The sequence below is a fragment of the Populus alba genome, chromosome 2 (genome assembly GCF_005239225.2).
Source record: "Populus alba chromosome 2, ASM523922v2, whole genome shotgun sequence".
NCBI classification, from domain to species: Eukaryota; Viridiplantae; Streptophyta; class Magnoliopsida; order Malpighiales; family Salicaceae; genus Populus; species Populus alba.
The window spans coordinates 11,178,248-11,320,994 of NC_133285.1; the positions used below are offsets into that span (position 1 = coordinate 11,178,248).

At 32.2% G+C, this 142,747-nt stretch overlaps 14 protein-coding genes, 2 non-coding genes and 1 pseudogene across 25 annotated transcripts; 7 read left to right on the forward strand and 10 right to left on the reverse strand.

Moving 5' to 3' along the window:
* Positions 1–1,639: 1,639 nt before the first annotated feature.
* LOC118044504 (pleiotropic drug resistance protein 3-like) lies at positions 1,640–8,706 on the reverse strand. The gene is given in 24 exon segments (XM_073407557.1): positions 1,640–1,963; positions 2,286–2,540; positions 2,650–2,821; positions 2,914–3,141; positions 3,291–3,324; positions 3,327–3,423; positions 3,698–3,785; positions 4,066–4,352; positions 4,652–4,984; positions 5,068–5,138; positions 5,272–5,397; positions 5,474–5,627; positions 5,709–5,812; positions 5,888–6,048; positions 6,130–6,443; positions 6,534–6,815; positions 6,906–7,207; positions 7,413–7,503; positions 7,592–7,645; positions 7,755–7,831; positions 7,910–8,069; positions 8,239–8,323; positions 8,457–8,561; positions 8,684–8,706. Coding segments are annotated over 24 exon segments (3,870 nt in total). The 3' UTR covers positions 1,640–1,696.
* Positions 8,707–8,793: 87 nt separating this feature from the next.
* On the reverse strand, positions 8,794–10,564 carry LOC140955295 (pleiotropic drug resistance protein 3-like). The gene is made up of 2 exons (XM_073407558.1): positions 10,161–10,564; positions 8,794–8,953 (listed from the first exon to the last, which is right to left on the reverse strand). Exons 1-2 carry the CDS (start codon positions 10,562–10,564, stop codon positions 8,794–8,796), a joined length of 564 nt encoding a protein of 187 aa, XP_073263659.1.
* A 6,928-nt stretch (positions 10,565–17,492) lies between these two features.
* Positions 17,493–20,409, reverse strand: LOC118044505 (S-adenosylmethionine synthase 1). The gene is made up of 2 exons (XM_035052826.2): positions 20,259–20,409; positions 17,493–19,146 (listed from the first exon to the last, which is right to left on the reverse strand). Exon 2 carries the CDS (start codon positions 19,135–19,137, stop codon positions 17,959–17,961), a length of 1,179 nt encoding a protein of 392 aa, XP_034908717.1. The 5' UTR covers positions 19,138–19,146; positions 20,259–20,409; the 3' UTR covers positions 17,493–17,958.
* Positions 20,410–36,260: 15,851 nt separating this feature from the next.
* Positions 36,261–37,170, forward strand: LOC118044507 (chlorophyll a-b binding protein, chloroplastic-like). The gene is given in 2 exon segments (XM_073407573.1): positions 36,261–36,793; positions 36,795–37,170. Coding segments are annotated over 2 exon segments (822 nt in total). The 5' UTR covers positions 36,261–36,310; the 3' UTR covers positions 37,134–37,170.
* Positions 37,171–37,255: 85 nt separating this feature from the next.
* On the reverse strand, positions 37,256–48,242 carry LOC118044506 (uncharacterized). Of its 3 annotated transcripts, XM_035052828.2 has the most exons (20): positions 48,106–48,242; positions 47,693–47,982; positions 47,470–47,590; positions 47,301–47,383; positions 46,920–47,152; positions 46,715–46,835; positions 45,830–45,912; positions 45,365–45,571; positions 43,556–43,915; positions 42,902–43,073; positions 42,362–42,553; positions 41,806–42,015; positions 41,631–41,723; positions 40,521–40,735; positions 39,694–40,263; positions 39,519–39,599; positions 39,324–39,409; positions 38,427–39,173; positions 37,863–38,016; positions 37,256–37,753 (listed from the first exon to the last, which is right to left on the reverse strand). In XM_035052828.2, the coding sequence occupies exons 1-20, from the start codon at positions 48,230–48,232 to the stop codon at positions 37,690–37,692; spliced, it is 4,209 nt and encodes a 1,402-aa protein (XP_034908719.2). In that variant the 5' UTR covers positions 48,233–48,242; the 3' UTR covers positions 37,256–37,689. The 3 variants fall into 3 exon arrangements, with proteins under 3 accessions (XP_034908719.2, XP_034908720.1, XP_034908721.1); XM_035052829.2 differs by lacking the exon at positions 48,106–48,242 and having other exon boundaries at positions 47,470–47,580; positions 47,693–47,832; XM_035052830.2 differs by lacking the exons at positions 47,693–47,982; positions 48,106–48,242 and having other exon boundaries at positions 46,920–47,003; positions 47,470–47,526.
* Positions 48,243–48,387: 145 nt separating this feature from the next.
* On the reverse strand, positions 48,388–48,460 carry TRNAF-GAA (transfer RNA phenylalanine (anticodon GAA)). The gene has a single exon. It is a non-coding gene; the product is annotated as a tRNA-Phe (tRNA).
* An 82-nt stretch (positions 48,461–48,542) lies between these two features.
* Positions 48,543–50,786, forward strand: LOC118044508 (autophagy-related protein 8i-like; annotated as a pseudogene).
* Positions 50,787–51,456: 670 nt separating this feature from the next.
* Positions 51,457–56,236, forward strand: LOC118044510 (uncharacterized). The gene is made up of 7 exons (XM_035052831.2): positions 51,457–51,860; positions 52,812–53,108; positions 53,419–53,627; positions 53,718–53,766; positions 53,887–53,976; positions 54,160–54,222; positions 54,381–56,236. Exons 1-7 carry the CDS (start codon positions 51,693–51,695, stop codon positions 55,962–55,964), a joined length of 2,460 nt encoding a protein of 819 aa, XP_034908722.1. The 5' UTR covers positions 51,457–51,692; the 3' UTR covers positions 55,965–56,236.
* Positions 56,237–59,841: 3,605 nt separating this feature from the next.
* TRNAA-UGC (transfer RNA alanine (anticodon UGC)) lies at positions 59,842–59,914 on the forward strand. Its single transcript has one exon. It is a non-coding gene; the product is annotated as a tRNA-Ala (tRNA).
* Positions 59,915–60,252: 338 nt separating this feature from the next.
* On the reverse strand, positions 60,253–63,672 carry LOC118044511 (uncharacterized). Of its 2 annotated transcripts, none has more exons than XM_073407402.1 (9): positions 63,525–63,672; positions 63,367–63,432; positions 62,983–63,282; positions 62,645–62,897; positions 62,432–62,489; positions 61,531–61,617; positions 61,243–61,377; positions 61,008–61,146; positions 60,253–60,877 (listed from the first exon to the last, which is right to left on the reverse strand). In XM_073407402.1, exons 1-9 carry the CDS (start codon positions 63,599–63,601, stop codon positions 60,640–60,642), a joined length of 1,353 nt encoding a protein of 450 aa, XP_073263503.1. In that variant the 5' UTR covers positions 63,602–63,672; the 3' UTR covers positions 60,253–60,639. The 2 variants fall into 2 exon arrangements, with proteins under 2 accessions (XP_073263503.1, XP_073263504.1); XM_073407403.1 differs by having other exon boundaries at positions 60,253–60,868; positions 63,525–63,671.
* Positions 63,673–69,894: 6,222 nt separating this feature from the next.
* LOC118044512 (aldehyde dehydrogenase family 2 member B7, mitochondrial) lies at positions 69,895–74,444 on the reverse strand. Its single transcript, XM_035052834.2, has 11 exons — positions 74,170–74,444; positions 73,870–74,010; positions 73,245–73,387; positions 72,977–73,130; positions 72,594–72,823; positions 72,263–72,352; positions 71,372–71,545; positions 71,076–71,213; positions 70,637–70,774; positions 70,496–70,557; positions 69,895–70,417 (listed from the first exon to the last, which is right to left on the reverse strand). The coding sequence occupies exons 1-11, from the start codon at positions 74,246–74,248 to the stop codon at positions 70,144–70,146; spliced, it is 1,623 nt and encodes a 540-aa protein (XP_034908725.1). The 5' UTR covers positions 74,249–74,444; the 3' UTR covers positions 69,895–70,143.
* Positions 74,445–82,067: 7,623 nt separating this feature from the next.
* Positions 82,068–82,826, reverse strand: LOC118044514 (ubiquitin-ribosomal protein eS31 fusion protein). Its single transcript, XM_035052835.2, has one exon. The coding sequence runs from the start codon at positions 82,712–82,714 to the stop codon at positions 82,244–82,246; it is 471 nt and encodes a 156-aa protein (XP_034908726.1). The 5' UTR covers positions 82,715–82,826; the 3' UTR covers positions 82,068–82,243.
* A 2,869-nt stretch (positions 82,827–85,695) lies between these two features.
* Positions 85,696–90,195, reverse strand: LOC118044515 (uncharacterized). 2 transcript variants are annotated; one of them, XM_035052836.2, is made up of 8 exons: positions 89,753–90,195; positions 88,544–88,577; positions 88,205–88,444; positions 87,773–87,862; positions 87,499–87,564; positions 86,241–86,332; positions 86,076–86,123; positions 85,696–85,972 (listed from the first exon to the last, which is right to left on the reverse strand). In XM_035052836.2, the coding sequence occupies exons 1-8, from the start codon at positions 90,094–90,096 to the stop codon at positions 85,855–85,857; spliced, it is 1,032 nt and encodes a 343-aa protein (XP_034908727.1). In that variant the 5' UTR covers positions 90,097–90,195; the 3' UTR covers positions 85,696–85,854. The 2 variants fall into 2 exon arrangements, with proteins under 2 accessions (XP_034908727.1, XP_034908728.1); XM_035052837.2 differs by lacking the exon at positions 89,753–90,195 and adding an exon at positions 88,711–89,145.
* Positions 90,196–99,995: 9,800 nt separating this feature from the next.
* LOC118044517 (uncharacterized) lies at positions 99,996–103,078 on the forward strand. 2 transcript variants are annotated; one of them, XM_035052838.2, is made up of 7 exons: positions 99,996–100,344; positions 100,510–100,609; positions 100,766–100,861; positions 101,004–101,056; positions 101,999–102,047; positions 102,465–102,512; positions 102,764–103,078. In XM_035052838.2, the coding sequence occupies exons 1-7, from the start codon at positions 100,091–100,093 to the stop codon at positions 102,845–102,847; spliced, it is 684 nt and encodes a 227-aa protein (XP_034908729.1). In that variant the 5' UTR covers positions 99,996–100,090; the 3' UTR covers positions 102,848–103,078. The 2 variants fall into 2 exon arrangements, with proteins under 2 accessions (XP_034908729.1, XP_034908730.1); XM_035052839.2 differs by having other exon boundaries at positions 101,999–102,100; positions 102,764–102,855.
* A 2,171-nt stretch (positions 103,079–105,249) lies between these two features.
* Positions 105,250–107,919, reverse strand: LOC118044518 (probable protein phosphatase 2C 49). Of its 2 annotated transcripts, XM_073407277.1 has the most exons (5): positions 107,732–107,919; positions 107,605–107,641; positions 106,904–107,104; positions 106,576–106,811; positions 105,250–106,080 (listed from the first exon to the last, which is right to left on the reverse strand). In XM_073407277.1, the coding sequence occupies exons 1-5, from the start codon at positions 107,761–107,763 to the stop codon at positions 105,528–105,530; spliced, it is 1,059 nt and encodes a 352-aa protein (XP_073263378.1). In that variant the 5' UTR covers positions 107,764–107,919; the 3' UTR covers positions 105,250–105,527. The 2 variants fall into 2 exon arrangements, with proteins under 2 accessions (XP_073263378.1, XP_034908731.1); XM_035052840.2 differs by having other exon boundaries at positions 107,605–107,919.
* A 15,483-nt stretch (positions 107,920–123,402) lies between these two features.
* LOC118044519 (shaggy-related protein kinase alpha) lies at positions 123,403–128,151 on the forward strand. Of its 3 annotated transcripts, none has more exons than XM_035052843.2 (14): positions 123,403–123,570; positions 124,784–124,975; positions 125,120–125,212; positions 125,302–125,361; positions 125,478–125,750; positions 125,894–125,968; positions 126,159–126,215; positions 126,308–126,448; positions 126,540–126,590; positions 126,799–126,894; positions 126,988–127,071; positions 127,546–127,648; positions 127,737–127,836; positions 128,001–128,151. In XM_035052843.2, the coding sequence occupies exons 2-13, from the start codon at positions 124,862–124,864 to the stop codon at positions 127,817–127,819; spliced, it is 1,230 nt and encodes a 409-aa protein (XP_034908734.1). In that variant the 5' UTR covers positions 123,403–123,570; positions 124,784–124,861; the 3' UTR covers positions 127,820–127,836; positions 128,001–128,151. The 3 variants fall into 3 exon arrangements, 2 of the variants coding, with proteins under 2 accessions (XP_034908734.1, XP_034908733.1); XR_004686800.2 differs by having other exon boundaries at positions 123,405–123,570; positions 127,737–127,885; XM_035052842.2 differs by having other exon boundaries at positions 123,406–123,570; positions 127,737–128,151.
* Positions 128,152–131,215: 3,064 nt separating this feature from the next.
* Positions 131,216–133,817, forward strand: LOC118044520 (polygalacturonase At1g48100). Of its 2 annotated transcripts, XM_035052845.2 has the most exons (7): positions 131,216–131,861; positions 131,974–132,141; positions 132,358–132,402; positions 132,493–132,700; positions 132,795–132,876; positions 132,992–133,201; positions 133,304–133,817. In XM_035052845.2, exons 1-7 carry the CDS (start codon positions 131,472–131,474, stop codon positions 133,491–133,493), a joined length of 1,293 nt encoding a protein of 430 aa, XP_034908736.1. In that variant the 5' UTR covers positions 131,216–131,471; the 3' UTR covers positions 133,494–133,817. The 2 variants fall into 2 exon arrangements, with proteins under 2 accessions (XP_034908736.1, XP_034908735.1); XM_035052844.2 differs by having other exon boundaries at positions 132,992–133,816.
* The last annotated feature ends 8,930 nt before the right edge of the window (positions 133,818–142,747 follow it).

Consider the following 142,747-nt stretch of genomic DNA (forward strand, 5'->3'; position numbering starts at 1 on the left):
ACTAGCCTTCACTGAAACCCCACTTGGTTATCTTTTCATTTATCATTCTTCGATCAATTTTAGTCAACCAAGCATAATTTTATTTTTGGCCCATGAAAGCACACCAGGTTTGATTTTAGATAGTCTAAGAGAGAATCATATTCTTCAAGGGTGGGAGTTATGTTTACAGTGTTAAAGGTGAAATACCTATATTTCGGTATCCAAAACCCTATCAAAACTTGGAAACACGAGTGTTACACTTAAATCTTAAACAATTGAGCAATGTCTCTATATTGTTTTTAGAATTCAATATGATCTTGTGAGGAAAACAACTCTGAACAATACAGCAACCAGATGACATTAGGCATTCTTTCTTCAAGCTTCATATGGTATGGTAGCTTGGACTCAAATCCTATTGGCAATCAATTATTAGTGAGGTAACTTAACCTTTTAACCTTATACAATTTGAGTATGAGAATAATTCCACAATACCCCACTTATAGGGTGAGTCCCAAGCTAAGAAAAATTCCAAGTGAGCATCATTAGACATAAATTACACTCGCCATGTGAAACTCCTTTTCTAATTCTAAATGGGACGAGTTTGGATTTATAGTTTTTTTTTTATTGGTTTTCACTGAAGTGTGTGAAGAATTTAGATAAATAGCACACACACCCACCACCCACCACACACCACACATATACAATTCATCAAGTGAAAATAAATACGACAATTTAATAACCTAAACATAAATAAATAATATGAATAACTATTTCCAAAAAATAATTAGGAGTAAAAAAGAAATAATTACAAGGAAAACTACATAGATAAAAAATAGCAACAATAAATAAATAAATAAATTATAACAAAATAAATACAAACAATTAGGCTCAACCCTAAGGTTCTTAGTTGATTTGCTATGCTGTCACATAATAATAATGGTGGGACTCTTCAAAATTAAATGGAATATATTTAAGAAATGAAGTCGTCACATGGTAAATAAAAATCACTAGAAATCCTAAAAATTAGCATTGAATTTAGAGTTTTGAATAAGAGATTAGTTATATCCAAGAGAAGATTGATATTACCCTTGCTACTTTTTTTCCAATGAAAAATCACCTTTACCATGTATTTCTCTCTTAAATCTATCATTTTTAATTGTCATGAGTTATTTCTATTGTTTTTTAGTTTATCTTTATAATTTTTTTTATTCAAACCCCTAAAAATAAATAGGAGACTTGTCTATCTATCTTTTAGAAAAACAAGTCTTAGCCAAAACATTGTTAATTTAGCCAAATCACGACGAAAAACTAGTTAACATAATTTTGAATTATTAAGCTTACTTTAGTCCATAAATTAAGAGACACATAAAATAAACTTAAATTTAAATTTAACAATGTCTTGTTATTAAAATTATTTTAAAAGCGCATCGAGTCTACATCGATTTCTACAATTAGAAAATGTTTAAAACTAATTGTTTCTAAAATAAGTGTTGAATTTAGATTAACATATTATTAAATTTTGTCCCATTTATCATGGTTAGTTTCAAAATGAATCTAAAAGACATCACTCTTACTCAATGAACCTTAGTATACTCAACCCAAATTATTGTATCTCATCCGAAGAATACACGAGGAATAAGTTCATGTACAATTATAGGAGAGCCTGAGGTCTTAAAATTCAAAATCGAAGTTGAATATTAGTGGCTGGCAACCATCTTTACCTTTTTTGGAAGTTCAGTTTTGCTATGGTAATTGCGAAAGCAAGTGCAAAGAAAACTGGAAAAGCAAGAAGAACAATGGCCACAACACCTAAATCATCATGTTTATACCCAAAATAACTTCGTAAGAAGGAACTGATTGATTTTCGCTCTCCATAAGCTGTGATTTCCTCTTCTATATCACCGTACTGTGAAGTAAGAAGGCCTTTCAAGGACCATGCAGTTGGACAAATCCAATAGCCCCAAGCCCACCATCTAGGCATTATCTGCAAGATACATGTATTTGGGTGAGAAATATTGAACATTACTTTCAGGATAAAAAAAAAAGAAACATCTGCTGCAACAAATACAAATTCATAGTTACCAATAGTGTTGTGAAGGCCAAAAAAAAAAAAAAAAAACAGAAGGCTGGGGAGTTCTTGGTTTACACATTAAGACAACAACTGTCTTGACAAAGAAAGTGAAGCCTTAGAATTAGTGTATATACTCAGAATGGTTATTGTGCAGCTTGAAGATGGTGCTAGTTGAACTTATCCAAGACGCTACACTAGTTAATGCCGGTCATGAGCAACTATGTAGCTGGCTTACCGGTTCCGGTACAAGGAAGCCTGAGAACAAATTCGTCGTGGTATAGACGAAACTAGCCCATATTGAAGCCATTTGGACATTTGGGGTCAATGAGACAAGCAGCAATCCCAGGTAATTGAAATAGAGCAATGAGCAGAACATTGAGTAGAAGTACCAAAATACTTTGTAAGCTGACCAGTAGAAATTTATTGCTGGATATGTAATTATCAGAAACAGCAAAGCTTGGAGCAATATATATGGAATTTCTACAACCACCTGCACTTTCGTAACAACAAGTTTATGTTAGAGTTTGCAAGTTCTAAAATCTTATATTGACTGATTTCAGGGACGTTAATGCTAAATCTTTCTGGTACTATCTTCGGACCTGTGCAGATGAGTACGCCCACGAAGAGTACATTCCAGCAAACCTTTCCCGGTATACAATGGTGCGTTCAGTGGCTACAAATGGCATAACAGACGAGCAGTTGGCTATTCCGGCGAACTGAATAAAGATGAAAATAGATCCCAGTATGTTGAAGAAGTCCTGTTCATCATTTCTTCGGAACAAGGAGCGTAATCACTAGTTAGCATTTTCTATGGGATATTCAAGCATTAACATTGCTGATAAATTCGACTGTAGAGAGCTTACATTTTCTGTCCTTTTTGCCAAAGAAGTGCTCCGAATATCAAAGAAGACACGATGATAAATATCAACCGAACCAAGTTATATTTTGGACTTCTCCAGTAGGACATTTCTTGTTTCCAAAGACACGCCTTAAATTGTTTCCATGCATTTTGTGGAAATCGGGTGGAGAAATGCAATTCCTTCGAACCCTGTTCTGGAAGGCCCAGTCTAGCAACTAGCTCTTCATTTTTCCTACATCAAGCAAAAACATATGACTTGCCCGATACTTCTTTTGTTTCTGTTTCAAATGACAACGAAACTTTTGTCAAACATGCAACACTTGCAATCTACATAGTGCTCCACCCGTTCATATATATATATATATATATAGTTAAGCTTACTGGAAGAGATGGGAGTCTCTGTAGAGATTTGCAAATCTAAACCAAGTCGAGCTTCCATGGAAGAACCGGTAACCTCTAACATCCATGTTGCAGGGTTGTAATTTTCTTTGATTTTGGGAACTCCAGGAATGCCCTGCATGCAAATATGTACGCAAAGGAGTAAATAAATAAACGAATAAGATAGGCAAAGTAGGTTGGTCTCCAAAATTCTTTGACAGATATTGCTCATACATAGAAAACATATTTACCTACAGAACTACACTTATATAGACATGAATATCAGTTCTTCAACTCTATTTCTGTTAATTTGTTCTTTAACGAAGAATTGAAAGAACTAGAATGCCAGGGAAAACACATAACAGACAATGAACCTGGAAGTCAATCATTGCATGTGCATGGATGCTTACCTCAAAATACTCAATAAGCTTACTTGAATTCTGACCCAGCTCTCCAGAATATATTATTTGTCCTCCTCGTTTCATCAAAATGAGCTGCAAGAATTATTATTTTTGATAAATTAAAGGACCATAAGTAATATCAAGAAATTTAATTAGTCTTGCACTGACAGTTCCTAATTAACCACTTAGAGTGCAAATAAATTTTACTTCTGATTGATCACACATTTTATGCTTAATCGTTTGCATGTGACCCATAATCAATGGCTTTTCTCACCCTGCAAGAAATCAGGCAGCTCACTGAAGTTTTCAGATTGCTAAGATTCGTTTTTGATATTGCTTACTGCATATTTTCATGTGTACATGTTCAATTACCTCATTCAAATGCCTCAAAAACATCAATACTTGGCTGGTGAATTGTGCACACAACTGTCCTGTTTGTATTAACAATGTTCTTTGCAACTCGCATGACGATTGCAGCTGCTCTGGCATCCAGACCAGAGGTGGGCTCATCCATGAATATTACAGATGGATTAGAAACAAGTTCTACGGCAATAGTTAGCCGTTTTCGCTGCTCGGTCGATATACCACTAACACCAGGGATGCCAACTAATTCATCTCTGATTTCACCAAGCTCAATCATCTCAATAACTTCTGCTACAAATTCCTGCAGAAAGAAATGATGATAATGCGTATTTATGTGTGTATGCTACTACCAAATGCTAATGTGAGAAGAACCCCTGAACACGCACTAGAGATGGTCTCACAACAAAACACTTCATATCTAAAGATCAATTATTTTCTGTTAATGAGAACACTGATCTTGTCGCTGTTTATTCTATATATTTTTCAATTTGAGCTTAAGACTTCAACTGGTTTTCTCAGGCTGGAATCTTGTGTTCAGCTACAGAAAATGTCATTAATTAACAATCGAACAACACTAGTAGTTCAAATTAGGCATCTTACAGATCTTGTCCTTTTGTCAATCTGAGCTGGCAACCGCAACCAAGCTGAGTACATTACTGACTCTTCTACTGTAATCTGTGGAGAATGAATATCTGTTTGTTCACAATAACCAGATATTCTAGCATACGTCTTTTGGGCTTTAGGGTACCCTCCAATTCTTATCTCGCCTTCAATAATGCCACCAGTTTTTCTTCCAGAAAGAACATCCATTAGTGTTGTTTTCCCAGCTCCACTAACACCCATCAATGCCGTAAGAATCCCAGGTCTGAAGGCACCAGTGATATCATGAAGAAGCTGCAGCCTTTTTTGTGGAAGACCTTGCTTTCTTAATATCTGAGTGACACATGCATGGAAACCAATAAGCATCAACTACAACTACCAGCCAAGGAAGTCCAGTGTTGATGAGTTGTACTTACCTTAGGAGTGTCGACAAAATATTGCACATTCTGAAAGGATATTGTTATGGGCTCGCAAGGCAAAATCATCTCTGCAAAACAGATGAAATCACTATGGATATAGCAGTAAAATAGAAAAAAGAGAGTTCATCTGTTTTGTTTGTTGATTAATATCCATCATTTTCAAGGAATATCAAATAAATGGCAACAGCAAATAATTATTACTGATTTTCTCCATTTCTGCGGCAGGTTTTGGTGTTTCAGCGCGAGGAAAGTCGATCAAATCTTGTTTTCTCTTTAGAATATTGGAGAGCCTTTCTTGAGAAATTATGGTCCGAGATCTCCGAGGGGCTGCAAATTTCAAGTTTATATAGATGAGCATGAGGAATCAATTTGTTATCCATCCGCATGATAATATGAAACTTACCTTTTGAATAACTGAGAGCGCAGGTGAATCCAATGTTGAAAATTATCCAGAATCCAATTAATGCTCCTAAAGGTATCCAATAGAAGTATTCATTGAAGTACAGTCCCCGGCTTTCGAGAATTTGCTGACCTAATGTAATATTGGAAGATGAAACCTGCAAGAGACAATTAGCAGTGAACAACCACCGCAACAAGTATTTATCGAGAATTTAACCAAAGTAGAAGTCGGGTTTCACCTTTTGCCACCTCGGAGCAAGGAATTCGTTTAAAGATACACCGATTTCCGCATATGCCAGAGGAGAGAGCCAAAAGCCCCACCTCAACCAAGAAGGTAAAGAAGCTGCAGCAAAGAAAGCGTTTGATTTAAACGGCTAATTTATGCAAACCTTGTGCTAAAAGTCACCAAAGGGCTTACGTTGTCGAATTACAAATCCACCAAATAGAAATGTGATTAATATAATGAAAAGAGCGAATGTTGATGCAATCGATGGATTCCGAACTATGGAAGCAATCAGACGGAACATTGATACAGACGCTTGATGAACAAGGAACAGAAGAAAGAAGTGGTAGAAAAACCTGAGAGTCATTGAAAACAACTAGAGTTAGAAAAGAATATAGTTTTCATAATAGAAATGACATTTGTCTGCAACAAAACACCTTTCTGGTTCAGGACTGAAACCAATAACGTAATAGGTAAGAGCTGTCCAAAGAAATGCATCTAGCAATGAAGACGGAATCTTTAAAATGGCAGCTGGAACAGAATAAGCCCACGCAGGATAAAAGTAGAAATCCCTTTGCTTGTAGAAAACTTCTATTCTTTGTATAGTCAATGACAATTCCGTAATCCCATTGCACATTAATCTAATTAGAGCATAAAACAAGGAACCCATGTATAGGTCGCCGTCAACCATGTCAATATTCATTCGACTACGTATGAACACTGTCATTGTAATTAATGCAGTGACCACGAGCTGCATGAAGAAAACCCAATAACAACCTGCTGATTAGTTAAGAGTGTCAGGTAAAAATATGTTGATGATCCAGTCACAATTAGTCTTTACCTGTACTGATTTGAATACATGAAGAGACAAGTTTCGCTTCATAAGCAGCCATTCTCTATCCATACAAGCTTTGAATAGTTCCCATTTTCTCAAGGAGTAGATGCTGAATGACAGAGCATTTTTATGACTTTCAGATTTCTGTAAAGGCCTGGAGAGCTCCCCTTCTAGCTTCTGTCCCACATGAAATTCATGGAAATTCTTTACAAGCATATCGATAGAAACATAACTATGAGGTTGCTGTTTATGATACCAGTACTGTCCTTGATCCCTTTCAGAAACTACCTGCGGATAAGTCAAAAAAATGTCCCGCTGGAAAAGCATTTTGGGGCAAATGTTCTTGTAATGTGAAATGAGTTAAGCAAGGTTACATACTTCTTGGAGGAAGTCAGCAATGCCCTTACGTGGTGGGCACCTAAAACCACAATGTTCAAAGAACTCCAGAACGTTGTCTCGAGGCCCATGGTATACTATCTCTCCCTCTGCCATCAAAATAATGTCGTCGAAGAGATCATAGGTCTCGGGAGCTGGCTGAAGAAGTGAAACCAACATGGTTGATTTTGTTATGTGTGCCAATTGTTGCATGCACCTAACAATCTGGAAGGTGGTTGAGCTGTCTAAGCCATTGGATATTTCGTCCATAAAGAGAGCTTTTGTTGGACCAATTATCATTTCCCCTGGCAGAAGAGAGTAACAGAGATTTTAATATCCGAAGAAATGGATTTCCTGTAACACCTAGCTCTAGTGCTCTACAAATCTCCAGCAGAGGCTTTTTTCTTTTTATTATTTCTATAAATAGAGGATCGTCAATGTTCTTAAACACAATTAGCAGCAAGGTTCCTCAACAAGTATTAATTATTTAAACTTTGCAATTCACACAACCTGTTGTTAGCCTTTTCTTTTGACCACCTGAAATTCCTCTCCTCATTGCATCTCCCACCATTGTATCAGCACATATGTCCAGTCCAAGGATCTGTAATGCCACAAAGAATAGAATCCGTAGTCAATCGAGAGGATAGGAGCTTTCGCCTTGAAACTTCCTTTGTTGTATAGAGAATCACCTTCAAGATATAGTCCGTCTGGAGAGTCCTTTTCAATCCTTCAACTGAAGTTGCCTGTTCGAAGAGATTGTCAGCTGAGATTGCTACCAGAAAGCAGGAACCAAGCTTCCTCAAATATGAGATCATGATAAAGAGTTAGTTTGTTTCTTAAGTTAGCTTTTACCTTCATGTAGGTATCTATATCCGGTTCTGGGACAATACCAGCTTCCTTCTCCCTTCTACTGATTTCTTTCATGATATCTTCAGCAGTAAACAGCTGCAGTATCAGTTTAAGTCTCTAAGATATGTTTTCCATTACAAGATGTGGAGCAAACCTACCTGCTCTGCCCCCAATGCCTTGACAACGAGCAGAAAAGTCGAGGGTTTCCCTCACAGTCATTTCAGAAATGTGCTGGTCATATTGGCTTATGTAAACTGATGTCTTCTGAGGAACAAACTCATTGAGTTTGTAACCATTATATGAAATTTCCCCCTCGACCTAAACATGGAAATCAGTTATTGTTTATATCATATGTTTAAACAATTTGTGATTTCATCATTATTTTCTCTCATAATTTCCCAGTTCATTCTCATAGTAGGTGACAGTTTTACAGAGATGGTTCATATTGTTGTTTTATGGCATGGATTTTTATGCACAAGTAAGAGACCTTCAAGGACTGGTCAAGCTTCGCTGTAAGTGCCTGTAATAAAGTGGTCTTCCCACAACCTGGAGGACCAAGCAAGAGAGTCATCCTGCACGGAAAGTGAGTTCATGTATGAACTCCCATAAATATTAATCATAAGATAGCTGCTCCTCGTTGCAGAAATTAGTACTGATCAAAACCGTTGGAAAACGTCATGAACAGATGCATTATTATGTGTGCACCTTGAGGGCTTGATGATGCCGTTGACATTTTTGAGAATTTTAATCTTGTTTCGTACCGACTTGCATCCCGTAATATTTGCAATACCCTGTCGATAGAAATTATTTCTTTCATTATCAGAACCAGAACATGCAAGCGAGAGGAAAAAAAACAAAAACCAAGTCAAACCCAATAAATTAATGTATAGTGCATGGTGGACTCGAAGTTTCAATTTTTATTTTTCATCCACTGCACTCTTGCCGCTCCTGTCATCTTATGGCAAACTCAGTCAAGTTATATTTCTCCTTAAAAACGAAGTGTTTGAGCAGTGACTCTCTAATGCTGAAAGATTAGCTGATGCTAAACGGAGAAGAAGAAGGAATTAAAGATACTTGCCCCAAATGCAGTTTTGAGGGTGTTCCAAAGAGAAGGAAGGGGCTTTCCATGAACAACTTCATACTCCACCTCCACAGACAAATTCCGATATCTCACTTCCACAGTTGGCAATTCCAGACCCACCCTGAAGAGTAAACACCGATCAGTACTGACAAAGATACATGCACAGAAACATCCATGGATGTATCGTTTCCATTTTCCAAATAAATAATCAGTAGCTTTCTCGAGCTTTAAGGTTGTAAATCTTGTAAGAAGCACTGCAGTGCTATTCAGTGAATGCTATCACTTATGTTTCCGCCTCCTGCGCGCAGGAACAGTAAATAGTAAATTCCTATTTTTCCCTTGAACATATTTATTAACTATTTTTAAATTTTATTTTCTCAATATAGCTCCTTTCTTTCATGTCGTCTGTGAAAGAGGAACTTTATATAAAGATATGGGGCTATAGAAGATAGATCGATGGTAAGTTTCTGCTATCAGAAACTAATTGCTGGGTGTCTTACTGAGGTTAAAGAGTGGATGGTGGGAATTCATAGGTTGGATTAAGAAATCTTGAGAGATGTATGAAACCTGCAGGGTGATAGAAAAGAATCCTTATGTTGTCTTCGGTGATCTGTGGAGAGTTTATGAGCTTACAACGTCAGGTGTGACGAGCTCACCTCTTATATAATATATAAGACACATGGCCTCATGGTTTTGTCCCACGGAAAAGACACTTGACGAGTTTAAGGCTTTTTAACCAATCATGTAACTCCAAGACACCTCCACAGTGACATGTAACACATCAGTGCAAGCAATTTGTGGAAGCTCAAAATAATTTTATTTAGCCTTATGCTGGAACTAAGGGACACTGCAAGTGACAATCAGAATACGCCATCACAGCAGAAGCATAGTACTGCGCCCTCTCATTTTGTTCTTAAGAAATCTCCCTGAAAAACTTACGTTATGGATTGATTTTATTTTTACTATTGTAGATATGAGAGATATCATCAATATTGCCCTTTCAGGACCCTACTTTCAGCTTCGTTCAGCAGCAGACTAACAAATTAGCTCATTATCCAGCTTACATGCTTCAGGGAACCAAGAGATTGTCATTTCTAGACCCTATTTAATGCTTAATATATTCTTTCATGAAATCCGATTTATACCTCGAAAAGGAAACATAAGAAAAAAAAACAGATGGTTCATCGCGAGTTGCATGTAAAGATAAAAAGAAAAGGAGAAGGAAAATGATTCCGATTCTTTGTTTCATACCCTAATTAATGCACATAATCGATGTTCATACGTATAAGAAATCAAGAATAGAATAGAAGGGCAGGCAAGGTTCTTACTTCTCTATTCTTTCTTTGAACTTGCTTAACAGCCTGCAATTATCTTCCTCGATCTTCTTTATAAGTTTGTCGACGAAAACATGGCGTTCAAGAGCTTCAAGCTTGGTAACATCAACCACCCTCCTGCCTTCCTCTCCTTCGCCATCTTCCTTTCTGTCAAACAATGAAAGCCGAAGCCGTCTAAAAGTGGGAAGTCTTTCAATGGCTGCCCACTGTAGCTCCATTTCATCTTCGTTTTCTTCCAAGCTGGATAAGGATGTTGCATCACAATTAGCTGTAGCTCCACTAACGAAGCTTGGTGCATGGTTATGAAATGATGTCATGATGCTTTTCTCTGTCGACTCTTCCAACTCCATCCTCACGGAATCTGTTTTATGATCGTTACGTGTGACGGGAGCTGCCATTTGTACGTTAAGTGTGCTCAGAACCTGAGGAGCAAGCGTTCACGTGTAGATCAAATATATATGTAGATCAAATATATATTTTAGCATAAAAAATACTTTAAAAAATAACTGTTTTTTGCTTAAATGATAACTAATATCTTTGGCTTACGTATGATGGTAATTAGCTCTTAATTAAAAGAAAAGTCCTATTTATTATCAAGGGAAAAAAATTAAAGAATAAAGTCACTAATTTGTATTGGCCGACTTAATTTCAACATCGTGTGATTGGCCGCTGGCTAATTCATTTTAAAATTAGGGCTCAGTTGAGTTGCGTTCTTTTTTTATTCAAGCCCCATCAGATTCCCTCCCTACTGCTTTTCTGGTTATGGGAAGATGCTCTTTGGATGGCTTCATTTATTAACTTTAAATCTAAAATCTTAATCTTACGATTTTGTTTAACTAGAATTTAAATTTTATTTTTAATTTGATTAACCTGAAATCTTAATTTAATGAATCACTTTAATTAAAACTTTCTAAAAATACATTCATTAAATTCAAAATATTTTAATTACAAAATTGATGTTTAATACTTTCCCATCATGAAATTTGAATATTTTAATATTGTTCAATGGCAAATACATGATTGAATTGAAGGTGGGTGGCCTATCATTGGCTCATGTGTGATGATATATTCTTGGGAGAGATTATCTATTACTTTTATGATTGAGTTATTATTAATCTAATATTTCAAAAGATAAATATATCAATTTTTTTTTATCAAAAACATTTTAATTATAGGATTGATATATATCTAATATTTCCCAATATTTTAATATTTTTGGATGGCAAATATTATCTTTTTAACAGCATTAAAGGCTTAATGGAACTTCCATATCATTCAAAATGGAAGTTTAATATCTTTTGTATGATCAGTTCTATATATTATTATTTTTTCAAAATAATTATTGCAAAATAACTGATATAATAAATATCTTATTGAACTTTCTCTAGATCTCTCTCGGTTTCTTGGCACATAATATGAAGTTTTATGGCCAATTTTAAATTTACTTGGACTTGCACGAATTTAATTTGGTTTCTAGTACTTTAATTATATATAGTAACTTGGATCTTATTAATTCATTCGACTTTAATTGCAAATTTATATGCTTAGCAGGGCTGTACGTCACAATATTATTATAATTTAATTGCATTTGACTTTAGATCTTTTAAAATGATTCGATAAAGAAATACGTAGATTAATTAACATAGAGTAATATACAAGAATTTTGCCTCCTCCATAGACCAGAGAGTAACTCTTTTTTAATATAATAGAAAATATATAGAACAAGAACAAGAAAACATATTGGCTACGCCACAAGTCAAATTTTTTAATATAACAGTAAAATTTTCTACTTGCAACCATAATTCAACGGTGTGTATTTAAAAAAAAAAAAAAAACCCTTAATTTTGCTTAACTATTAACTTTGGCTTACGTATGATGAGGTAATTGGCTAATTTGAAATTCTAATTTGATGATTATTTTTTATCAAAATTAAAATATTTTCCTTCTAGAAGAATTGTATTCTTACAGCTATTTTCTTGGGCAACTTTTTTCTAGTAGCAGCGTCCTATTTTTTTTTTTTTTTTATAATTCATATTTTTAATTTAGTTAATCTAAAATTTCAAATTGTTCAAAGATATCTTGATTGAATCCAAAATACTTTGATTGCAGGATTGATATCTAATACTTTTTGATCACGTGGTTTGAACACATTTTGATATTCTTCAATACCGCATACAAGATTGTATTGAAGGTGGGTGGCCTATCATTGGGCTCATGTGTGATGATATATATTAAAACTATCATGATTAAGTTATTAATCCAATATTTGAAAAGATAAATATATCACTATCTTCGTACCAAAAACTAAAACAAGAATTATAGCTTATTGTTACATGAAAAAAGTTTGACTGAAAACTTTATAATAAATATGAATAACGATATTTTAGATAGCAAATATTATTTTTTTTACAGTTTTAAAGCTTAATGGAACTTCCATATCATTCAAATGGGAGTTTAATATCTTTTGTGTGATCAGTTCTATTATTATTTTTCAAAATAATTGTTGCAAAATAACTGAGACAATAAGTTTCTTTCTTTTGTGTGAACAATTCTATTATTATTTACCTTTCCAACTCTGTATATAAATCCATGTCTTAGACCTGTTTGTTTTTTAGTTTCAAAAACGTTTTTGAAAAAAATTGAAAATTTTTTATTTTTTTATTAACTTCAAATTAATATATTTTTAGTGTTTTCAAATCATTTTGATGTGCTGATATCAAAAATAATTTTTAAAAAATAAAAAAAAATCATTAACATGTATTTTAGCACAAAAAACTATTTAAAAAATAATCACAACTGCACTCCCGAACAAACTTTTAGTCATTGGAATGCCTTGTATTGGGTTGGGCCTTCTTGTTGTTACCTCCTCATCTTGTTGCAAACCAGAACGAAGGAGCTGCAATTGCCACCATTTGATTCCACTTTTGGTTTTAGGTCCGTCGTGGGAATCTCCATATGGTCCCACCCCACTACCTTAGATAAAATATAACTATCTTAGGCCTTGTTTGTTTCCTGGAAAGTAGTTTCCGGGAAACCATTTTCCAAACTTTCCTGTGTTTGTTTGTCATTAGGAAAGTTGGTCAACGGAAAACAATTTCCGGTCAGCGGAAAACACTTTCTAGTCAACGGAAAATATTTTCCGGTCAACCGAAAACACTTTCCAGTCAATTTTAGTAAAAAAAAAATTTGACTTGGTTTTCAGGAAAGTGTTTTTCTTTTAGCTGTGTTTGTTTTCCGGAAAGTGATTTCCGGGAAAGCACTTTCCAAACTTTCTTGTGTTTGTTTGCCAGTAGGAAAGTTGATCAATGGAAAACACTTTCCAGTAAAAGAAAAATTTGGCTTGGTTTTCAGGAAAGTGTTTTCCTGAAAAATTTGAGGGGAAAACACTTTCCGGAAGTTGTGAAAAATTTAGAAATGTCATTATTTGCTGATTATATCAAATTTGATCCTCAAACTTTTGATTGCTATATATATTTTGTTTTGAATATTTATTTTTCAATTTCATCTCTTAAAATTTTATTTTTATATTAACTTTGGTCCTTATTTTTATAATTGTTATTTGTTTTTTTCTTATCATTTTTTTATTGAAATTTTTTATTTATCAAATTTGATCCTCATTCTTTTGATTGTTACTTATTTTATTTGAAATAATTTATGAAATGTTGATTATTATTATTTTAATTTCTTCATTTTTTATTTTTCTTTAATTTTTTTAGATTTGATCCCTATTATTTTGATTATTATTTGTTTTATTTGAGATAATTTATGAAATTATATATTTTTTTTCAATTTCATTCTCATTCAACTTTTTAATTTGTAAGATTTGTTCCTCATTATTTTAATAAACTTAAGAAAAATAAAATATTAATAAGTTATTTTCCAGTTCATTTTCCATGACATACCAAACACTGGAAAGTGTTTTCCAGTTCATTTTTCATAACACTACCAAACATCGGAAAATACTTTTCCGGAATTCACTTTCCAGGAATTCACTTTCCTGCAAACAAACGGAGCCTTAATATCTCAAAAATACAAAGACAAACACACAGAAGCACTCCTCCCTGTTTCTTTTTTCTAAACACTCCTAGGTGTTTGATGTAATTTTAAAATGTATCATCGTCCGTAACGATTTTAAATAAACTTATGTTATTTTAAAGTACAAGTACATGATATATCATGTCGTCTGCATTTTAATTATATCTTCTTGACCATAACCAAACCTCACCACCACCGTAATAATAACAACAAAAATAATACAACTCTAATTTAAATATGCTTTGCAAAACAAGATTTGTTGATTAATTAATACTTTAAAGAGTTATAAATGTTAAATAATATTTATGTTATCTTATTTATTAAGGTAGAATAGTACTTTCAGTATAACCTATATATACTTTATTTTTATTTAGGTTAAGATTATGCATTCATAATAAACAGATTATTCAGAATTCTAGCCTCCGTTTTGTGTTTGATCTCAATTAATTTAACAATAAAATATTTAGGCTTAATATAACATAGCTTTGTTCATTATAAATTTAAAACGTAGATAAAAAAAAATAATTAAGAGCTTTAAAGAGAGATTCTTTACTTGAAAAACTTGTCTTGAAAAAAAAATTATATCTCCAAAAATTTCTCTCTTTTTTTTTTTTTTAGATTGAGGTTCTCAATTTATGGAATTTATAAGGCCTCTCAAGTCATTTTTCTTTGCCACTTGACATTATTTTATTTATTAATTTTTATTTATAGAATGTTGTAATATAAAAAGACATTTTAAATATCTCCTTTCATGTGTTAACTTTTTATTGGTAAAATAATATTTATATGAAAACTTGTTTATTTTTCATGTTATTTATTTTAATTTTACTTTATTTTTTATGTAAAAATGACATATAATGGAATTTGATTGATAGAAAATCTTCTGTTTTTACAAATATCATATCAAAACAAGTTGATTTATATTTAAAAATAAATAGATATATCTTGAAAATATGGTTAAAATAATTTTATAATTTGAATTTTTTTTTACTACGAAAGATATTGCAATTTCGTAGCAACTTGATTAGTTTAGAAACTGGAGGGAGATGAGATTGGATAGTACTCATCTTCTACTTTATTCACAAATCGTGGCATTATCTTCAACTTGATATTCACCTGTAGAAAGGGGCCGGCTGCCCAATTTGCCCATTTATGTTCGTCCACGTCTTTAACAATTTGTTTACAGGAGCTCCCACTCAAGGTTTGCCTGTAAGTATTTCATAATTACTATTATTAGTTTATACATAATTCGGTTATGTACTATTTATAATTCAACCTGAATTAACACCAAATTTGTTATCATATAATTTTGTTAATTTATAATCGACAATAAAAAAATTAAATATTTAATAAAATAATTAAATTATTAACTTAAAATATATATAATTAACCTAATTAATAATTTATCCTAAATCAACACTAAACTATTTAACAATTTGTTTACAGGAGCTCCCACTCAAGGTTTGTCTGTAAGCATTTCATAATTACTATTATTAGTTTATATATAATTGAGTTATGTATTATTTATAATTCAACCTGAATCAACACTAAATTTTTTATCATATAATTTTGTTAATTTATAATCGACAACAACAAAAAAAATATTGAATATTTAATAAAATAATTAAATTATTAACTTAAAATATATATAATTAACCTAATCAATAATTTAACCTAAATCAACACTAAATTATTTAACAATTTGTTTACAAGAGCTCCCACTCAAGGTTTGTTTGTAAGCATTTCATAATTACTATTATTAGTTTATATATAATTTGGTTATGTATTATTCATAATTCAACCTGAATTAACACTAAATTTTTTATCATATAATTTTGTTAATTTATAATTGACAACAACAACAAAAAATATTGAATATTTAATAAAATAATTAAATTATCAACTTAAAATATATATAATTAACCTAATCCATAATTTAACCTAAATCAACACTAAACTATTTAAACTCATAATTTTGTTAATTCACTATCAACAACAACCTAAAACAATTGATTATTTAAGAAAATAACATAATTATATCAAATTAACAACTTAAATTACATCTAATTAACATAATTTTTAATTCAAAATCCTAACATTCATTAGAATCAAATTAACACTAATTAAACATAAATTAAATCAAATTAATTGAGAAAACATTCACCTCTAAATGTGTAATGTAAATAATGAGGATGACCAATGATAACTGTTTTGGCCAAAAAAATGAGAAGTTGTCACGGGCATAGAGAGAGAGAGATGACCACCGCCAACAGAGCTTGAGAGAGAAATGGGTGATGTTGTGCTATGGTGGGTCGGGGGGTTCTAGGGTTAAAATTTGAATAAAATTATAAATATCATCTAAATGTAAATAATGTGTTCGGTCTTTAATTATTTTTTGAACCGTGTTATTTTACAAATTTTTTTTTAAAAAAATGAGCAACTCCTGTGATGTTGTTTGCAACCTTTGGAACCAGTATATATCCCAGGAGTTTTTTTTATGATCATAGAGCTCGAGACAAGAAGGTTTTTTTTTATATTTATTAGTAGTTGAATAATTATGATTGGATATAAAAAGCTAATGGATATAAAAAGAAACCTAAAACCAAACTTCACAATCCCTGGTGACTTAGCCGCCCCCCTCTCTCCCAAATGTCTTTCAAACTAACCGTCTCTCACCACTCTCCTCTAATTCTCTCTATCAAAACTTTCTGATAAGCCTTAACAAAATTATCACCAAAACTTTCAACACTTACATCACCATTTGACCCCAAATTTTCAATCTTTCCCTCGTTCATGCTCTAGTTGTTTATTATTATTATTAAACAATAAATGAAATGATAAAAAAACTGTTTTGATATTCACTTCTTCTATCTATCTCAGTTTCTTAGATTTTTCAGGACTGATATGGCTTTTCTAAGTTGTTGAAAATCCTGTTAATTCTCTCATCTTTTTTTTTTTTAATTCGTTATTTTGCACACCTATACATGGCTGAAATTCTTACCATTTAGACCAATTCTTGCCATTCAGTTCATCGTCCATCTACCCTTAACATGAAACACAACTGCATTATGTAGGTTTTCTAGTTTTTTTCCCTCAATTAACAAAACTGAAAGTGGTTAGTTTGAATCATTTTGATTCATTTTAGGTTTTAAGTTAAAAATAAAAAATAAAAAATAAAAATTTAGCTTGGTTTAGTTGGTTTTTTGAAGTGAAAACCGAGCTCAACCGAAAATACTCAACCCCTGCTTGAAACTGAAAGGAAAGCCATGGCAATCAAATTACAACGCAGTCTTAACTGAATGCAGAGAGAGAACACATTGCAATAATTTGTTTCGTCCAAAGAACACATTGCTACATTTTGCTGCTGTTCTACAGCTACATCATGCAAACTTAACAGGCATTTTGTTACTTCCAGTGCCTTCAATTCAAACAAAAATTTCACGCATTTTCACACCAACACTGGGAACAAAATGAGAAGGATAAGAAAAAGGAAAAAAAAAAAAAGGAAAAAAAAGAAAAGAAAATGAATAGGGTATCTTAATGTAAGAGATTAGACCATTGAGGACAGCTAACGATTATAGACCAGCAGCAAGACAAACCGAATTATTCATAAGTACCAATAAAATAAGCATTGCGCAATAGGGATAGGATAAATCACTCTTAAGCTTGAGGCTTCTCCCATTTGAGGGGCTTGACAACTTCCCAGGTGAAGTCTGGGTCATCCCTTCCAAAATGTCAGGGATAGGATAAATCACTCTTAAGCTTGAGGCTTCTCCCATTTGAGGGGCTTGACAACTTCCCAGGTGAAGTCTGGGTCATCCCTTCCAAAATGTCCGTATGCAGCTGTCTTCAAGAACCTATTACCCCCCCTCTTGAGATCCAGGTTGATGGTCATCATTCCAGGCCTAAAGTCAAAGTTCTCCTTCACAATCTTAAGGATCTCCTTGTCAGGAATTTTTCCAGTGCCATAGGTGTCCACAAAGACTGACAAAGGCTCAGGTACACCAATAGCATAGGAAACTTGCACAATGCACCTACGAGCAAGACCATTTGCTACGATGCTCTTGGCAGCTTGCCTAACAATGTAAGCACCACTCCTATCCACCTTAGTTGGGTCCTTCCCTGAGAAAGCACCACCACCATGGGCTCCCCAGCCACCATAGGTGTCAATAATGATCTTGCGTCCAGTGAGACCTGCATCGCCATGAGGACCACCAATAACAAAACGGCCGGATGGGTTGAGGTGAAAGATAGTTTTCTCATCAAGGTACTTCTCCGGGATAACAGGCTTGATGACATGCTCCTTTAGATCAGCAGCAATTTCATCATTTGTGACAGTCTCATCATGCTGAGTAGAGATGAGAACAGTGTGGACACGAACAGGGACCATTGCACCATTGTCATTGAAGTACTCAACAGTAACTTGAGTCTTGCCGTCAGGTCTTAGCCAAGGGCAGGTTCCATTCTTCCTAACCTCGGTGAGGCGAGCACCAAGCTTGGTGGCAAGAACATGGCTCAAAGGCATATACTCGGGGGTCTCATCAGTGGCATAACCAAACATATGGCCCTGGTCACCAGCACCAATCTCCTCTGGGCGCTTGGTAAAGTGACCGTGGACACCCTGGGCAATATCCGGGCTCTGTTGCTCAATGTTAACCAATACTTTGCACTTGTCAGCATCAAGACCAACATCATCAGAAACAAATCCAATGTTGCGGCATGTGTCACGAACAATCTTTTCATAGTCTATCTTTCCCTTGGTGGTGATCTCTCCAAAGACCATGACCATGTTTGTCTTTGTACATGTCTCGCAAGCAACCTTGCTGTCTGGGTCCTGCTCAAGGCAGGCATCGAGCACTGCATCAGAGATCTGGTCACATAGTTTGTCAGGGTGGCCCTCATTCACTGACTCAGAGGTGAATAGAAAGGTTTCCATTTTCTTGAGCTGCATGTCACAAAATTCACAACAAAGACCTCTTAATATGGTGACATGTGGCAACTGTGTGCAAACCAAGCTTGCTTAATTAGTGTGGCAAGCAAAATTCCATCAACATGTGAGAATATGGAAAAAAGAATAGCGCCGAAAATATCATCATTACTGATTTAGATTCTTCAAACTTCTCTAAAACAAGTTATGGACGGGCAGAATCAAAGTACAGGAAATGATAAGAATCTCAAAAGTTTATGCTCCTGAATGAGAGCAATTAAAAAAGAACAAAGAACAATTAGATTCCTTTAACACTGGAAGAGATAAACTTCTATAGAATCACTTGTCAAAAAATAAAGTTGGGAAAAGAATCAAATACGCAATAAAACAACTCCCAATAGTGAAAATTCAGGTATTAACATGCTATGCTATGGTTAAAGTACCAAACAGCAAACAAAAATATTAGCTTATCATACAGAGTGAGCTCCCAGAGTATCGCAAGCCCCATTATGAATTGAAGATGTTTTGCACAGTTTAGAACAGTTTTTTTTTCTACCATTGATTATATTAAAAGTAGAGACACCAAACGTGCCTCAGTTACTTGCAAAAGCGCAAAGTTACATTTTTCTTGGTATAATTTATTAGTAATTGCACGATAGAAATGAATAAACACTAGATCTAAGCAAGAGGCACTCTGATACGATTATGATCGCAACCCTACATGGTCCTTTCAAGGAATACAAAACATTCTTGGAATCTGTCGATATATTTTCAGAGAGTTTATCGCTAAAAAACCATCAAATTGATAAAAATAATCAGATCTGATGTATTTTAATGAAAATGTAAGCGAGACACATGCCTTTCAGGCATGATGTTCTGCACACACTAACAGTCAAAACGAAATCTTCAACGTCACACCCGACACAGACCAGACTCCAGCGTAAACGCAATAAATACCCAGATCTGCAACTGTTTGAACCATGCTTACTAAAAAACTTAAGACCAAAGAAACTAAAAGACCACTCTTTAAACATTCATTTTTCTAGAGTCTACAAAGAAAACCCATGAAAAGAACATGCAATATGATATAGAGTAAACAGTACTATAAAGTGGAGAAGGGCAGGAGATACCTTGGACAGGAGTCACCTGTACAGATCTAAAGGAAAGCTTAAGAGTTTGTCGGCCTGTGTGAGAGTTTCTAATCAGACCCCAAAGAATCACGAAATAAAACTGCTTTGGTTACTTGGTATTTATAGACCTACCTACTGGTAACCGGATGGGGTGGTTTGGATTCTCTTAAATCTACGGTGGATTCTGTCAATTGCTTGAGGGACAAAACATGGCCGTTGGATGTCAGAGTTTGGATTGGTTGGGGTTGGTGGGAGATGTATAAAAATGAGAGAATAATTTTCATTTTTCAAGGTGTTGAATAGTTTCTTGGAAGTAATTTTTCTTTTACTCTCGGAAAACTATATAGAAGTAGTGCTCTTTTTATTCTATTACATTTTTCTTTTCGAATTTAATATGGTCTTGGAGGGTTGATATTAACTTTCTAGCTTATGGGTTACTTTCGATAATATTAATATAATGTTTGGATTTAAATTTATATTGTATAATTTAAAAATATTTTAAGAATCCACCTAAATAATTTTATAATAACTTTAAAGTGAAGTGTAATTATAGATCCAGTTAATTTAATATTCATGTATTTTTATTATTTTTTAATGAAAAATTTACAAAAGCTTTTCTTTAGTCTGATTTAAATTTTATTTTTTTCTACATACTTTTATAAATTATATCTTTTATTATATAGTTTATATGTTTAATAACAGTTTACATCTTTAATAATGTATTTATTTGAATTTTTTTTTTAATTCAGGATATAAAGTGTAATTTATAAAAATTTAGTGGGGAAATTTTGTAATTATTTCTTTTAAATTTAACTTTAAAACAATAATGACTTGAAAAGAAAAGCACGAAAAAACAAAGCAGTTACCATTACTAATAATAATTTGGTCGATTGAAATAACCGGCATGGCTGGTTACTCACCAACCTCAATCGGTAGCCGGCTCAGTGGCTTGAGTCATTGGCTTGGGTCTCTTTCTGCGGCTTTGGAAAAAGTTTTTGGCTCTTCCGATTTAGGTAATTGACAATGATGTGAATGGTTTCTTCCTGGCGTTGGTACCGCAATTTTCAAACTCAAATATCCATTTGAATTGACTTTAATCAATTTATTTGAGTTTTTTTTTCAGTCATGTTATTCAATGGACAATATATAAACTATAAATATTATCAAATTTAATCTAACTTTTTATTTTATATATAATATTTATATTTGAGAAAATTGTTAAAAAGCTCATGTTCTTTTAATACATGAATATTTTACATACCAATGTTATATATATATATATATATCACCCTTAGATCCGTGGTTTTAAAATTAATTTCACATTATATATTACAACTCAATCAAGAAAAAATATAAAATATTATATGCTTGATATAAAGATTTTTTTTAATATAGAAAGTATCTTTAGAAAAATTCTTCACAAAGCTACAACTATTTTCTTTATTTTTAATGTTGTGGTTGCTTTTCAAAGTGTTTTTTATATCGAAATACATCAAAATAATATTTTTTTAAAAATATATATATATTTTTGAGATCAAAGCATAAAAACGATCCAAAACATTAAAAAAATTAATTTTTAATAAAAAAAGTATATTTTTAAAAAATACTACAACTATGTATCTGAACGCTCACTTATTCTCTCTTTTTCTCTTAAACACAATTAATAGCCCCTCGCTTTATAAAGCCTAGTTACTACCACTATCATTAGTTATGTCCTTTGTTAAAATGGACAAGGAAATATATAGCTCTCCATGAAAAACAGTGACTATCACCATAACTTGTTACTTTTTTCTTTGTAAAAATGAACAAGGAAATACATAATTCTCCATGAGCTTTAACCTTGAAGTAATCAGCAACATCAGATCAAACATATATATTACTTGACACCCTTCCTAAGTCTTGCTTTAACAAAATTAGATTATTCAATATCTATGAATTTTTTAAATCAAATAAAGCATGTATAATAAATTAGAGCATTTGTCAAACCCCTATGTTCCCTTTCCTAAATTTATAATAACAGCTTCACATAATTCTCTTTCTCAGGTTTCACGGTACTCAAGATGCTTTATCTAAGTTAGCGTTGACATATATATATACAATCTTTAGAAAGACAGTTGATACAGACTAAGTAAGGTTGGAATTTGGTTTTAAAATGCTTATTGATTAATTTTGCGAGATTGAACATATCTTTCAAACTGTATATCAAAATGAGCTAAAATTTTACAAGAAGCTACTAGATACATGGAAATATATTTTAGTAAAATTTTCAGATCAAATGGAGTTTGGGAACATATTATTTTAGATGGTTAGACAAATCTTGTCAAATCTGTTAGATTAGATATTTGTGTACTATTTGAGATATATTTAGAGCTATAGGTGGGATTGTGCTACGACTAAAGTTGGGTTGGAATAAACTTGAGGTCATTTGGAGTTTATTTGCTATAGAAACTAAATTCAGGATTAAAACTTATCGTAATGGGTCTAATTCACATCAGTAATTCAAACTTGTTTGATTGTTGTTATTTTTTAATTATGACAGTATAATAACATCATAATTTATATATTTAGGTTTCATTCAAATTTTTTATATAACCTTTGCATCTTTTGCTTTTGCGTCTTAAAAAACATCTATTTTTCATACAAATTTGCTTGTTACTTGCAAAATTATAATCGTAGTTTTGTTTTTACTTGTCTTCATATTTTTTTTTTTGCTTCTTGAGTAATATACACATATTTGGATACACTATTAAGGTTGTTATATCTGGTGTTAATTTTAGTTCCGCAAGAGTCAAAGAAAGGTGAGACAAAAGGAAAAAGGCGTAACGAGCATATTTAAGTGAAAAACCTATATTTGAGTGAAACACGAGGAGAGTGTAAACATGTAAGAGGGTGGATGAGAAATATATATTTCTTATCAACTAACCAATTTTCATATTCAAAGGTGTCGAGGGCAAGCAATAACATGGCACCATAGAGAGTAGACAATGAAATTATAATTCAGTTATGTGTTATGAATCAGTGAATGGATCAAATAGCCAATGAATTTGGAGATAGGTTAGAGAGGCTATGTGTCCATGACCATGATAGGGTCAAATTAGGCCTAAGCAAAGAGAATCTAATGTTAGAATGATTGTTAGGCTAGTTACCACTAATATGGATGAGTTTGTGGCTAATAATGTGGACATAAGTGATATTGATTTTAAAGATGTGTTTGTGGGACATAGGAAACATTTTGGATAACAACAAAATTGTTAGTTTATAGGGGAAAGATATGATAATAATTTTGGTCAGAAGGGTAATTATAGGTGTCAGGACCATAATGTTGAGTTAGGTGGAGATTTTGGTACAATTAAGCTGAAAATACCAGCTTTTTCAAGGAAGAATGATCCTTAAGTTTATTTAGAATGGGAAAAGAAGGTGTAGTAGTAGATTTTTTAGTGTCACAATTATCTAGAACTCAAGAAACTCAAGCTTGTTGTGATTGTTTTTACTAACTATGCCATTGTGTGGTAAGATCAATTAGTGACAAACCACAAGAGGAATTATGAGAGGCAAATTGATACTTGGAATGAGATAAAATCCTTTATGATGAGGATATTTGTGTCTAGCCACTATTATAGAGAATTGTATCAAAGTTTGAGTCAAGGTACAAAAAATATTAATGAGTAATTTAAGAAGATATAACTTGTTATAATTTGAGCTAATGTTAAGGAGGATAGGGAGACTACTATAGCTAGATTCATGAATGGCATTAATCATGATATAGCTCATATTGTGGAGTTGCATCATTATTTAGAGTTAGAGGATATGGTGTAATATAGTCGTGAAGGTGGAGAAACAACCTAAACAGAAGGGTACCATTCGACAAAGTCAACCATTAGGCCTTTCAAAACCTTAGAAACCCAATTTAAAGGCTAACATTGAGGGTAATCCATCATAACAGAATGAAGAGGGCAAGGATAAATACCTTAAAGAGAAGAAAAACACCTTGGTCGTTGTTAAAGGTAATAATATTACTCCCACTTCTTGTAATCATGACTTTAAATGCTTTTTTTATCTGGGTTTTGGTCATGTTGCTTCATAGTGTCCAAACAAAAGAATCATGTTTATGAAAGCTAATAATAAGGTTGAGACTAATGGGAAGGATAAAAAGGAGAAGATGTCACCATTGAAGGATGCTGATGGTGTTTGTGTTAAGTATCTGGTTGAGGGAGAGGAACTTGTGGTAAAGAGAGAACTAAATATGCATGTTAATATGGATGATTCAGAAGGTTAGATCAAGAATATATTCCATAAAAGATGTCATGTTCATAATAAGGTATGTAGCTTAATTATAGATGGTGGTAGTTGCACTAATATAACTAGTACTGAATTGGTGAAAAAGTTAAACTTGCACACTACCAAACATCTCTTACCATATAAATTATAGTGGTATAATGATGATGGTGAAATGAAAGTGAATAAGCAGGTTTTTGGTTGTTTTTGTATTGGAAAATATTGTGATGGCGTGTTATATAATGTTGTGTCAATGCAAGCTAGTCACTTGTTGCTTGGTAGACCATGACAGTATGATATGCGAGTTATGTATGATGGATTGACTAATAGGCATTCCTTTGAGATAAATGGAAGACCTATAAGTCTTGTATCATTGACACCTAAGCAAATATATGAGGAGCAATTGAAATTGAAAAAAGAGAAGATGGTTGAAAAAGAGAGCATGTATATCAGGGGATCTTTTTTGCTAACAAGATTTTTCTTGGTTTTGATGATGATGTTATTCTTTAGGTTGGTACTGGTTTGTTAACCTTATAATATGTTTTTTTCATGATACAGATTCGAGGTCAAATCGTTTTAAAAAAAGGAAGGATGATACGAACCAAGCGAGGTCTAAATTTGTCCTTAAAATGTCTACTGACTGATTTTACGAGATTTGACATCTATCTCAAACTGTACATTACAATGAGCTAACATTTTACAGAAAGATAGTAGACATATGGAAATATATTTTGGAAAATTTTCAGGTCCAATGGAATTCGAAAACATATTATTTCAAAGGGTTGAAGTTATTAGATAAATCTTGTTAAATATGTCAAATTAGACCTTTATAAACTATTTAGGACATATCTAAAGTTATATCTGGAGTTTTTCTGCGATTCAAGTTGGACTAGAAACTAGACATCCCAAGTTTTCCAACTATATATAGTAGACCTGGTAATTTATCTAGATGAGAGATAATGATATGTTTGAAGTCAAGAGTAAAAATCTATCAAAAATATACAAAAATTAGATATTTAGGCTACATGGAGGAATTATAGCATTAAAAATTTGTTTTTATTATATTATCTTATTTATTTATTTTATTTTGAATAATTATTTTTAATTTGAGTTTGTTCTGCCTCATTAGACATTGTTCAGGGGTTTATTTCATTATTGAACTTATGTTAGTTGATTACTAGTTTAGGCTCATTAGCTTGCAACCCAAAAAGGATCCATTAGGGTTGGTTAGAGGAGACTAAATTATTATTTTTAGTTGCAAATTTCAGCAACAAGTTAGAGAATAAATGTGAGTTTTATTTGTGTTTGTTTATGGTAAAACAACATTTCTTTGTAGGAACAGATCATACATTGACTTATTAAAGATTAACAGGTTTTGTGGTGAAATTCACATACTTTGGGTTCTTAGATATAGGGTTATTTTTGGGTTAAAGTTTTTTTCTAATATCTTTGGTTCTTAAGTATAGGGTTTACCTCTAGGTTAAGGTTCTATCAAACTTGGTTTTCAGCTTTCTGGGATATTATCTACTTCATTGGAGGTTGCTTGACCACGTGATCAAGAAGTTCTTTTCACAAGTATTTAACACTTGATGATAAAGTTTATATTCTCCATTTGGTGGGGGCGAATGTAGCCACTCTTATGGCTAGAACTTGTTGACACTCTAGTTTTTTTCCATTGAAGTTCATGTTTGAAGTGTCTAGTTTAGGAATGCACTTCATAAAGAGATAAACTCATTTATAGAGTTGGAGGATGAGTGATATTGTATGTACTTGCTTGCATGTCATTCTACCTTGTTCTTTTAAGGAACTAGAGTTACCTATGTGCATTAGCTCATTAAGAGAATGGAAGAGTGGAAAGCTGTTTTTGCAAATAACATTATTTAACACTTTCATATTTGTTGGAGATTTGGAGGAGATGATATTCCTATGGTGAAGAGATCAATTTATCTCTTGTGTCCTAGATCTTTTTATATCTTCAGCCAAGTAAAGAACTTCTAAGTGATGTATAAAATGAAAATGAACTAGCTTTTGTTCAATTTTACACAAATGGTGTCATTGATGAATTCGTAAAATCTTCATGTTTATTTAGACCTTCTCATAGTTGCCTTAGGCTAAAGTGTCTAAGCTTGAATGTGAGCTTTATCTTTAGACTTAGTACTCCCTACCAAACAAGTCCTTTATTAGAACACTTTATTTTTCAATGCTTAAGTTAGTAAACCATACGAGGAAAATAATTTACAAGAATGAATAGAGTAAGGAATGCATATGCGATTGTTGTTTTCTTGGTAACTAGAGGTATTTAAATGCCCCGTTCACATGAGATTATCTCATGGAGAATGGAGTAATGATGAAGAATGATTATTTTTTCTTGTAGGTAACCAAAAAAAAATTGTTTGTTTTTATGCTTTGTTGTGCCATTTGTGAAACATTGGCACCCGTAAGTGATTTCTCATAAAGGTTGGTGCCTTATAAGGAGATAGATTACCTGGAGATAACCACTAGCAAGAGAGGTAGGCAGGGATACAGATTGGGGGAGATAGTCATTAACAAGAAAAATAGTATTGCATTGATAAGTTGTATGTAAGTATAAGAGAGTGTAGCATTGTATTCATTTTCTTAGAGATAGTAATTACACCTTGTGGTTTATGTTAATCATTGGAATTCTTAAGAATTCACGTGAGATTGGATTTGGTTTTAGGGTGGTTAATATAAGATCAAGCTTATTATTAAGTGATCTAAAAGACAAACATCCTTATGATTTAGACCTGACCTAAACAACAAGTCATTCCTTGCCATTTGGGCATGTCTAAGCAACAAAAATGTCATTCTTTACTATTTGGGCATGGACCAAAAAAATGCAAGTTGTCTTCTTATTTTTTTTTTTTTTCCATTACCATGCAAGAAGTGTCACCTTGCTAGCTAGATAAAGTAATAAACCATAGAGAAAAAAAAATAAAGTATATGGAGTTGAACTTATAATGACAAGAAAAGATAAAATGGGGAGTTAAAATAATAAATTGATAAATCTAAATGAATGATATTTCACTAGATACATAATTAAGATTCAATTCATTTTAAATCTAAAGTAGTTAGTCTTAATGATTAGTAGTGTATATTTCTGACTTGGCCACCATTTTTCAATATATTATGAGAAGAAAATTATCATGAATTCATAAGTTCTAACATGGATAACTTGAATTAAATTAGGTCAAAAAGAGAATTTTATTATACAAAAACTGAAAAAAAAAACCCCAAGCCATGAAAAAAATAGGCAAACAAAATTATTTAACTTGAATAAACATCAAGTGACTATTACAAGACAAAATAACTAATTAACATTTAGAAATCGTTTTGGAGTGCCACCTTGGTAATTATCATTTAAATCTTACTTAACCCCCTAAATTTCTCTCCTTCCCTGAATATGTATCACAGAAGATTGAAGATTAAAACCCTTAATCTTCAACCCCTTTAACCTAAAACCTAACACATCCTTACACTTCACGAGGCCATGTTCAAGATTGAAGAAGAAGCCTTTCAAAATAAATTAAAGGTTATCTAAACCAAGAGACTGAATTGGCAGGGGTTGGTAAGCGTCGACAACTTCAATCTCTGGAGGTCGAAATCAGAAACATGAGTTCCTTCTTCAAGTTTGATTGGATGTCAAGGAGTTTGGTCACCCACCAAACAGCTTTCCAATGGCGTTTCTAAGCCGAAAAGAAGAAGAGAGGATGAGCTTAAGCCAGTCGGAATTAAGCCGCCGAATGGGATTTGAGCCTGTGAAACAAGGTGGCCCCCACAAGGCCAAGTGGTGAGTAGAGGAAGTGGGGCAGTTGGGATTTGACAGGAGCTAGGCTAGGTGCGGTTCCCACCCAGACAAGGCTGCACATGGAATTCCCAAAAGGTTGGGCTTACCGGCACGTGCCTCTCTTATAAGTTGGTGGGCTGACTTGTCAGGTGACACAGACCCTTGAATTTAAAAGACATGTAAAACGCGGTTAGGATTCATGGAGGTTGGTGGAAGGGGAAAAGAATAATAATAATAATAAAAAAAAGAGCATTAGAAGAGACTAATTACTCAAAGAGTGGAGGAAAAAATATATAATAAAAGAAGATTTTATGACAATGCTGTGGCATTGATTAGTTGTGATGTGTACATGAATTTATTAGTCGCTCCATAAATGTCATTAAGGATGATAATTTAATATGGATATGGTAAGTTTAGTATTAATATTATTGAATTTCATCTTTTATATATATAATATATATATGATGTGTACATTATTATTTTATATTTTATAATAAATAGTTGAAAAAAACAAAAAAAAACATGTAAAAAAAAAGGGAACAAAAGCGAGAAAAAAAAACATGTGAGGAAATCTACAGTGTTTTTAAAGAAAAAACTAAATTCTCAATCAGCTCAATAGTAAACAAATAAAATCAATAAAAATAATTCTGAAAATATATAATATATATATATATTATATATATATATATATATAATATATATATAAAGACAATTTTGGAACAAAATTTAAAAAAAAATGAAAAAAAAACATGTAGGGAAAGCTAAAGCTAGATTCTCAGCCAGCTCAATATTGAAAAAATAAATTCAATAAAGATAATTTTTTAAAAAAATTTGTGGGGAAACACTGTAGTAAACACAAAAATCATGTAGAGGAAACAATGTAGTAATCCATAGTGTTTTTTTTTTTTTTTTTTAATACAAAGCTAAATTCTCAACCAACTTAATATAAAAAAAATAGACTATTTTGAAAAAAAAAAAAGAAAAAAAATCATAAAAAAAATAATGTATAGAAATATTGTAGCAATCCACAATGTTTTGAAGAAAAAAAACTACATAGTTAAATTTTCAACCAGTTCAATATTTAAAAAAATTGACTAAGATAATTAAAAAAAAAATTAGAAAAGAAAAAAAAGAACAAGAAGAAGAAGTCAATAAAAAAAAAAACATGTAAAAAAAGGAAACATGTGAGGAAAGCACCACTATAATGCTTTCCCGTGCACATTAGAGTATTGATTTATATATATATATATATATATATATATATATATATATATATATATATGATGTGCACATTATTATTTTATATTTAATAATAAATAGTTGAAATTTATAAATACTTAAAATTAGATAAATATAAATATCAACATTTAATTTATTTAATTTTATCTAAGGTATAGTAAAAAATTTATCTTATATAATTTAAATTTTTAATCGTGAAGTGACACAATAGAATTGACTTAAAAGTGAATGAGAGCATTGAACAAAATTCTAAATGAAATCTTTTAAAAATAATTTAAAAAATATATAATTTTTAGTTTCCTTATAGGGAAAGAAGAGAGAAAATTCCTTTTTTTTTGTTTGTTTATAATCCTAATTTCCAATGTAATTTCATGTAAAGAATTCCATCTAACTATAAGAAATGACTATCCATTTTTTAAAATAATTATTTATTTATTCACTTTACTTATTTATCTTTCATTTTTAGTTCCTTCATTAATATATTTCATATTTAGACTTTATTTCCTACATTAAAGATCCTTACCACTTTATGTAGTGAATAATCATTTTGATTCCTTCAAATAATTATCATTTCCTATTTATTTATTCAAAGTTTCCATAAAAATTACTTTTAAAAAAAATATTATGGGTCTATAAAAAACTATGATAATAACTACTTTTATCCTTACATTGACCTATCTCAACCCGAGTTGACCCTCCTGACCTGTGACTTGGGCCTTACCCCTGGTTGACCTCGATTCAAGTTTTTAAAACTATGATAATAACTAATTTTATTCTTATATTGATTCGGGTCAATGGTCAATCTGGCTCATGACTCAAACCTTGCCTTAAGTTAACCCTCGAATCAAGTTTTAAAACTATAATAATAACCCCGCTTATTTTAATATTGACTCGAGTCAATGGTCAACCAAACTTATGACCTGGGCCTTGCCCTAGGTTAACCTCAAGTAGAATTTTAAAACTATGATAACAATCATTTTTATTAATAGATTAACTCGGGTCAATAATCAACCTGATATGTGACATGACCCATACCTTGAGTCAACCCCAAGTTAACTTCATAGTCGAGCTTTAAAACTATGATAATAATAAATTCTATCCTTATATTGACTTGGATTAACCATTATACAGAGAATTGGACAAGTTTATCTTATCCCCTTTAGTAGGACAAGAATTTCTCCATTAGAATAGTAGTGGAAATGGAAAAAAATGATTTTTATACTGTTCAAAGATGTACCAAACAACTTCATAAAAAACATTGTCATGTCCAATCCATCTTTATTCTAACTGTCATAACCCAATTTTAGGTTTCCCTTAAAATTATCCTTTTCTTTTTAAAATAATAAAAACAAAAAGCAACAAAAATATTTAAAAAAATGAAAGTAAAAAAAAAAAAATAGCAACTTGGAAAGAGTGGGCTAGAAAGGGCTTCAAATGCATGAAGAAATAAAGATGAAATTTTGGACAAAATTAGAAGCCCAAATGTACCCCTATTGTATCTAAGATTGAAAGACAATACATATTCAATGTGAAATTAAAATGATTATCAGATGAATTTGTATACAAATTAAGTCCGAGAACTTAATTGGACTTTTAATAAGCCAATTTGATTTAATCATAAGCCTAATTAAAGGTTTAGTTAAGTTTAAGAATTAATTTGGATCAGATTAAAAGAATTAATTAAGTGCAAGGACTTAATTCAACTTTTAATGGGTCAAATTAATTTTATTAGGGACTTAATTGGTAAAAAATAAAGTTTGTACATCTCATTTGAGCTTAATTGAGAAGGTTGAGATTTTAGAAAACCAGATTTCATTTTTTTCAATCTCAATTGGATGAGATCAGAGATATAACTGCAAGAAATTAGAAGTTTGAAGGTCAATTGAGAGTCAAATTAAAAAATTTCAAAATCAATAATCACTTTGTAAAAAGCACATAAATTTAAGGGTTCAATTGAAGAAGTTCAAAGGTAAAATTGCAAAGAATCCAAAAAATTAGGGCTAATTAGGGGTTCCATTACAAAGTTCCAAAGGTTTAGGAACCAAATTAAAAAATACTATAATTTCACTATTCATTTTCTTCCTCCCATTAAAACAAGAGAGAAAGATGACTAAATGCCCACCTTCAACCCTAAGATTTTTGTCACCCCTTCACCATACCACACAAAACTTATGCCAACTTATACCCTGATATTTTTACTTCACTCTAAGCCAAAGTTCCACATCTAAAAGTACTAAAAATACCTACAGATTCTCTCTAAAAAATAGGCCTAGCATTGTCCTAACTGCAAAGACAATCTTAGTCCCCCATTTGTTAGTTGCAGAGTGGACAAGCTTTTGTTCTTAGCTTCAATGAATGGCTACGATATATCCTTCAACATCAAGGGTCGAGATCCTATTAATCCATAAGCCCTAAAGCCCCCCCATTTGTTAGTTGCAGAGTAGGACAAGCTTTTGTTCTTAGCTTCAATGAATGGCTGCGGTCTATTCTCCAACATCAAGGGTCAAGATCCTATTAATCCATAAGCTTTAGAGCCCCCCCCCTTAACTCCTCATTAGCAAAACCAGCTTCGAAAATAGTTGTTCTTCAATCACGCCATCAACAATGTGAGCAACAGCAGCGGGTAGTAGCTTCAGCTCCAGCAGTAGTCCAGTTCCAGCAAACACATCAACAACACTGCAGGATTTCCCCAGCAGCTTCTGCCTCTGCACCATGACCAATAGTAGCAGCACCACAAGCTTCTTCCAATAGCATTGTCTCCTCCTTCCAGTAGCAACACTCCCCTTTACACTATATAACTTTCTTATATTCTTTCTTATTGTTCATTTTATGGAGGACATAAATTAATTCAAATCTTGTAGCTAATGACTTTTGCCTGTAGATGCCAAAGGGGGTTAGACCCCCAGCTCATCTTCATATATATATATATAAAAAAAGAAAATTATTGGATTTTAGTCAGCCCAACCCATTTGAATAAACTTGGGCCTCGAGCCCAACCAACCTAGCCCCTAGGCTTGTGCCTTGAGCTCAACCCATTTTATGTGTTTACCAAACACAACTTATTGCCTTTCCTTTAGCTTTTAATTTGTCTTTGTTTTAATGTTTAGCCAAACAAACCTAATAAAAGAACAAAGAATTCTAAAAAACAAATTGCAAGGATCATTTTTGAAATTATTTGTGAGTTCCTTGCATGTTTTTCAAATAGTTTCTTAATATTGGTCCGTAAACTTATACTATAAGATACGTACTAGATATTAAAAATACATTATTTTTCTCAATGATTTTGAAACAATTTAAAACAAAATCCAAAAACAATTCCTATTATTTTAGAAAATACAAATTATGTATTTTCTTAAGAATTTCATTTAATGTTGGATTATAGACATACACTGTAAAATACAGACCTAGTTTTAAAATACTTGATTTCTCTTTGAAATTTCAAAAAATACAAAAAAATAATAATCAAGAATTCCCTTATTTCAAATAACACACAAAAAAAAATATTTTATTTTTGTGCATATGGCCAAATCCTAAAGATTTTTCATGCATATTTTCTAAAAAAGACAATAGTATTTTTATTATATTTTAAATGGATATCGTAATAAATTTATTATCCATTAGGGTTTGTTCAAAATATCAAAAATCCCACAACAATTAATTTATTATTCAGTGTTAGGATTTAGTTGTAAACTTTGATATTTGGGGGTATAAAATTACATTGTAAAGTATACCCTCATGTATCAAATATACAAAAGCAAGAAATAAATGTGATGCTAATATTTTGACCTTAGAATGGTTAGGATTTAACCTAATAAGATAGATATTTCCTCACGAAAAGAGATCTATCTTGAATCTTTGATGAGCCCAACAAATATAAATATATCTTAAATTAACAATCAATCAATAATACAGATTCTCGTAGACCATTAGGTTTTCTGGTGACCATAATACTAAGTGGTGATTCTTGAACCATATAATCATAATTTTATAATTAAACCTAAAACCCCTTTCAATTCTAAGAGGTAGCTCCGTCATTTGATGTCGTGCACGTCACGGCAGGATGACCACTCCACTAAGGACTTATCAGGTCGAACCGAGCTTTGTTTGTTTGAATGTTTGTTATCCTATTTTATTTATTTTTTTGTATGTGTAATTTAATTTTAGCATGCATTTTTTTTTATTGTTCATGCATTTTTTTTAATACTTCTCATGCATAAGTACATTGGGTATGGATTAATGCCTCTATACATTTTAATTTTAGAATAAACCAATTCTAAGTTAGGTAGGGAGTAACAGTTTACTTCATGACTTTCAGTTAGGGTTCAGATTCGTGAAATATTTAACTATGAGTTGAGCTTCAACTAGGTAATAGCAGTCACACCATGCCCCAACCATTCCTTGTAAACCCTCATATTACCTTTATAAAAGGTAGTCATTAGGCAGATCATAAACCATTTTTAAACCAGGTAGTAAGCTTTCCCTTCATGTAATGGCTTAGAATCTGTCTTTAGGATATGTACTCCCTAATAATTCATTTTTGTATCAAGCCAAACTTGATCAATAATCATGAACTCTGTAGGATTTTCTGAGCTAAAACTATGACTTTTTATGAATACGGTAAAGAATCTGAAATGATATATAACTAGCTGGGGGGAGTCGCCCAAAGATCAAAATTGAGAAATTACCACACAAAAATCATTTTGTCTTTTTTAAATGAAAGGGACTTAGACCCACCTTTTTGTTTTGTACTCTCTAATGTGTATGGGATTTAACCAAGATGAGAACTTGGGAAAGATCTTTTTAGATTAATTAGACTATGAATTTTTACATGTATTCAATAAAGAAGTCATGGATTAGCCCTTTAACACATGTTAATCTATATTTGTTGTACATGTACATATACTTGTATTCATAAGCATACATGCATTCATGTTTAAATGTCATGCAAACATATGCAAGTTGAAATATAGGTCCCGAGAAAGCTTCAATGCACAAAGTTTACAACACCTAATTGCGAGAAAAAAAAATATAAAGGATGAAGAATGTGCTTTTCATGATGCTCACTTTCAAGAATAGTTAGATTCTCTAAAGGCTAACATGGCTCGCATCAGAAGCTTGCTTGAACAGACACTCAGACACCTCTCTGGTGAAGGCTTATCTAATCAGCCCATTGCTTTTACAACAATGCATCCTTAAGAAAGGATGGGTGGACAAAGTCAAAAACCCCAGTGTAATACAACATTTATGCAACCAGCAATACATGCATCGACCCAAGTAGTTGTGGATGTATTCGCCAATAAACTCCACCAAGTAAAATCCTCCAAGGACATTGATAATGATAAAATAACAATGTTAGAAGCCAGGGTAAAGGCTATTGAATGAGTGGAATTGTATGATCATGTTTAAGCCATTGAGATGTGTCTAGTCCTGAATATGATTGTATTAAAGAAGTTCTATGTACCTGAGTTCATTAAGTACACTAAAACTTGGTGTCTTGTCTCTTACCTCAAGTCTTATTGCAACAAGATAGCAGAAGTAGTGTACGATGAAAAATTAATGATGTGTTTCTTTCAAAACAGTTTTAGTGGGGCAACATTAGGTTGACACACAGACAACATGAAAATCTAGAAGTGGAAAGATCTCGTAAATGCTTTCATCAAGCAATATAAGTACTACATGGACATTGTTCTAGACAAATCTAGCCTACAAGATATGGAAATGGGTGCTAGGAAATTTATCCGAAAATACACCCATAAATGCCCCTGTGGTAAGAATAATGAAGAAAGAACCTCGCATCATAAACATTATTCTTGCTCCATCCCTAAAAGAGAGGTGACCCTGTGGTAAGATCTTTTGCACAAAAAGATAGTGAAAAAAACTCAATAAAAGTGTTATTGGTTTTACAAAACTGGGAAACAAAAACTAGGTTTTGTTTCATGAATATAACATAAAGGACATTAGTTAAAGAGAAGTCGTGAGATGAGGAAGAAAGTGTAGAATTATCAATATGTGTAATATTCATACATGTATCGTCACCAATAACAATGTCATGTGGTCCTTCATAAGGTTGCTTAGGAGTTAGGTTATGGAGATTGGCTGTTACATGATGAGAGGCTCTGGAGTTCAGAATCCATGAGGAGTTGTTGAAAGCAATGGTGGGATTGGCATTTATTGTTGTTGAGGAATAAAATAGCCTTCTAGTAGTATAGAAATCACGGGCAGTGTGGCCCTTTATGTCACAAAATTGACAAATAACAATGAATTGTGGTAGCCAAAAATAAAGAAATGCTGGCTTTGATTGCCTTTATGTTGAAAATGCTTTTTATTTGATAGATTTTCAATTTTTTGGGCGAGGAAAAACTAGCAGCATTAATTGACGGTAATGATGCCGAGACTTCCATTGGCTCGAGTTCTTCTCGTTTGAGAAATGTCTCTCAATTATCTGAGCTTGCAGCAAGGACCACATGAATAAATTTAGATCAGGCTGTGGATATCTCTCAATTATTTGAGCAAAATCCATCCCAGCCCTCATCGACTGGCTAGGAGAGTGTATAAGATTTTTGCATACCTACAATAAACTCATCAACCAATGAGGAGAAAGAGGAAGATCCACACGGATAGGATTGTGGACCTCACCGGACCCTATAAAAGAGTGACTCTCGTATCCCCTATTCACCAATCAACTCACCAGGAACAGCAGCAGGCACTCCACCCTCTGCTTAAAACATAAAACATGGCAACCATGACACTTTCATCTACTTTCACAAGCAAATCTGTTCCTTTAAATGGAATCACTGAGTTTTCATCAGCTACCTGCGGTGGCAATGGCAGAGTCTCAATGAGGAAGACAGCAGGAAAGGTAGCTGCTTCTGGGAGCCCTTGGTACGGTCCTGACCGTGTCAAGTACCTTGGACCATTCTCTGGCGAGCCTCCATCTTACTTGACTGGTGAATTCCCTGGTGACTACGGTTGGGACACCGCAGGCCTATCTGCAGATCCTGAAACGTTTGCCAAAAACCGGGAGCTTGAGGTTATTCATTCTAGGTGGGCAATGCTTGGAGCTTTGGGATGTGTCTTCCCTGAGCTTCTTGCCAGGAATGGAGTCAAGTTCGGCGAGGCAGTGTGGTTCAAAGCTGGTGCTCAAATCTTCAGCGAGGGTGGTCTTGACTATTTGGGAAACCCCAGCCTAATCCATGCTCAAAGCATTTTAGCCATATGGGCAACACAGGTAGTCCTCATGGGCAACACAGGTAGTCCTCATGGGCGCTGTTGAGGGTTACCGCATTGCAGGAGGCCCCCTCGGCGAGGTCACTGACCCCTTGTACCCGGGTGGCAGCTTTGATCCCTTGGGGCTTGCTGACGATCCAGAGGCATTTGCAGAGCTTAAAGTTAAGGAAATCAAGAATGGAAGACTTGCCATGTTCTCCATGTTTGGGTTCTTTGTGCAGGCCATTGTGACTGGGAAGGGACCTCTAGAGAACCTGGCCGACCATCTTGCTGACCCTGTGAACAACAATGCTTGGGCTTATGCCACCAACTTTGTACCTGGGAAGTGAACTTAACCGAGATGCATTGGACATTTCAATCAGGCAACTGATACTTGTCGTTTCTAACATAAGCTTTTAAGTATAATTTATGCCAAGAATTCACTGAATTCAATGATTCAAAACCCACATACAATGAAATTTCAAACTTATAAAATGAAACCAAAATCTTAAATAACAAACTGGTTTGATTTACATGTAAACCCCAGATAGATCCCCGGTCCTCTTGCAGGTCAATGGGATCTTGTCGCTTATTTGTCGGAAATTTGCCTGCCCTTCTCTTAATGGAGGTGAAAAGCAAATTGGAAATATGAGAAAGAATGGAAATCAGGCTACAGACCTCGTTTTGCCAGGAACCATTTTCTCAAAAATTGATTCCCCAACTTGTGCTTTTGGGTGTTGAAGAGCCAGCTGGCATGGTCAGCACGTCGCTATGTCAACATTGAGTGTTAACATAGGAGACTTTAAGGTGTACATGGTCATACCAAGACAATTAGCACCATTGTCAAAAGTTTTAACGTGGGAGAACCCAATTGTCAAAACCACCTGCATCTCTCCCATCCACAGCCTAAGAGGCGGAGAACTCAACCATTTGCATTCCTCTCCCAGCCACTGCAATTTCGTAGTGGTTCCTGAATTAAGACAAAAAAGATACAAAGAACAGTCATATCATAAAATCAGAACCATAACTCTAACATGCTTATGCTGGCAGCTGTGATGCACATAACTGGCTATGCTCACCTGCCACAGGCTCTAGCATGCAGTGCTTCTGGCTCTGGAACACTAATGATCAAATAAGCTTGTTCAGTTAATTTACAGTTATCCTGAAGAAGCCAGCATCTGATGCGCTGATCAAGACCAGTAGAAAACACCCACATGCCATCTGTCCAAACACCTTCATGAAACAAAACCAATTTCAATCAGTCAATGGCCACAACGAATGCGTCCAATACATCAAATCTAGAGAAGACCTTGCTTAAAATTTCCATATGGTTCACATTTGTCCTGCAAATGCCAGAAAAAGACTACCAAAATATATAAAATCAACATTACAAAGAACGTGATTGAAAAGATGCACCATATATGGAGGGTTATAGAAAGCAAAAACAAACTGTGAAGCCTTCTATATCCATGTAAACACAGACTTATCAGCCATGGTTTCCAATAAATAACCGGCAACTACAGAGGGGATGAGTACTTGGAAAATCTATAGTAACAACATTTAGACAGCCGTTAACATGAGACCAAAGACATTAATGAAACAACAACACAAACTTCCCTCATTTGGAGTAATTTCTATTTTACCTTTTATGGCAGAGCTATGAGCTGAGATGATTCGGTCATGATATAAAAATCTGATCCTGTACTTGTTTGTCTGGCTTTGTCTACAACAATTATTCTTCATGCTTTCAGAACTAGTGAATAAATTGATGAGATTTGATGTCACGACATCAGAATCCTTCCCTGTTGATAATGGTGACAAATCAAATTTAAGACAGTGGAGTGCTTGATCATCGCCTCCACTTATTACACTGAATGCAAAACCATTTTCAGAACTTTGAATATCCTGTATGTCTGAAATATGAAGAGAGTTGACCCCTGATTGGTGAACATTATTGAAGACATGGAAAGGCCTTATTTCACATATTCCTGGCAAGGAATTGACACTATTCACTTCTGGTTCATGATGTGTGTTGTCTACAGCTTGAGAACAAACTATTGTGCAGTTTTCCGCGTCACTTACTGCTGTTGATGCTTCATTCATAGGATGATTTGCCAAATTGCAGTTCGTCCTCTCTCCAGCTTTTATTGCAACCAAACCATCACCTGGTCTATTTTTAGGCACACCACTGCTTAATGTTCTCCACCATCGTCCACCCTGACTTCCTCTTCCAGTGCGTGGCCGTGTTTGACAATTTATGGACTTCTCTATGTTCAGTGTAGATAACTGCTGAACAAAAGCCTCAACATTGTCAGTTAGATCCCAAAAGGCAATACTTCCATCTGTAGCTCCACTGATCACAATATACACATTTCCAATTCGAATGTTCTCTGTGAATCATGAGAAATTAATAACTCCAGGTAAGAATTTGGCATTAAAATACCACAAAATACCAAAACATAATTAATTGATGGACAGGGAGTTTAATAGCACTTTTTATGCCATGTTCTAACAGTAATCAGCAAGTCATATAATTAAACCTTCAAAAGGCAAACAGCTAGGAATGATGACATGCTGCAATGTTAAAACTGGTGATGATAGAGGAACCAACAAAGCCACATCGAACCTGCAAGGAAGTAAGAATAAAAAGTGATTTCCCCTAGGGACAAGAAAAAACTAAATTAAAAACAATTTAGGAGCACCAATTAATGGTTTACAGTTGTCGTCATGAATACCATAACCGATGTGGTAAAACAAGAGCTCGCAGTGCAAGTGTTGCATCTGAGCAAGCAACAACAACAAAACAGACAGTCAACCTGAAGGAAATAGATGGAGGTATTATTTCATTGTATTTGGATAAGTCAGTGCCAGGATAAAACCATCACAAAAGTTAAAGCTGTCCCATCTCACCTGGAACCAGCACACTTCACCAGAAAAGCAGTGACAGCCAGATATCTCCAGTCATCCTCATACTTATCATCATAAGAAATTTTTGAATATCCCTCCCCCTTTTCCAGTAAAAGTGGTCCTGATGTTACATCAATATTCATATTAAGTTCTTTGGTTATTCCTTGTATCTTCTCAGCTACTTTTGTTTTTCCACGAGAACTGGAATTTCTGGGAGGCATGTCAGTTGACAGCCATTTGAAAGACATCAATGAGGATACTTCTGACGAAGGCTTATAGCCATTTCCGTTTTCCAGTTTTTCTTGTTCAATAAATACATTTTCCTTGTCTAGATTCCTATCTCTCAATAGCCAAGAAGTTAGCACCCGCTTTGCCCCAACCGAGATCAACAAGAAAGGATTATCCATGTCCCCGGCACAAGTGTTTTGTCTCTTTGTCCAATCTGACAAGTTGGTCAAGTCAGAAGCAATTATGTGCATCTTTGATACTGAGCATATTGATCTCACAGCAGATCCACCAACATGTTCCCCAAGCAATTTTGATGTAAGCCAACCCTCAACTCCAGGAATATACCTACAACAATCACAAAATTAGCTGCCCGTGTTTGGTTCCAAGAAATGACAAATCATTTGGACAAAAAAATGAATAAAAATGTGGGGTTGAGGTAGGGGAAGAAATGAAGTACTGTGAGAAATAGTGGAGGCCAACACTCTAAATATGCATAAGAGGAGAGACATGTGAGTGTTCTTGGGACCCACCAACAACAATGGCATTAAAAACTCACTTGATTTCAATTAAAGGGGCAACTAATTACTTGCATACATACTTACCAAGTCAACCTCACAGTTCCATCCTCACACCCAGTAGCAATCCAACTAGATCTATCAAACTGAAAATTCTTCCCATTTGCCTCAACAAGTGTATTTTTAGAAACAAAGCATAAGGAGTGCATCTCTCTCCCATGAAACTGGATGTGCAAATTCTGGGGAAATATCTTCCTCTCCTTTTCTGGTACCCATTTTCGATGAATATAGATTATCTCATCCTGAGAGGGAAAATGAGATGAATATACGAGACCAGGAAACAATAAGCATAAGGAAATGTTTGAGGACTACAATGACACTCAGTAGATTCCAAAATTAAGCCCTCGACATTAGGGAACTCTAGGATAAGGAAACACTAGAGTACTACAACATCATTCAGCAGTCATTCCACAGCTTGTATCAGGTTTACAACATTAGGAGACTCTAGGATTTTGGAAGAGACTGAAATGCATAGTTGATGAAAAGTGTATTGTGGTCAATGAAAAACAATGGAAAACAGAATGTCAGAAGAAAGATATCAAGAAAACAAGCAAAAACATGAGATGGTAACCATTGTTGATATAGCATAATAGCATTTTGTAGCAGACTGCAACAAAGGTTTTATAACTCACAAAGGTGAATGAAAAATCTAATTACTAAAGTTGTTTATCAATGTTTAAGATATATTTACCTTCTCTAGCAAAATGAGGAAGTAGGGTTCTGTTCAATCTCATTTAAGTGGTACATCAATATATGGTTTTGGATAGTGGCTTACTGAGGCGAAGAATCATATTCAGAGTCCTAATTCTTAAACCTTCACTGTCATAGAAAATCTGGTTAACTATGCTAGCACCTATGCAACCTCAATGGTGATCTAAGTACACAACCTCATTGGTGATCTAAGTCCTAATTCTATAATGGCTTGCAGCATATTTACTGATGATCAAAAAGAGTTAACTGTCGCAAAAACCAGTTCTTATGGTAACTACTTGCATAATTACCCAACCACATAGCAGTCCCAATCTCATCACATACAAGTCCAAAATATAGCAGTACCACTTGTTGATGAGACCAGGAGCTTGTTCCCTAAATTTTTGCTTGGAATGTATTGTTAAACTAGTAGAAACCAAAAGGTACCTTGACATATGCAAAACAGCTCATCGCTTCTGGTACATCACCAAGATAATAAGAATGAGGACGTCGCCATCCACCACATGGAATTTGCACAACCTGCTCCAAGCATCAGTAGAAATAAAACAAATGTTTGGTCATGAACACAGGATGAGATGAATACTTGAGAGAGAGAAACTACCTTTGCCTCACTTATTAAGTTCCAGATTATAAAATCTGTTGATGCAAAACCAATAGCATATCCACAATTAGCCAAATCATCGAGGCAGTTGTTTTCGGCAGAAACAGATTGAACTAAACTCAATTCTTTTACTTGTTTCATCCCAACAAATTCCAAACCACCCTGGTCTGGGTCATATTCTAAATAGCATATGCAGCCATCACCTCCCGTCTGAAATGAATTGTAATGACAAAAATTTAATACATGAAAGTCCTTGCATACAAACTTGCACACTAGGAAACAGAAAACATGCAAGCAAAATTCTCCCTCCATCACTAGAGAACCATAGCCATGCTTAAGAAAAATTGGATGTTTCATGCCATGAAATGCTATTTTTGTTGCAATGTAAACAGGTGGGTATTATGAACTATTCCTCCAATTTGATTATGCACATACTTGTTTCCTAAAGGATTCAACTTTTTTCTTTCTTCCACACTGAACGCTAGAGAAGTCTGTATAATGCATCATAGCAATCCATCATTACCAGCAAATACTCAAAAAGTGATTCGTATCATACCGAGCGTATTTCAATCGTGTCAGAGCTCAATTTAGCAACAGAAATGTTGGATACAGTTGATATTCCATGAGATCCTTTAAAATAACACAATGGTGAAATTTTTATTTCTGGTAGAGTAGGTTTTTCCAGCAGCAAGCCCTTTGACAAAGGGAAAAGAACCAGATTTCCACGCAAATCCCCACATACCAGCACCTACATTCAACCATAATGAACAAAGCAGCATATGAATGTTTAATAGTCACTGCAAGCTCACAAAGCAAATGAAGTTACATATTGGTTTCAAGCAATAAAGATTCCAGATTTGTAATACCTTTTACTCTCATATTTAATAAACCACAAATCCCCTCAAGTATAAAATTAGAAGGGCAAAAAAGGCTTTACTTTATCTCTTTGTAAGAAGGAAATAGTTATCTCTTATTTTCTCATGCTCCAAAAGAATTGTGGTTATTTCACAAACATTTGAGAATAAAAGTATATACAGCAACATGCATGTACTCATGAGTGAAAACACGAGAGTGAGAGAGAGAGAAGAGCAGATACCTCATCCTCAAATGATGCATCTAGACACATAATCCGAATTCCAAAACATGATGTGAATTCTGCTATAAGGGATGCATCAAAAGTTCTTCCACAAGTGAGAGAACCAGATGGTAACGGATCGCTTAACCTCCATAGCTTTAAAATTCCTCTAGGATCAGCAGTAAAAATGAACCTGCATAGCAGAGATTGGTGATGGTTTGATCTGAATAATAAAGAACGATGAAACCACAACAAAAGTAGCAAGGCAAGAACGATGCAACCACAACAAAAGTAGCAAGGCAAGATGAGTGATCTCCAGATGATAATGCAGAGGCATTCTGGCAACCATTTCAGAATTGCATGGCACAAAGCATAATTTAATATGATTTGAGGCATGGTATAATTTAAGAATCACCTGTTTTTTTTTTTTTTTTCTAAAAATATGACCTATATATTTGTGGCAGACAAATCAATCAAAAAATAATACTATGTAATAACAAAGCTTTTGAACCATTAGAAAAAAGATAAAAACAAATGTCTGGTTGATGTTTTAGTGATAGTAACATAGAAATAATTCATGTCCCTCTTGCATGTTATCCATGTACTGCTCAGGGAAAGGATACAAAAAATACAAATGAGACATTTTTAGCACAATAGCACTAGTGGCATCATTACCTACATCCCAATGCCTTGCACCAATAGGTTCCTAAGAGTTGTCTCTCTTTCCCGGCTGACCAGGTGAAGGTGAAACCCACTTCGGGAGTGAAAACATCACCCATAATTCTCACAATTGTCATGTTTCCTTTACCATCTCCTAAAGCAACCCAGTCATCAACTCCATTGGAATGTTTGGGGAGTTTTTTGGACAGCAAATCCATACAAACAATCGGCACCTCTTCACTGAGCTGAGCAAGCTTTGTCCATTTTACATCCACAGTTCCATGTAATCTAGCATGGTACAGATAACCATTGTTTGTCGCAACATAAAGAGTATCTTCGCATGTGAAATGTAAGCAACGTACATATTCACTTTTGCTGCAATAAAAAAAGCCAACATTTTGAGCACATATGAACATTATACAGGATGAAAAGAATAACAAATAATGAAGACACCAGTAGACAATGATGAAGTCTATTGCACAAAGGAGTATGAAGGTATGTGAGCCAACATTTGATGGGTTTGACATTGGAGATGTCCCAGCAACACCCCAAATGCATTTCCATCACTATCTACCTATTCCAATGCAATTCAATCAATTTTTTTAGGCCTAAAAGAACATCAAAATGGGATGGAAGGTCTCATGTCAGAATACCAATGCGTAAAAACCGTTCCCCGCCTCTCAACTCAAGAGGAAAACCTGCATGTAAAAATATTGTGCAGGAAAAGCCTCGTTACCATCATTAGGTTGTAAATTACAGGTAATTAGTACTCCTGCCCACAAGATGCTGCAGGTGTATATTGTGATTTAACTGTAAATATAATTGGTGATACTTATCTATATGGATTTATTGTAATTAAGTTAAATTTAAATGATTATAATTAAAAAATCTGAGTCAGATTTAAACAGATAAATTTAAATGTTATCTTTATAGTTAATATTAGATGACTTCAAGAACATGCTTAAAAAAATCCTAAGAGAAAAGTGAAACAAAGGTCAAGGATCAATTAAAATTAAAATTTTAGAAGAATACCATAAGTAATAACATTTTTACTCAATGAACAGCCATAGTAGTGAGACAAAATGAATTATAGCAAAATACTTGTAATATTGAAAGGCCCTTTATTAATGTATCTGCTATTCGCTGAATCTCGATCTCATATCAACAGATTCTGAAAGAGCTAACTGAAAAGGAGGAATCCCAATATTGAGTAGGAGCTGGAGTTTTAAAGCATAAAGCCATAAAGAGTTTTTTTACAAGAGAGCAAGTACCTTAATAAAAAATTAAAAACACAAATTAATTAGGTAAATTAATGAATATGGAAAGTTTATGAAGATGTTGGAAGTTTTGTTCCAAATGCGAAAACAGAGAAATTGGAGCCAAGAACCAGCACCAAAACCAAAATATCATAGCCAGCTATATCACTCTTGGTTTGTATACAAAAGTAGAGGACATTAAGAATTTTTCTCCCTAAACATGTAATGAATAAGAAAAAACAAGGGGAAAACTGGTAAAAAGAACCAAAGCACTCATTGGCAATTTTCGAACCAACAGCAGCTCAGGCCAGCTAATGACAAATAAATCTCAAATCAGCCCCACAACTGATTAACAAAGAGCCATAATAAGCAAAACAGATGGAGACAACACAGTCTTAATACTGTGCCAAAACCACCTTAGCTAAGCTACAATGATCTATGGTGAACAGGCTCCTCCAGTTCTAATATTGTTATTGTATTATATATATATATATATATATATATATATATATATATATATATATAATATTAATGAGTTGAAGAAGTTCTGATATTAAAGATAAATTACCTGTCCATGAGACCAATATATTCAGATGAATTTGGGATGCGACAGGTAAATATCTCCATTCTGTCAATGAAAGGTTTTGATTCAATTTGTCCTTCCAAGCTCTGGGAAATAGAAGCCACTTGATGCACTTTGATTGAAGAGTCAAATCCAGCAGTAATGAGGAGTGAAGAGGTTGGATCATACAAACAACGCCATATGCCTCTTCCTCTGTATATATAAAAATAAATAAATAAAAAACCAAGAATTCACCAATTAGGCAGTGAACTTCTACAAGGCCAGTAAAAAACCTGTTCTTTGAGAGGTTAAGAATGAAAATTGTTTTTTTGTTATGGAATTATGACCATGGTGGCTCCTACTTCACAATTCTGTGGAAGTAGGGCCCCCATATAATCGCTTACAATTTTGAACTTCAAATCCATGCAACAAATAGGCTCCAATCTGAATTAAAAATAAAACGCAACTTACATGTGTTCCTTAATCATCTTGAGCTGTTTGCCATCCAATCTCCATACACGACATGTACAATCTTCACCAGCAGTGACAATTACCTAAGAGAATAAATGGAAGAAAGGGTCAGCATGTTCCAGGCAAGAAGAAAAGAAAACAAAGACATTAAATTGATTTACATGATCAGTAAACAAAGGATGTGGTAGGATGTGGTAGACTAGTATCAGTCCTTTATGCAATTCCATTCGATGCAGATTGACACAAATGAAAGACGCATTATAATTAATTGGAAATGAATCAGCCAAAAAAGAAACATTTATCTAAATCTACTTGTAGGATTCTGCTTTCTGAAAATTGAAGGGCTGCATTTCTAACTAGGATTGAATTTCAAAACAACGATAGATGATGCTACTGATACATTCACTAATGCATATGAACGAAGATGGAAGAATTTATCAACCGGAAATTAATGAAGGATGCATTAAAAATACTTGTTTCCCCTGACATTCATGCTTAATTGCTCTAATCATGAGCTTGACCACTGAAGGAAATTAATTATTGATTGCAGCAATAATAGTTTATCAACTTCATTCATTCAAAGTCACCCTTTGGGCATGGCATACAACTCTATGCACAAGCTAACTGACAGCATCCTTTTAACTGATGGATACACTGGAAAAGTAGAGCAAGATGGATTCAAGAAAATAAATACTAAAAATGCAGCGCACATGAATTGCTTTCTGACAGAAATAATGGGACGAGAATCAGCAATCTACTTATAATGAAATTCTTAAGAATTTTGAATTGAAGTCAGAATATGCATTCCTTTCATTTAAATATTCTTTTAACCAGAAACGTTATTGTATAAGAAAAATAGGTAAACCAGGATCTTATAGGACTTACAGAATCACAGATACAGCAGTCCCAAACTCTAGCATTATGACCAAACAGAACAGGGCCTGCAACCTCCTCCTCTCTGTTATCTGAATCTTTCAGCTCATCCCTAACAGCCCAGATACGAGCACTGTAACAATAAGGAAAATGCATTATTGAAACCACTTCATAGAATAGAAACAAGGAGTGTAAGAATTTAAAAAAAATTCTTCACCTGCGATCATCAGAGACGGAAACCAGTTTGGATCCATCTGAGGACCATGCTATGCGAAAAATTGAGCCTTCATGTCCAATAAGTCTGCACATATGAGCAGATTTATGCTGCTGAAAACGAAGCTGGAAAGAGTCGGATAATGAACAGCTCAAATATATATCATCTTCCAAGAGACTTGTTGAAGGCAGCCCATCAAGATGAGGTTCTACAGGAACAACTTTCCAAACGATGATCTACCCTAACCCAATCAAAGAAAAATTATAGTTCTATGAATGAAGTAGAAGGAACCATATCAATTTCAACTATCGATAACCAGTGTCATTACAGTAAAAAAAAAAAATCAAGTAAAGATGAAAGCAGACATAAGGAAACGTTAGGCACCTCATTGAATATGGTACCGGAAGCAATTCTTAAAGTTTCCAAACTGTCACCCCATAACCGCATGGAATACAAAAGGCATCTCTCTACAAGTCCACAAGATATCGAAATACATAAGGGCAAGTGAAATAAGAAGGGCAACCACACAGGCATAAATTTTGGTAAAACTAACCTGGAGATTGAACTTGAAGAACTACACTGGACACCGACATATCCCAGAGATGGACAGAGTTATCACTACATCCAATTGCAAGACATTGTCTCTCTTCCTGACTTGAAGAGACTGCAGAGTTCTATCGCCAATTCAAGAGAAAAAAATAGTCAAGGAACAACACTATTTTAAGATAAAAGTAATGAATTGAACGCTAAAACAGAAGAAAAGAGAAGCGAGTTACCTTGAAGAAGGAAACATCCAAGACCCAATGAGTGAACTTGGGCAAGCAATGAATCAAAGCTAAATCTGCACTCACTTGCGAAGGAGTTTGAATGTGTAAGTTGAAAAGTTTGAGTCTTTTTTCACCGAAGACAGCAATTTTGAAAGAAACAGTTAAAGAAGGAAAGTTCGATGACTCTTCTGCACTGGAGCTGCAAGTAATCCCATGGACACGAATTCCATCAAAAACTTCAAAGGATTTTATTATTTTTCCAGACTCTAAATTATATAGCAGCAGTTGCGATCCTGTGCCTGTTTTAAATTCAAAGAAAAACAATGCTAAGAGCACAGAAAATATAAACTGAATTGAAAATGTAAGTAATGAGAGGAGACCACGAGAGTTAATGACGAGGAAAAAAGAAGAAAAAAAAGTACCAGCGAGCAGGAAAGGGAGAGAAGAGCGGTTAGAAGGAGGGTGGAGAAAACAGAGAGCTGATATTTCTCCTAGGTATTGCCCTCTCTCTAGTTTCCACTTGCTCTGTTTCTGCTGCTGCTCTTCCATGGCTGCTGCCTGCATAGTGTTTGCTGAAGAGGTGTAAAATCGTAAACAAGACTTGTTTTAAAGAGAGAGACAGGGGGAGACTATTGTGGGCCGGGCTTAAACTTTAACTAGCGCATAAAATTATGTCCAAAATAAATTAAAAAATAAAAGCAAAATGCGGTGAGCGTGGATCGAACACGCGACCTTCAGATCTTCAGTCTGACGCTCTCCCAACTGAGCTATCCCCGCCGATTGGCGATGTCTATCATATTATATTATAAATATATAATACGTTTCTTGGTCAATAGATTGGCGTTGACTGGTTCTTTCTGGGGCTTCTCTTGGACCATATAATAGTTATCATCCCGGCTGCTTTATGCTCATCATCTTTATTTTTATTTTTTTTTATCATCTCTGTGTGATCGAGTGAGAAACGAGACAACAACAATGGGAAAGTCTTTCAAGGATGAGTTCACTTTCGGTTCGTTTGTTTCTATATTGCTATTCCATCTTTTCAATAATGTTGTTTTCTATTTCTAGCTAATATCTATAATCTTAATCATTTACAGAGCAAAGGCTGGAAGAATCACAAGATATTATTGCCAAGTACCCCCTTCGAGTTCCCGTGAGTTCCTACAATCTTCTGTGGAGTCTTTGATCTTTTTCTTCTTTTTCTGCGCAGTTATGATTAATTTTTTCATACCATATCTAAACGTTTTGAGTTTTAAGTAATTTTTAATCGTTCTGCAGGTTGTCGTTGAAAGATACTGCAAAACTGACCTTCCTGAGATGGAAAAGAAGAAGTAAGTCTTAATTTCGTTTTCAGCTTTGGCTAATCTTTATTATATGTATGTTTCTTACTGTTTGATGATTCAAACTATTTTATTATTATTATTATTATTATTATTATTATTTTGCGGGTCAGTGTCCAAGCTTAAATCCGTGTGTTATTGACCAGACCTGGTTGAGATGATATGCTCTTTTTCTTTTCTCGATTATTGAATTGATAGCATGGATTCTCGTCTTCATCAGCGGTTTTTTGAGTTAAATTATTGTTAATAACCTACCGGCGTGATTGGGATTGATGGACAAAATGGGGGAATAGATCTGCGCCTGTCAGCGGAGGGTTCCATCTCTTGATTTTGAGGCTCGACCACAGGTTTTGTCTCGGTCGTAAATACCGACACAGTTGGTAGAGCGTGTAAATACCACACATTAGATAGCTCAGTTGGGAGAGCGTCAGACTGAAGATCTGAAGGTGTAAAAGGAAGGAAAGGCAGAAGAAAACCTCTCTTTCTTAGGCTTCCACACATTAGAAACCCTAGCTTAAATACCATTGGCCAACTATTAGAGGTGCTATTTAGAGTTGCTTTCAGAATCAGTGGGACAAAGTTAGATGGCAAGAGCCTCCCCTGTGCACACCACATGTGAGACTTGGGTGTATGACATTAATTAGTCTTCTGATTGAGGAGAAAAAGGATGATTAGATGGGCTGGTAGCTTTACAAGGGGATTGCTGCATTTAAAATGAGTATGGAATTGATGGATACTACGAATATCTAGAGTTTAAACACTGTTAGAAGTAACAAGCTCAATCATACTAAAACTAGGTGACATGTTTCTGTTATATTTTCGTCCTCTGGTCTCTCCAATATTAGTATGAAATGCTATCTTTTGGCATCCATGGGAAGCAATGATCGCTTGCTGAGTTAGGTTTTCAGTTTGTGCGTGTTTTCTCGTCGGATGGGGAAATGGGTTTTTGGAAGAGGCAGGGGGGGATGGATAAATCAGAGGATATCCCTCCTAATTGTAACAGGCTTTGGGCAGATTGCAGCGTTTCTAGGGAGAAATCCAATTTGAAAGAATCTGCTACGACTGATTATTGCATCTTTATAGAGGAGCAATCCTCCTATATGAAATCAACTCGGAGTCAATCCTATACAGGAAACTGTAGCTTTGCAGCATCTCATTGAATCTAAGCTTTCCATGTTATCACGGGGATGGAGGTGTTGTGAATGCTGATAAATGTTGCATGAACATAGTACTTTCTCACCCATAAGTAGTAAATGAACAACTTTTTTATACATCTCAATATCTCATTTATTTCTTTCTTTCTTTCGTATAGATATCTGGTTCCTCGAGATATGTCTGTTGGGCAATTCATTCACATTTTAAGCAGCAGGCTTCGTTTGACACCTGGGAAAGCCCTCTTTGTGTTTGTCAAGGATACCTTACCTCAAACAGGTCAACTCACAATTTGCTACCATTCATCTTCTTTAAAATTCTGTTGCGTGATGTTTTCTCCATGATAAATAGCTAATATCTGGTACCCATCACTTCTTCCTGCAGCTGCTTTAATGGACTCCGTTTATGAATCCCTGAAGACGAAGATGGATTTCTATACATGTGTTATAGCAGTGAAAAAACCTTTGGTCATACTGTTCTGATTAGTTAACAATTGAATGTCACTGTCTCCATTGTGGATCAGTGTTTGAAGTCCCCCTTACTGCTACATGAACTTGTTCCTCTGATATCTGTAAATCCTATAAAAAAAAAACCATCAATGTTATCTGTTGTGTTTTCTGGCAAAAGAAAAAAAAACTGCATTCATGCGAACCTGGAAACTGTTCTATTTCTTCATCCTCGTTCATGGAAATGTTAATGAGCCAAGTGTAGTAGATTGGCCTTCATGAGCATTTTAACCATGTCCAAATTGATCATGATCATCAAAAATATTTTAATTGCTGTGAAACAATTCAAAAATGGTAGGGACTGTCGGCTGCTGTGTGGAAGAGATCGGTGGTTAGGTCTTGGTGATTTATGACTGGGTTTGGGAGTCAATTAATTATGATTTAAATCCAATTAATTTAGATTTAAAGTTAGAATTTACAAATTAGGGATGAGAGTTTATGGGTAAGTTGTGTTGTGTCGATGTAAATTATAATTTATGGACTGTTTTAAAAAATTATGTTGATCTAAATTATAATTTTTAAAAGAATATTTAAAAAAAAAGAAAAGGAAAGGAAAGCAAAAAGAAAAACCGGTCCACCGCGTGCCGAACAAGAACTAAAGGTGGCTAACGGGCCCATACTTGGAGACCCAGTCCAATTCAAATACTTGGGAAATAAATTTTGCCCTTCCACCATCTTTTTAGCAATCCATATTTTAAAAACAAAAATCCATTTACAAAATTACCCTTATTAAATCAGAAGGACTCGTGCGGTGCCCTGAATTTCACAAGATTCTAAAAAAATCCGAATTCTTTCCCAGCATCAAATATCAAATATCAAACCGCTTCATCTTCTAAACAGGAATAAAAAAAGCCAATTATACACACACATATATACGGACGTAAATACACAAAAAGGCTGGTGCCTAATTCCTAACGATCCTCTGTTAATTTTGATTCTAAATCCCTAGATCTATCGTCGCCAATCGACCTCCAATTTCTCAGTCTCCGATCAATTGTTTGAAAGAGAGAGATGGACGATAGCTGTGCGGTGTGTGCGGAGGCTCTAGAATGGGTTGCATACGGCGCTTGTGGTCATCGTGACGTTTGCTCCACGTGCGTGTCTCGGCTCCGTTTCATATGCGACGATCGCCGCTGCTGTATCTGCAAGACCGAGTCATCTGTCGTTTTTGTCACCAAGGTTAGGCCTGCCTTTTTCATATTTTAACTCTCTTTTTTGGATTTGATTGTTAATGCTTTTTAGTTATGATGATGGATGCGCTTGATTGTTTATCGATAAATCAAATTTGTAGTTAGGTAATGCAATTTTTCTGCTTTTCAATAACCAAGTACGAAATCTTCTAAGGGCAAATTTTCATCTTTTGGCAAAAATAGAGGTCTGGCTGATTGCTGGTTTTGAGTATTTACCAAGCCATGTGAAGCTTCTTTGTTTTTAATAGACCCTCGTAGGACGTGGTAATAGTGAAGCAGCTAATTTTTGAACATACAAGAGTCTTTTCCTTTACCAAAGAAGAATTTATAACCAAATCGACTTGTTTAAGGACTGTTGGAAGCATTTTTGCTATGTGGTAGCGAATGCTATATGTAAAGAATAACGATGAAAGAAAATGCAAATCGGTATGTTGATGCCAGAACATATAATCACCTCGAAAGGTAAAGTGTAATTGCTGGGAAACTGGACCTTGATGGTAGTTTTCCATGGATATTTTGCAGAAAACAAGCATTTTGCAGATACTGCATTTAATGTTTTTTGAAAAAGAGTTCATCACTGTAGGAATGTAGAGTCAATGGAATCAAAATCTAATACAATCAAGACAAAGGGCTCATCACTCAGGATTTTTTGGGCAGAGTTTCTTAGAGACTATAGTAAATGGTTAAGATAGCCCTTATTGTATTTTACGCTTAATATGAATGAAATTTGGTTTTTAGTTTCCTTTTGAAGTTATTTTTTTATTGTAGTTGTAAATCTAATACATTTAAGGTGTATTCATGGGAAGTAAGTAATGTATACATGTAGTTGTATGCTTAGTTTTTCAATTTCCTTCACTGCTTTTGTTCATATTTGTGATTTCTACTGTTTGTCACATGGATTTAATGACACAAAAAGCTTTATATTTTGCTGTTCTTGCAGGCTTTAGGGGATTATACAAGGATGATTAATGACTTTTTGCTCTTGCCATCTGAACCAAAGGAGGGTCGAATGGGATCTTACTGGTACCATGAGGACACACAAGCATTTTTTGACGATGTTGACCATTATAAAATGATAAAGGCCATGTGCAGATTGTCATGTAGTGTATGTGACAAGGAGGAATCAAATGATGGATCCAAGCGTCGGGGGAAGTTTAGAAATATTAATCAGCTGAAGGGTCATTTATTTCATCAACATAAATTGCATATGTGTAGCCTGTGCTTAGAAGGACGAAAGGTAAGATCCTCATGCATATGATCATGTACGACATATGTTTTCTTGTTTGAAATGATTGGATATTAAAAGTCATTTTTAGGTATAATCAAGTTGAGATTATTTAGAATTTGTGCACACATCTCTCTTTTTGTAACTTTTATTTTATTTTTCAGGCATCTTATTTAAGGCAACTGTCAAAGTGATTTACATGATTTACATAGATTACTAATGTTATCTTTAAGAAATCTATCCTTCTGTTTTTTTTTTTTTTTTTTTTTTTTTTTTGTGTGGGGGTTTTGTAACAACTTTTGGATTCTTTTGAATTTGACAGGTTTTTATTTGTGAGCAAAAGCTATACAGTAGAGCACAATTGAATCAGCATATCAGCACGGGTGATTCTGAGGTTGACGGAAGTGAAAGTGAAAGAGGTGGCTTCATGGGACATCCCATGTGTGAATTCTGTAAAAAACCGTTCTATGGAGATAATGAGCTGTATACACATATGTCAACCGAACACTACACCTGTCATCTATGCCAGAGGTTTTACATACTATAGTTTGTACACATGATACCATAAGTTAAGTACATTTTTAGATAATCTAAAATAACTTTCTGCTATGTACAATGCAGGCAGCATCCAGGACAATATGAATATTACAAGAATTATGATGACCTAGAGGTGAGACTGCTCATCTGCATTTCTTTCTTTCTGTTAATGAGGTTATGGGGCTGGCACTTCTTTATGAGTGTTCTTTAACTAAGAATATTTTTCTAAACAAGTGAAAGTTGTCTGTCACAGATTCACTTCCGTCGAGACCATTTTCTATGTGATGATGAGGGCTGTCTTGCCAAGAAGTTTATTGTCTTTCAAACTGAAGCAGAGTTGAAGGTGATTGAGAAAGCTTCGTTGACTTTCCTTCTTTATGAATACTGTTCAAGCTCCAGTTTCTTTGTGTGCGCCCACAAACTGCACAGGGGGGCAGAATTGGGGTTGGGGATCTCTGTTGGTTTAGTTTTCTTTCTTATTGCTTGTTGGCCAGTTCAACTCATTTAATTTCGCTTTTAATTTCAGAGACATAATACAATTGAACATGCTGGTCATATGTCTCGTTCTCAGCGAAATGCTGCTCTCCAGGTACATATTATTTTCTACTTGCAGAAGTGCTCCTTAATGGATTTGGTTTTTTCTTGATGATATCTGATCACCTTATTACTTCTTTTTTAGTTCTCTCATTTATGTACACCTTTTGTGGCTTTTTTTGTCTTATTCATTTGCTGATTTCCATGAATCAGATACCAACTAGCTTTCGATATCGTCAAAGTAATGAACAAGGTAATCGTCATGGAAGGGGACGAACATTCCGTCTTGATCAAGCAGATAACCAACTCTCCATAGCCATTCAATCTAGCCTGGAGACAGCACATTCAGAAAGCACATCTCGTGATCGATCATCCAGTGCACAAGCGATATCTGATCATGTAGATTTAAGTGATATTGACCCAATAGTTCAGCCATTTGAATCATTAACTGCTACTGATCCTGAAACAACATTGAGATATCTTCAAGCCTTGGGGCCTTCTTCTTGGAATGCACCTTTGCAAGAATCTTCCTTTCCTCCGCTCTTTACAACTGCAAGCAGTGGTCAACAAAAGGCCAAAGATGAATCAGAAAGTTTGCCTAATAATACAATGGCGACGCATCTTCGGCGCCAGAACAACAGAAATGCAACAGTAATCAACTCACCCCAGCAGTGGCCGGCAGCAAGACGTGGGCATGTATCAAGTAGTCCAGCACTATATAAACCTACATTAGATACATCACCTTTGAGCTCAAGGAGTTCTGCTAGTGGACCTGGTCTCTCTAATTATGCAAGTTCTATTCAGTCCCATGCTCAGACTCGACCTGCAGCAGTCCGTGGGCATCCCTCAGCTAGTTCGGTGGGGAGCTCAGGCACTACAAGTAGGATAAGCAGCACTGCATCAGCCTCAAATGTTGCTGACTCTGGATCATTGAAGCCCTCTATTTCAGATTTTCCTCCAGTTTCTGCAGTGCCAATGCACAAGATGCCTACTAGCAGCCAGGTTGTGCTGAATGTGGAAGAATTTCAAACTGCAAACAAGTCATTGGTGGAAAAGATACGTGCTGCTCTTGAAAATGATGAAGATAGATATACTCTTTTTAAAGACATATCTGGACAGTATCGTCAGGGTTCAATTGACACAGGAGAGTACCTGGACTATGTCCAGCAATTTGGCTTATCACGGCTCATTCCTGAGCTGGCTAGACTTTGTCCTGATGCTCAGAAACAGAAAGAGCTTGTTGAAACCTACAATGCTAGTTTGAGAAGCAGTGGGAAGAAAGAGAATGGCTGGGGCCGTGGTAGTGCCCAGTTAAAAGGCACTAATGGATCCAAGGAAGGCAAGGGAATAGCTGAAAACGATAGCAGTTCAAAGGATAGATTGACAGATAGCTTTATTAATACTGTTCGAGCGCTGCAGTCAAATTACAAGCCTGTGGAAGATGAGGCGCAGCTGCTGTCAAAGGATGGGTATCGGGCTGCCAAAGGCAAGTCGAGTGTCATGCTTGATGAGCGGGAAATGGAACCAAGAATCCAAAATGGCTCTTTATCTGCAGGCGATGGATCTAGTAAAAACCTAAAAGACGGGGGTAGGGAGAAGCAACGGAAGAAAACCTCCAAGTTTCAGAGAGCAAGGCTTGGTGATGGCTCAATGGCGGCCCTGTTGGATCTCCAAAACTCGGAACCTGATCCTCGCGAAACAGTGGAGAACAGGATAGACGATAGCAGTAACTCAGTAGGAGGGTTACCTGTGCGTGGAGTCTGGAGAAAAGGCGGGGGGCAGAAACTCTTTCCATGAACAGTATTTCATCATAGTAAAGAAGTGGGCCAATAATTGAACAATAGAGATGGAATAGATTCCAGCAAATCGAATTGCTGCGGTTTTGCAACTTGATACCCCTTTTGAGCATAGTTCACCATTTAGGTGAAGGATGCTATTCGATGTCGGTTTTTGTACTGTTAAAATGTAGTTGAGGTGATGGGGTTGTTCATCATCGCATGGCTATCTTTTTTTATATAAGAAAGTGTTCATAGACATCACGAATGAAGAAAGCAGATATGATTAATAGATGCTGTGTGATCTGTCTCTTACAGGTGAAATGGCTACGAGGAATTGTGTGTCCTTGTATTTTTCTCTATTTTAACAAAGTGTCTTTGATTGACAAGCAGAAGGAATCATAGTGAAATATCATGAATTAATTGGAGGACACGTATAAACTTCCTGATGCCGTGATCGTTTAACGTTTGGACCATTAAATTAAATTTAAAAAAAAAATCTGAAAAGGTGGTAATTTCATTGTACATCATTCATAAATCAGCAAGTACTGTTTTACTTTTTTCTGTTATTTTTCTTCTCTTGTTATTGAAAAAAATAATAATTTCATTCTTTTATATTAATTAAAAATTAAGTTTAATACTTTGATTTTGATTTATTTTCTATGAAATTTTTATGGTGTCAAAAAAGATTATAATATAAGATTAATGCTTGATTTTGCAAAAAAAAATAAAATTATATTCTATTGTTTGTGAAAAATAAAAAAAATAAGGATACCAAAATTGTCAATGAGACGAAAACAAAGGGTTCTCTTACACTATTCATTCAACTCCTTTAACAAAATTGACTTCGGTTTTTTTTAATTTTTTTTTTGTTCTTTTTAATTTAACAATTATATATTTTGATATAAAATTTTATTTTATTTACATTTTAATCCTATGAGTACGAGAGCTGAAAGAGAGAGTATTAGAAAAAGACATGACATTTAAATTACTATTTAATTTTGTCATTGCTAAATTATATTATAGATTTTTATGTGAATGTTAATAATTTTTTTTCAATTATTATGTACCTAAAATGCAAATATAAAAAAATAAAAAATTGCTCATGAACATTTAATAAAAATAAAATCTGTGTTCTTTAATTTTTTTTATAGATTTTTACATGATTTTATCACTTTTATTAATTTTCTTTTTTCAATTACATACAAAATATTGAGATATTATTTTAATATATTTTTTAAAACTTTCATTGAGATCATTATAGGTTTTTATTTAAAAATAATGTTTACATTTGAAATCAAGATGCATTAACAAGGAAATAGAGTTTAGATTGAAAAAAATACATCTCTCCTTAATAATTTTATTTGTTATCCTTTATATAAATATCTCTTTCTATTATCATTTAATTAAATAAATAATAAGTTTTAAAAAGCAAGGTTATTAAACCTGTTAAGGGTCATGATCTATATCATAAGCTGAGCAGCTTAATCTAGTTTGGCTTGAGTCTATTCAAAACATTAGCATCTCAATACCTATTTTTATAAGAAAAACATTAAACTAACATAGTTATTTTATTTTTTAAAAAGAGCAAATTAGGTTTTTGTTGAGTTAACTTAGTCGCGATTGCACTCATCTAGTCAAATTGGTCACACTAGGTCAATTCCCTATATGATTTACTTTAAAACCAACCAAGTTTAAAGACCAAGTCAATGGGTTACCATATTGATTTGGTGGGAGTATTTGAGTTTAATAACATTATAAAACAAAAAATCTTGTATGACAACTCAATTGACTGATTCTTCTTTATACTAAAACAACGAGGTGTAATGCACTTCTTTGCATAGTTTTGAAACTTGGCTCGGTTCAGTGGGTTGACTCGGGACCCGACTGATCCAGGGCTGAAACTAAGTCGAGTTGAAGAAAAAACAGGGGAAGAAAAAACCCGATATGACTCGGTGGCCCGATTAACCTAGTAAGACCTGATCAAAAACCTGGTGGCAACCCGTTGACTTTTGTTTTTTTTTTATTAAAACGGCATCGTTTTGATTTTAAAAAAAAATGACCCAGACAAACTGGTAACCTGGTCAAAACCTAATGACCTAAGTCTTGGACCGGGCCAAGTCTAAAAACTATACTTCTTTATATTCTTCATATAAATAGTCAAGCATATGCCCCACTTTTTTTTTCTACTTTTCATTCCTTTTTTATTTCTCAATTTCACCCTTATATCTTTGTAACGATCATCTAGGTTGCTTTTAAACCGACTAGGTTGATTGGGTCATATCGAGCCAACTCTCACATTGTTTAATTTAAACTCGAGCTGAGCAAAGAATCGGGTCAGGAGGTTTTTTATTCAGTCAATTTCATTTTTTATTTCTCATTTTTGTCCTTAAGATTTCTTGATCGATCGACTGAGTTCCTTAATGATTGGCCAAGTCGACTAGATCAAGTTGAAAAAACTTCTACACAACTTAATTTTAAACATGAGCAAGGCAAAGAGTTGGGTAAAAAGGTTTTTTTTTGTCAATTTTTTTTCCTCTCAATATCATCCTTAGTTTTTTTTTTTTTCCTAGTTGGCTGGGTTGCCTTTGAAATGATCAAGTCGATTGGGTCACTAGTTTCTTTTTTTCATGGTTGGCTGGGTTGCCTTTGGAATGACCAAATCGATCGAGTCACTTTTTGGCAACTCCCACGCAATTTAATTTTAAATCTAGGTTAAGCAACAAGTCTAGTCATGACATTTCAAGATTGATCCATGAAGCCAAGTTTAATAATAATGTCAAATAGTTTTCTACAACCTAAATATTTTTTGTTATGTTAAAAAAAAAAATTAATACCAACCCGCGCAAAAACTAGTTAACAAAAAACTAAAAGAGATGGTTCTTTCATTGTGCACGACCTCGCAATACATTGTTCATTGAAATAATATATTGTTTTTCCTTTGGTTTTTTTTAGTTTTTTTATCTATGCTTATTTGTTTAATTTCATCCTTCAACATTTGGTTTATTAGATATTAGGCTTAATGATTTGTTGTGGTTTTCTTTCTATATGGTTATCCCGGTTTCATAACTTATCTTGTGGGTTTAACGGTTTAACCTGGTTAACTCAAGTTTTTTTTAATTGGTAGTTTTTTCGATTGTATGCTTCAACATTGGGTTGATTGTGAATTAGGCTTCATGATTTATTTCAATTTGTTTTATATAAGGTTATCTTGGTTTCATGACTTAGGTTATAGGTTTTATAGGTTAACTAAAGTAGACTCACATCGTTTTATTGTGTCTTGTTTTTATATTGATTTTTTTTTTCAGTTTCCTCCTTTAAGAAAATATTTATTGAGAATTAAGGTTTATAATTTATTTTGATTTGTTTTTTTATGAGGTTATCTCAGTCTCATGACTCGAGTTGTAGGTTTAGCAATTTTTTTGGTATACTCTATATAAGTTTACTCTAGTCTCATGATTAACATCATAGGTTTGACGGGTTAATCTGAGTTTTCTCATATTATTTTTTTAAAAAAATTTAATTAATTTTTTTTTCAATTTTATTTTGGGTTGATGGGTTGATTAGAAGTTAGACTTTGCAATTGGTTTTGACTTACATATATAAATTTAAAATTCTAGATTTTAATTTAAAAAATTCATCTCATAATAATTTTAATTAAATATATATTTTTTTAAAACCATAAATAAAAATATATTTTTTTAAACTTAACCATAAAAATTATTATAATATAAAAAATATACATATTCGGATTAACAAAAACATCAATATGATCCGAGAAGAAAGCGAGGAATCGATTCCTCTTCAAAAAGCGTGTTCACGGAACTCGGTAGGGTACTTGTAACCTGCATTAGATGTTTATATTATTTATTAATTTATAAGTGGATTCAATCTCAAATGGGGATGTAGCTCAAATGGTAGAGCGCTCGCTTTGCATGCGAGAGGCACGGGGTTCGATCCCCCGCATCTCCACTTTTGCATGCTTACGAGTAGATAAGTTATTTATTTAGAAAATAGATCAACACGCTTCTTCCGCCATAGATACATAGATCAGCACGGGCAATTCTCTCGACCCCTCCTTTTTATTATTTTCTGATGCTGCGAATTCGATGCTTGCCTCTCCTTTTTCTAAGTAGTTTTCTTTTCTCGGAATTCCCATGCAACAATGATGGTTTCGAAAGATATTCTAAACGATAGGGTGTGTTTTTCACTCTTCATAGTGCCAATCCTCTCTGGACTTGGTACTGGTCAAGCAAGCAAATGACGTGGAGCCTCGAAGGGTCATAATGTTTAACGGCTCAAAAACAGTGTAATATGGAACAGCAATCACAGTGCATCCAATCAAATAAGGAGCATACGAAACTAAAGCATCAGACAAGAAAAATGGAAGAACAAGAGAAGGAGATGATGGAAGAGAAGAAAAGAGATCCCCCTCATTTACGATCTGCAAATCATGTGCGTGAAGATTTCCAATCCCCGGCCAATTATGGATTCAGTCTGGAGATAACATGGGCACATGCTATCTGCCCCTTTGAACCACGGATGCCAATAAAAGCCAAGTAAACTTCTAGTCGCACCAGTTAAAAATTTGTGTAACATTCCTTTGCACACGTCCATCTAGATGCAAATAGTGATGCATATAATGACCAAGAAATTTTAATGGTTACAACCTAAATCTGAAGTAAATAATGTGAGTCTTACAAGCACTTGGCATGTCTGGCAAGCAATAAATGGTTTTCTGGAGAGATGCCTGAAGGGACATACTTCACAAGCTGTGTGTCTAAGCCATGTTCTTTTGCCCACATCATCCTTCCTACGTCGATGATCTGCTTACACTTGAAACCCAACACAGCCCTTTCAACTGGTTTTATATTCCTCACAACATCTTCAACCCCATGTATGTCCCCAAAGCATTGTTTCTCCTCACTGTAATAACTGAGAAAAATTAAGATCCAAAATACTAAAATATGTGAACAGAAGAGAGGAATGAAAAAACCATCTCTGTGAACAGAAGATGGGAAAAATAAGGATATATATAACATAAACAAAAAGTTCAAATGATTACATGGATTGTAACTGCAAGCTGCAGTCAGTAATATCAGGAAGATCTGAACCATGGTCAGCATCTACTGCCCAGGAGGTAAACCATGTCATTGCATGAAATTGTCCCTTGGTGATCCCCAAATCGGACATGAACTTCCTGTCTGCAAGGAAGTAAAAGTTACATTGAAAACTCGTAAATAGAAGAGCATACATGTTCTTGTACTTCAAGAATATGCAGGGTAAGATGTGTTGATTACTTGTGTAATGTTTCCACTGACAAAGATGATGGCAGCATGTTGCTATAGCAAGGCCTTTAAGGTTAGCATTGCTCCTGCAATCTTGCACACTGCCTTGATTACATTGCTCAGACAAGCAACATCTCAGTGTCAAATCTGCGGCGCAAGTATTAAAACAAAACAGTGGAGGAAAATATTCAATGGAACAATCTGCCAGAACTGAGAAATAATGATATAAAATGCAAAAAAAATTACTTCTGAGTTCTATCTAATGTTCAGGAAAAAGTTATTTTAAAACATATTGCTCACCAGTTGCTGGCCCACAGAGATGTTTACCAATAGCCAAATAAGGGATTCCCCTTAAAGACTCAACAGCATTCAAGTTTAAGTCCTCAACTGAAAAGGTGGAATTTGGTAATGTCAGAACTCAAAAGTTTGCAGAGCTTTTTTCTAGCAGAGAGATCAGATGGAAGGTAGTGTTAATACCAATTTTTCACTTATACCTTACAGGGGGCAAGCATGCCAACAAAAAATAAAAGGCAAACAAGAACAGACATCATGTATGAATATAAATATTCTGTTGTTACTACTTGAGACTGCTGTTGATATCACCCAAAATTAAGAGGAAATAAATGGTAAAATTTATTAAGTTGACCCCTGTATAGGAAGTTGGGACAAACCTGTTTATTCACTTAGTTGAGAGAAATAAGCTTACTATAAAGTTGTAGAAAATTAATGCTGTGGCATGAAATGTTAGAAGTTATGACTTCATATAATATGCACAATAAAATAATGCCGAAAACTGCAAGACCTTGTTTAACTGCAACTTCGAAGAGTACAGAAACAGGGCAATAAAAGGCAACAATAATTTGTTAGGTTATGCCCCTTAAAATCACCACTCATAAGCACACTATGAAGGCAAAGTCAAGGAAAAACAATGCACTCAAGAGAGCTCCAAAATTGAGCCACCTGCCAGCATCTAATCTTAACTTTGGAGGACTGAGGGAGGAAAAAAAGGCATGAAAACTATGCCAAGTCCTTTTTAAGAGGTTAACTGAATGCTCCAGCAAGAGAGAGTATTTGAAGTTATGTTTAGCACCAGCTCCAGACTTACGTTAGAGAAAGAGAGAGAGACATAGAACTAAAGATATAAATATGGAAATGCAAATGCAAATGCCATTCCAAAGAACAGGATTCTGAAAAACCTTACTATCAATCCTCAAACGCTCTAATATCAAGCTCTCCTTCTGTCGCAAAGATCGATCAGCCTAGAAGTAGCCACAACATATAAACACAAACAAAACATAAATCACAGATCAATTAAGGTGGAAAGAGTACATAACATCTCCAACTTGAGTTTCATTCTATTGCAGTAGATATTCCTTCTCATAAACAATGCAATGCAGAATTCAACACAACTAACCTTAAGTTTGTACGACTTGCGCTCAACCAGAAAGACTCTGTCAAATCCATAACAGTCTGCCAGCATCTGTGTCAAGTACCCTCTCCCTGCTCCAAATTCAACGACTGCGTGAACAAAATTGCTATCATCACTACAAAACCCCTGACTATCAGCCTCTTTACTTCCTACTGAACTCTTTATCACCCCAAAGTCCTCCAAATTCCCAAGAATTGACGCTTGTTGTGCTACATGTTTCTCTTGAAATGGTAATTTCCTGCTCAACAAGAAACTCATTTTACAAAACCAACCGATTATCATCAAATTAAACAACAATCTTCATCTTAACATCACATATTTACCTGTCTACTTCTCTTTTAATCCACTTATTACAAGCTTCTGGAACTTTATATGATTCCCAGATATCCTTACATGTAGAAGCATGAACAGATTCAATCTTGTTAATAAGTTTGCAAAATTGAGTCACAGTCATGCTATAAACAGCACTCCTCTTCATCTCAGAGCTAACATTATCTTCTTCTTCTTCTTCTTTGCCAGCATTGATGCCCTTTTGATAAAATGGTTGAAGAGACAAGGATTGAGCTTGTTTCAATAAAGGGCATCTCTTGACATGGCTTTCAAGATTTTCTTTTAGAACAGAACTATCAAAAACAAGAAAAGCCATAAAAAATCTAATCCCAAGATTAAAAAAAAATGATAGTGCAAAGATCAAAGATGGGAATTACTGAGAAGGGTCGATGGGGCATGGAATCCACTGTTCAATGGACCTCGGTTTGTGGTTGCCACAGAACCTTACGAACAGTTCAATAGATAGAACGCATTAAAACATTAGACATAGGACGGGAAAAAAACAGAAGAGAGAGGAGGATGAGAGTGAGCTTACTGGGAATCGTTTAGAGGGGAGTTGGCACAAAATCGGTTCTTTTTGGGAAGCCAGAACTTGCAGCGGTTCTCCTCCATTGTTGCTGCTGCCGCGCCTCTGAGTTCAGACTTCGCTTTTCAGAGAATTAATCTCCCAAGTCTTATATACTAAAGTAGTTGTTTGACCCTCTCCACTGCGGATCATAAAATTAGTTTTTCAAAAACAATATCGGAAATGTAGACTATTATTTAAGTTTGATTATATAAAAATATTAAAGTATAAATTTAAAATTATATCTAAACAACTAATTAAATAAATTAATAAATATTTATATAAATAAATAAATCATTAGTAATAACTAAAACAAATTTAAAAAAAATAAGAGATAAAAGTAAATCAAAATATTTAATTTCGTAAAATAAAACATTTATCTTTTGTGTTTATTAAATTTATTTGTTTAAATCAATAATAAAAAAAAACAGAAATAGAAACATTAATGAAAATAATTGAACAAAAAAATATTACGCTAGATCGAACACATTAAAAATAATATTTAAAAATAAATGTTTTTTATTTTGAAAAATATATTTCATCTATATAAAAAATAAATATAGATGAATCTGAATAATATCTCCAAAAATTAAACACAAAGAAGACAATTTAAAAAAAAAAAAAAACTATATTAAAAAAAAGCCTATTAATAAAAACCATTGACCTAAGTTATGAGACCAAGATAAACTTATAGAAAAGAAATTGAAGATAATCACAAAATCAATTTTTAAAAAAAATTAATGCAAAACAATAAGATTGTAAAAGAAAATAAATAAATAAATAAAGGATGTTGAACTATATTAACTTTTTAAATTCATGACCCGAGTTATTATAAGGAAAGCACTATAAATAAATAAATAAAACATGAAGTTCAATATCCAACAAATCAAATATCAAAGGTTGAATCATGAAAAAAATTAATTACATAAAAGGATCTAAAATAATTTAATTAAAAGAATGAGGGTGAAAATCAAAATAAAAAATAAATTAGAGGGCAACTAAAATTTTTCAAATGGAGGGTTAAATTGAAATGAAAAATAACTTTAACAAAAGGGAAAAATATAAAAAATAAGGATCAAATTGAAAAAAAATAAAACAACATGAACTTTGATTGAAGGATAAAGTTGAAAATAATAAAACTTTAACAAAAGGATCTAGAAAAAAAAAATAAAAATCAAAAGAATAAAGACTAAAATAAAACAAAATAACTTATGACAAGTTGTAATTAAAGGACAAAATTGAAAACAAATAAAACTTTTATAAAATGAATAAGGATGAAAATAAAAAATCAAAAGAATAAGGACTGAAATTGAAATTAAAATTAAAAAAAAAAAAAACAATCATGCACTTTTTCAGGTATGAGAGAAAAGAAGAAAAAAAGAAACAATCACCAATAAAAAATCATCCATCATCTTCCATCACACACCACACCAGGAGAAAATAAATATAGTGGTGCTTTTAACAACATGGTGAAAAGGCACGATAAGCCATCGGGTAGCATCATACATGCCAATTAAATAGCAGGGACACCACCTTCTCATTAGCATGTAATGAGCACGCTCCACCAACTTTTAAAAATAAAAAATGAATAATGCAATGTAAAAATACCAAAATGTTTGTTGTAAATCATAAAATAAAAAACTTGTGTGAAAGAACAAAAATTCCCTTAGATGTACACCCTCTTTTTTTTCTTTTTAAGGGTAAAAATGCATTTTTACTATATTTTAAGAAGCGAAAAAACTAGAAAAACCCTTGTCAATAACTCATTTTTTATATATATACCCTAAGGTAAATAAGCAATTCAACTGTTTTGAAGTTTTCGAAAACACAAAAAACATGTGGTCAACAATTTAAAATTTTGTGGATGTTGGTGTAAATATATCATTTTACTATATAATGTTTTTGGAAAAGACTAGCATACCCCCAACAATATTTTAATCATCAATGTATTAATTAAAAAGACCAAAATTACCCTCACAAGTAAGGCTCACATTTTTTCCACTCAAGGATAGAAAAGATAATTTTATTGTAGCAATCTATAATATATTGTATCTAGTGTTACGGTGAAACACTTACGCTTTATATATTTTGTTCAATTAAATAATTATTTTAGTTTAAAAAATTAATTAATTTTCTTGATTAGTATTGACTATGCTCAATTTATTATTTTTTTATTTTATAAAATATCTTTTTTTATCAATATTTTCATATTATTTTTTAAAATAAAAATAAATTAAATGAAAGAATAAAATAAAATGGAATAAACAAAAAGAATCAAGTTACAAACAATTGTAATAATATAGAGATTAATTCATTATTTTTAAAATTAGAGAAATTATTTAATTTATTTTGTAAAACTATAATTACTAATTCATAGCTTACTCTTTTTTAAAAAAAATCTTTTGTTTGTTAAAAACTTCTTTCCCTTATTTCTTTTATTTTTCCTTTTATTTTTTCAGGTTCAATAAATATTTTATCGTATCAATCAAATATTTATCTCTCTAACTACTAACTACAAGATTCACTTCTTTCGCTTATTTCTTTTCTTTTTCCTCTTTATTTTCCTTTTTTTCCCCTGTTCATACTAGCTTTTCAGGTGGTATTTACTATTTAGAAATTATTTGATATTATAATAACTTCTGTTTTTTATCTAATCATATAAAAAAATCATTTAATTAGTTAAATAATTCTTGTTTTTTATACCTGACCTCACACATAATTATGTCTCCAATCTTGATTTATAAAATCTAAATTAATATGTTTTTTATTTTTAGCTGTGACAACCTAGCCAATCATGTAGAAAAATCTCATGCCTAGTTTACAAAGAACACCAAATTTTAGAGAATTTTACCCTAATCCTGAACTTGTGACCATCCTATTAAGTTTGTGACAGCCTAAATAATTACAAAGAAAAAGGCTATGCAAGTGTTCGAAGACATTTGTTGATATCTTAAAAATCTATTGTATTCACTAAAGTTATTAGATTAATCCTATTTAATATGATTTTTTTTTTACTAACAAAAATAAAATTTGATTGTCAACTTAAATGATTTTTAGCAAGTTTACTAAGAAAAAACACAACCAAGTTTCGGATTTTTATTTAAAGGAAAGTTTTAGGTTCTGTTTCCTTCCGGGAAATTTAGGTACCCATCTTATATGATGTGAATGCTATATTAAAAGTAGCATCAGCAAATGACAAAGTGCTTGCTGGACAAGGCTGCGCTGTCGTTTTTTGCTTGGAAGGTGTATGGCAGTTCGGTTAAAATATTATTTGTTTAAAATTTAAAAATATTTTTTTATTATTATTGAATTGTTGTAATGTATTGATATTAAAAAAAAATTAAAAAAAATATATTTTAATATATTTTCGAATAAAAATTATTTTGAAACACAACTTTTATTACATTCTTAAACATGTTTTATCGGTGTTTAATTTCATCATATTTACCTAACTCTTAAAATGATTGGATTTTAGCCTATTTAATTTAAATTAGAAGAATTTGATTTTTTTAACTTATTTATTCACAAAAAATACATAAATATATTTGATTAAAAATAAATTTGAACTTGAATTAAAAGTTTATTGCAAAACTGAGTAATCAGAAGTTTTAGTTTTTAACTTATAAACTCTAACTTTATTAAATACATTCCTTAATCCATAGTTTTAAAACTCGGCTCAGCCCGACGGGTTGACCTGTGAACCGGTTGACTCGGGGCTGAAATTGGGCTGAGTTGAAGAAAAAACAAAGAAAAAACCTGATGTGACCTGACGGGTTGACCTGGCGTGACCTAGTCAAGACCCGACCTCAAACCCGTTAACTTTTGTTTTGTTTTTTTTTTACTAAAATGATGTCGTTTTGATTTTTTTTAAAAAAAAATTGATCCGGCCAACCTGGCAACCCGATCAAGACCCGGTGACCTGGTCAAAACCCAGAACCCGAGCCTTAGATCGGGTTGATCGCCGAACTAGATATTAAAACTATGCCTTAATCAGTTAATCATGAGTTATTTTCATAGAATATATTTTTAATTAAAAATAACTTTTAACTTATTTTTGTCACAACTATTTATTAAAAAAAAATTAAATTATAATTTAAAGTTAAAAACTATAATAAAAAAACACTATAAATTTGTCAATGAATACAACGTATATCTTTATATTTAGTATTATTTTAATAAATTTTTAAATAAAAAAATATTTTAAAAAAATAACTATAATTACACTCTCAAATATATTTTATATTAAAAATAATAATAATAACTCCAACACCTTCAAAGATAATTGTTTTTTTTTTCTCTCATATTGTTTACTCTTTTCTTTTCTTTTTCAATTGCCTTTTGCTTTGGACAAGAGGAAACAAGCGGAACGGAAAGCTGGTGCGATATTTTTTTCAGGCTGTATACGCGACCTTTAGATAAGAATTGTAAGACTTTTAATTTCTTGACAAAAATGTTCCTATTGACCCATATATCCTTACTTTTATATATATATATATATATATATAAATTGTTAAGACTTTTTAATTTCTTAAAAAAAGTGCTTTAGTCTTAGTATGAAAGTCTTCGGTATAATGTACCTGTTCTTTTCTTTTTTTTTTTTGTAAAGTAATTGTTATGTAATTTGTTAATAAATAAATTATTTTATTTTATAGCTAAAATTAATATAATATGCATCTCTTATGGGAAAAATTATTATAAAAAAAGCATGACATCATATGGCCAATCAAACACTTTAATCCTTAGTTTTGCAATAGTGAATTTGTTCAAAATCCTTATGAATTTCCTAGTATAAACCAAATATAATAAATATACACTATCATAAATTTTTATTTTTCAACCAGATATAAAATTCAAATTATCAATATTTATATTATTAGTAATCATATTTTAGATGAAAATCTAAAAATTTATATGTGAAATGTTATTTAGAAGTAGGATGTCAATTTAATCAAAATTCGATAAATGCCAACTTAATCTTGAGTTAGTTTTTTTTCATGGATAGTTCCTTACACGATGAATAATATATAGTATAAATATTGTTAAATCAGACTCAAAACTATTATACACATATATATATATATATATATATTATATATATATATATATTGAATAATAAATAATAGTTGTAAAATGAATAATCATATGAATACTTGAAACCGATGAATTGGATATAAATATCTAATTTTTTACTAGACAAGTAATATATAAGATATAAATATAAAGAAACCCAATTAATAGGTACCCATTACAATCTATATTTTATTTTGCTTGATGCAATATTTTTTTTTTTCTTGGAACAAATAATAAATTTGACTTATTGATAATTAACTGGCTTCATGACGTATTCCTCATACTTCTTGTTCGCAAATTGATATTTATAGGATGGAGGTGTTTATTTTAATAGTACAACTATCTTAGAACGTGTTTTCATTGTGTTAAACTCCTGTCATTTTTTATTTTGCTTATTACAATTTTTTTGAAAAAAAAAATTACATTTATGTTGGCACATGACTTATCTATGTAGAATTTCAAATTCCTTAACATTAGTTGTAAGGCCAAGAATACATATTATTTGTAGGTAGCAACCAAAATAGAAAATAGAATATGGTAGAAGGAGGTAAAATTTTATGATTTTATAATAATCGGTTATCCCTTAAATATTAATCCTTAAAAGCTAAAATATTCCTACTCTTTCAAATCTACCAGAGACCAGACAAGAATAACAAGAAAAAAACATAACTACTTTAATTGAAAATTATAAAATTTTATATTAAATTAATTGAATTTTGAGTATCAAACTTTATACTGAGGCAAATCTTTGAATCCACTCTCCCACATCATCCAAGGAATTAAATAATTGCTCTTGTATATCTTTTAACTTAATATATTTTAAATGACCATTCGGCTTTACATAAACTTTATTTTAGTGAAATTATAATTGTTTTATATAATTCAAATAAATATAAAAACACAACTACTTTAATTAGAAATTATCAAACTTCATATAAAGTTAATTGAATTTTTGAATATCAAAGATTTAATTTAACTCAGTAAATATTTGAGCTTTTCATTTTTATTAAAATTAAAACAGTTTATTAAATATTAATAAAATAAAAAATTCAATATACGAGCAGCAAATTTGCGAGGACGGACGGACAGCCATGTAGCAAGTTGGGAGCTCGTTAACGAAGGAGCAGATAGATGCGTAGATGGTAGCGGCAACTGTCATCTGTTTCTTGCCCAGCGACTTTCGATATAGCTGTGAGTAAAATCTCAGCATTTTTCAAGCACCGCCCCATCAATAATGCAATATGTTCCTTTAACTTGAAACTTGAACAAATGAAGAAAAAAGGAACGGCAATATTATCAAGTGAGATGAAGGTTTCATCTTAAAGAAGCAAATGGAACGCGGAAAGAGAGAACTGTGTTCCAAATTCTCCACAAACAAGAGACAATTTTATCATCATCATATCATTTGTCACCATAATCAAGATAATCTCACAGATCGAAACCTCAGATTTTTATGCAGACTGACTTATTATTTAGAAAGAACCAGGCAAAAGAAGTACTTGAAGAGGGTTAAGAGGACCTATAGCCAGGCTGGATTGGTGAGTGAGGTAACGACAGCCTTCACTTGCAAGTAGTTGCTAAGACTGTAGATTCCCTTTTCTCTACCATTTCCACTCATCTTGTATCCACCAAAAGGAATGGCAGCATCGAAGACATCATAACAATTTATCCATACTGTTCCAACCTTCAATGCACGTGAAAGGGTGTTGGCAGTGTCCAAGTTATGTGTGAAAATCCCTGCAGCAAGTCCGTAGCGAGTGCTGTTGGACCTTTGTATGACTTCATCCAGGTCCCTGCAATTGTTTTAAAGATTAATGCTACTAAAAGATAACGCCCTTAATATAAAGCTACAGAAGAGGATGGTTGCTCACTTGAATTTAAAGATGGACTGAACTGGCCCAAATATCTCCTCCTTTGCTATCAGCATGTCATCCTGTTATATTTAGCAATTGTGTTCTTCAGATTCAATTTCCAATGTTCTACATAAAATGGTTGCCAGACGAGAAATATACCTGAACATCTGAGAAAACAGTGGGCTGGATATAATATCCAGTTGTGCCAAATCTGTCGCCTCCAGCTTTAAGGTTCGCTCCGCTCTCAACACCAGATCTTATGATCCTCAAAATCTTCTCAAATTGGTCTGAATCAACCTGTAGCATTCAAGTAGATCACTTTCAGCACAACCACAGAAGGTAGTAGCACCAGAAGCACTTGACAGAAAACCAGTAGAAAGCTGTTAAGGTGAATGGCAAAATTTCTTTTTCACGCATTTTGATTTTTTCTTTGTAGTTTTAAGGAAATTATATTGACTGGCCATACTTGCAAAACTGTACCGGGGAATGCTAGTGCATATAATGGATTCGACAAGTTTCAACGGCGAAGTTAGTGGATTAGTCACAGTATGAAAACCACCTCGTATGTGGATTCTTAAATGATGAGTTGCTAATTTACCTGAGGGCCTTGCTCAATTCCCTCTCTGAATGGATCACCAACAGTACGTTCGATGGCACGTGCCTTTGCTTTCTCCACAAACTCATTGTACACACGCTCGTGCACAAATGTACGAGAACCAGCACAGCAGCATTGGCCCTGCAAAGTGCACAAAAGTGTGATCAATGAAGTAATTGAACTACCTTGAAAACCACCTGGGTTTTTTTTATACTCTTTAATATAATTTTAATCGATTTGATTTGATTTAACTATTTTTAGAAGCCATTCTATTTTAAGAAAAATTTTCCTGGGCATACCTGATTAAAGAATACAGCAGAGTGTGAAAGCTCTACAGCCTGATCAACATCAGCATCCTCACAGACAATGAACGGTGATTTCCCTCCAAGCTCCAAAGTTACTGGTTTAAGATTGCTTTTTGATGCTAACTCAAGTACAATTTTTCCAGTATCAGTTGATCCTGTGAATGCAAGCTGGAAAGAGATTGCAGATTAGAAATGGAAATCATGTTTCAAATATAAGCTTCAAAATAAGTGCCTCCTACTACTACTAAATCAAATAGGACAGTGCACTAGCATCCTTTTACAAACTTTGAAAAAGTTGTATCCTCTATCTTCAGAGGCATGTCCATCAACGATGATAACAGCTACTGTATTTCAAATTTCTGAAAGCAAATTTTAAACATCATGCATGTTTTAAGCTAAATATCTTTTTAAGTGATTTTCCACCTTGGCCTACCAATTCAACTAACTACTATAATTAATATTTTTTCTACTAATGACAAATAACTACCAAGCAGAAACAACCGCTCTACGACTCCCTTGTAAGCAGCCCTGGAAAATAAAATCAGAATCACAGCTATTTACCACAGCTAAAATTCAAAAGTTCATCGGGAAACCAAAAATCCCCAAGCATTATGTTCAAGGACCTTCTGAACCAAATATTAGTGTGCATTCACCATGCAGTTCTAAAATCATTGATCAATAATGGAGATGATCCACGGGATTATATTTATACTATTTGAAATAATCGGTGCCTACACTAGATCTCAAGTCATGACTGCTTAAAGAACTAATAAGACAATAAATTTTAAACCTTTAGGTTCAAATTCTGCAAGTTCAAAACATGTCTAAAGTGAGGATGCTTATCACCGTAAAGGAAAAGGTAAAGATGTTTAAGGCTGCATATACCTTATCCACATCCATATGGCTAGCAAGAGCAGCACCAGCGGTTGGACCGAAACCAGACACCACATTCAGAACACCATCTGGAAGTCCAGCCTATCAGAAGGATTAGCTGATCAGAACCACAGATAGAAATCACATGTGCATAAAAAATTGCCACTCAAATTTTACATAATGCACAAGTGAGAAAGCGCATATGTAGCATAGATGGCCGGCATGGATTGTAGTAAAACTCTCATTCATTTGGAATAATGTCAACACTAAGTAAACTATTTATCAAGAATTGTGCAGAAATTTAGTAATGCAAGAAGTGAGCAAATATTATATTCAAAACTACCTCATGAAATAGCTTGGCTGCATATACAGCAGACAATGGGGTCTGCTCTGCTGTCTTTATAACAACGGTGTTGCCACATGCTAATGCTGGCCCAACCTTCCAAGAAAACATGAGCATTGGAAAATTCCATGGAATAATCTGACCTGCTACACCGATTGGTTCATGCAAGGTTTGTACATGATATGGCCCATCAGCAGGAACTGTGAGGCCATGGATTTTATCTGCCCAACCTGGTAAATTTGGAGAAGAGAAAAATATTTGATTAGGAATTCCAAAAGAAAGGAAAGAAATAAAGAAAGAGTATGTCTGTGTGCAGAATGTGAGAAAAGTTTAAAGCATATTGTAGTACTAAAATATAATCTCTGCATTTCTACTTCACCCACCAGCATAGTATCTAAATATACGCACAGTCATTGGTATTTCAATTTTAGCAGCTTGCTCATATGGTTTGCCATTATCCCACGTTTCAAGAGCTGCAATTTCATCAGTATGCTTTTCAAGCAAATCAGCAAAACGCCAAATGATCCTTGACCTTTCCTGAAACACAGCAAAGAAAATTCTCAACCCAAAGATCCTTTTTTCCCCTATTTTACATAAACAGCAAACCAACTACTCCAGTAAAAGTTAACAAGTAAGAGGAGCGGTGGTTACATAAGCTGTCATCCGTGGCCATGGTCCTTCATCAAAAGCCTTGCGGGCAGCAGAGACCGCTCTGTTTACATCTTCAACATCACCTTCAGCAACATGAGCAATCACCTCCCCTGTCCTCGGGTCCAATGTTGGAAACGTCTTCCCTGTAGGCAAAGGATACCCCATGTAGAAGGTTTAATAAATGCTCTCAAGTCAAACAAAACAAAACAAAAGGGATATCCCGTGTAGAAGGTTTAATAAATTTATGAACAGATAAACTACAAGGTCCTCAAGGAGACCCCAACAGTTAAAACTTGGAATTTCCACCAGGAGGCCACAAATGTTCTATTTCCGGGAGGACTACCTCAACTGTCAAATCCAAGAATCGTTGGATCCCCTTAGAAAAACACAAAAAACGTGCTCTCAGAAAACTATTCCCCGGGCCCCTCTGAGATTTCGACCTCAATGTGTCCATCTACAAAATGGGTGCTAGATAGCTTCGTTGGAAGGAAACAAAAGTTTGGTCACACTTAAAATGAGGCTGCCTCTACCTCAGAGTGAAACTCAGTGGTCCACACCCAAAGAAAAAAAAAGTTGATTGTATAAAATTCTAGGGAAAAAATGAGAGAAGAAAAAAAGTTCATACCTGATGCTGCATCCACGAATTGTCCATTAATTAAGAGTTGATTGTATTTGACAGAGACAGGTGGAGTAATCGGGTCCTCAACAGCAGCCAAAGTACTCTTATATCTACCGATTAATCTGCTCTGACCAGCACCACCCCTCACTGAAATAATTTAGCGGTTAGGTAAAATATAGAATGAAAAAAAGGGTGATCGTTAATATCAAAAAAGCATGTAGATAACGAAAACAAAGTGTCATAACTCAAAAGGAAAAAAAAAAAAAAAAAAAAAAAGGCTGGTTCTTTAGATCGCGATCAAATCACCTCTCGAAAAGAAACATGGAGGAGCAGCAGCAGAAGAGAAAGAGCGAGAGAGCACAGTTGATATCTTCTTGGCAGCCATGGATACAGATTTGAAACCGAAGGAGGATGATCAGTGCTTTGGAGCTGTTTGCAGCTTTATAGAGAAGCAGAAAGGGTGAATCGGACGAGCTTTATTGTATATTCAGTAATAATTATGATAATAAAGCTCTATTCTTGGAAGTTGAGGTGGCTGTCTACTTTTCAAGGTTATCCTTTTCCTTCTTCGATCTGATGATGACGCAAGGAAAGAAACACGCGAAAACATTTTTACAAATTCATCGTTTTGTAATAATATATTTTACTTTTTTAATTCCTTGATTCAAAATTACTTCTTCGAAGATTGTTTCTGATAGGCCAGTTCATGTATTCTTAATTGAATATCTTTGTAGCAAATTATATGCAAGAAAATAACTGTTTTTTTTTGTTTTTTCCGGGACAAAAACCCAGCCCATGAGGAACCAAACAACCATGTGGGACCTACTGAGCAAGCACACAAGATGGATGGAAAGAAAAGTAGAAAAATACAAACAGCGTGGAAGCAAGTGGATATATATATATATATATATTCCAAGAACATGTAAGATTATAAAGGTTGAGGAGCGGTTACTTTCTATAATTAAAGAAGAGATGGTCATTAAAATACAGTAATCCATGCAGGTAGAGCGCTTAGCTGGATTGGACAGCGCGTGAAATATTTGCTACATTCCAAATTACCGGGAGGTGAAGATTACAACACTACCCGCGGATATTATAGCCGTATAAGTGCTAGACACGTGCACGGGTAATGATTTTTACATTACCGGATGTGAACTCGTTTTATAAATTAGAGTTAACTATTATTGGTGTCCCTGCTTCGCCGCGGCACAGGCTGTTTTTTCTTTTAAGAAAATGTTCAGCTATTAAAATAGGATAGAAAAATATATATAAAAAAACAGGCTATCATAAATGTGTAATTAAGCAGGTGGAGTCAACGTTTTGGATCGCCGTTCAATCTGTATTTTTAAAATTTTTAATTTAATATTAATATTTTTTTAATATTTTTAAATTGTTTTTCAATGCTGATATTAAAAATAATTTTTAAAAAATAAAAAAAATATATTATTTTAATATATTTCTAAGTGAAAAGCACTTAGAAAATCAAGCGCAAACACACTTCACAAACACACCCTCGGTGTTTGTGTTTAGTGCTATAATGTAAATTTTTATATTTTACGTGATAAATTAAAATAAAATTCATACATTTTACATTGCATGAATTATAGGATTTATATGCATTTAATTGGTTCAAGATTTACCGAGTTTAAAATTGTCAAATCTGGATTTTAAATTGAACCGATCAACCATTTGATCTATCAGATGAACAATAATAGTTATAAAATGACTAGTTTTTGCTAGAAACATACATATAGTTTGTCTAATTGTAGAGTTACATACAAAATATGAACAAATACACACACACACGACCTATTTGTTTTTTTAAAAAAAAATAACTTTAAAATCATCATCCTTAATCATATTCATATCTATGCATTAAAATTTTTATATTCGTGCACAAGAGTATATATTCTTATTTTCATAACACTTGAACACTTTCAAATCCCTCGAGTGTTATTGGGTGACTTGTAAAGATCATAGATTCTCAATTATAAGATCCATTCTAATAAGAGAGAGTATTTTGCAACTACAAAATCACACTTATAAAAACTTAAGAGTTTAGATAAAATTTTGATATTGGTGATGTATTGTTACTAAGAAAAAAATCTTGAGGAGCAGACATCTTCAAGTGGTGTATAAGCTTAGTGTGGCTTCATCAGAGACATTGTATCTCTAATTTGGATTAGTTAAAATATACAATACTCAAGTATGGTTGATACTTGAGGTGTGAATGTAGGTTTGTCGAACCATGTTAAAAACCAAGTTTGAAATCTCTCTTCCCTTACCTATTTATTTTAAGCACTTTAATTATACCATTGGTTGTTGTGTTTGTTGTGCTTAACTGTTTTAAAATGTGTTATTTGTTAATATTAATGAAATACTTAATTCACCCTTTAGGTGTTCTTGTTGTTTTAATCCTAGAACAACTATATCATCATAATTACTACGATTATTGTTATTGTTGTTGTGTTGTTGTGTTGTTGTTGTTAGTATTACTACTACTATTATCATTATTACTGTTGTTGTTGCTGCTGCTGCTACGATCAATACTATTATCACAGTTATTATTATCATCACTATTACTTATACTATTACTATTACTATTACTATTATTATTACTATTACTAGTTGCAATATCATTGTTATTACCACTATCACTACAATTACTATTATTCATTACCATCATCATTGTTGTTGTCATTATCACCATTATTATTATTATTATTATTATTATTATTATTATTATTATTATTATCACTACAACTATTACTACAATTATTATTATTATTATTACCACCACCATTACTATTATTGAAAAAATAAAAATCATGAATTTGATTTTGAATGATATTATTGAAAACTATAAAAGTTTTAACAAAATATCCAAGGAAAACAATAAGAAATCAAAAGAAGAGAAAGCAAATTGAAATCATTATTATCATTGAAAAAACAAAAATCATAAACTTGATTTGAAGGATAAAACTAAAAGCCATAAAAATTTTGAGAAAAAAGAAAAGGAAAAAAATTAAAAATTAAAAGTAGAAAGACCAAATCAAAAAACATTATATACACAAATTAAAAACCAAGGTTTAAATTCAAAAACAAAATAGAACTTTAACAAAAGGGAAAATGACAAAAAAATAGAAATAAAAACTAAAAGAACAAAATCTGAAAAAATTACAAAACTGAATCCCTAATACATCTAATATTGAAGGATGAAACTGGAAATGAAAAATGAAAAGCATAGATTACAAAGAAAAAATTGAAGGAAAAAAAAAACTATTACAATAAATAATGTTTTGTGATGAGGGGTATAATGAAATCTCCTTCTCTTTTAGTTTAAACTAGTTATTTAACTCATGTTATTTCTTACGTTAAATATTTGTTTTTCTATAAAAAAATTGTATATGCAAGCTTTTCTGATATGTATTTGTCTATAAAAAAAATTATTAAGTGTAAATTGAAAATTTTGTACATATATATAATCAAATAAATCAAGCACTATGTATATTAAAAAATATATATAAAAATCCATTAACAATAAATGAAAATGAAAATGGAAATGGAAATGGAAAAATTAATATACGTATATAGATTAAGATATTTGACATTACAATGCAGGTCTTTGACCAAGCTATGTTGAATGACCTTGTATACCAAAATCAATATTAGTATTTAATTAAACAATAATAAAAATAGATACACATTAAATTGATTGAATAAAATAAAAGAGAAAAATATTATGTAAGGTTACACATGTTAGAAATATTATTCAAAAAAATATTTATATATATATATATATAAAACATAAAAATAATTATAGATGACTTAGAATAATCTTTTAAAAAATTAAATGCATGCAAAATAACTAAAAAATAACCATCATTTAAAAGAGGTTATATAAATAAAATGAAAGAGAGAAGGGATATTAATTAAAAATAATAAAATTAAAAAGATACATATAAAAATCACTAATTTAGGGGGGAAAAAAAAGAGAAAAGGCCAAGTATTGCCAAGCCTCACAAGTCAGGTCAGTTCGTCTAACCCATGCCATAAAGACTTACACATTTTGATCTTTAATATTTTTTATTACAAATGAGGTAGAAGATATGTCATTTTCCCTAATTATTTTTGAAAAAAAAACAAATGACTCGTAGTCTGTATTTGTCCAGATTTTAGTCATTGAGGTGGTGGCTAAAAATCAGTGCTGAAGGTTTTTTGACACAAAGACCTATTTTTCAAATCATGTTTAACATAAACACATCTAGAAAACACTTTAGACATCTTGATATACTTATCTATGGCCTTAAAAAACCCAAAAAAATCATTTCAAAACTTGAGATTAACACAAAAATAAAATCTTCTTAATATATGTTTTTAGGCACTTTCAAGGTAAAACAAGCACCTAAGTTTAACTTTTATCATCAAACGAAACCATTTGACATAAAAATCAACTATTTTGGTGGTTGAAATCGATGCAAACAATATTTTTCTCTCTAATGTTGGAATCTAACGACCTCTCTCTCTCGTCTCTTAAATCAGGGACTAAAAAATAACAAGAATAATTTTTTATACCAAAATTCATTTGAAAAAAATACTAAGGGATTAAACATGTATAACTTGTAAAGTTTGAGGACTAAATTAAGCTGTTTTATATGAACTTTGAAATTATTACTCATGTGTGGTGCCTTTTTTTTATTTTGGTTCTCTATCTTTCTATTATGTTATTAGTCGATAAATTTGATTCAATTATCCTTTAATTTGGCTAAAAAAATAATTTTTAAAAAAAATATTTGTAGATAAAATTGAAAAAAAATAGTAAATTCATAATAAAATATAAGAGGATGAACAATACACGAATACACAATGTTTTTACCATATTTATCTTTTAGAATTTTATTAATAAAGAAAAAAAATAATATTTTATAAATATTATAAACCTTTTAGTTTTATTTTAAATATTTTTAATGTTAATGAACAAATCCTAAAACAAAAACAAAATATCCCATTATTCTAAACCAAATTTACCACTTTATGCACTAACCCCCGACCGAAAAATTCCCAATCATTAAAGGGCAATCAAATCAAATCAATCATTCCACTCTTCAATTCAATAAGCATACTACAAAAACATCAACAACTATCAAATGACGCTTAAGAAATATGGTTGCGATTTTTTTTTATTATATTAAGAATATAATACTTAAAATATAACTGTTAAGAAAATAATAGTTAAAATATTATTATTGTGGTATTTGAATATTAAAAATAATAATTATTAATCAATTAAAACATTAAAAAATATTCATGACCTTTTATTTTAAAAAATATAAATATAATAATATTTTTTAACTAGATAACTATTTTAGCTGAAATTTAACAAAAATATGTAGAGTAAAGGTGTGGATGCTCTGAAAAGAACTCTTCCACTAGCGGTCCTCATAAAAAGTGGTAGAAAAAAAGAGCACGTAAGCATCTAGATTTTGAGAATTAATTGTTGCGGGGGGTGGTTAGATAAATAGATTAGATTGGGGAGGAGGATCCACGTAAGCATTTAATAGGTGTGGGGTCCATTGTTATTTTTAGCACGATGAAGATGGATTGGCTAATGACTTCTGGTTAATTGGCTATCTTGTTTTCTGTAATAATAAAATATAGAATTATTGATTTAAGGGTCTTCTTGACTTTGTATGAGTTTCTTAATAATAAATATATAAATTTTCTCTAGAGTAAAAAATCATTGTGTTGCTAAATAAAGGTGTTTTGAAGTTTTTAGATTTTATTATACAGTGTAAATATATCTTTAACATTAGAAGAGACAAAATAAACTTAAAATTTGGAGGTATTTTTATACTTTTATATAGGTTTTTTGTGTAATTGTTGGGGTTATGAAGGTTATTTTAGTATTTTCATATTTTTTCCAAATATTTTAATGCTTAAAGTTGTTGTAGCGTAAATTTTGACATTTTCATATATATATATATATATATATATATATATATATATTGCATGTATGTAAAATATTCCTACCACTTTCTTTATAAAAATCATTGAAAATTCTTGGTGTTCCAAAAAAAATCCACATTTAAACGTATCCATAGATGATAATATGATATAGCACATGATTATCCACACATGCAAATCAACAATATTGACATAAAATTAATATAATCATGCTACAAATTATACAAAACAAATAATAATTCAATTTAGGTTCGAGAATAACTTTTTATAAATGCCAAAAATAAACGTAACACATTGGAACGAGTCAAGACAATCCTTATTTTTTGGGTTAGAAATGGCTCCATCACATCCTAACTTTAAAGTTTCTTTTTAAAATCTTTTTTAAAAATAATTATTAAAATTTATTTAAGTAAAATAAATAAAATTATTTTCAAAAGATTATTCAATTAAATACCTTTCATTTCTATATTTGTTTTCAAATGAGATAATAAACTTCTTCTTTTTTATATATATTAGCAGATGTTTTGTTTTTTACAATTTTTCATGATTTTTTTATAAATTAATTAAAGTTAATTATAATTAAATAAATGAAATTATATTTGAGATATTTTTTCATTAGACATCAATCAAATTTGGATGAGATTGTTTCCTTTTCTTTTCAAATTTGTTTTCAAAAGATTTTCTTACAAGAAAGAATCTTATTGCTATATAATTAGATACAAATTTTTTGTAGAGCTCCAATATACATCCTTATCTTATTTTACAACTTAATAATTGGTTAGTATTATAAACAATTTTAAAATTTATTAATGAATATAATTTTTTATTTTTTATAGTGTAAAACATTTTGCGAATACCTACAAATTGTTTTTAGCATTGATAAAAAAAAACAAACAAAATTGAGCCCCACGCACCGCATAGCACGGGCAAGTTACTTGCGTGGGTCTTTGAAAGGACATTAGACGACTACTCAAACGTAGATCTCTTCAACTGGTTTCCTTTTTCTGCAATTCTAGATGTAAACATTGAACCTAGACAGGTTATTATTTTATTAAAAAAATAAAATAAATCATTTTAATAAAAAACAACGTCACCGCTTAGGAGGGCAGTACGCTTATCTTCTTGACCTTATTTATCTAAGAAAGAAGTGAATTCCAGGCTTCAGAAGGTATCCGAGAGTATATTAGTTCTTTTTAAAAGATATTATTTTTAATATTATAAGAAAAATAATTTAAAATATAAAAAATTAAATATTAATAAAAAACATGTTGAAACTCACACACGCGGATAATATATGAAAGCATGAAGTGCAATGTTAATTCAGCTTTCATGTGGGTATGGTATGACATTGACAAAATCAAGGCTCGTGAAATCGAAATCTCACATGCGTCTCTACATTTGTTCTTGTCTCACCCATCTCTATCACCTTATCTTTTAGAAGACAAATGATTCTTCAAACCTCGTGCCTCCACAGTCAAAATGTTCCACGTTTGGTTTTTGTCATGTAATAATATAAAATATACATAGTCAAAAAGATAAATATAAAAATAAATTATTTTTGGTATGAATTTTAAATGAAATTGACATGTTTTTATAAATAATATTTTTTATTTAAAAAATATTCTTATAAAATACTTTCAATTCTAAAATTATTCAAGACTTTTAAAAATAAAAATAATTATTATTAAATCTTAAAAAGTATAACTCAACTAATGAGGATCTAGATTTATTCTCATAAAACGAGGGTTTTTGAGATAAAGCAATACGTATTTTTGCATGTTTGGTAAAAAACATACAACTTACATAGAACAAGCATATTTCAGCGAGCTTTTGACATTTATGCTTTCGGCACATAGCTGGAGGCCATTGCTACCGGGCAACTATTCCTTGTTCTATTTCTATTAACCTAACACATCCCATGAACATCAGGGGAAAAGAAGATGAATCAAAGTGTAAATAATAGAGCTAACCCATTAGAAAACAGAACCACTAAGCAAGCTCGGTGATTCATCATCAAGCCCAAAACACTTTCGCCTTTTTATTTTGGCTACCTTATCAGAGTGAAACAGGGTTCATCATGACAATTCAAAAACCTTAAATTCTTGAAAAATTCAAAAACATGCACTTCTATTTGATTTAACCTAACAAATCGGCACCCCCCATGAGATTCTGCCTCCTTTCAAACTAATCACATAAATAAGCAGATCAAACACAACCAAAAACATAGCTGACAACCCACAGAGCAAAAAACACAAACAGATAGTTAACCGTTAATTAAACTCCAAGTTACCAATACCAAGAAAACATAACTATTATGTTCAACATCAAGCATGTTCTAAATAGAGAAATTGGCCAAAATCCTTCTTCGATACTTCAAAACAAAAAAAGAAGAAGCTAAAGAACTATTCGAGTAAGCTTAATCACCACCAGCCTTCTGGTAGACATAGGTAAGCCCACACTTACCACAGTAGTGCCTATCAAAATGATTAGCCATGAAAGTTCCAGCACCGCACTCAGCATTAGGGCACTCCTTCCTCAATCTCTGGACTTTGCCACTATCATCAACCTTGTAGAACTGAAGGACAGCAAGCTTGACCTTCTTCTTCTTGTGCTTGATCTTCTTGGGCTTGGTGTAGGTCTTCTTCTTTCTCTTCTTGGCACCACCCCTCAACCGAAGCACCAAGTGGAGAGTGGACTCCTTCTGGATGTTGTAGTCAGCTAGCGTGCGGCCATCCTCGAGCTGTTTTCCAGCGAAAATGAGACGCTGTTGGTCTGGTGGGATGCCCTCCTTGTCTTGAATCTTGGCTTTGACATTGTCGATCGTGTCTGAAGACTCAACCTCGAGGGTTATTGTCTTACCCGTCAAGGTTTTCACGAAGATCTGCATCTTCGCTTGTAGATGCAAAGCAGAATGGGAAGAGATTGTTTCGGCCGGTGGCGTGGATGAGGGAGGGGTATTTGAGGAGGATGGTACCGATACTAGGGTTTTTTGGGTTTGAGGGCATGAAAGTACGGTTTTGTCCATAGAGCTATTTGTTATTTGCAGGGACGTAGATTTTGGCCTTTTTTTTTATTATTATTCAGAGTTTCAGCATGTATAGTAATAATTATTTTAAAAAATATTTTTTATTTAAAAATATATTAAAATAATATTTTTTATTTTTTAAATTAATTTTAAAATAATTATATAAAAAATTAATTTTAAATAAAACAATAAATTTAAAATTTAAAAATTTTCAAAAATATAATTAAACCATAAAAACAAACATACCTAATAATTACAACTTTGCAAAATCACAACTATTTTTAGAATGGAAGGTGTTACCCCTTGTTAATTCCCATAACTTATTATTATTATTTTTTTATTATAACCATAAATATTGATTAATTTTTCTTTATTTGCTCTTATATATTAAAACTTGGACAAATAATGCAAGTTGCCATCTCAATGTTTTGTATTATTTTAACTCCTTTTAACTTTGTCATAATTTGGAGACAACCATTCTCATATTATTAATTACCAACTTTTTTTTTATTTAATACAAGGTCAAATAAATCATGGACTATAGTTTTTTCTTTTTTCCCATTGCACAATTATAATTTAGAAATAGTTGTAATAACCTTAAGAGTCCGTTTGGCTACGAGATAGAGGTTGCGTTTCTGAAGAAACGTAATGACTGAGTGTTTGGTTAAATAAAAACAACTATTTACTGTGCGTGGGTCTCTCAATTTATTGTGTTCTGGCAGCAGGAAAATTAAAAGCAGCAAATGGCTGCTTTTTGCATGGCAGCTCCACTGTTCAGTGAACAGTGGAGCATGCCTGCAGTTTTTTTTTTTTGAAACAGTGGAGGCATGCACTGTTCGTTGAACAGGTTTTTTTTATTTTTTTTTAATCAATGTAGTTAATTGATTTTACTCGTGCTATTTCACGTGAACAAAATTTTTTTTTTTTTGTTTTTTTTTAAAAATTAGTTTAAGGTGAATTAAATTTACTCGTAGTGTAATCTTAATTTTATTCTTGATAATATTTTATCTAATTTTGTAGTTTTTGTCGGATGAATTTTGTACGTAATGGAATTGTAGATAATTTTTTGTTAAAGTAATTTTTTTAAGTATGATTTATTTCATTATGTAATAGCAATAGTTAAATCCATAAAATTTAAATTAAAAACCATCAATATTAATATATATTTTTTAAAATTATTTATAACCTCAATTTCAAAAGCATTCTTAACCAAACACATTAAAACTACTTTTTCTTCAACCTCAATTTTAACCACAGTTTTAACCAAACATCTATTTTTTCAAACCAACCTCAACTAAAAGTATTTTTTACAAAACAATTTTTTTCAAACCACAACCATAACAGCTACCGCAATACCAAACACACTCTAAATGACTGATCTAATGGTCAAAACGTATATTTTCTTTCTTGATTCTTTAGATTTAAATATGAAAGACAAATTCAAAATTTTTATTATTAAATGCCTATGTCATAAAGTTAACTTCTACAGTACATGCATTATTTGAATAATGCAGACAATGTTTTTTTAAAAAAATTATAATAAGAAAAAAAATGATATTTTTATATATAAAAAAAGCTTTACAAATAAAAATTTGTAAAGTTCACGTAGGAAAATGAATTCAGAGTTAAGTATTTATTAAAAAATATAGTAAAATATTACTTTTTAAAATATTTTTTAAAGTATTTTTTGTTTGTAAATACAATAAAATAATATTTCTTTTATTTTTTAAAATTTATTTTTGATCTTAATACATCAAAATAATAAAAAACACATATAAATATAATTTAAAATTAACAAAATTAAAATTTTTCAAAAACATTATACAACAACAATCCCAAAACAATCCCTGAAACAAACAAAATTTTGTGATTAACATAGATAGGTTCAAGATTTACACTCTTTGAACAAGATTTATAAACGCACAAACAACATCGAATCGAATATTGATTTATGCACAAAATCTTTATGGGCTCGAAATTTACTCAAATAAAAATAGACAAACATGGCTTGTATGATAATGGACCTCAATTTTGATCCAAGGATGAGCAACTTAATATTCTCAATGAAAATTGCCCTTGAGTTAGGCTCATGGTGTCTCGATGGCTTAGCACACCTCCAACGTCTGCCACCCTCCACGGTGCGTCGGCAATCTGTGTTTTAGTAACCATAACCTAACAAGAAACCTTTCAGACAATACAACCCTCAAACGAAATACTACTTAATTAACAAACACACACATTTACAACCTTACCAACCCTAAATACTACTCATAAATAAACATGTACACTAACGGCCTTACTAAAACCTCCCCTCCTACTTGAACTTGGACATTGAAAGATCTCCAAGCTCGTAAAAGAATTTACTTCACAGGTTTTGAAGTTGCTCAGACCCAACATTGCTGGCCTCTTAATCTCTGAAAGACCTTTTATAATAAAAGTTTTTAGCGACCTCATTAGTTCTTTTTTTCTTGAGATTTACAAGTCATTATCTATATTAGGATTTAACTGATGTTCATGAAAGTTAGCTCGATATTCCTTGTGGCTTTGCAAAATTGCCCTTCATGTTTCTTTGTAAGCCAAACGTTCTTTATTTCCTCTCCCCTTTGATCCCTAAACTCTACATTTGTCTAACAAAATCCTATGGATTCCTAAATATTATTTTAAATTTATGATTTTCATTGTGTATGAATTTCATAACCCAACAGTCTCAAAGGTCTGTTTCTGGGGCAAAAGCTTGGGAAATCTTGGCTTTTTTCATCTTGTAGCTCATTTACAGGGTTACCAGTAGGGAATTCCTTCAAGTAAAAGAAGAGAAATAGAGACCTGCGAATGTGGCAGTAGAGTTTCATGTCAGGACCTGAATGCTCATTCATCCAACTGTAAACTGTCCATAAAACACAATTTTTTGAGGGAATGGACGAGTGTTCCCTCTTCATATAAATAAACATACAACCAAAATTGAGATCACCTTTAACAGCAGTCGGTTGTCAAAAAACAAGAAACTAGTGTGATCTCTCAAAAGAACGAGGGAACAATCGGGGAAAAATAGTATTTTTTGCTTTAAAAATCAGTGCATATATTCCATAACAAGGAATGTGAATTACAGCCATCGCAAAATACCTGTAGGATGTGTAAAATCATTAGTTATTTATTTATTTATTTATTAAATGTGATAAAATTCAATGTAAAAATAAAACAGATAAAAGTGAGATGAACAATATACCATAAAGGAGCCCAAGGTGTGTCAAGCTCGAGGAATGGATATGGCCACCTAAGAAAGATGCACAAGAATGTTACTAGTACTTGAACCAGAATAAAAAGGAAGAGAAAGTATGTTTTCTTATCCAGTGATTGGAAAAGAAAACCAGAAAAAAAACATCATGCTTACCACGTAAAACCACATGCGTGAATAACCCACTGGAAAATGACATAGAGGCAGCTCCACTGCACAAAATATGCAAGGCGGAACCAAGGAAATGGCTGAGAGAAAAACAAAGACAAAAGGTTAATCGCCAAAGAGGAGATCCGAAGACGTCTACTTTACAGCAAGAGATAAACGTATTGGGTGACAAAGGCACAAAGCCATTAAGTCATTACCCTCTCCTTTCTATCGAAGCAGTTATTTTTCACTTGCAAAAATTAGGAATTTTACGTGAAGGCTGTGAAGGATTGCATATTGTTCCCTAGTCAATAAATTTACAAGAACAAGTTTGGTGGAGGCTCCTCTCTGTCAAATATGCCACAAGGAATAAGAGTCTTTTGTAATCACACCTGGTTCTCTAGTAATCTCAGGTACAGCCTAAACAGAATTGGTTTCACTAGTTTCAAACACTGATGGTGGAAGATTCATAGCAATCTAAGCGCTGGACGTACAAAGGGATTCATTGCTCCCACGAGTCATTTCTGCTCAGGTAAACAGCTTGGCTCTTGAAGGAAAAACAGATCAATCTCCGAGGTCAGCAGATGGATGCAGAGGAATTTGTTCAAACTTAGAGCACTTTTGCTCACAGAAACTCGTATGCTCCTTCAAGACAGATTCCTCTGTGCTTTAAGGTTTCAAATTGAACTGTGTTGTTTCCTTTCTAGGGAATTCAGGGATTGGGATAATTGGTAGGCTTTCCTATGAATTATGAGCGATGCAAGTGTTTACGAGTGTCTCTGCAGTTCTGTTATGCTGAAGAAGGTTTTAGCAATCAAATAAGCAGTGAACTTATCTCACAGATATCTTTTGACAAAGAATCAGACTCCTCACAAGCTGTCAATGCAGTCTCAAATATCAATATGATTCCAGAGTGGGAAGTTTGCTTCAATTGTGGATGATATCAGGTAAATGGTTTCCAGGCTGGTGACATCAAGCAAATGGTTTCCAGGCTTTCTAACTGTGATTTAGAGTCATTAGTAGAAATGCTACCGGAGTTGTAGACTGGTTTGCTAACAATGCCATGCTCTCTTTTAAGTTCTCCTGATTGGATTCATTGTTCTCCAAGGGAACTGTGTTATCTAATGTATCTAGATATTCATAGACTATTATGAAATTTCTTCCAATGTAAAAGAAAAAACAGTGATGACTTTGATGCAAATTGATGCCATAGAATCCATGTAAAATCTCACCAAAGGACATCCATTTCTAGCAGTGCAATACTTACAAGGCTATTGAGAGCAGTATCTAGCACTAGAAAAACAGCATTCAGAGAATGCATGCAACCCATCAACTGCAAAGCAAGAGATCATAAAAAATTAAGTTAGAATTCCACCAGAGAATTGAAGCAGGTAATGATTTTGCTCCATGCATTTCCAAGAGATTGTATGATCAGACCAGTACGAACAATGTACATATAGAGAATTAAACCCAAACCTCCAATAAATTAAAGATTTCAAGCACCAAAATGAGCTAAAACCAGTTCATTAGAGGATTCTCACCGCATTGAGGCCAAGGTGCGTATTTGATAAAAAAGGGACTATAATGCACCAAAATACAATGTCCGTTAGGATGACAGCACCTGCACAAGTCTGTTAAAATAGAAGAGAAATATAAATAAGCTCACTTCAACCAGAAGAAAGGCATTTCTAAATCCATGAACCACTACTGAAAGGCCTGTAAACCCATGATGTGCACACATTTTGGCTTCATTATTGTATATTCAAGAGGGTTTACAGAACTATGAGCAACTGCAAGCAATTTTTTATTTTTGTGAATTTTGCATCACAATGCCGCCTGTAGAAACTTGTTTGGGTGTAAATAAAGGCATTAAGTGCTGAGGAATTATTACAAGGAAAGAAAGCCGAAATACCTACATGTATATATATACATGACATACACACATAAGAAGCAAGCAAATCTTGATGACTAACCTGGTATATAATTTGCATAAGGTATCCCCAAAATCCAGCTCTTTCTCGAATTGCCTCCTCAGCACAGTGACTTCGTAACTTGATGGTACCCCCACTTTTTTTCTCCTTATAAGTTGTAGAGGTTGCAGTTCCATCCTCTTCCACATCCCTTTTCAAGAAAACAGAATTTTCGCCATGTTCAGACACAGCTGGTTGCTTTAAGGACACCCAACATCCATATGCAGACATCACAGTGCCCAGCTACAAAAGAAAATGGTTGCCGAGCGAATGAACAAGGATGAGTCCTTACTCGAAACAGTTAATAAAATGGAGACAATAGTGCTACAATGTTTGACATACCGCGAAATATATCATAATCAACATAAATGTCCATCTGCGCAGATAAATTAGAAACAAAAATCAGAAACCAGTTCACAATGACATTGACATTACCGTACAGTAATTTCAGAATCAAGAACTGTAGAGGAGGAAAAGTTTTGGCAAAGCTTTTTGGGTATTGATCTTACTGAGTGTAGAAATAGAAGGCAAAAGCACCATCTAAATAGACTACCCGATAAAGCATGGGAGACAAGCAAAGAAAAGCGAAAAATCTATAAAAGAGAAGCCAAAGAGGATTAAGACATCTCCAGCGTGGCTTCCAGAGATCATGAATATACAGCGGCTCTGTCCTTGCTTTCTTGATTATATACAAGGAAAGAAGAGATGGGCAGATGATAGCTAAAGCACAAACTGGGACTTGCCATCGGAGCCAGTACCAAAGTCCTTCTGAAGTATTAGACATGGATGGATAAGGGATCCAAACCAAAGTGGTTCTTGTCTTGAGAGTTGACCACTTGAGATGAGAAATGAGAAGACAAGGCTACATAGCCAGAAAATTTTGGTATATGTCAAAGTTGCCCGCTTTTGCTGGTAAGGGCCCTTCAGGCCCTTTTCTTGTTATTGTAGTCCTCGGGACATTTAAGTTTATATATATATATATATAGAGAGAGAGAGAGAGAGAGAGATAGAGAGACAGAGTTATTACAATATAGCATTACTATTTTAGTTACATGGAACTCAATGAAGCAGAGACGATATTTCTTGTTGTAATTCACTATGAATTATTAATGGATCCTTCATCACCGGAAAGTTTTTAAAAATCCTATTGCATTTTTTTTCCTCTCTTCTAAAAAAAGAATTATATTTATAAAACTGTGGAGAGTAGCTTCCCAAAGTGTAGCGTTTCTAATATTAATATCTGTTACTCGATAATTTAAACACAAATGATTAGCTAAAAACTCGAGTACAGCGAATTTTTCGTTAGACTTGACAATCTGTGAAATGTGTGTTGCAATATTGCTTGTACTCACATGAATCAACGTAGTAAAACCATTATTTTTTTTCTTATTTTATGAACAATTGGGACTCTCAAGTGACAAGTTTTAGATTCATACCAATAATTCCCCCTTCTCTTTCAGTTTACTTTATCGAGGCTTGTTTCGATCGATGAAATCAACTGGTATATGGAGTTATATATAAAAAAAAGATATAAAATCAAGAACAACTTACTCTGTGTAGTACATGAATATGGTAGCGTCCCAGTCCACTATATCCCTCCACAAGAGTCCAGACATGACCAGGAAGGAGATGAAACGAGTAGCCAGGAGCCACCCTGGGTGCACCCCTTTCCAGCAACTAGTCCACAGCTGGGAAGACCCAACATGGTTCCTTGGCATTGCAAGCACGGTCCGATCATTAATGTCCGGTCGAGCCACGAGGAGGCTCTGATATAAGAAGTTATCGTCACATTTTGAGGCAAGGTCCCTCCTCCATAGAACCCCCAGGGACACAACAAAAGACGCAGCAACAATGCCAAAACATACGATATCATACCAATATATGACTAGTGCCATAGGCACGCCCACTTGGATCTTTCCTACAATGTAGAGATGTTATCGAAATGTTTGAAGTGAAAGCTGCATATCACCACCATTGATAGCATCTAAGAACTTGTTTAGTTGGCAGAGATCTAAAGTTGGAAGGTTTGATGAGGGAGTGTTAGGTTTGACTGTTCGGTTTGAAAATTTTGTACAGCATGCTTTGTAATACTGGTTAAAAAAGAAGAAGGTAACTGATGTGAGAGGTAAAGACAACTGATGCGATGGGAAGCCCAAGAGGTCCAATGTAGAATATCGTTCTTAGCTCGCATCTTTCTTATTGCTTACAATGGTCCAACAATTATCACCTTCAAGGCCTGGCCACCCGCAATGTATTGAGTGCTTCAGTTAAATTTGAGCCCGAGGCTGACATGGTGGAGGGAGACTGCAGACTGGAGACCGGAGACTGGTGAGCTCCAAGCGCTAACAGCAGCCGACGCAACAGACCAGCCGTGGTTTTAACTTAAGTTTATTCTTCGTGATCCGTCGCGGATCAAACTAAATTTATTTAAATATAAAATAAAATGTTGAAAGCATGAAAAATTTGTTGATATTATTATTAAACTTTGCAGAGCAAGTCAATTTAAAAATCTTTTGAACTAGCTTTTTATCTAGTTTAAAGTCTCTAATTAAATCTTATGTGAACTTATTTAATGTCAATTAATTGATTTTATTGTTTCAAAAACAACTTTAATGATAAGTAAAACATGACTTAATTTTTTTAAAAAAATTATGATGACAACTTTCTTTTTTAATATTAAGACGAAGCTAGATTAGATCGATCCTGGTCACCTCATGACTCGGGTCACGAACTCCACTGGATTTAATAACTTTGTTTTTTAAAAACTATTATTTAATTATATGATAAAAAATAGTTACTCGAAAAATCGAGTACTAACCCTAAAATAGATGTTTGTTTGAAACCGTGATAACTTTGTAGAAAACGAATAAAAGTAAATTAATTAAATAAATTGAGGACCAAAATCTTAAGAAAAAAAAAACATATCAAGTTTGGCGGGAATCCTGCTAAACCCGTGAATCGAGTAACCTTGGTCAATTTATCAAACCTGTGAACTGAGTTTGGACTCCATAGGAATTAATAAAAAAAATTCAAAATTTTCTTTATTTAACTATATAATAACAAAAATAAAAAATCACAAAATCAAGCATTAATCCTTATGTATATGTGGCATGAGATATTAAATCTTTATGCATAAAAATTAGTTTAAAAATAATGTTACTATCAACCACGTAATGAGAAACTAAAATAAACTTTCCCTTATTATTTATCAAGTCACCTATTCCCTTCTGAATGTTGGGTAGAGTGTGAGGCTGTGACTCTTCATATTAATGTTTTTTTTTTTTTTTTTTGTATTGAAAGCTTTTATAGTCTTGGACTGAATGCTGATATATTTTTTTCTTACTCTACCACGCTTATCCCCCCCTCTCTCTACACACACACCCCCTTGATTTTATTGTAAATATCACATGGGTTTGACAATTATATCAGGTTGCTAGACCCAGACACTTGCACTTGGTATGGTTTACTTGGGTCTAACAACCATGTCATACCCAAGACGAGTGGGGTTGGCATGCCAGGTTGCTAAACTCAAGCGCTTTGGGTCTGACGTGGTTGTCAAACTCGAATGCTTGGGTTTGGCATGCTAGGTTGCCAGACCCAGGCGCAGATCTAGCATGCAAGTCAGGTTTAGGCTACTTGAGTCCAGCATCTTTGGGTATGACAAACATGCCTAGCCCGCGTTTACTTGGGTTTGCCAAACATGTCTTGCCTACGTTACTTGGATCAAGAAACCATTCCGAACCCAAGAGTCGTAGATCTGGCAATAATGTCAAACCTAGACACGAGTCTGGCATGGTTACCAGACCCAAACATCTTGGGTCTGGCAATTATGATAGTAAGTAACTTGGGCCTTGATGTTTGCCAGACCCAAGTAAATGCAGGTCTGGCAAGTAACATGGGCCTAATATGGTTGCCAGACCCAAGATGTTTGGATTTGACGGTTAGCTAAGTCCACAATAACATAGGTTTGACATGTTTGTCAGATCTAAAACACCTGGACCTTATGGGCTACCAAGTCTAACTTGAATATTAAAACGTTTATAAATCTAACTTCTAGTTGTAATTATAATAATCATTTATATTATTTACAAATTAGTCCATATCATAGCATATAAAAGTGGACATTTAGACTCACATCTTTTTAATCAAATTCAATGAGACCTTGGTTATGACTTAGTTTCCTTTTAAAAATAGAAATTTTCTTTAAATTTCTTATAACACCTCAAAATCACATTATGATAAATTAGTGCAACTAATTTCATATGCCTTGCCAAATATTATTCTAAATTATTTTAAAAATTAATATATGTGCTTAAAAATAAAAAATATGAAAACAACTAGTCTTATATGCTTTACCAAATATCTTATTTCTCTAAGTTGTTTTTAAAAATTAATAGATATGATTAAAAATATAAAATGAGAAAAATATTTTTATCGTACTCATAGTAAACTAGCAGTTACATTTTGCCTCTATAGTTTTAAAAATTATGATTTATATCCTATGTCAACACAATTTTAAAATTTAAATAAAAATATGAATCTATCCTCACCCATAAATGATAGGTTAATTCAATAAAATTCTCTTTTTTCAGATACAATTTCTATCTTTTCTCGTGACAAACACAGTTTCTAAACCCAAATAAAAACTTAATACCCTTTGCCTTTTCGCTTGTTAAATTGATTAAAAATCTCTGCAACTTGTAAAGTAGTAGTCTTGATGCTTAAAAGATAAAACTTTTCTTCAATTTTTATTATCTTAAGCATCACTAAAAAAAGAGAAACAATGCTCCTTTTAATCAATAGGTCCTATAAACCTTGTTTTGGCTCTCCTTTTATTTAGCATAGTGTATTTGGTGATTTTTTCCAATAAGAACGACATCTTGTGGTTGATCTTATGGACTCATCAAAAAATTTACTAGATGATTTTTAATCATTAATATTTTATTTTTGCATCCACTAACACTATTTTTCACTTATTAAATAGGAAATAAATCAAAATCATCTATTAATCAAAATCAAAAGATTTATGTGTGGTTGAGGAGGAGATGGAAGAGAGAGAGAGAGTAATGTAAGAGAGAAGTTGTTAGCCAAAGTTGGTGTTTTTAGCGACTAGTATGGTGGAGGCTGGTGGATTGCGTGGTGGTTGTGGAGAAAATAAAAGATAAAGAGAGAAGCAGATGAGACCGAATTTATTGTCCTAAGTTGGGTGTTTTACGGCGAGTGAAGTAAATGTTGGAGGATTGCATGGTAGTTATGAAGGTGATGGAAGAGAGAGGCATATGAAAGGAAGTTATTAGCCTAAAGTTGGTGTTTTTGGTAGCGAGTATGGTGAATGTAGGTGGTTAGGGTTTTATGTTTGGTAAAATAGAGGGAGTTGTTTTTGGTAGTTTTTTTTTGTTTTTCTCTTTTTCAAAGCAAGTAACTTGAGTGACAATTTCATTAAAATAATTTAAATATTTGGAATATTATGCAGTATATGCTTTGGTCATTATTTGGAATATAATAGCAATCATGTAAATAATTTAATTTTTTTTAACTTTTTATAGCATGTGTAATTCAAGATATAAATTATTACACAACTTATAAACTATAAAATATAAACGATAATTCAAAAAATTATAGAGGCAAAGCATAATGATAACTAAACTATGGAGGACCAATTTAATTTTTCCATATAAAATTAATAATGTCATTAAGAATATTGGTGATCTACAATGAGCAATAGATCCTTAGTCATTAAGGATACTCTCTCTCTCACTCTCTCTCTCTCTCTCTCTCTCTCTCTCTATATATATATATATATATATATATATATTTCTTTTATACTTAGAAAGCACTAGTTAGTTGGTCGCACATTATAGCGAAAAATGTTTTGGCAATGTTATTAAATTTGATATGAGGGTTAACTTAGAAACCTCTTCACCTAGACCAACCTAGGCTTAAAATTAAATCGGGTGGAAGTTAACTTGATGTGAGTTGATCAGCCTAGCAACCTAACCACCGACTCAGTTAACCTGATCAAAACCTAGTTTGACTTAAAAAAAAAATCTAAAAGACATCATTTTAACTTTTATTTTAAAAAATATTAAAATAATGACATTTTAGATTGACTTACTGAACATATGATCTAGAACTTAGGTCTAACCGAGTTTAATAACTTTGCTTTTTAGAATATATGAGGGTTGACAATGTTATTAAATTTGATATGAGGGTTAACTTGGAAACCTCTCCACCTAGACCAGCCTGGGCTTAAAATTAAATCGGGTAAAAGTTGACTCGATGTGAGTTGATCAGCCTAACCACCGACTCAGTTAACCCGATCAAAACCTAGTTTGACTTAAAAAAAAAAAAACAATTCTAAAAGACATCATTTTAACTTTTATTTTAAAAAATATTAAAATGATGACATTTTAGATTGACTTAACGAACCTGTGATCTAGATCATAGGTCTAACCGAGTTTAATAACTTTGCTTTTTAGAATATATTTTTTATTTGATTATACAATAATAAAAATAGACATTCGCAAAAAAGATAATGAATAAAATTATAGATGAGAAATGTTATTTTCTTCTTTAACCTGTTTGTTATAATTAATGCAATTATGGTTTACAACAAAACAATTTTTTATTAGTAATATAGTTCATTTAATAGAATACAACAATAATAAGAAAAAGATATTCCAAAAACCCTGACTAGTAAGTCATTGAAAGTGTATAATTACTGAAAAAAATCCATTTCATCAAAGTTATGATTTTCACATGAGCATGCGAAAACATGTCCCGAGGTTCTAAAAGAAAAAAAAAAGTAGTTTTATGTGTTGATGACCAGTGGAAAAAAAAAAAGGGGTTATGGTTTCTTTATGTGTTAAATTTGGTCCCTATTATTTTATTTTATTTTGCATCAATTTAACATCGAGGCTTTTTTTTACTTCGCAAATACAATATAGCAAACAATCTGAAGCAAATTATTTCATGTTTAAAATCATGTGAACATAATAAGAGAGGATAAAATTGAATAAAAAAAATTTTATGACCTAAACAAATAATTTTTTATGGACCAAAAGAAACTGTTTTTTTTTTCTTTTCATTTTAGTTTATTTTGTATTGTATGTATGGTTGAATTATATGTTACGTGAACTTATATCATATATTTTAAAAGAATACATTGACACCTTATGTTACATCATATACAACTCAGTACTTGACTAGCCCATTGGTCTATGCTACGCCACGAGTTGGAGTAAAATTTTTTTTCAATAAAAAAAAAACATGGGTATTTATAATGTGTCTTTTAAAAAAGAAAAAGACTTTCACCATGAATTTAAAACCAGCTACATATCTGACAATATTTTTATCTAACATTGAGAAAGAAACACATTAGATCAATCGAGGTCATTCCAGGTCTATACGTGAAAATTATGGGGATAATCTTTAAAGAAACAAGCTGAGATGTTAAATCTCAAATTAATTTAATATTGAAAGACAAAATTGACAAAAAAAACCCAATTTGTTTTTTTTTATAAAAAAAAAAACAAGCGAACTTGAGTCAAACTCTCGATGCAAGTTATGAATGCCATTGGATTTAATAAATTTCTTATTCAATAGATTATATTTTATTTAATATAGTTATATGACAATAAAGCTCATGTGATTTTTTTTGTTTGAAATATATATTTTTTTTAAATAATAACAAGTGTGTGGGACTGGGATAACAAAAGTAAATTGTTGGTAACAAAGGGTGAAATCATATATATATTTTTTAATTTTAAGTTAAATAAAAAAAATCATCGATAATAAATGATGAAATTGTATTTTTTTTTTTAAACTTGAGGAAAGGAAAAGGTATTAAACAAAAAAATAGACTATATGTTGTTGCTTAACTTGTCAAACTTGCGATCTAAGTTATGGAATCAACCATGTTATTTTCTTTTCCATAAAACTGTATCTAAACAAAAGGACTAGAAAAAGCCTAGCACACTAGGCCTTTGGAAGGAACAACATGTGGACCTTTAAGCCTAAGGTCGCACACCTAAGCCTATTTTTTTCTTATTTAAAGGAGCGAGCAACATGCCGTCTATCTTTTTTTATTGTTTTTTTTTTAAATAGTAAGACAATGCCTTGTCTACCAAGGTAAATGACACGTTGTCTTGCAATCCAGATTCTAGCTGCCATTGTGGTGATTGAAAAATCAAGGTTATAATTTTTTAACCCGGCAAAACCATTTTTCAATCCATTTAAAGTAAAAAATACCCATAAAAAAAAAAACGAATACTATAACATGTAGAAACCAAATGAGCAATAAAAAAACATCTCAAATCAAATAAATTTTCTTAGGTAAGATAGAGGCTTAAAATAACCGATATAAGACTCCCCTCACTGAATGGGCCCATTGACACCAATTTCAACTATTTTAGTGGTTGAAACAAGAGTAAAATATAACTTTCTCTTTATATATAAGAATCTATCAGTCCTCTCTCTTTCCTCTCACAAAAAAGATTGAAAAATTAAATTTCTAAAAACTAAAATGATGGTTATCGATAAACTAAAAAAGATGGGAGAGCAAAATAAACTTTTTTTTACCAAGATTCGAAGCCACCACCTATTTTACATATGATTTTAACTTTGATCCTTTGACTTTTAATTTAACCCTTCCTTACAAAAAAAATATGCAATTGGATGCTAATTTGAGCTTGAAATAGCTCAATTAAGGAAAAAAAAGGTTTGAGGACCAGATTGAAAATTTAGAAAACATTAACTATTCTAATCCACAATGATTTGTGAGAGAGTGCATAGTAAAAACGCTATAATTAAAATGCCACATGGCTTAGTTTTTTTATATAATATAAAAATATTATATAATACTAAGTTGCACTAACATACTAGTTTCATATATTCTTAATTAATCATCCTTTCATAAATATAAATTAATACATCAATTATAAAGTTAGAAAATTAAATTGATTTTTATAATACTTGCAATATAACATAGTAATGATAACAATTATATGAATTTTAAAAAATAAAATAAATAATTTTATTATTTATTAAGTAAAATTTAGCTAAGTTGGATAATTATTTTTATATATAGGTTTTTATAAAAATACATTAGATGAACCCTCCACCAATATTTGATTCCAGTAAAACTAGGTCGAATCTTTATCCGATTGTTTTGATCATAGTGAAATCAAATAAAAAATCAATCAGACTATGTGATGTTGATCATTCCTTATTTGTTTATATTAAGCTAGGCAATGTTTAGGAGTTAACATGATACTTGGAACCAATTTTTTTTTTTTTATTATAATTGAATTCAATTATATTATTTAATTTGAATTCAATTGATAAATAAGTTGAATTCATATGTTTGGAAGATATAGAATTCAATTTATTCTGCTTTTATATTACTCTCATCATCTTCATTTTTTTTCCTTTAAAGGTCTCTCAAAAAAATAGATGGGTATTTTTGGGAAGTTAATTTTAACATTAATTTATCCTTTTTAGTATAGTAAATTAGAGGGGTTGATTTCTAATTTAATTTTATACTATTTTTAGATATTGAACTTTATTTGGAATAATTAACACTAAAAATGATTTTAAACATGAGATCTCATGAAAACCTCTTAATTAAATTTAATTCAAAAAGTTTCAAATATGTTGTAAAAGTTAGTGTCGTTTAAAATGAATGATGTTAAAATTCTCCTTTTGTTTTTAGGTATCCCTACAAATAAAAGAGGAAATTAGATTCATATATCCTAGTTGCACAAAATTCAAATTGTTTAAAAAAATTTAAAGCTCAGCCCAACCTAAAGTACTTGCAAATATTGCTTTTCTCATGGTTTGTAAGCATGTCAATAAGAAGAAGATTGATGTAGTAGTTGGATGTTTTATTTCATCTTAATATGCATGCAAGAATCTAAATTTGAAGATTTGAATGCCATGCACTAAAAGACCTATTTTCCCATGTTCTTTATTGTTTATATAAATAGTGAAGGAATTATTTTTTATTATTATTATTTTTTTGCAATTATATCCTTCTCTAACCTAATTAGACATGATTAGACATGAAATTACAGGGGAAAAAAATGAAATTGAAAGATAGAGAATTGAAAAGTAAATCATAAAGAAATACATTTCTCACAACAAATTCATAATTTTTGTTATTTTGATTCAAAAATTTATTATATTCATTTTTCAGTTTTTAAGCTTGAGAAAGAAGAGAGAAATTTACCTAAAAATATTGAGAAAAGAGAAATCATTAATTGGACCACTTTATAACAGTAACACTCATCGTGCTTAGTGTCAACAAATCTCATTCAACAAGGTGAGTTTGATTGTGGTTTTTTTAAACCTTCATCTTACCTAAAAAAACATATTGAGGTTAAAAGAGAAAACTTTTTTTGTTGTTGTTGTTTTTAGGGTGGGGGTGGGTGGGGGGAGGAGGTTTTCTGATGATGTTTATATAGATAATTTTTCTAGGATGCTAAAATATTTATCAAGTGTTTTGAGGCTAAAATTGGTGAAAAAAAGATGTTTTGAGCCTTTAGGGATGCATGTTATTCACGCGGACTGCTATTAAAAGTATTCTTTGATGTTTATGAATTCTTTTCATTAAGCTTTTTTCAATGATCCTAGGATGTCTTCATAGAGTTTTAGTATAACTTTGAGATCTAGTTCTTTTTTCATTTTTTTTATATTTTCTCCGTTATGTTTTAAAATTTTCAAAATTTCAAATTCTTTTTTTTTTCAGCCATGGTATCTATTTAGGACTTTCTAACACATGTTTAAAAGGAAAAACAACCTTAGTAACTCTAGGGATAACAATTTCATTCAAACTTAATGGATATGAACCCGAATATATGAGTATTTTTTTGGATAGTTACAGTACTTGATAGGTAATAGATAATGTATGGATATTATTAAACTTGACCCAATATATATATATATATATATATATAAATAATTTTTTTTATTGAATAATAAGTAATAGTTATGAATATCTATATTCAAAATTCAATGAATAATTTATAAATATCTAATTTTTTTACTTTATAAATAATAAACAAAGTATAAATATCAATAAAATTAACCCTTGATACCATGTTCATCCTAGCTAATTCTTTTGATGTTAATGTAAAATAAATTGGTCTTGTCAATTTATTTAAATTTTAGAGTTATTTAAGAGTGGTAATAATTTTTTTTAAAGTATTTTTTATTTAAAAATATATCAAAATAATATATTTTTATATTTAAAAAAAATTATTTTTAATATTAGTACATCAAAATTTTAAAAATATAAAATTTAATTTTTTTAAAAAATCAAATTTTATCCACCATCTGTTAAATTTTGCTCGTACATCAATGCCACCTGGGCCAACATGTGATGAAGGCTTCCTCTAACTTTGTGAATTGTGATTGGATGACAGCACATTCACAGGCTGGCCCATGATCTATTGGTCTCCAAGAAATCATTCTGTAACAGCCGGCAATAAAAAAACAGCCGCGGCGGAATATCTTCAGGCCGAGAAATCTAACAAATATGATATATTATTAATTGCTCTTTAGTCCCTGATTCATGAACATGATTTTATGTTACTATTTCATGTTTGAAAACAATTGGATTTACAAAAAATACCCGTGTCTGTTAATAAAGCTACTGTCAGAATAGCAAGAATCAAGGGATGACGTGGTGAGGTTATAAAATGAAGGACTATATTATAATTAATGTTAACATCTAGGGACTAAAGAATAATTCACCCTATAATAAACTCTGTGGATATGGTGTTCGGACAGGCAACTGCACTTCTTCTATCCTTCAGTCTGTTTTCTGGTAATAATAAAGACAGCAGCAAAAGAAAAGGAATTAAATAAATAAATTCAGCTGATCAGCCAATGACCATGTCTGCTGCTGCCGCAACGGCCATTGCACATTTTTCAACCCCAACTTCTCTCGGCCATAGCCAATTCTCAACCACTAAAAACAAGAGCGCGGCAATCTTATCGAACTCCATACCCACTTGCAAAATCACATCACCATCATCATCTATCAGTAAAGTCCAATATGGATATGGTTACTCGAAGAGAAAATCGGTTCTTACTGGGTTCCAGCCCTTTTCTTCTCCAGTCATGGAGTGGCAAGATTGCACGTAATTTACCAATAGTATTTCATTGTACTTTGCTTTTAACTAATTGTTTCCAATTTTGCTGGGCTGTGAAACTGTAGGAATAATTGGGAACTGGAGTATGTTGTTGTTGAAACTTGAAAGTGGTTCTTCAATGATTATTGTGACCACACTGTAGTTTAAATGCAGGGTTAAGATGGAGATTGACGTGCCTGTTGGGGTGGCTTATAATCTTTATTCAGATCGTGAATCAATTCCTCGTTGGATGCCCTTCATTTCATCTGTGCAGGTGTGCAACAATTTTGATGCTTCATTATTTCATCTTGAATCAAGAATTTTCATTTTAGTGTATAATGATCTAGATAAAATCTTGATCTGTCTTGAACGTGTTATAGCCATAAATGTGTGCATTTTGGATAAGTTGGTGTTTGATTCTATTTAATAGGTACTCAAAGACAAACCCGACCTGTCACGGTGGTCACTGAAGTATGAAGCACTTGGTCAGAATATTGAATACTCTTGGCTTGCTAGAAATATGCAGGTAATAATCCTTTGTATTGTATGGAAACATTTTCACTAATTGTTCATGGACGCATGATGCTTTCGCTACGTTATCAGAGGTGAAATCGAGGTCTCCTTGCTATGTTCCCTTTCATTATTATTCTCTGTTCAACTTGTTGCAGCCAACTCCGAATCAGAAAATTCATTGGAGATCTCTGGAAGGTCTTCCTAACAGGTAACTGCGAAGAGCAGGTAACAAAAGTTCACGATTACCTCGTAATCTCGAAAATCAAGAACACACCTTTTAGCCATTGTATGATTAGTTAATGAGAATATGAGATTTCCTTTGCTAAACTTTCAGCTCAAGATGTCCAAGAATTTATTCCACAGAAATATACTACCATCACATGATTATGGAAAAGCTCTCGCCTGTTGTATTTGTTGCCTGTGGTTAAAGTAATCTTGTTGATACACTAACATGACTTGAAATTGAATAACTTGCAGTAAATAGCTAATTATCGAGTGTGTGTGTGTGTATTTCATGAAAAGATAAAAATTCATCTGGGACTAAGTTATTGGATGAAAGCAATATATAGAATCTGCATTGGCGCCATAAATCTTTGTAAATGTCTAGTAGATGCTTAGTGATGCTGAAGCAAGCACTTTTGTTTTGGGCTTTCTATTAGGAAACTCTCCCTAAATATATTAGAGAGAGGGAATGGTGACCAATTGGACTGGTGTGGACATAGATTAATAGATCTAATTCATTGAAGTCGGTTCATCATATCACTTTGCTTTCTCTATTACCTGCTCAGGTCATATTTTTTTCTGGGAATTTGCTTGTATCTGTCTTTCAAATTCTCATTGCTACATGTTGATGAGTTTTAGTGTTGTACCTGATGCTGTTAGAAAACACCAATTTCAGTAGGGTTTTCACGAATTTATCTGGGAAGAATATCTCATGTGCGTTGACTATTTTGAGTGTCAGATTGCTTGTAAGGAATGTGTGATTGTTGACACTGTTGAACTAATCCATTCCCATATAACTTAGGATTCATGTCATGAAAGAGCTATCATACTGTTTTGCTCATATTTGAGTGCCTTGCAAAATGCAATGTCATTTCATTTTCCTTAGCATGATAGCAGAATGCTAATTAATGTTTTTCTTACTTTGCAGAGGCATCGTTCGATTTTTTCCTAAAGGTCCTTCATCATGTCGAGTAGAAGTGAGCTCCCATATACAGCATTCAGTTCAATCTTCATGGATACACCATTCACGGTTATTAATTACCAGCTATTATAATCACAGTTCATCACCCTCAGTTTAGTGGGTCAATTGGATTGTTAATTTGCTTAAGAGATCTACTAGATAATTCTGATAAGATTGCCATTTCTGCATGGTTTCTAAAACTTGCCAGAGTAGGCTTATGTAATTTCACTTCTAAGTAGAACCTTAGAATGAGAAAGAAAAATAAATCTGATAAGATTTCCTCCTTCTAGTCTCTGACAATTCAGATGTTCTCATGCTTGGGATAGTAATATGTGGCTCTGTGAGTCTATGACAAGGAAAAGAACATGATGTTTCATTTTTCTTGCAGTTAAAACTTAGCTCAGTCCCTTATAATTGTATTTTTCCTTTTCAGCTAACAGTTTCATATGAAGTTCCCGAACTTTTGGTTCCTGTGGCAACGGTAAGCATTCTTCCTTCCATGTAGATGCTATTTTATTACTCTGAAAGGAGCACCACACACTTAGCCTGCAAAAAAGTATACAATGAACGGTAAAATGCATTTTAAGTGGGTGTGCGGTTGCATGCTTGTGCGTCCGTGCTGCTTGTTTTCAGCCGAGAAGAAGATGGAAAATTGTCATATTTAAGGATATGTCCTTACACTTGCAATGCAGTGAGGGATTAGTCTGTTTTACTTTATTGTGATTTTTGCAGGCACTGCAACCTTTGCTTGAGAGCTTACTCAGGGGGGGTTTGGAAAGGTTTTCAAAACTTGCAAAAAACACTTTGGCTGACTGAAACCTTTGCTCCCAATGGGGTAACTGGAACTCATGTTTAATGATCATCGACAATTTTTTCAGATGGAATATTTTCAGAAACAATATGATTCTCTTTCACTGGCAGCATAGTTCCCTGTAGAAGGGAAAAGTTCTCTTATTAATTTGCCATTGATTGTATTCACAACCTTACTTTGGATGATTGATCAGTTCCACAAATAATGAAAAGTTCGTGTTATAAGCTTGAGTTTTCCTTCCGTTGGCAGCACTCCCTAATTTCAATAAGAGCAGGTTATTTAAATAACACTTCTGTTTCTTGCTCTCTTCTTACCCATGTTGCTGAACTGCTAAATTTACCACCCTGACGTATGTAAGAGCAAAAGAAAAGACAACTTGTTGTCCCATTTTTTATTCTGTACGTTTTCGAAAATAGTTTTAACACACCTGCATTAGGGTTCAAGAAGAAGAGAAATGTACCAATTGTAATGATAGCAAATAAGCTCCCTCGAATAATGAGGCAACACGGACCCTTCAGAGCTAGATTCTACAGAGTGAGATTCTCATCAACATTGTGGGGGATCATGGAAAGGTGGCTAACTTAAGACTAACCCTACAGGAACTTTTCATATGATGCTTCTGTTGATTTTGATAGTATCAACAAAAAACTGAATTGATCAGTTTAATTGCTCTCCCTTGTTTCTTATGCAGCTCTTATCTCCATTATAGCCTTTTTCACTCTCTAACCAAAATTCCAAAATTCCGAAATTCTCATCTCCATCAGCACTGGTAGCTTTCCATGTTTATGAACCACTTCCATTTTGATTTAGCTTTTGGCTTTGGGAAAAAGGTGTTTGATATGAAACTAGTGACAGTGACAACTCTGCTGTGGTTGGAACTTGGAATTCTCGCGGTGATCTGCAGTGTTTCTCGCTCAAACGAGGAAAAAAAAGAGAGCAAAGTCATTCTGATTCCCTGTTTGAGAGTTTCGAGTCAGGTTATGTTAAACATCTGAGTATTCTCAAGTCTTATCGCTGAAGGATCTGAATACTCTCTCAAGTCTTATCGCTGAAGGAGTCGTTTGAGATCCCACGGATGAAATCAGCCTTTTTAAGTTTTAACTCGCTTTACTGTGTACGTCTTTCTTTGAAAGCACCCTTATATTTGATAATTGTATTTTAAAGTATTTTTATATCAACATATAAAAAACTAGCAAACAGGATGATGCTCCTTGGTGGGTAGGTCGGCATATTAAAATTACAAAGCAAGTTGAATTGAGTATGCTAGCCACTTCATGAATCATGGGTTCGTAAAAGTGAAACATGAAATTAATGTTTTATTCTAACTGCTGTTTATTTGTTGGAAAGTAATTTTTTTTTTGAAAAATAAATTCCGGAAAAAGTAAATTCTGAGAAAATATTTTTTGATATTTGATAGTATAATAAAAAATAAGTTGGAAAATATTTTCCAGTATTTGGTTATGTCATGAAAAATAAGTTAAAAAATAACTTATTAATATTTTATTTTTCTTAAGTTTATTAAAATAATAAGGAATAAATCTTATAAATTAAAAAGTTGAATGATAATGAAATTGAAAAAAAAATATAATTTCATAAATTATTTCAAATAAAATAAATAATAATCAAACTAACAGAGATCAAATCTAAAAAATTAAAAAATAAAAGATAAAGAAATTAAAATAATAATAATCAACATTTGATAAATTATTTCAAATAAAATAAGTAACAATCAAAATAATGAGGATCAAATTTGATAGATAAAAAATTTCAATAAAAAAAATAATAAGAAAAAAGCAAATAGCAATTATAAAAATAAGGACTAAAGTTAATATAAAAATAAAATTTTAAGAGATGAAATTGAAAAATAAATATTCAAAACAAAATATATATATATATATATATATATATATATATATCAATTAAAAGTTTGAGAATCAAATTTGATATAATCAGCAAATAATGACATTTCTAAATTTTTTTCAACTTCAGGTGGAAAACACTTTCCTAAAAACCAAACTAAATTTTCCTTTTACTGGAAATTGTTTTTCGTTGATCAACTTTTCTAATGGCAAACAAACACAAGAAAGTTTGGAAAGTGATTTTCCAAAAACCACTTTCTGAAAAACAAACACAGCTAAAAGGAAAAATATTTTCCTGAAAAACCAAACCAAATTTTGCTTTGACTTAAAAGTGTTTTTCATTGACTAGAAAGTGTTTTTCGTTGACCAACTTTTTTAATAGCAAAAAAACACATAAAAATATAGCAAATAATTTCCCATAAACTACTTTCCAGAAACAAAATGGCCTAAAATACAAAACAATTTTTGAATCCATGCATTCAGTACATGTTTAAACAGGTCTCACAGGAATGCAGAGCACATATAGTAGCTGAAAAGGAGAAAGAATAGACCATAATAAGAAAATTTTATTCGAACTGTACAGATACATATCAAGATTAAAAATGGAATATATCAGATTTGGCAGCTAGGCCAAAACCAATCCATCCATCGATCTCTACACCACCAGCATCCACCCCCCAGTATTTACATCAACCCATACTCAATGCTTGCTGTTTGAAAACCATCATCTGCAAAACTGCAAGCTGCTTTTTCTATCATGAAACTGAAGAGTCCAAAAACAGTTTGTTTAATCAGCAAGAGAAATTTGAAAATTATTCTGTAACATTCAGCGGTTGGCACTGCGTTCCAAATGGTTCCTCAAGCTACACAACGCCTCTGCAGAGAGGCTACACCCTTGTTTCTGTTTAGGTGCAAGTGGTGAAGAGAAGCACACAATAAGTGCAGTGAGATTGTCAATTACTTTACAATCCAAGGCTTCCATGACAAGGTCCTTAGCACACTTCTCAGGGTCATCATGCCGCCGCAGCCCACGGCGGACAAGGCTGACCGCATCCTGACTTGAAATGGAATCCCAAATCCCATCACAACCAATTATGAGAAATTCATCTTCCTCTGTTAGAACAAGGTGCTGGAATTCTGGCTCAGAAATGAGAGGTGAAGGAGAACCCCAAGAGTGTTTCAGGTACCAGTCACCAAGGGCTCGGGAAACTGACAGGTCATGATTAAGTAATCCATCTTTATCAACATACCCACCCAATTCTTCAACCCGCCTTCGCTCTGATGGATAAGTAGGCCTATGGTCTTGGGACATGTCGATTGCCTTTCCTTTACGACATAGAACTGCTCGGCAATCACCAACATTAGCAACCATTAATAGCCTGGAATATGGAAGCATGATCAGGATGCTTGTGACGGGGAAAAATCATTTCCAGGAAATACTGAAAAACTATCAACGTGGAGCACAAAAAAAAAGGCACTTAGAAGTTTCTATTTTTTCGAAGTCAACTAGAGTAATGCACTTAAGAGATGATGCAGGAAGGCTGGTATTGAGCCATCTTAGCAATTAATGGTAACATGTAACATGGAGGCAGCGCATTGGACATCAGAAGTAAACTCAAACGTTTGCAGGTTCAGGCAAAACATCATGTGCGAGGACAAAAACAAGACAAACCATAGTTAGCATAACATCATAGACTAGATGTGAAGATTGATATAGAATAGTGGATTTCATAAAACATTTATAATAGATAAACTGAGTGGTGATTGACCAACATCACATCCACAAATATACCTAAAAACATAACTCCGGCGAGGTAAAACAAAGCATTCACATACACATGGTTATATTATCATGTTCAAGAGCACAGATATACCTTCCAAATACAAAAGCAGTAAGTGCAGTTGTCCCTGAAAAACTGCTCACACTGCAGTCATTTTCCAAAGCCAGATCAGCCTGGTGAAATGCTTTCCGGAGGGAGTTCTCAAGCTCCTTCAAGAATATATTGTCAACTTCAGATGTTTGAGGGAAATTTACATCTTCAAAAAAGATTCTCATTGCATTTCTTCTCATATAAGCTGCTGCTTCCGGTCCTTCATGACCATCAAAAACCTGCAAATAAACTCAATCTCAGTCAGTTATGAATTCCTTCAACCTATCAAATAAATAAATATTCAACAACCATGGGTTTGATCAACAATTACCCCATAGAAAGCACTGGGCTTTGGAAACTTAAAGACCGAGCCCAATTCAGCGGATAGATCATCTATGCGTATATGCTCATCTTCCATGTATCTTCGATGCCCAATGTCAGCAAAGCTACCAGAACGAATACTAGGAACAAACTCCAGGATGGCGGACTCAATAGTTTCCACATCTGAAACTTTTTCTGAACATGTAATATCCTGAAAAAGGAGTTAATTTTCCATTAAGTTTTTCACCTACAGTACAACTACTCAAAATCTAAAAATCTTTCAATCATCATTGATAAAATCTATTTTTACAGTTCTCGCCATCAAATGCATAATTAAAATTATTCTTTCAATCATTATTGAACAAAAAATTTCTTACAGATCACACCATCAAATTCATAATTAAAATTGCTATATAGCATACTAAAGAATAGTAGCAGGAACAAAGCAATTCATTGGAAACACCCAGAAGTGAACTATAATATTTCTATTAATTTTTCTGTACCCTACAAATAAATTTAAAAAAGGCAGAAAAATTCATTCAGATTCAGCTGGACTACAAACAAGACTAAACAACCCATTATGAATATTAAAAAAAACAGTAATTCAACACACAACCAGTAGAAAATACTCAATTTTAACTAGTAAATATTCAAGATTCTCAAACAAAGCAAACCCTAGCAAAAGAGAAAAGGATGATGAAGAAAACTGACCAATTGGGAGGCGGATAACTCGGCGGAGATCAAATCGGAGACGCGAACTTGACTTAACCTTCTAGGGGAGGAAGAAACAGTAACAACATCTTCAATCTCATGAGCAAAACATTGAACATCCAACACCGGCACGCTTACTGCCTCTGATTCAACTACCATATTTCATTCACCGAAAAAATTAAGATAATAAAATCAATCAATTTTCTCTTTTCCAAAGATTCCAACTTCAAATCCCTTTCTCTTCTCTTCTCTTCTCTTTCGCTGGTAATAATGATTTTAATTTTTTATTTTCTGAGTGGTCAAATTTTGAAACTAAGTTAACTGGCTTCAGCAATAGGCATATATATATGCATAACTGATTCAGGATTTCTTTATTTTTAAGAGAGCGATGACCGGTGGCTACAGGTCACTTAAGTTCGGTAATTGGACACGTGTGCGTTTTTAAACCATGGGATCTTAAGAGACCGTTTGTTTTCACACGCTAATCGAGTAGCTCCATTAACACGTGACTGTTATTATGTTGACGCGTGTCATTGCATGACTGTATCGTCCTTCTATGGGGGGAGGGGGGTGTAGCGTGCTGAGCGGTCACTGGGGAAAAGAAGTTTTTCTGACTGTTTGTTTGACACTGAGGTGATTTTTACGGTTAGGTTAAAAAATAGATTGTAAAAAATATTTTAATTATAATTTTAAAAAATATATATTTGGTTTATAAATAAAAAATAGCTTGTTTTAATTTTTATAAAATCAAGATTTAAAATATAATTATATATAAGATTCAGTGTAAAAAACAATTTTATTTCACTTAAAATATCAAACATATAAGATTAAGGGTAAAATTTAGACGCGGGCGTCCCTGAAATGACAGTGGTAGACGCTTTCGCGCGGCGAGGGGACACGCGGCAACAGTTTCGTCGCCGTTGACAGGAATAGGGATCCACAAGATAATTCTGGACGGCTAAGATGCATCTGGACTCTTCTGGGATTGCTAAACGTCATGTGACTTGCCTAAATAATTTTTCTTCTACTTTTCTAATGCTGGCTCAATGGAAGCTCTTTTTATTATTATTATTAATTTTAATTTTAATTAATACATTATTTTTTATTTTTAAATTTAATTTTTAATAATAATAATAATTAATATTTTAAATTATTTTGTAATCTCATAATACTTCAAGACATTATTATAATTCATGCTTTTAGAATTTTTTATTTTATATAGATAAATTGTATTTAAATAATACATTTATAAAAATAAAAATCAATCAAAATTAACCTCTAATATAAATTAAAAAAGTTTAAAAATAAAAAATAACCGATGTAAAATATTTATATCTATATCTAGCTTCTTTTTTTGTAAGAAATATTTGCTTTTCATTTTAGTTTTTAATTAGCATTAATAAATATTTATTTATTGATAAGTTTATATTTTTTTTTTATTTTCTTTTATTAAATGCAGACACCATCCTCTCATTTTTCATTAAAATAATTATACACCAAAAAACACTTTATAACATTCACGTCTTCTCTTCTCATTTAATGTAAAAAAATTAACTTGAAATCATATTCATAGTGGGTGAATTTCTATGAAGATGTGAAAAATAACAGTAATATCAAGAAAACAATAGGATAATTATAAGAGTTAGTTCAACAGATCAATCTGGAACCACTGACTTGAGGCTTGATCTAATCAGATTAGTGAAATATTATTATAAAAACAATATTTTTTTTTTCTTTCAAGTTCAAATGTTATATTAATCCGAGTTAATTTAAAATCAAAACTAGAATTTTGTTTTTCTACTTTTCTAATGCTGGCCCGAGGGAACCTTTTTTCTTTTTTTTCATAAAAAGAAGTTCTTATTTGTCTGCTTTCCTTTCCCTGAAAACAAAGGCAAATGGCTTCCGGGTAAGAAGCTCCTTTCATTTTCATGGTTGAAATGGAGAAAGTTGTGTGGGGCATTGCAGCTGGTGCCACGATCGATAATTATCATTGAAACATTATCATCAAGGTTTCAATTTGTATCATACCATGTACATTCATCAACATAAAAAAAAAATTGTTATTTAATGGGATTTTTAATTAAATATTTAATTTCATAAGTAGTTTAATAGGGGATTATTTATCTTGATTGTATTATTTATTTTATTTGAAATAATTTTATTTTATTTCACCTACAGTGTTTTGCACGCAGTATGGCGCTCATACATGTAGCTTTGTCTGCCCTCCAAAAACACCTAGGTGTTCGATCCCACTCCATACAGCACAGCCCACAGCTTACCATGGTAGAAAAAAAAAGGTTGACGTAAGTGTGCTTATTGATCCAACTAGCCAAACCACTTCTAAACTCTCTTGATTGGTCAGCTAAATTGACCTCTTGATGCCAGGTGTCTGATATATGAACTGCAGATTCCATCTCTGCCTCGGACTTGCATCGAGTGATAGAAAATATCTCAGGAGTCATATCAGAAGGTAGGTCACCCCTGTCAAGGCAAAGATCAACAAGTTTTTTTTTTTTTTCAAAATTTCACTCGTGAACATCCTGGGCAAAAACCACGATAGCGACAACATGTTTGTGGTTGTTTTCCGCCTGATTAGGGTTTCCACCATTGATAAGGAGAAAGCTACTTTCGTTCTTTATTAATCAACAATCTTTTAGGGCTTTGTTTTGTCTGCGACCTGGCCTTCTTTACCCAGAAAGCTTTCCATGTCAGACATGGTGGCCATCATCCATCATAAATTATATTTAATTTTTTCTCCTGAGAAACAATGCTAATGCAATAATTTACTTGCCATGTGTAGCATTCATGTGAAAACGTGAAAAAAGGAACCCATTCTCGTCAAATCATGCTCGAATAATTGCAATTGGGATATCAGTATTCACCAGATCATGCATTGATTAGGTCGTCTCTGAATCAATCCAGATTAGTAAGCATCCACTGATTTCTCACTGGATATTGATCGCTTCACGTTAGCCCGATGTTTGGTAAAAACGACAGAGATGCTGATCAGTGGCCAAAGGAGGCGTGATAATAGTATCATCTTAAGAGATGTGTATAAAAATTTGAGATGCTCGTTAGGTGAGAAAGAAACAGTTGACTAATTACCGCAGCATGCTTTGATTAGTTTAAGGGTAAATCGTGCAGGGAGAATTTTTAATCTTTAATTACGCTATCTTCAACATTATGATTATCTTTAATCTTTAGAGAGTGTTTAAGAAAGTGATAATTTGATAAAGAATAATATAAATTATATTTAAAAATTTTATTTAGAAATTATTTAAGTTTTCAAGTTGAATTAATTTTTTAACATAATATTTAAATCTTGATGACTTATGCAATTACAAGTCTGAATTTTATCATTCATATTTATTTGATAAAAATAAAAATAAAATATATAGTGTGGATTTGTTCAAATTTCGAGTCTAAACAACTTTAATTTAAAAAAATGTGTCAAAAAATAATATAAATCATGTTTTGAAATCTCATCTAGAAGTTTATATTTTTGGGTTGAATTGGTTTTTTTTGATATAATAGTTGTTTTTAAAGTGTTTTTTTCTTGAAAATATATTAAAATAATATATTTTTTATTTTAAAAATTTTATTTTTAATATCAACACATCAAATTAATCCAAAAACATCCCAAAAAAAATAATAATTTAAAACAAATTTATTTTAAAAAAAAAAACTCTAATTAAAACAGCACCGCAGACTACCTTGATCTCTTTCCATGACATCTTTCCACAACAGATAAAAAAAAAACGCACTGTAAGAGCAAAAGACAAATTTGAAAGTTGAAAAGACTTAATGGAAGGAGTGGTAGGAGGGACATGCGCAAATCAAAACAAACAGGAAGAAGAACGGCAGACGCAGGGCCAAGTTTCTCATGTAACATGGATGGAATGTGCATCAATTTGAGGTATGAATGATGTTCTTTTATTTAAAATAATGATGTAATGTTAAAATGGTTGGTTTTGATTTTCGAGATGAAGAGTTTGGAAGTGCTTATTGAAATAATTATAGATGTGATAATAAAGAATAATAATTGAATAATAATTTAAAAGTTTTAAATTAATTTTGATGGCATGAAAAGTAAATTATGAATATTTAATAACAAATTGATAGTTGCAATTTGTATAAGTATTAAATTAGGTGTCGGCTGTGCTTATGTGTTGGGCTGAAATTGACTACTGTATAAAATAAATAGTTGAATGAATATGATTAAATAAACATTTATGGTTATTGTTTGGAGTTGTAAGAGAAGTGTCTACAGCAAGACACGACTCCTTAATTAGGAATTTGTATAGCTGGAGCTTTAGATAAGAGGTTTGCCTATCTCTTGACTTTTTATTTATTCAAAATACTTTTAGTAATGGTTAGATTTTTAATGTTTATTTATTTGTGTTTTGTATAATTGCTTGTCATCATAATAATGCATGCTTATGAGGCAGAAAATTGTGTATAATGTAAAATTAGCCACAAAGACAACACTTTATATATGAATAATAATCATTTGCAACGATGAATATGCGCGCGCGCGTGATTCGGTAAAAATCAGTATTTAATTATGTTTGTCCACAATAGCAATATATATATAATTGTGAATAAGCATGTCAACAGTGATAATAACATTATAGAATAAAATACAAATCTTAAATAGACTATAAACAATAAAGATATTTAGCTTGCCATGTAACAAAACTAAGGGACTAAGGTTATGGTATTGATTACTTAGTTTTCATCTAAATATTCCACCATATATCATATCCATAAAAACAGTATCATATCCATAAAAACAGTCTTGGCTAATATTCGACCATATATCATATCCATAAAAACAGTCTTGTTACACAACCAAGTAATCAATACCATAACCTTAGTCCCTTAGTTTTGTTACATGGCAGGCTAAATATCTTTAATTTTTATAGTCTATTTAAGATTTGTATTTTATTCTATAATTTTATGATCATTGTTGACATGGTTATTCACAATTTTATATATATATATATATATATATATATATATATATTTCAAGAGAAATGTTACTTCATGGGAGGAATTTAATAAATGTCAATTGATTAGATGAGGGCTATTATTAAAATAAATGTCAAGTGAAATATATGCTTACGGGGTGGGGAAAAATGATATCAAGGGAAATGTTATTTAATGGGAGGAATTTAATTTTATGCGATGTAAATGCACCGCACCAATGAAGTGTAATGTATTTAAAAAACAATTGACCGCAAGGAGTTAAATACGTGAAATAGAAATAAACTACAGCAATGGGAATTTAATTAAATTGAATTTGATTCGGTCACAATAATGGCTTTAGACAGGAGAAATATCTAAAATGGAAGAGAGAATTTTACAATGTCTAGACGGCCAATGTAATAATTGTGAATGATTAATATGTGTTATGACTATAAATGGGTCAATGGAATATATATATATATATATATATATATAAAAGGTATCTTTAAGATCATGCACAAACCTTTAAAGATTAATTTATTTTGGGGAAAAGTTTTTAAAAATCATTTAAAATTATACAATAAATTATTGTGTATCTATTAAGCCAACAATGATGTATAAATTACAAAACTAATAAAAAGAAAAGATAAATACTTGTTATGGAAATCATGAACTTAAGAAGATGTTGTAAATTTATTATCTTGGATTTAGTACTGTATATCTTTATTATGTGATGATGAAAGTAAAAAATAGTAACCTTGAGGCTACCTTATATTAAATAAAATCCATATTTGTTACGCACATGACAATTTGAAAGCTGAGAATTGCATTTAAAAGTTTAGGACATCACAAAGATAGTGTGGTAAATATATAATCTAGATATTAAAAAATGAGCTAACCTAGGTTAATCCATAAAAATCATGGTCAAAGTCATGAGATCAGAATAACCTGATAAAAAAATCAAAGAAAACAACAAAACCAAATGGTTTTTTAATAAATAATGTCAATTAATGAAATCAGAACAAGAAATAAGTAAAAAAATAAATATTGACTTGCATTCATTTTTAAAATTTATGACTTAATTTGATAGACTAGAAGCACCAAAAACGATGAAGATAAAATCAGAAAAAAAAAATTCAATAACAACTTTTTAAATTTTTATATTAATTAATTAACGTAAAACATCAAATTACCCTTAATTATTATGGAATAACAAAAAAACCTTAGTGAAAAAAAAAAACCTACTTGCATGGTTTAAGTTTTTTTTTATTTCAATGATTAATTTGTCTTTTCATTGTATTGTTTTTGAAAAAGATTTAAGTACCTTCAGTTTAAAAAAGTTTGATATGGACAACAATGAAGTTATTTTATTGTTCATTAAAAATTAAAAATTCATATATATCTTTGGACAAGTAATTAATAACTAAAAAATCATGAAAAAAAAAATCAAACTATCCCAACTCATAGGCCTCTCATTATTTTTTTTTAAAGCACAAAAGTAATTGCATTGTAACAATGGATGGTAAATTTATAATCATTTTAGGATAATAGTTGCGGTGGTTTTTCAAAGTGTTTTTCATGTTTAAATCAAAATAATATTTTTTTTTTTATTTTTTAAAATATTATTCTTAAGATCAGTATATCAAATGATCCAAAACATATAAAAAAATTAATTTTTAAAAAAAATACGGATATAACTGCGTTTCTAAACACTAGAATTTTGTTAATTATTAATCATTAAAGTGTGTAAAATGATTGCTACAAGGATTTTGCTGGAGAATTTTGAGTTTTATTAATTATTAACATGTCTCGTTTTACTAATTAATAGATGAGACCTAACATAATGAGTAGTTGAGAAAAGAATGAAAATTCAAACCGGTTTCATAACAACTTTTTAGTGAATGAATTAATTTAGACTTGATGCGAAATTAAAGGAAATCATGTATGGTCTAGTCTTAATTTATTATGCAATAAATAAAAAACTATACATATTAAATTGTCTATTGAATTTAGTCTATCATTTCATTTATAAATTGAATCATTGAAAAAAATCATATAGATAAAGTAATGCATCATTACGTAAAAGCTATTAAGTGTGCTGAGTGATTCATTGGAGAGACAGACTAATTGTACTTTGAATTGCCACAGTATAATAATAATTTTGCCTTCATAACACAAGTTAATGAAGCACAAGACAGAGGCAAATGTTTTTTTTTTTTTGTTATTACTATTTTTTATAAAAAAAAAATTAGATAATTGTGAATTTTGCATTGTAATTTTTACAGTTTTATGGGGGCAATTTTGTTTCTTGACTTGAAACATGAGTTTTAAAGATTAATCTAGTTTGATTTTAAATTTTTTTATGTTTGTTTTTCATTTTATTGTTTAATATTATATTTTTGGACATTTAACTTCGTGAGCTTTGCTACTTTCTATTATGTAATGTTATTTTGATTTTATATTCTAGATTACAAATTAGTTGAGTTAACTCGAGTAGATTTAAGTTTTTTTTTTTACTTTTAATTATTTTGTTTATCTAGGAGTTAATTTCTGTTTATATATATATATATATGGTTATCTTGCCCTCATAAGATGGATGTCTTTTTAACATATTAATTCGAGATAATTTTTTTGTCCTTTTAATTTGTTTTTTTAATTCATCATTTAATGTTTGTTTTTGTTGGAGCTTGAGTTTCAATTACTTTTTTTTTTTATATAAAGTTATTTCATTACCATTTGATTTTTACTTTGTCATAAAATAAAATCCTTAAAATTCTTTTAAAATATTGATTGAATGTCTTCTAATGATATTAACAAACACTTTTTTTCTTTGTTGATCGTTGTCATTGTTTTTTTATTTCACAATTACATTATTATATTAATTCAGTTTATTTAACTAACAACATTAATAATCTAAATTAAAAAACTAATAATCTAAATTACAATTTTTTTAATTTTTTTAAAGATGTTATTATCATCTAAATATTTTTGCATTAAAAAATTGACCCTACTCGGACTCGGAGATGAATTATTATCACAATTTTATAAGCTTCTTGCTCTGAGTAAAGTGGGCTCTATTTGCACCCCATCTTTAAAGCTAACTAAATTGACTGTGCTAAATAAATTTCATTTAAATTCTAAAAAAATAAATTTCAAATAAAATTACTTTAATAAATAAATAAATAAAAGAAGAAAAAAAAGTAGGAGAGAGTGGAGGCTCCAACGCCATCACCTCCATCTCCACCAGCAGGACCGAGCGATCACCACCATTGTCGCCGCGTTCTCGTTTGTTACAAACGTTCATCGGCAGGATTTATGGATGAACGATAGACATAATGTACTTCATGATGAATTTCTGATGAAGTATGTGGTGAAGGCAAGAACAAACCCCAAAGTCAATCAACCATTCTACTCCTCATCTTTAAGGGGACCATTCTCTGAGCCATGGTCTCTTCAATTTTCAATTGTTTGCTATCTGACGCGAAGAGACTCCCACAAGTTTGTTTCTGACGGGAAAGGAAACCTCCACGGCAGCCCTTGATCTAAGTTAGTGTATGGCGTTGGGCTTTAATTATGCTAACAGCTCTTGACCTTGATAAAGCCCAGTATGGATCCAGCCTAATAACTAGTGCTGGGCGTGGGTTTTTGCTCTTGGAGTCCCACCGTATAATAGCTGTGGGATGTGTTTGAGAGTGTAATAATTATTATTTTCTAAAGTGATTTTTATTTTAAAATATATTAAAATAATATTTTTTTAAAAAAATTTATTTTTGATATCAGCATATCAAAATAATCTACAAAAATAAAACAAAATTAATTTAAAATAAAAATAAAATTAATTATTTTTAAAAACACTTTTGAAACATAATACCAAAGACACTCAAAGTCATGTTTAAACTCTACTTATAATTATTTAAATATGATTACATTACGAATCTTTTCCTGCAATCAACAAGAAAATCTTGAATGAAAGTTTTATATAATATATCTGTTAGTATTCATATTTTTTATAAAATAAGAGATTGGATTATAAATTTTTATTTAAGATGAATATTGTGTACTTTTATTGAACGCAAAATACAAAAAAATATCTTTGATAACGGATAAATCCATTTCATGGTCCTTGGAGTTATTTAAAAATTCATTTTAATACAAAAAATAAATTATGATTCATCTACACTCTTATTATTTCTCAATTAAATCATTTTTAAATATAAAGCCAAATCATGTGATATAACTTATAGTTATTTTTTTAAAAAAAATAAAATACCTTAAGAATTTTAAATAAACACTCCTTGATTATATATGATGTCTTATATATATGTTTTTAAAAATATTTTAATTCTATTTATAAAGATGTTATTTTGTTTCATTTAAGTTTTTAATTTGAATAAAACAACTATAAAAATACTCAACCAGGATATATAATAATAATAATAATAATAATTATTATTATTATTATTATTATTATAAAATAAATTTGTATACGTTGGATGTTAATTGCATTAAGATTTGAGTAAAAGAATAATAATAATAAAAATAAATCATTTTTTTATGAAAATAAAATATATTCATAAAACTATTTAGTAAACTAATGAAACAACTTGCGTATAAATTTTTTCACAATGTCTAATGATCTTAACACCAAGTTTTTCTCAATTTCTCTTTTAAATAAAAGGCTTTGAGGTAAATTGAATAAGATATAGCTATAACTAGTCAAGTTAGGCGCCAAGTAAAGATTTCAACATAAAAAGAAAATTAAATAACGGATTCCAATACAAATATTTGAAAGACTTTTCAATATAAAAAAATTAAATTCACCAAGAAAATAAATGGATGGCAAAACAGATCAAGTCTAATTAATTCGTGTCAAGTAGAGTAGAAATTAATATCACACAGTTAAAGTTTACAACTTAATTATATGAGAATCTCATGATCCATGTCAAAATTCAAGATCTAAATTTGTTTGTCTATTAGAGGATTCATGCATAAAATGAACACATCGAAAATGCTTTCATCTATTCTTATATTCATATCAATCGCTGTAATTTATTTCCCATTTTCTACCTTAGAAATTGAAATTCATATTAAATTCCATGAAGCTTGGAATAATGTATTTTATTAGTTGGTCCATGAAATAAAAAGACGTAACTTGTTGCACCGTGACCAATTTTATCTTCCACAGATATATTATATTATGAGGTTTCTCTGTTATAGTATGTGCTTGTTTTTAGAGTGGGGTAGATATTACTCTTTAAAGTATTTTTTTTTTTAGAAATACATCAACATAATATATATTTTTAATTTATTTTTAACATTAATATATCAAAACAATTAAAAAACACAAAAATAATAATAATTTGAATCTAAAAAAAATTCAAAACATTTTAAAACATGGATCGTAATGTCCAATAGGACCTATATTGAACAAATGGCAATTAAATTCGAGGTGTTTGGTTTAATGGTTAATGTTTGGAAGGATATTTATTAATCATCAAAATGATTTTGGTTATAAATGCAAAGAATAATATGATGAGAGTTGACTTAAAGATATTTTATATAGTTAAAACCAATATTATTTATTATAATTGTCGCACTTGATATCATGATGGTCTTAAAAAAATTTCGATGAAAAGAATGGATTTCTGGCGTTCTATTTTTTTATGAGGAATTATGTTATTTAAGGAGTCGTCACCTAGTATTATGGTTATTAGGAACGCTGACTGATCACTAAAAATTTTATGATACAGGACTAGTTACACAAAAATAATAATAATATTATCACCCTTAAATGCATGTGTGCTGTAAAATTGATATTGTTTGTTATACAGTTATTTTAAGAAGCCGTTTGTTTACGCGTTAAAAATCACGTTTAATATAAAACGCAGGAGGCAAGTGTTTGGTAAAGGAAAAACCACTGATTACTGTTCATGGGCCCCATTAATTTTTGTGTTCGGAACGCAGGGTTGAAAGAAGCAGCTGAATTCTGCTTTTCCTACACTATTCACGTAATTGCACTGTTCAATGAACAGTGCAATTACATAAACAGTGTAATTCTCTTGCACTACGTTTTTTTTTTAAAAAAAATTTGTTTAGAGTGAATTTTATACTTGATAATATTTTATCTAATTTTATTATACACTAAAAAAATTATAAAAACTGTAGTTCTTGTCGGATGTATTTTATACGTAATGGAATTGTAAATGATTTTATAAAATAACAAAAAAATATTTTATAGTAAGTATGATTTATTTCATGATGTAATAGCAATAGTTAAATCCACAATATTTAAATTAAAAATCATCAATATTAATATTTATATTTTTAAAATTATTTTATAACCTCAATTTCAAAAGCATTTTTAACCAAACACATTAAACTACTTTTTGTTCAACCTTAATTTCAACCACAGTTTTAACCAAACACCTATTTTTTTCAAACCAACCTCAAATAAAAACACTTTTTATAAAACAACGTTTTTCAAACCACAACTATAATAGCTACCACAATACCAAACACTTTTAAATGTCTGTGTTTGTTGGGTGCAAGATTTTACACATTCTTGTGCTTGTACGAGTAATTTTGTATGCTTTTTTCTTAGTTGCGGCTTTCTTTATGATCTTTTTAATGAGTCTCAAAAACTTACAAAGAACAACAACAGATTTACTTCGATGTTGGCAAGCATACATGCAGCTGTGCTAAGATAGTAAGGTGTTTGGAAATACAGTATAAATTATGTTTTATCAAAATTTAAATTTTTTATTTTTATTAAAAATTATTTTTTATATATATTTTGGATCGTTTTGATACGCTGATTTTAAAAAATTAAAAAAATATTATTTTAATATATTTTAATATAAAAAATATTTTAAAAAAATAATTCCAACCATATCCAACTGAACTTGTACGTGATATTGGTTTGCAGCTTTCAATGTCCATCGGGATATGGTGTCTGTGTTGATAAAACGCATGAATGTTTTTGCGCAGAAACTTCTGCAGAATCCACATTACCCACTGCCTGCACTTATCATGGAGGCTGCAATAAAGGTTAATTCTTGATCATGGAATACGGATTGATGAATTTGATCCCAATGATGTCCACTTTTTTTCTTGAACAATAATGTACTTTCATTAAATTAATTGAAAATATAGATAATTGAGAATATTAATAAAGTTTAGTAACTAGTTTTTTTTCCCAGGAAAGATAATGATTTAAATTTTGAAAAGAAATATTTTATTAGATGAATTTTTAAGTTCTAATTAATGCACTTTTTTATTTTTATAAAAATATATATTAATTTTTATTAGAAGCATGATCTTTGAATAAAAAACTAACAAAAATATTAAAATAAATATTTATAAAAATCTCAATATTTGAATGAAAAAGAGAAGAATATATCTCTTCAATCAAAACTCCATTTAATTGTTCATTTATTTCTTTTTTTGTCTTGATAAAAACATATTTTTTATAATAATTATTTCTTTCTAAATAGAAATTCATTATGATCTAAAAAGTACGACTCAATAAAAAATAGAAAATCATAATCCAATAATGTGTACACAATAAAAAAGAATAATTAATTTGGTAAAATCATGTAAAATATTTACAATGAAAAATAATAAAATAAATATTTTAATTTAAATTAATATTCATGAGCATTTTATTTTTTAATAAAATTTGCATATTAGGTTAATAAATAATAACTCATAAAGTAATTATTAATACCATTATAAGAAATATAATCTTATTTAAAAACTATGATAAAACTAAATAATATTTTGAATATTTTAATAATTTTATTTTTTAAAAAAAAGAGTAATATAAAAAAAAAGACTTAGACTAGACGCTAGGCATAAGATGATTGGGTTGTAAACTTCGCTAAAAAAACCTAGGCTTGTATGTCTAACCTTTGATTTTAATGGGTAGACCACATCTTGTTCGATTATTTTTTTTTTTATAAAAATTAAATGGATTATGCATTGTTTACCTAGATAGACAACTCGTCGTCATATGGTTCAATTTCCGAACATCTCATATGCTTAGAAAGTTAGGTTTTGGGTTTTTAGACCTATAAAATTCATTATCAATATATTTTTATCTAAAAACATCTAAAAAACATCATAAAACTCATAAACTTATTATTAACCCTAAAACACCATAAATTCGGTCCAAAAACAAAATAATTGACATTTTAAAAAAACTTTTATGAGCTTGGATTTACTTTTTGTAGCAAAATATAAGTTTCAAATTACCTTTACGATACTTTACTATTCAAGATGATTTTATTAACACCAAACTAAATAATTTCTCTCTCCTCCTATTTATTTGACCATTTTATCTCCACTTCTCAACATACAAGGGTTAAAACATAAATAAAATTTAAGATATAAAACATAAAATCCTTGAACAATAAACAATTTGAATCAAATAATTCAAAACTTTAAAACTCCAGGGGGCTAAACTGTGGTTTTCCATTCTTTTTGAATAGTAAAAGCAAAATATCTTTTTTTTTTCTTTCAATTTTAATCATTGTTTTTTCAATTTTTTTTCCAGCAACAAATTAAATTTTTGTTACATAATAGTGATGATTAATTCACACATCAACACTCCTATGGAACTTGAGTTTGGTGGCAGAGTAAAAAAAATATTTTCCTTAATTTATTTCATAATTTGTAATACATAATGAGGCATGGGTTTAATATGTTAACTCTATTTATTTTTAAATCTTTTTTTAATTGATTTTTTTTTAAATTGAACTTCATAATTTATTTTTTTATTTATTTTTCATGGTGTAATCTAATCTTATGATTTGGGTCACATGTTTGATAGGTTGACATAGGTATAATCCATGTTGATTCAATTTATTTTTTTAATTATTTTTTAATTGAAAATTTTTGTTTAATTTCACCTTTCAATAACTCAGACTTATTCTTCTTCTTCTTTTCATTTTCATTTTTAATATTAGATTTTTTAGGAATTGAGTGTTGTATTTTTTTTTAAAATTTGTTTTCATTGAAGTTATATTGGTCTCATGGATTTTTTTTTTTCCATTTCAACCTTTGACATTTGATTTGTTAGAAGTGGAGCTTTGTAGTTTTTTTTTATAAAAAAATTATCATAGTTTCATGATCAAGGTTGTAGGTTTAACAAGTTAACATGAATTGATATGAGTTATTTTTTTATTTTTTTAATTGATTTTTTTTATTTCATCATTAAACATTAAAGTTCGTTGAAAAATTGAGTTTTGTGATTGTTTTGATTTGATCTTTATGATATTATCATGATCTTATGATATGGATTGCAGGTTTATTATGTTAACCTGAGTTGATTAGAGTTGGTTTTTTTTGTTATTTTTTAAATTTAATATATATATATATATATATATATATATAATTTTATCTTATAGTATTGGATAGATTAGAAATTGATCTTTATAATTTATTTTAATTATTTTTTATAGGGTTATTACGATTTCATGATTCGGGTTAAAGATTTATAAGGTTAAGCTGACTCGATCCAATATTTCATTATTTTAATATTTTAAAAAAGTTATTTAATATATCACTGTATTAATATTTTAAAAAATATTATTTAATATATGAATATTAAGATTAATTTTTTATTATCATTAAAAATCACGTTAGTAATATTTTATATTTATTTTTACATGAAAAATTGATTCGACACACGGTGAATTATATAGTTTCCATCCTATTTCTTTGAATATTTCTACCGCAGGGGCATCAGATCTTTGGAGGAGCTTGTCTAAAATTAGGATCTTATGGCAAAACGTTCATTGCACCCCAGGGAATGGCCTTCTTGTCCGTTTTGGCTGGAGCCATGGGTGCCAGGTGAGGGTGCGCTACTGTCTCATGCTCGCATAATTATCAATGAGGATTTCTTACAGCAGCGGGGGCAATTTCTTTCAGCTTAATCTTCAGGACTAGATGTGTTTTAATCTTCGGATTCTTAGGGCTGTCAAGGACAGTGCAGTACCGTGGAGAAACAAAAGCGCTTTTAAAAACATATTAGTTTGGTGTTTGCTGCTGCTGGTACTTATGGTATTGGAGAAATAAAAGCTTGTTTGAAGCTAGCTTTTCCTTTCCAACTAATCCCATGCATTGCATTCTTGCTTATTCCATAAAAGCGGTGAATAGCGCTGCTGCTGCTGCTGTTACCGCTTCTAAACCAGCTGCTGTCCGCCATGAACAGGTCATTGGTTGGGCGATCCAAAAGCTGGGTTAAGTTGAACACTGATGGGCCTTTAATAAGAGCTTGGTTGCTGCCACTGCGGGAAGCCTCATCACATTGGTGTTCGTTCAGTGTTGTGAGCTGAGCTTTGGGGTATTTTGTTAGGATTGGAGACAGGCAGGGATGAAGGATACAGGAAGGCTTTGGTGGAGCCTGATTCTGCTGTCGGTGCTCATCTTTACTTCTTCGACATCTTTACAGGGTGATTATAGGCAGCTGTCTTCTTTTTCAACGCCCATGGCTGGTCTTATCACGGAGCTAATAGAATTGCAGATTGACCTGCTAATCATGCGTTTGGAGTTGTTACTCCAAGGTTTTGTAAGCCTTGGTTTCTACAGCTTTTCTCCCCTTTTAATAATAATAATAATAATTAAAAAAAAAAAACAGAGAGGAGACAGGGAAAGTGGAAGAGTGGGGTCCAGGCCAGTGTTGAACGGTCAAAAAGAAGGAAAGTGAAAAATACAAGAACAACACACATATTTATGGCTTCTTTCTCTGTCTGAGCTGAACAAAATAGAGTAGTACTTGGTAAAAACTTTCCAAAATCCAAACCAAAGAAAGCTACATCAAACTACCTTGTCCTGACCCTTTCTCTGTCTTCTCCCCCTTCTTCTCTCTCTCTCTCTCTAGAACTATAATCGATTCTTTAAAGCATTTTGCTTGTTGAAATCCGGTCATGAATTCGCCTCTCCCTGCAATACCCTCCCTTCATCCCCTCAATTTCTTGACCTGATCTGCAAGTCTAGGTAAGTTCCTTTTTTTTTTTTTTTTTCTTTTTGTTCATTTTTTTTTTTGATGGATTTCTTACAAGCGGGTTCTTTTTTTGAAGTTGAGTCCTTTTGTTTTTAGTTTCTGGATCAGGCTATTTACATTGTTATGCTTTGATCTGTGTGTGCATCAGGAAGGATCTTTACTTTTATTTCTTTTACTACTTAGTAGTTTATGCTGTTTTATCCTTTTCCTCTTGTGGTAATTACACAGAATTTGTGAGTCTTGTGGATCTTCATTGTCCTCTCATTTAATTTTGCTTGGCCTCTCTCTACTCAAAATGTGTTTTAGTGGGTGGCTTTTCAAAAACAAACTTACATTTTTTATTCAAAAAACTTACTTGCATTTTTGTTTAAGAGGAAAGAAATTAAAACTTAATAAATCCCATCTCAAGCAAACTTCCGTTTTGGCTGCTCTGACAAAACCCATCTCAGTTAAACTTATTTTACTATCTCTTATGCCTTTTGTTGGCAGGGGTTAGCAGAGAGATGAGAAAAAACTGCCTAAACTAACGATGTGGTTTGGCCACGCCAAACTTGTTTGAGATTAATGATTTGTGTGTATGGTGAAAAAATTTAAACATCTTTCACCTTTACTTGCCCTTTTCAGTGTCAGAATACCGCATGAATTTTAGTGTTTGACTGTTTACTTGAGTGCTGATAGGAGCTTGACTTGCTACTTTTTCTCCAATGGAGTTCGGCTATTGATTTGTATTTTAAGTTGATTAATTTCTTAACCTTTGACAGTATCTATTATCCCAAGTCTAATTGATCTTCAAATCTATCTATTTAGGGTTTGTCAGAAGCAGATGATTTGGTTGCAAAATTATTTTGTTACTAAAAAATAATCTTTTATGACATTTTGTTTTTCATAGTCAGAGTACTTTCTCAACATGGAATTTTGTTAATTAGCTCTTTGAGATCTTACTAAGGTCTTAATAACGACACATTGCATGAATTTAAGTAGAATGCACTTCGACATGCTGTATTGCTGGAACTTTGCATGGATGGCTCCTTGTGCATTTTGTTTTTGTTCTTCTTCCTTGTGAAGATTGTTGTTGTGTGAAAACTATCTTTTATCAGCTTGCAAACCGTATTTAATTTCAAAGGGTAACTCATTCCGCTTATGCATTGATGATGTACCCTGTTTCTTTTACATGAAACAACTAACCTTGATTAGTCTTTTACACAGGCGAGTTACTGAAATTTTATGTTGCTGGCAAGGTGAATTTGTAAGAGGATCTTCTTGATTACTTTCTTTTTTGAGCAAATGGCTTCTGTAAGTGTTGTCCCTGCCTCTGGATTGCGAGATACACGTGGAAACACAACTGGTGTTGATAAGTTGCCTGACGAGATGAATGACATGAAAATTAGTGATGACAAGGTATGCTAGCTGCCATCTCCTCCAACTTGCTATTATCCATTTCCTCCAACTTGCTATCATCATCATTTTCATTACCCATCACTTGTGTTGATTGCTTGGTTTCAATATTATTTACTTGGAAGAAAAATGTCTAATGTTGGACAGGAAATGGAAGCAGCCGTGGTTGATGGTAATGGAACCGAGACAGGTCATATAATCGTCACGACTATTGGTGGCAAAAATGGCCAGCCAAAGCAGGTTATTATCTTTAAAGTCTGGCCTCTTGGTTAAATAGATTCTGTTGTTTTCATTTTGTGATGATATAATTTAATCCCTGATGAATGCAGACAATAAGCTATATGGCTGAGCGCGTTGTTGGGCACGGATCTTTTGGATTAGTGTTCCAGGTAAGTTGTTATCTAGATATAATATTGATTTTTTTTAGCTGTATTATTCTCATACAGTTTGGATGAGGCACTAAATTTTCTTTTCTTTCTTTTTTCTCTGTGTTATGGGTATTCAGGCGAAATGTTTAGAGACTGGTGAAACTGTTGCTATTAAAAAGGTTCTGCAAGATAAAAGGTACAAGAACCGGGAGCTGCAAACCATGCGTCTTCTAGACCACCCTAATGTAGTGTCTTTGAAACACTGTTTCTTCTCAACAACTGAAAAAGATGAACTCTATCTTAACCTGGTACTTGAGTATGTCCCTGAGACCATCCATCGTGTAATCAAACACTACTATAAGATGAGTCAAAGGATGCCTTTGATTTATGTCAAACTTTACTTTTATCAGGTATGAGTTGTATATGTGCTTTCTTTCCTATTTGAAGTGTGTTTGTTATACACTAGATATAGGTTATATGATAAGTGGTTTAACAAGTGGAGTTTATTAGCTTATGGCTCTTATTTGATCCTTTTTTCCTTGCTCATGAACAGATTTGTAGAGCTCTTGCTTACATTCACAATAGTATTGGAGTGTGCCATAGAGACATAAAGCCTCAAAATTTACTGGTATGTTGACAAGGGTGCTTGGTTTTTCTTTTACTTGGAGGAGCGCCTGCAATGTGGAACATTTGTGCAGCAAACTACTAAATGTGCTTTTAAGACGGCATTGTAGTGTTCTTGTAATATGCCGACCCTATTACGATGTTTGTATTATTACTTTCTCTATAGTGAATCTCTTTTTTTTTATTTGTAATAGGTGAACCCACATACGCACCAAGTGAAACTGTGCGACTTTGGAAGTGCAAAAGTTTTGGTATGGATTCTTCTATGCTGGAATTATTATCATTCTTTGAGTTATGATGTGTATATAAGATATATTATTCTAATTCTAATTACTTTTGACAGGTTAAAGGCGAACCAAACATATCTTACATATGTTCTAGGTACTATCGAGCACCTGAACTTATTTTTGGTGCCACTGAGTACACCACTGCCATTGACATCTGGTCTGCGGGATGTGTTCTGGCTGAATTACTGCTTGGACAGGTAGATGGCTTTGATTTTTAGAAGTTTGTTTAGCTTTAATTTTTTGGGGTTAGTAAATTATACAAGTAACAAATATTTTTATTGGTGACAGCCTCTCTTTCCGGGTGAGAGCGGAGTAGACCAGTTGGTAGAAATTATAAAGGTAATAATTGTTTCCGATACTTAAAAAAGTGCTAGATTGGTCTGTATAAGAAAAATCTATTTTCAGTTCGTCTCCCATCCTGCACAATTGGTCAAGAGGTGAAGTTTTAATTATAATGAACTTAAGAGGGAGTGTTTCTTGTTATGTTGCTGAGATTTGAAATTTCTAGCTTTCTTTTTCCCTTACAATTTATGTGATTCTCATGCAGGTTTTGGGTACCCCAACAAGGGAGGAAATTAAGTGCATGAATCCTAATTACACAGAGTTCAAATTTCCTCAAATTAAAGCTCACCCATGGCACAAGGTACCTGAAAATATTGCTTCTGTCTTGTCTCTACAAAATAAGCTCGTACAAATGACATGAATTTTTCACTTATTTGCCTCCTGTGATTGCTAGATATTCCACAAGCGCATGCCTCCTGAAGCTGTGGACCTTGTCTCAAGACTATTGCAGTACTCTCCAAACCTCCGAAGCACAGCTGTGAGTATAAAATTCCAGCTAGATCAAATGAAAAATTATTCTTTGAATGGCCTTTTCTTCCCTCAATACCTACTCTGTTGTTTTTTTCTGATTGTAAATATGGTGTACTTGTATAAAGATTCCTCCAGGTTCATGCATGTGACTCTTTGTACTTTCTTTCTTGAAGTCATTCCAGGCACATAATGCATCTTTTTGTCATTGACTCAGCTGTACCATTTAAGACATGAAACAGATCTCAGGAATCCCCGCTTCAGATGTGCTGCTTTTCCGCAGAATATTAGGGAAATAGGGAACCCCAAATAGGCATTCACCTTCTTGACTTGTAGTGAGCTTTCTATTGTATGTGTGGTGTAGCATCGATTGAATGAACGAGTTCTTTAGGTTTTAGCTGTAAGCTTTTGTTTTGTGGCTGCCTTTTTTTACTGAATGCTTTTGGTTTATTTATTTAATCTTATAATGTATTTTGTAATGCAGCTGGAGGCTTTGATCCACCCCTTCTTTGATGAGCTGCGTGATCCTAACGCCCGTTTACCTAATGGACGCGTCCTTCCACCACTGTTCAACTTTAAGCCTCATGGTATGACCTGTTCTCAATATTCATTCATTAATTCCTTCGAAGTTCCTGTTTATGATTGTTATTGATTTCTCTCTACTCTACCTGTCAGAGCTGAAAGGAGTGCCAGTTGAGATGCTTGTCAAGCTGATCCCAGAGCATGCAAGAAAGCAGTGTGCCTTCCTTGGGTTGTGATGCTGTCCTTTCTGGCGGTATGCTCCTTGCAGAGAATGGTGCTCCACTGTAGAGAAGTAGCTAGTGGTCTGTTTAATGTGGAACCATATGCAAGCTGTGTTTTTTGTTATGCATCCCCAGTTCATTTATTCCATTTTCATTATTATTTTGAAGTTTATGTTCATCTTCTATCTTTGTGTAGAGAGCAGGCAAAGAAGGCTCTGCGTAGCATGTTATTAAGACCTCCATGGCATTACTGACCCTTAATCTTAAGTGAAAGACAACCTGCAACTTATGTAATTTTCTTGGCTACAATTCGATCCCGAGGATTACATTGAAAGAAGATTTCTGTTTCCTCTGTTTTTTTTATAGCTGCAAAACAGATTAAGCAACCCATAATTCTCAGCTTGATCTATCTTCCGTCCATGATTCATGGATGTCAGATAGACAAACGGGGCGTGTCCGTACATGATTTATTCAATGAAATGTAATAGTAAGGGTTTAGAATGGATGGCGTTTTATTTGAGAAAGTGTGAATCAAATGAATACTCTTTGAGCCCGTTTGGCTCTACGGCTGTGGCTGTGTTTCATGGAAAACGCAGTGTGTAGCGTAGCCGTTTGGTTAAAGAAGAAAACACTTTATTGTTCACTCGGTCCCATTTAAATTTTGCGTTTTTAATGGAGGAAACGAAAAGCAGCAACTTCATGCTTTTTTTTACTGTTTATGTTAATTGCACTGTTCAATGAACAGTGCAATTAACGCAGCACGTAGCCGTTTGGTTAAAGAAAAAAATACTTTACTGTTCACTGGGTCGCAGCGCGTAGCCGTTTGGTTAAAGAAAAAAACACTTTACTGTTCACTGGGTCCCATTTAAATTTTGTGTTTTTAACGCAGGAAACGGAAAGCAGCAACTTCATGCTTTTTTTTACTGTTCATGTTAATTGCACTGTTCAATGAACAATGCAATTAACATGAACAGTATATAGTATATACTGTTCACTCAAAAACCAGTGAACCGTGCAATTCTCTTGCACTGTTCACTTACCTGCGTCTTTTTTTTTTTTTTTAGTGTGTTAATTTTTTTTAGTGTGTTATTTTTTTAACATTTAAAAAAAAATAAATTAGTTTAGAGTGAAATTTATACCTGATAATATTTTATCTAATTTTATTACATGCTAAAAATATTATAAAAAATATAGTTTTTGTTTGATGTATTTTATATGTAATGAAATTATAAATAGTTTTATGGAATAATAAAAAATATTTTATATAAAGTATGATTTATTTCATGATTAAATAGCAATAGTTAAATCTATAATATTTAAATTAAAAATCATAAGTACTAATATATATTTTTAAAATTATTTTATAACCTCAATTTTAAAATCATTTTTAACCAAACATATTAAACTATTTTTTTTTTCAACTTCAATTTCAACCACAGTTTTAACCAAACACCTATTTTTTCAAACCAAACTCAACTAAAAGTACTTTTTATAAAATAATTTTTTTTAAACCACAGTCATAACATTTACTGTAATGCCAAACACACTCTTTACATGGAGTTGAAAATATTAGATTTCTTTAGTCGGCGTGTTAGGCGGCGGATTTGTTGGGTCCCAAATTTCAAAAGCGAGCAGCATCAATGGCTGACTTTTGTTCCTAACAACAGCGCTTTTAGGCATGCGTGGACTGGAAGTAATGATGGAACCGCCATAGCATGTTCTGCTCATAAAGAATAATGGGACATCAATATGGATTCTGCCTCGTCTCAATGTCAGGCTTAGTGATCTGAGAAATGATTAATAAGCCCACAGGAATCCAGGCATTACGATTTTCAAAGAGGACAAGAAGGTGGTTCGATGACTTGTAAATTGAAACGTTCTGGATTCTGTTGCACTAAGACCTTCTGTTGATTGAAAACTCTGCCAAGTACAGATTCCGAGTTCGGAGGGTATGGCGGCAACACCGAATAAGATATAATGGATTTATTTTAACAAATGGTTGTTTTGATTTAAGCATGCTTCGTCACACCACTTTAAGGGTTTGCAAAATGAAAAATATACTACAGAAGACAGAATCCATGCTGCATGTTGTATCAAGATGATAGGAACCTTAGTGAAATGCTGAAGGTGATCCATACCAATCTTCGCGTGAAGCATTTGATCTTTAGATCACTGGAAATGGACGTGTCAATCATTATGACTTTGAATTAGTGTGCTGTTCTGCTTTGATTAACTTGCAGAAAATGGTACGTCATTGGTTACTAAAATCATATTAGTAGCAGAAATGCTTCTAAAAACTGTTAATGGCTACTGATAACAAGCACTAAACCCCTCAAGTGGACATCATGGGATATATATCACCGAAAGGGGCGATAGAGAAACCATGACCAGACATGCTTGCATTGATTTGGTCGGTTTTAAGATAACTTAATTTCAACAAGCCTTACCAGAGCTCCAAGTGAAGTTTCCACTACAAGGAAAGATAACTTAATTTTAGGCAGACATTCATCCTCCAGTTCCCAAAGCTGACCACTTCCAGAAAGTGGATGTTTGCCTTTCTGTATCTGTCGAATCGTACATGAGCGTAGTAACTGCAAAACCTGATGGTTACCAATATCTGTCCTTTCACCCTTCAATTTCATTGCTTACATGACAGGCTATTTTTCCCACTGAGATGAAAGTTTCTTCCTGTGGAGATGATGCAATTTGCTGTGAAAAGAGCTTTGACAACTAACAAGCATTTTCCATGTTTCAATACATAAGTAGCAGAACATAAGTGTTGAGCTAAACATTTCCTTGATCACTAATAATCATATTCAAAATACCATATGCATATACAGCTCAAGAGCCATGGAAATGATTCAGTTTAATCTGTTTTCCCACAAGCAAGGGTTTTGCCATCATCATGGGAAACCACATGGAAATTATCTGCATCCATAAGTGCATGTGTTGAACTGCACATAGGCTCCAAACCAGAGGTGTTTTCAGATAGAGCTTCATTTGTTACACTGCTTAATTTAAACGATGGTGAAATCTGGGTAGAGATTTTACTAATTTCAGTGCCTGTCACCAAATCAATTTCGGTCCTCTCTCATACAGGTATGGTGTCAAAACTTACACCTATTATAAAACGTGATATCGCTGAAATAACCAAACTGGGGACAGATGAAAGTGAGAGTTATGGGAGGAACACGGGGGCTTATCGACTCTTGCTATTCCTTTTACCTTTTTCCCGAACAGTCATCTGCAGACTCCACATTCTCAAAGAAAAAAAGAAAAGCCAAAGCCTATAAGGAACTCGGTCGGTTCCCGCCACCAAAGCCATTAAAAGAAGTGGTAAGGTGCTAGTGTTTTTCAAAGCCGCCTCCACTATCCACTCTTATTATAAATATGGAAACAGGCCTTTCTGACTCTCTATACTTTCCAAAGCCAAACTTGGTCTTTGTCAAGTTGCTCTAGTGCTCGCAGTGGTCACTTGAACAAGCATCTTGCTTGTTTCAACTTCAAATATTAATTGTCAGGTAGTCTTTTGATCTAGTTTCTGATAATTCGTAGTGCAAAAGCAATTCAAACAGTGTTTGTTTTTTGAGGTCCGACAAGTGGAAAGACTCTAAAAGAGTTCTCTTTTGTTTCCACCATTTAAGACTTCTACCAAGTTGAGCTTAACATGGAGCATTCTCGTCTCTCTTTACTAGTGTTTGGCATTTCTTTCATTTGCTTCTTCCTTTGCACCCAAGCTAGGTGGCATAACCATACAAAACACCACAAACACAATAATAATCACAGATCATCCACAATTTCCGAACCTCCCACTCCTCCACCTGAGCCCGCTGATCCTTCAGATGGGAGTGGCTATAACTCTAGTGGAGTTTTTGATGTACGAAATTTTGGGGCTATAGGTGATGGTATAATAGATGATACGGACGCGTTCAAGATGGCCTGGGATGCGGCCTGCAACCAAGTTGATCCTGCTGTCATCCTTGTTCCTTATGGTTTTCATTTCATGATCCAATCTACGATTTTCTCTGGTCCTTGCAAAGATGGTCTAGTGTTTCAGGTAATATTATTTGCCAGTCATGTCAGGTTGTTCTTTGTGCCTTTTAAGGTTTGAAAAGACTTCCTAATAATTCTGGTAATAATTGCTTGGTTATATTCTGTTCATTGAGAAGGTTGATGGGAATCTTATGCCACCTGATGGACCTGATTCTTGGCCACAGAAGAACAGCAGACGTCAATGGCTCGTATTCTACAGAATAAATGAAATGTCACTTCAAGGAGGTGGTGTCATATATGGCAGAGGAGAGAAATGGTGGGATCTTCCTTGTAAACCACACAAGGTACTGCTGAAACAATTCTTTCAACCTGAAAAACTGGGGTTGGCTTTGTGTTACTGATTCATGTCAGGAATAAATGGAACTCATTAATTTTGTAAATATATGATAAAAAAAAAACTAGCATCACTCACAAGCCATTTCTTGAAAAATTAACTCTTTACAGCCTGAAAAAAATTTGGGTTGACTTCGTGTTACTGATTCTTTACATTTATGGCACAGGGAATAAATGGAACAACAATGCCTGGACCTTGTGATAGTCCAACTGTATGTCATCTACACTTGAACCTTTTATTGTCACGCCCAATTCAAAATATTCTTGAATTCTTTCAGTAAAACCTCACATTTGAAATGCAGGCCATAAGGTTCTTCATGAGCTCAAACCTAACTCTCAATGGACTTAAAATCAAGAACAGCCCGCAGTTCAACCTCAGATTTGACAACTGCAAGAATGTTCATGTAGAATCAATTCACATTACCGCTCCCGCCTCAAGTCCCAACACCGATGGAATTCACATAGAGAACACCAACGGTGTTGGGATATATAATTCAGTGATCTCTAACGGTTAGTCAGAACATATAAATCTTTCTCATTTCCATTGACAGCTCCCCTCGAAAGCTCACTAACATCAAATTGTTCGATATTCACCTGTTCATAGGCGATGATTGTGTATCAATAGGGTCAGGTTGTTTTGATGTGGACATAGAGAACATCACATGTGGACCGAGTCATGGAATCAGGTATGTACAGAATGTTATTTTCAAGGCTCTAATCTTGGAATTTTGTCTGTCACATTTTCTTGGACTTACAGGCTAATCTTTCTGCAAATTTCCCCTCTGATCGTATTAAAACCAGCATCGGGAGTCTAGGAAATCACAATTCACGAGCCTGTGTTTCCAATATCACAGTCAGGGACTCGGTGATTAGAGTCTCGGATAATGGAGTTAGGATCAAGACATGGCAAGGTGGATCAGGAGCAGTATCAGGAATAACATTCAGTAATATTCACATGGACAACGTCAGGAATCCGATTATAATTGACCAATTCTACTGCCTCACCAAGAGGTGCGCCAACCAAACATCTGCGGTTTCAGTATCAGAAATTCTCTATGAAAACATAAAGGGAACTTACAATATTCGAAGCTCACCAATGCATTTTGCGTGCAGTGACTCGCTCCCATGTACCAACATAACACTCTCAGATGTTGAGCTTCTTCCTGCTGAAGGATATTCAGTACTGGATCCATATTGTTGGAATGCATATGGAGTTTCACAAACCCTAACTATTCCTCCAGTTTCTTGCTTGATGGAGGGCATTCCCGGATCAATCTTGAATAATGACATGCATTATTGTTGACTCAACTGCTAGGTAGAGCCTTTTCGAATCTTCTCTCCATCCAATCCCATCTGAAGAGCTAATGGCTTTATGGCCTTCTAAATATACTCTTGATGATTATCCAAAAAACAAATCCCTTCTGAAGAGTCCGCCAATTTCAAACTTTTTTTTTCATCATCCAAACTCCAAACATTTTGTATATATAACATTGTTTAGTGCAATGAATGCATTCAACATATCTCTTTTACCTTAACTGATGGGGATTTATTGGTTGTGATTCAAATGATCACAGAATGCGTGTAAACAGGCAAACCGCAGAACAATCGAAGTACAATAAAGAATCATCGATATAAACAGAAGGCGCATTAAAATCGGCAATAAAAGAGTTCATTTGTTGCAAGAAAGAAAGAAAAGAGTTTCCAAACACTCTCATCAGAAATCACAAATTAATGTCACAAAAGTATCCAATAAGGTTTAACAGTTAATGTGTAAGAGCATGGTAATCGGGTTGAGAGAGGAAACAGAAATTCATTGCAAAATGATGAAAGAAAAAAAGTTATCCCTCAAGAAAGAATTTTTCTTGATTTGATTTTGTATTCTTGGATTGTTTTTGGGTTTTTTTTTTTTTTGATAAATTTGGTTTTGAGTATAAGGGTGTTAATTAAATGTTTTAAGATGAAAATGAACTTAAAGATAATTTTTACATTAAAAAATATTTTCTTGATTTTCCGGTCACCATAATAATAACTAAATTATAGACAATAAATCATGTGTTGTTTGCCACAACAATCAATGCATCATTTTTTTTCTTCAAAACAATACACATTGCTTACATTTAAATAAAGAAAAAAAAAATATGGCCCAGGTGTGCATATCTAGGCTTCCTTAAAGTCTGGGCATGCTAGGCCACTAGACCTGGGCGCTTAGCCTAGCATTTTTTTGTTAGTTTTTATTTTTTTTTATTTTTTTTTATTTTTATCTTTTATTTTCATTTTTTATCCTAACATGATAGGCCACATTGCTTACATTTAAAAAATGTTTTTTTTTTATGTAATTCAAGTTGTTTTTGGATCCACCAAGTCAGCTCTATCATGTTAGGACAACTCCCATATAATTTAAATTTATAATAGTGCTACAATGATAAGGTTTCATGGTTGATCCATTAAGTCAAGTTTAATATATATTATTTTTTATCCAACTCGTAATATAACACGAACTTGTAAACTAGTACTGAAAAAGAAAGAGAAATTTATTATATTATAACATTTATTATGAGAGGAGGGGAAATCACTATTCCCTTCTCAGAAAGTATTATTCCATAAAATAATGCTTTGTTTTGTTTTTTTTTTTTTTATTTTTTTTTGTAAGGTTTAAGGTTTTTTTTTTTTTTCATTGTCATCCTTAAACAATAATTCTAGCATGACCTGGCTATATTTCAAGACATAGTTGAAGAAAAAGCCAGCTATTCTGATTCCAACGATGCTTAATCCTTTAAAGGTAAAAGTAAGGGATTCAATCATAGGCTTTTCTAAAAGGATTCATTATGAGAGAAAGAGAACTACGTTTTTTTATTGTCTCAAACAATCTCACTATTAACAAATGCCATTTTGGTCATATTCTTTCAAACATCAACCTCCAAGATCCTACATTCTTTCTTTTCATGTAGTGGAACTCCTCCTTCATCGGTCATATTGTATTTGTTTTTTTTATTTGTAAAATTTAATTTTTTTTAATTTTATCTTTTAAAATTGGATTTGTTAGGGACTAGGTTTTATAATATTTTTTAATTTCTTTTAATGAGATTATCCTAGTATTATGACCTAGGTCATATGTTTGATAAGTTAGCTCGTATTTTTTTTAATCCTTTTTAATAGATTTTTTAAAATTTATTCTTTAATATTTGGTTAATTTAGAATTAGACTTTATAATTTTTTTATTTGATTTTAATGAGGTTATTGTAGTCTTATGATTCATGTCACGAGTTTGGTGAATTAACTTAGGTTGACTAGGGTTATTTTTTGTGTTCTTTTTTTATTGAATTTTTTTTTCAATTTCATCGTCCAACATTTTATTAATTGAGAAGAGAGTTTTATATATTTTGTTTTTCTTTCTATGAGGTTATTTAGGTCTCGTGACCTAGGTCATGAGTTTGAAAAGTTAACCCGAGTAGGTTTATGTTGTTTTTTCGGGTCTATTTTAATTGATTTATTTTCAATTTTATCCTTAAATATTAAGTTGATTGAGAATTGATATTCATTTTTTTTTCAATGAGAGAATGAGTTTATATAGTCAATTTATTTTTACTATTTACATATTAACCCTACCTTTTCATTTAAATCTCAATTTGTCCCTTATAATTTTCTAATTGATTTCTATCCCTTTTATTTATTTAGTGTCACAACACTTATCATTTCTTTTCAATTTTGCTCTTGACATTAAGTTTTAATTTAATTCATTTTATCTTTGGGTTAAAAATTTTAATATTTCACAAAGAATTTAGTTGGGAGTTTACATTGTCCCATCTTTTAAAGAATTTCATACTTGAAATTCAAATATTATTACCTGAACTTAAGAATAGCTATGGATATTTTCTTTTCATCTTTAATTCTCTTTCTCAAGTTTCTTCATCAACTTGAGAACTCTTCCTAGAATTTAAAAGTATCTCACCTTTTGTTACTTGTTCCTAGTATTGCACATTTCCATGACTGATGGTACATTTTCTTAGATCATGTTATTCTTTTTCTATTTTTTTAGTTGAATTGAAATGATGAAGTACATTATCAATTAGTATTGTTGACATTGTTTTTTTTTTTCTATTAATTACATATGAAAAACTTTAAAAATCCTAATATATCATCCACTAGCACTACTTCAATACCCACCAATACCTCAATTTCAAACACTAACTCAACATCAACCACTGAATAATCCACTATATATAGTAAGAGATAAACATTATTAACTCTTTACATCAAGGGAAAAAAATGTTTATGATAGAAAGAAAAACACAAATTTAGGATCATTTCACAAAATTTAATGGTGATCCTAAGACCCTTAGAGCTGTATGTAATTCTTGGGAAGAACATTGCCTTAATTACATGATTTGGACTAGTTTTGGTCTATTTCTTAGCACTAACCACTTCACATGACCTCGTTCGCTAGTAATCTAGGTTTTTTTTTTTTTTTTTAGCCTTAATAACATGTTCATGATTTTAACCTTAGAGTTTTGGTTTTAAACTGAAATCATCGCTGGCCAAATCTTGATTTCTTAGTGATAATTAAAGTGAATAAGTGATAGATTATTAACCCTTGCATGATTTATAATCTCTTTGTGCCCCTGGTTTTGCTATACATGGTCAATGATGAGAGTTACATTTTTTAGGTTCGCGAAGAACATTCATCGTGTTCTTCATTTTGTGTGTGTGTTGATCTATTTTTGTCAAGAAATTTTATGTTTTTCGTGTCTTTTTTTTATTTGAATCTATTTTTGGATATTTACTTTGTTTTGGGTTTGTTTTCGGGTTAAACCAAAGTTTTAGGTTGTTTCATGGTCAAACCATTGATTTCGGGTTAACCCAATCAGTTTGGCTTTGGGTCAATTAAGTTAGGTCTTGTTTATTTGGAAAGTATTTTGATAAAAAGGTTTTTTTAGCTTAAGGGTGTGTTTGACAACATGCCTTGAGACCTTTTTTGACAAATTCATTTAAAGGGGAAATATTTTTTTTTGCCAAGCAAGCCCCAGATAAATTTCCAAAAATTCTAAAAACTTTGAAGGGTAATTTTAAAATATTTATGGTTCCCTCGCATATTTTTTCAATTATTTTACTTAATATTGGGGTTGGAAACTTATTTTGTAAGATGCTAACCCAAAATTAAAATTACCCGCTTTTTGCCAAAGTTTCAAAAAATTCCAAACATTTCTAAAACATTTCCTCATTCCAAAAATACAAAAAAAAAAAAAATTAATTTTCTGTGTACATGGCCAAACTCTAAAATTTTCATGCATATTTTATAGAAGAAATAAAATTGTATTTTCATCATACTTTGAAAAATACAAAAAAATCAGTTAATAGATATCACAACAAGTTTGTGATTACCCATTAGGATTTGATCAAAATTTCAAATAAAATATATATATTTTTATTTCTTGAGCTTTAGAATGGTTAGGTTTTAACCTGGTAAGATAAGAATATCCTTACTGAGGAAGACTTTTCTTAAACTTTGAACATACTTTTCTAGGCTTTAGAATGACCGGGTTTTAACTTGTTAAGAAAAAAATTTTCTTACCGAGGAGGACTTTTTTCAAAACTTAGATTAACGCATAAAAAAACGACTTAAAACAAACAACAAGGTGGCTTACCATAGGTAGAGTGCATTGAGGGTGATACATCTTTTCCTTACATAATCAGTCCCCTTACCAAGACTCTCACAAACTATTAAGTTTTATAATGACCATAATACTAGGTGGTGACTCTCATTCCCCTTATTTTTCTGATAAAGGACAATGATTTCTTACACTACCAGAAAATCAATAAATACAAACGGAAATACTGAGGGAATATTTTCGAGGGATTTTACCGACGGAAATATTTCCGAGGGATTGTACCGATGGAAAGATTCCCTCGGTATATACAGAGGGAATTACCGTGGAAAAAAAAAATAAAACAAAGCAAAAAAAAAAAGATGATGTGTCATTTTTTACCAACGGCATTATCGACGGAATTTTTCGTTGGTAATTCCGTCGGTAAATCCGTTGGTAAACTGTGAACACTGCTCATCATGTCAATTACAAAGGGAATTACCAACGGAAAAATTCCGTTGGTATTTTACAGAGAGCTCCAGAACTGTTCATCTTCCAATTGCACTGTTAATTGTCTTACTTTACGGACAAAATCACCGACAGATTGAAAATTCATCGGCGTGTTTTGGCGGTTTTCTGAAAAAATTCAATTGATTTAAAATTTTCATTTAAATATTACAGACGGAATCACCGACGGATTGAAAAATCATCGGTAATTTTTGGCGGTTTCTGAAAACTTTTTATGAAATTGAAAATTTAAATTAAATATTACTGACAAAAGTACCGATGGAATAATTAAAAAATATTAATATTCAATTATCCATCGGTAAATTCGTCGGTAACGCATCCCAATAAAAAACTTGAATCCGCTTATTTCACAAGAGACAAACTCATTATTTTTTTTTCTTCTTCTACTACTTCTTTTTTTTTTTCTTCTTCTTCTTCTTCTACTTCTACTTCTATGTCTACTTCTTCTTCTTCTTCTTCTTCTTCTTCTTCACTGTATGTAAAAAACATCAATATCTATTTCTTTCTCTTCTTTTCTCTCCTCATCTCCTTCTCTTTTCCTCCATGCTCGGGTATGTCTTCTTCTTCTTTCTTCTTTTATCCTCTTAGTTTTTTTTTTTTAATGAATATGCTTCACGATTTTATTTTTCCTTAGCTTCACTTGCAAGTATATTAAGGTAAGATTTTTTTTTCTTTTTTTTTTTCATGATTTTTCACTATATTTTTTTTATTTAATTTTAATTGATTTTGTTCTTAATAATTGTATAAATTTTGTTGTGAGATTTTTTTATTTTTTTTTCATATGAGATCAATTTTTAGTTGATTTATTTATAGGATTTTTAAATTTTTAGCAATTGCAACTTCATTTTTTTCATATGAATTTTTTTAGTTGAATTAATTTTTTTGTTTTATTTATTTGTTGCAAATTTGTTTGAGTTGATTGTCTTATTCCTTTTTCCAAGTATTTTGAGTATATATTATACAATGTTGATTTATGTTAATTTAATTATTTTATAATTTTATAAAATGAATTTTTTTTAAATGTTTTTAAATAATTACCGACGGATTTACCGACGGAAATTTCTGTCGGTAAATCCGTTGGTAATAAAATAAAATTTACCGACGCATCTGTTCCGCCAGTAAATCCGTCGGTAATATTATTACCGATGGAATTACCGACAGATAAAAAATTACCAACGAAAGATTCACAGACGGAAATTATCCGTCCGTGATTTCGTTGGTAAATTAATTACCGATGAAATATGTGTCTTACGTCGACGGAAAAATTCTGTCGGTAAAACTGTTAAATCTTGTAGTGTTATCTTTGTCACTCATATCATTCATGATAATTCTAACCTAGGAAAATAATCATCGCGAGCCGCACACATGCAATATGCAACAATATGAATATGAGATATGAACATTAAATTGTCATACACTTATGCAAATGTTATTTCAATATGATGTTGGGCTTGCATATTGAAAACTTGAAGTTTCCATGCTTATTAGTCTAATCATTCACGAGCTATGCTCTCTCGTAGTTGATAAATTGTTTTCAAATGCTCAGAGTAAGAATGAAAGATGGCTCATGTGATAGGCTACCAACCAAAGTGTCTTTGGAGCTATAATTTGAAGTGTGACCTGAGTAGTATTGTGATATATTTCATATGTTAGAAATACATATGTAAATATATCATGTATAAACACTTCTAATGTGTAATTGCTAAATAGGATAAACAAAACAACAAGATATCATGTGAGTTATTTTTCACTCACAATTCACCTGCGATGGTGTACTAGGGCACAATACTATATATAAGACCCACAAGAAATCACAGTAGAACAACTAGCCCTCTCTCTCTCTCCCCTGAAAGAGACATTTTTCCTATTTATGCTACAAAATTCTCTTACCCTTTCGTTATCCTTGTTTTTATTTTCTACCTTCTTGGCCTTTTTTTTCAAATTTTTTTAAAACTATTTTTAAAATATAAAAACAAATAGAATATTATAGACCACAAGCGAGCCGGCGAGTCAATGGATGCTTGGATGGAGGTGGTTTATGCCTCCTGTCATCGAGAAAAGAAGTACAGTAAATTATTTATTTTTGAGTGATAAAAAAGCGACTATACAGCCGAAAGGAAAGCAATGAATTGACATTTGACCCCTTCAATCGCATCGCCCCATTGTGAACAATGCTCCAGCAAATTAACTTCACACCAATCACCTCATTGTGGCCTCTCACTGCCTCGGTCTTCTTCTTCTTGGCCCCCCTGTGATTCGAAGTCTTTCTGAGTGACATCATATACTGTTTTTATTGTTGTTATCAGACGTTTTCTCTTGTAAAGTTCTGTAGGTCACTCCTTTAATCCTCGTGTCTTGGACTCACTTTCATGTAGGAGCCCACCATCACCCTATGTCGGCCTCAATGAGTTGTGCTAGTCATTCTTTATTGTAAATAAAAATGACTCGGGAGAAAGTTTACCCGTGCTATGGTGTTAGTTGGATTGCTTTTTTAACATCAAAGGAAATTTTTAAATGTTATTAATGTTTTTTCTAATAAAAAAATTCAAATCATATATGAAATAATAATACCAATCTAAGAGTATGTTTAGTATTATGATTGCTGTTGTGGTTGTGGTTTGAAAAAAATTATTTTGTAAAAAGTGGTTTTAGTTGAGATTGGTTTGGAAAAATATATGTTTGGTTAAAACTGTGGTTAAAATTAAGGTTACCATAAAAATAGTTTAATGTGTTTGATTAAGAATGCTTTTGAAATTGAGGTTATAAAATAATTTTAAAAAATATATATTAATATTGATGGTTTTTAATTTAAATATTATAGATTTAACTATTACTATTACATCATGAAATAAATAATACTTTATATAAAATATTTTTTTTGTTCTATTAAACTATTTACAATTTCATTACGTATAAAATAAATCTGATAAGAACTATATTTTTTCACAAATTTTTTAAGAGCACAACAACATCAGGTAAAATATAATCAGAAAATAAAATTAGGATTACGATCAAATTTTGCAAATACTACGTCATCAAGTAATCTTCGTCTAATTTATATAGTGTCATTAAATAATGTTTAACACTAGTTTTTTTTAATAAAATACAATTAAAAATATATTTTTTATTTTATTGGGTCGAACTTAATTCAATAGCTTTGAATTGGACTGGGTCGAGCATGCTCCACTGTTCAATGAATAAAACCCATGAACAGTGGAGCATGCTCCAGTTCATACGTTTTATTCCTTACAAGAAGTAACTTCTTGTAAACCTATGGCACATCACAGTTATAAGTGGATCCCACAAAAAAAAAATTATTTTTCTTACCTTACCAAACATTAATAGTTAACAAACACCCATTTAATTTAGTACGTGTAACGAAGTCTCTCCCAAGTCTTATCGTCAAGAGTGCTGAAAAGACCAAATATTCCTCTTGGTATGCTCAAAGGTAATTACCAATCTAGCCTTTTTTTTTTTTTTTGGAGAATCTAATCTTGCTAAATGGTAAAGTTAAAACTGAGAATTTTAGGCCATGTTTGTTTCCTGAAAAGTAGTTTTTAGGAAACTATTTTCTAAATTTTTCTATGTTTGTTTGTCATTAGAAAAGTTGGTTAATGGAAAACACTTTCCGGTCAATTTTAGTCAAAGAAAAATTTAGCTTGGTTTTCAGGAAAATATTTTCTCTTTAGCTGTGTTTGTTTTCCAGAAAATGGTTTCCGAGAAATCACTTTCCAAACTTTCTTGTGTTTGTTTGTCATTAGAAAAGTTGGTCAATGGAAAACACTTTCCAGTAAAAGAAAAAATTTGACTTGGTTTTCAGGAAAGTGTTTTCCTGAAAAATTTGGGGGGAAAACACTTTCCGGAAGTATTGAAAATTTTAGAAATGTCATTATTTGTTGATTATATCAAATTTGATTCTCAAACTTTTGATTGTTATATATATTTTGTTTTGAATATTTATTTTTCAATTTCATCTCTTAAAATTTTATTTTTATATTAACTTTGATCCTTATTTTTATAATTGCTATTTGCTTTTTCCTTATCATTTTTTTATTGAATTTTTTTATCTATCAAATTTGGTCCTCATTTTTTTATTGTTATTTATTTTATTTGAAATAATTTATGAAATGTTGATTATTATTATTTTAATTTCTTCATCTTTTATTTTTTTAGATTTGATCTCTATTATTTTGATTATTATTTATTTTATTTGAGATAATTTATGAAATTATATATTTTTTTCAATTTCATTCTCATTCAAAATTTTAATTTGTAAGATTTGTTCCCCTTTATTTTAATAAAATTGAGAAAAATAAAATATTAATAAGTAATTTTCTAGCTTATTTTCCATGACATAACCAAACACTGGAAAATATTTTCCAACTTATTTTTCATTACACTACTAAATATCAAAAAATACCTTTTCGGAATTCACTTTTCTAAAAAA

Bases quoted from the DNA above. Each gene is read 5' to 3' on its own strand.
- LOC118044514 (XM_035052835.2), bottom strand. From the start codon at position 82,714: ATGCAGATCTTCGTGAAAACCTTGACGGGTAAGACAATAACCCTCGAG.
- LOC118044517 (XM_035052838.2), top strand. From the start codon at position 100,091: ATGACCATGTCTGCTGCTGCCGCAACGGCCATTGCACATTTTTCAACC. The intron at 101,057-101,998 runs GTAACTGCGAAG...CTTACTTTGCAG, and splicing joins CTGGAAGGTCTTCCTAACAG to AGGCATCGTTCGATTTTTTC. The intron at 102,513-102,763 runs GTAAGCATTCTT...TGATTTTTGCAG, and splicing joins TTTTGGTTCCTGTGGCAACG to GCACTGCAACCTTTGCTTGA.
- LOC118044506 (XM_035052828.2), bottom strand. From the start codon at position 48,232: ATGGAAGAGCAGCAGCAGAAACAGAGCAAGTGGAAACTAGAGAGAGGG. The intron at 47,384-47,469 runs GTTAGTTTTACC...GTGGACTTGTAG, and splicing joins TCTTCAAGTTCAATCTCCAG to AGAGATGCCTTTTGTATTCC. The intron at 46,836-46,919 runs GTGAAGAATTTT...TTATTGTTACAG, and splicing joins TCCGTCTCTGATGATCGCAG to TGCTCGTATCTGGGCTGTTA.
- LOC118044519 (XM_035052843.2), top strand. From the start codon at position 124,862: ATGGCTTCTGTAAGTGTTGTCCCTGCCTCTGGATTGCGAGATACACGT. The intron at 125,751-125,893 runs GTATGAGTTGTA...GCTCATGAACAG, and splicing joins TCAAACTTTACTTTTATCAG to ATTTGTAGAGCTCTTGCTTA. The intron at 125,969-126,158 runs GTATGTTGACAA...TATTTGTAATAG, and splicing joins TAAAGCCTCAAAATTTACTG to GTGAACCCACATACGCACCA.
- LOC118044510 (XM_035052831.2), top strand. From the start codon at position 51,693: ATGGACGATAGCTGTGCGGTGTGTGCGGAGGCTCTAGAATGGGTTGCA. The intron at 53,767-53,886 runs GTGAGACTGCTC...TGTCTGTCACAG, and splicing joins AGAATTATGATGACCTAGAG to ATTCACTTCCGTCGAGACCA. The intron at 54,223-54,380 runs GTACATATTATT...TCCATGAATCAG, and splicing joins AGCGAAATGCTGCTCTCCAG to ATACCAACTAGCTTTCGATA.
- LOC118044518 (XM_035052840.2), bottom strand. From the start codon at position 107,763: ATGGTAGTTGAATCAGAGGCAGTAAGCGTGCCGGTGTTGGATGTTCAA. The intron at 107,105-107,604 runs GTCAGTTTTCTT...CTCCTTTTTCAG, and splicing joins AGTTATCCGCCTCCCAATTG to GATATTACATGTTCAGAAAA. The intron at 106,081-106,575 runs GTATATCTGTGC...TCCATATTCCAG, and splicing joins ACTGCTTTTGTATTTGGAAG to GCTATTAATGGTTGCTAATG.
- LOC140955295 (XM_073407558.1), bottom strand. From the start codon at position 10,564: ATGGCAGCTCCCGTCACACGTAACGATCATAAAACAGATTCCGTGAGG. The intron at 8,954-10,160 runs GTAAGAACCTTG...TTTACTCTTCAG, and splicing joins TTCAAAGAAAGAATAGAGAA to GGTGGGTCTGGAATTGCCAA.
- LOC118044515 (XM_035052836.2), bottom strand. From the start codon at position 90,096: ATGGCACTAGTCATATATTGGTATGATATCGTATGTTTTGGCATTGTT. The intron at 86,124-86,240 runs GTAAGCATGATG...CATCTTTCTTAG, and splicing joins CACGCATGTGGTTTTACGTG to GTGGCCATATCCATTCCTCG. The intron at 85,973-86,075 runs GTATATTGTTCA...CACATCCTACAG, and splicing joins ACACCTTGGGCTCCTTTATG to GTATTTTGCGATGGCTGTAA.
- LOC118044511 (XM_073407402.1), bottom strand. From the start codon at position 63,601: ATGGAGGAGAACCGCTGCAAGTTCTGGCTTCCCAAAAAGAACCGATTT. The intron at 63,283-63,366 runs GTAATTCCCATC...TGTTTTTGATAG, and splicing joins TGCCCCATCGACCCTTCTCA to TTCTGTTCTAAAAGAAAATC. The intron at 61,378-61,530 runs GTGAGCAATATG...CTTGCGCCGCAG, and splicing joins TCTCTGTGGGCCAGCAACTG to ATTTGACACTGAGATGTTGC.
- LOC118044512 (XM_035052834.2), bottom strand. From the start codon at position 74,248: ATGGCTGCCAAGAAGATATCAACTGTGCTCTCTCGCTCTTTCTCTTCT. The intron at 72,353-72,593 runs GTAGTTTTGAAT...TCCTTCTGATAG, and splicing joins CAGCCAAGCTATTTCATGAG to GCTGGACTTCCAGATGGTGT. The intron at 71,214-71,371 runs GTATGCCCAGGA...TGCACTTTGCAG, and splicing joins CTGCTGTATTCTTTAATCAG to GGCCAATGCTGCTGTGCTGG.
- LOC118044520 (XM_035052844.2), top strand. From the start codon at position 131,472: ATGGAGCATTCTCGTCTCTCTTTACTAGTGTTTGGCATTTCTTTCATT. The intron at 131,862-131,973 runs GTAATATTATTT...TTCATTGAGAAG, and splicing joins AAGATGGTCTAGTGTTTCAG to GTTGATGGGAATCTTATGCC. The intron at 132,877-132,991 runs GTATGTACAGAA...TATTAAAACCAG, and splicing joins GGACCGAGTCATGGAATCAG to CATCGGGAGTCTAGGAAATC.
- LOC118044505 (XM_035052826.2), bottom strand. From the start codon at position 19,137: ATGGAAACCTTTCTATTCACCTCTGAGTCAGTGAATGAGGGCCACCCT.